The 144,179-nt window shown below is 48.7% G+C and overlaps 1 protein-coding gene across 1 annotated transcript; it reads right to left on the reverse strand.

The window, feature by feature from the left end:
• Positions 1 to 2,350: 2,350 nt before the first annotated feature.
• LOC144759165 (uncharacterized) lies at positions 2,351 to 116,035 on the reverse strand. The gene is given in 8 exon segments (XM_078646471.1): positions 2,351 to 2,506; positions 3,198 to 3,290; positions 3,381 to 3,553; positions 47,245 to 47,358; positions 47,437 to 47,940; positions 48,055 to 48,381; positions 96,273 to 98,025; positions 115,388 to 116,035. Coding segments are annotated over 8 exon segments (3,768 nt in total).
• Between the last annotated feature and the right edge of the window lie 28,144 nt (positions 116,036 to 144,179).

Here is a 144,179-nt window from a genome sequence, read left to right on the forward strand (position 1 = left end):
ATTTAAAAGGGGCGTGTTTACGGCATTTCTTCCAATTACTGAATCTGAATGGTCTGTATGAAAGTTTTGCGACCGAATTAAGGTCAAGTTTTACTGACTCCCTGCAGGAGGTGGTAACCCATTTGCAAATAGGTACGGGACCTTTGAAGAATGGAAAACAAATATTTTTAAGGGCAGGCGGCTGTCCCTCGGACCCCACTGTCTACTCTTAAAAAATTAAACGAAAAAGCTTATTTTTTTCTTTTTAAATGCATCCCATTATCCTTTAAGGAAAACGGCTGCGTTAAAAAAAAAAAAAAACAGACTGCTTTATTAAAAACCAATCATAAACATTGTGGTCTGCTGACCTCAGCAGGCTGCCATCTCTGTGATGGCTGTGATTCCTAATGGGTCTCAAATTGCGACCTACCACACTAATATGCATGAGGTAGGTCTATTTGTCACTTGCTAGCAATCGCTAATGAAACTCAAAAGAGTTTCATACATTAGGAATTCCGATTTCAAAATTGCGATTCATAGAGAAAGACAAATAGGAAATCGGTATTCCTGATGCTAGTACATCCTGCCCTAAGTCTTTTTGTATTTTGCATTCTTCGAATGAGGTAAGCAAAAAAGGGCTGGGATGAAAAAAAGAAATTAAAAAATCAGTCTGGACACAGTACTTACTCCTTGCAAGAGGTAAATCAAGTTATACCTGGCGGCACTCATAGATAAGGGGCTGCTCAGTGGGTTAGCTGCTTTGCAGTTGGTTGCGGCAGCACTCTTCACTACCGAAGCCTGAGCGCTGTAGAGCTTACAGAGTGACCAAAAAATAAATGTGCGCCCTGTAGGAGGGGATCGTAAATGCACAGAATGCTGACTCGAAGGCATTGCAATGCAAGATACAGCAGGATTTATTTAGGAAAAGAGGTTACATACATCTGCAATAAACAAAGTTCAACTACTAACTCTTGAACATATGTGGTAAAAGGTATGATGGGAAGGTAAAAGACCCCACGTTTCTTTCTGCAGCTCCAACGGTAACCACACACCATAAGGAGCGAGCAACACCTGGTCTGAAGATGGACGCAAGTCCGTTCTGAGAGGAGAGTAGGGACTTTGGCATCTGTGAATAGGGGTCCGTGCTGAGAGCCCTAGCTGTGAGCTAAAAGTTGTTGTGACGTGTAAGTAGTAGTTTAGTGTGTGCTTTCTAGGTGGTGTGATAGGGTTGCGGCTGTGCCCTCATGTAATGGCGTGAGCGAGGTGGTAAATGAATCCTATATTCGGTTGGTACAATAGAATCAACTAGCAGTGAGAAGGACTCAGAACATTTATAAAGAAATAACACAAGGATGTGATTGGTTACCGGTCATATCTCCTTACATTCTTGTACGGCTGCTCACAATCACGCTTCACAGGTGACCAGAGCTGCAATTACAGAGCCCAGGTCTAGGCGGGGAAAATTACTCATCTTAATGATGCTGCCTCACTGGGGGCACATATGACTTGGCATGCTTGCGGCAGGGTCAGAAATGACTTCTCTAAATAAATGTAGCACAGGCATACCATTATGCTTGCCTTTTGAACACTTTTAGCTGGGACTTAAACATCAGTATGCCGTACATCGTGCCCTTTATATACCGAACAATGCTAATTAGTGCATGGACTTTTAAAATAAATTATTCTGCAATGCGCGAATCATGCCTGGACAGCCTCAGCTGCCTGTAAAGCCCGGCAGCCTCTCTAAGAAACTAGTGCAGAAAACAGTATGCGAAGAAGAAACATCCTGCACAACTTGTGACCCTCGGCAATCCGATACACTGCAGTTTAAGAGGCACGCTGCAACGTTCTCCCCTCTTCCGCTGTGGTATTTTGCTAGGCCCAAGATCTGCTCTCTGTGCTCCTTCACGCAAGAGATCTTTTTTTCCACGCTGCTCGCTTTTTAAAAGCAAAAGCTGCAAATGGTGCCTCAGTGATGTATGAAGTGTATGCGCTTCGCAACGGCGTTTGCACACTCAGGGTTATTACACTAAATGCACGCTCCCTACAGGGAACACTGGATATTAGGAATTTATGACTATAAGCCCTCGCTAAGTTACAACATTCCAGTAAAACGTACTTTGGGGTAAGCAGGACATAAGATTGTTACAGTGAAAATGGATCTATCTTGTTTGTATTAAGTGGTGTTGTAGAAACGTTAGTTTTGAGTGAAGTTCCTGGCATAAACTGTGCAGTGATAGGGTTCAGTTTAGTGTGTATTATTTGGTGCCGTTGCATATGTGCCTTACCAGTAAAGCTCTTCTCACACCCAGTGCAGCGATAAGGCCTCTTTCCTGTGTGTGCACTTTGATGCCGTACATGGCCTTTCTTTCTAAGAAAAGCGCTTGGAAGACACTTTGCAGTGATAAGGTTTCTCTTCTGTGTGTTTGGTGTGACGAGACTTGACTTTTGATTTAAGCTCTTCTCGCACACAGTGCAGTGAAAAGGCTTCTCTCGTGTGTACGCTTTGATGCCGTACAAGGGATCCCTGAAAAGCGAAGCGCTTGGAACACTTAATGCAGAGATGAGGCCTCTCTCCTGTGTGTGTTCTTTGATGCAGTACAAGGTAAGACTTACGAGAAAAGCGCTTTGAACACGCAGTGATAAAGCTTCTCTCCTGTGGGTACGCTTTGATGCTGTACAAGGGTCTCCTTACGAGAAAAGAACTTTGAACACACAGTGCAGTGATAATGTCTCTCTCCGGTATGTATTAGTTCGTGCTTTAGTAGATGCGCCTTTTGACGGAAGCTCTTCTCACACATGGTGCAGTGATAAGGCTTTTCTCCTGTGTGTATGCGTTGATGCTGAACAAGAATTTTCTTTCGAGTGAAGCTCTTTGCACATACAGTACAGTGATGAGGTCTCTCTCCTGTGTGTACACTTTGATGAGGCCTCTCTCCTGTGTGTACACTTAGATGAGGCCTCTCTCTAGTGTGTACGCTTTGATGAGGCCTCTCTCCTGTGTGTACGCTTTGATGGGGCATCTCTCCTGTGTGTACGCTTTGATGAGGTCTCTCTCCTGTGTGAACGCTTTGATGGGGCCTCTCTCCTGTGTGTACACTTTGATGGGGCATCTCTCCTGTGTGTACGCTTTGATGGGGCCTCTCTCCTGTGTGTACACTTTGATGAGGCCTCTCTCCTGTGTGTACGCTTTGATGAGGCCTCTCTCCTGTGTGTACGCTTTGATGCCGTACAAGGCCTTTCTTATAAGCAAAGCGCTTGGAACACACTGTGAAGTGATAAGGCCGCTCTCCAGTGTGTGTTCTTTGATGCTGTAAAAAAGTTGCCTTTTGAGTGAAACACTTTTTACACGTTTCGCAGGGATATGGCCCGAGGCTGGCGTGCCCTTTTTTGTGCCTCACAAGAAGTGTCTCATTGATAAATTCTTCGTCACACACATTACAAGCAAAGCGTCTCTCCCTCATGTGCATTCTGCACCGTTTTCTTAAGTCGATATTTTGAGTAAAATTCATCTTTGATCTGGCACCTTCGTGGCTTTCTTTCCGATTCATATTTTCTAGATGTGATTGTTGTGCTGCAAAATAGAAAAACATTGAAAATTACATGAAGAAAATATTTCTTGAATAAGCTGCATTGATATAATATGGAGAGGCGGACAGTTACAATTCAGGGAAAAAAAATTATGTTCTAAGAAAAAGACTCATTTCCCTTTGAGACACAAATGGTGGCTAGTCCTCCTACACAAAGTGTGGTGACTTAGTTCTGCAGCTGGAGCATGCAGGGAAATCAAGTGATTCACAAGAACCACTGGTCGACAGGCGAGTATGGACTTTGGCATCTGTGAATAGGGGGCTGTGCTGAGAGCCCTAGCTGTGAGCTAAAGGTTTTTGTGACGTGTAAGTAGTAGAGTAGTAGTTTAGTGTGTGTTTTGTAAGACGGCGTGATAGCGTTGCGGCTGTGCCCTCATGTAATGGCGTGAGCAAGGTGGTAAATGAATCCTATATTCGGTTGGTACAATAGAATCAACTAGCAGTGAGAAAGACTCAGAACATTTATAAAGAAATAACACGAGGGTGTGATTGGTTACCGATCATATCTCCTTACATTCTTGTATGGCTGCTAGCAATCACGCTTCACAGGTGACCAGAGCTGCAATTACAGAGCCCAGGTCTAGGCTGGGAAAATGACTCATCTTAATGATGCTGCCTCACTGGGGGTACATATGACTTGGCATGCTGTGGTTCTGAAAATCTGGACCCTGTTGTTATCCCAATATCGAGGTCCAATACCCGTGTCACAAAATATCAACGTACTATGACGATTTTGGTGTCCATGAACCGATAATGATTAGGACATCATTCCTATGTATTTGCGTCACAATCGAGGGTTGCCAACACCCCTAAATCGTAGTTTCTGTCCCAATCCCTTAGACTCCATTTTGTGAACGGCATCCATCTTACGTCTTGCCCTCATGTTAAGTCAATTAAAGGTCGAGCTTGATCCAAAGGGACACGTCCACCTTCCCTGACTTCCCCCTGTGTGGAAAAGTAAATTTTGCCATGTTCTGTGTCCCTACGCCTCATCCATCATATGTTATGTGTGCATGACCAATATGCATATGTTATTCCCCATGTCCGATTAATGACGCAATTACAGTTGTGTCCACCTCTGATATGTCATTTTCCAGTCCTCGTGAATAATACGAATATCAGGCCTATGTAAAGTTATGTTGCCACGTTTCTCAGTGTGCACGTTATTCCATTATAAAGTCCCCGCTTCCAGGCCTCAACAGGGCCCGGACCACAGATTCAGCTCCTGTCTCCTGAAAGCCTCGCTGAGGAGCGATACAGCCCCCACCTGTATCCTCGACCCTTCACTTACTTCCTGCCTCGCAGTGCCCGGTGCAGCTTGGCTCTGCCTCTGAGTCTGCCAAGAGTATGTTATGATTCCAGCTATCAGTTCAGTCCTCCTCTTCTGCATTCCTAAGCTACTGAACTGCATCAATAGTTTCCGTCATTGTCTAGCCTTCTCGTCTCCACGTTAGAGAAATACTGTATTAATGGTCATTTAATATTCTTCATCACGCACTACATGTAGAATAATGCATGGTCCAGTCTTAGAGTCAAGTTAGCTTTCCCCTCATGACTTCTAGTTTATATCAACATGTTCCCTAAACATCAGATACTAGATAAGGTTTAGGTGCATGTCGCTCCGACCCTCCAGACTCTAGTCTCTGCTCCTAGCACAGAGTTCGTAGCCCCCTCCTATGTTTCCGCCCATTCATGACATATTCTGTTACGTTTGCATCACATGTCTGTGTATACTCCCAGTTACACCTCTTTTTACTGTTATCTTTCGCGACTGCTACGCGTCACGCCTTCTGCTCCACCCACTGTTACGCCTACTGCAATGTAATGCTATGTGTTTGCGCTATGTATATAAGTCAATGTATTATTATTAAAAGTTAGCGCGCTCATCCCAGACCAAGCCCCGGCAGCTGCTGGGCCTCTTTTCCCCTGCTGGGCCCCAGTTGTCCTGTTGGGCCCTGTTACCTCTGTTCCTATGCAGGTTGTCCTGATCCTGTCCTTATGCTGTAATAAACCTGCAGAAACTCCTACTACCTCGAATCTTGACTCTTATTTTATTGAGCTATCTGTTATTCATTCATTCATTTAAAAATAGATCCGGTATTATTTATTTATATACCACATAATGGCGCCCGAATAGGGACTTGCCCTTTCCCCACGCGTCGGTGAAGCCACGCCGACCCCCTGACCCTCTGCAGCCGTGACGGAACCATACCGGCCACGTGCAGATATTTCTGCTTCAAGTATCCCTCAGGCCCACGGAGGAGACGGAGGAGGCGGTCCAGCATCCGAACGAGACGGTGGAGGAACGCGGCGAGTCCCGACCAGAGCCCAAGCCGAGAGTCCAAGGTCCGAGGTATCCGGAGGCCCACCCGTAACTGAAGTCCGAAGTCCGAAGTTCGTCGTCGTAGCAGTCCAGTCCCGTTCGAGGCTTTCCGTTCCGTGCTGCCCGGTGAGTACCATTGCTGGGGTAGTATCTAGACAGGACCAATCTAAATTGACTCCTGGTCCGTGGGTTGGTGGTGCCCAGACTCACAAACGAAGTGTTCACCTAGGTGGATACGGGTCTTGATGCGTCCCTTTGTGGGACCGGTATGTTCCGTACTGTTACAGCAGTGCATCCAGTAACTCTAGTCTGTTCCGTTCTCGAGAAAATCTGTTCTGTTTCTGTTTTCAGTATTTTCAGGTAATATTCTGTTCGAACTGTTATGTTATGATGTTGTTCAATGTATTTCTAATGTCGTGGTATGCCTGAATTGTTTTTCCCACTTGTTATTGTTCTTCGTGTATTGTATTGTGTTCCGATTTAAGTTTACAATGCCGCTCTTTTCAAGATTACGTCAGTTAAAAACTAGAAAGGGTCTGTTAGAGGAAGCAGTTCCTGTCCCGCCTAGGGACAGTCCAGGTCATTTTATGTATCAGAAACATGGCATAAGCGCCATAATGTATCTAGATTTATGGGTAGAGTATACCAAACAGTTAGAAGAAAAGTATAGATGGCCCGTATCGGGTACATGGGATGCCGAATGTATCATGCGAGTAGAAGAAGCATTATGGAAAAAGAAAGCCAGACAGTCACAGAAAGATGCCATCGAGTTATGGCGTAAGGAAGCTCACAGAAGAACGGAAAAGGAAGTCAGAAAGTCAGAGTTAAGTAGAGAATCCCAGGAACGAGCCCAAGAAAGAGAATTAATCGAGATAGGTGAACAAGTCAAAGCCGAACAGTCAGACAGACAGAGGCATGCCCTAATTAAGGGTATGTATCCTCTCCTTGCCGAAGGTTTGCCAAAAGCGACCCCAGAGGCATCCAGTAATTTCCCGCCGCCATTAGTTCCGACCAAGCTACGTCACAAACAGACCGCAGCTGATATTTTTATTTCGTCCTATTTGGACGACACAGTCCCAGAATATGCAAATCCTGCTCGCGCTCCGCCAGTCCCTGTAAATCAGGCACTTCCCGCTCCTCCAGACACCGGAGTACCTGTTACGGTACCCCCGGTCCAGCCTACAGTCCCATTTCCCACTCTGCCAGGACGTAGAGCCTCAGTAGACGATTCCAGTTTAGGGGCCGCGGGAGGAGGTCTTCCTCAAACCCCGCCGCCACACAAGCGTTTATCAGCACTCGAATTACATGCTCAAGCATCACAGCGTACTCCTAAAAGTAATAAGTCTGTCACAGAAATCAGACAAGCCCTTGGCGAATGTGTCTATGATCCAGTCCCAGGCGAGTATAATATGGTTTTATATTCCGTACGTGTAAGGAGAGTGACCGAGTATCTAGTCACCTTACCGAATATGAAAGAAGATCTAGACAGAATATATCGTTTCATCCGTACAGGGGATGATCCAGAAAGTATTGGCGAGATTATGTCTCAAAGGAAAGCCGAGATCCAGCTCATGATATTAAAGTTCCTGATCAATTGTCTAATAAGAGAACAAGATTACCCGTCTAAAGATCCCGCCGAAATGAGAATCCTGACAAGGTGGAGTGATAATATAGCCGAGGGTAAGCACAAGACCGTCGGTGCCATGGAGAGTATGTACAAGAAAATTCGTAAAGAAATAATAAGGTTACACGAACAGCGTAAAGCAGCACAAGTAAGCGAGAAAGAAAGTATCTCTGATCCTGAAGAGGAGGACGAGAATTCCGCCAGAATAGCGTATGTAGGAAAATCTAGATTTCCAGATCGCCATTTACGCCTAGAACACAAGTCTATTTTTCATCATCCAGCACCAGAACAAGGTTCTCTAGAACAAGTATTTCAAGCTACCGATCACATTCTGAAATCACGAGTCGGTTACAGTGAATTAAGTACTATGCATGAACAAGAACTAGCCCGATCAGCAGTCCGATGGATTACTGATTCTACCACTTTTCCAGACGAAATAGTGGCACAAATGTTTCTGAAATTGTCCCCAGCCGAGCAACGACTGGTGGGTATGTATATGATCCAACACCTTATTACTTTGTATGAGGGTCAACATTCTGACCCAGGTCCGTTGCATGATATCCTGAACGAGTTACTCCAGTATAGATGGAGAGGTCTAGGTACCGATTTAATTAGTGTCATTCTAGAACAGCGCCACAAATATAGAACGTTTCTGAACCCGCATTTTGTTCATGTCTCACCCCCAGAAAGTAAATCATTTTACATAGACAGACAGAATCCGTTACGAGAAGTCCACCCAGTCCAAGGGGCGGGTGGCGTAATGCAACGAGTGTTTGTATACACTCCAATATCAAAGATGGAACTTCTTGAAATGAAGAAATTAATTCCCTGTCATGACAAAGATCCAGCAGGGTTCCATAGAGAATTAAAAGACATGCTCCGTATGGGAGAATACACTTACCCAGATATCATTAAAATGTTAAAGGTCCTGTTACCCGCAGGGGTATATGAAAAGCTAAAGGAAAAAGAATGGGAGGTGGGAGAGAAAAAGATCGATTGGGCAGCTCTAGAAGCTGAAGACAAGGCACGAGTACCAGGTACCGGTCTTGGAGATAAATGTAAAGAATTACCAGAATTATTGATTCAAGTTTTACCCAGATTATTGACAACTAGAAAGGAAGACTGGGATGCAATCTCAGCCTGTAAACAGAAACAAGATGAAGATATTAGTGATTTTTATTCTAGATTTGAGAAATGTTTTAGTATTAACAGTGGTCTCAAGACAAGTAGTGAGTCATACCCTCACCTTTTCGTTACTAAATTAGTCGAGAATTCAAGTCCACAAATTAAAAATCGAGTTTTGAAAGTCGAAAGTACCTGGCAAGCAAATACCCCGTCCCAGATGCTCCAGATGCTCCAGTATCACCAGAATAGAATCAGAGAAGAGCAAGAACACGAGAGAAAACGTATGAAAGACACGAAAATGAAAGTGCTAGTTGCACAATCTGTTCCTCAAGACAGTCAGAAGAGGGGTCCGAATCAAGCCAGTCATCCTGCAGCTCCCGTTAAAGGGAACTGCAATTATTGTAAACAGCCAGGTCATTTTATAAACGAGTGTGCAGTTCTGAAACATAACATAGCTACTGGTAAGACTAAAGAAAGACCACGTCCGCCTAGACAAGAACAAGTTTCACAGATTCCTCAGTCACAGAATGCACAACAGACAGTTCCCGCACCGCAGCTGTTAGACCTGGCACCTTGGCGTGAGTTTCCCTTCCACTTTTTGCTGTTGTGCCTCAAATGTTTTGATGGTGTCTGCTACTCAGGGCACTGCGCCACGGCCAACCCGTGCCGCAGTGCAAGTGCTCCCTACTGTAAAGTGTACATATGATTGATGTCCATGATTGGTTCATTGGATTTACTGTCAGTCCCTAGTAAAGTGCACCAGGAGTGCCAGGGCTTGTGAATGCCAATACTGCTAGTGGGCCTGCAGCGCTGGTTGCGCCACCCACAGAAGCAGCCTTAAAATGTGTCTAGGGTCTGCCATTGCAGAACCTGCGTGCAGTCTGGTACTGTCACCCTGGCTGGGCAAGTGCACACACTTGCCAGCCCCTGAACCTTCCCTTAACTTCATATTAGTCACCCCTATAGTAGGCCTGAGGGCAGGGTGCATTGTAGTGTAAGGTAGAACATGCCCTGATGTGTGTGGCATGTTCTAATAGTGAATTACTACCAAATTCGTTTTTCACTATTGTAAGGCTACCTGTTCCCTTCTAGGCCAGATGAGCTGCTGGAATTATTACCCTCTATAATCCCAGCAGGCTCAGGGAACATGGTAGAAATTCGTGTTTAGTATGCCTGAACTCAGAATAATAAAATACTTCTTTTAGTAAAGTTTATTTTAATATCCTGTGTTTGCAAATGCTACTTTTAGAAAGTTAGCATTTGCTTGCCTAACCATTTCAGCCCGCCTCTGCTTGGATGTGGATCTGACTGTCTGGTGTGTGTGAGTGACAGGGCTGGGAGTTGACAGGTAGTGATTAGCAGGAGGACCCCTTAATGGGTGGTGGGAGTTTCCCCTGAATGATGCATCAGGCTGTGCCCCTGCCACCACAATGCTGGCTCCGCCCTCCTGGGGAGCGACTGATGACTCAGCCTGCACCTGGCCCAGGAAGGACCGAAGCTTGTAAACAAAGTGCTCAGGCCACTCCTGCCCTCTCAATGCCGGCTCCGCCCCCCTGGGGAGCGGCTGATGTGCCTGCCCTCACACTGAATGCAGAAGTCACAAGTACCCACAACAAGTACTCAGAGACTGGAGCAGTTATGCAGAGGCCCCCCTGGCTTGCTAGAACAAAAGAAACTGGGTATAAAAGAAGGAGCCCTGCTCCTTGTAAATTAGATCCTGTTTGTGCTACAGAAGAAACTCTGCCCGAAGAGAAGGACCTGGAAGGACAAGGAGGAGTGCTGTCTCTGGCCTGTGTCTGGTGCCTTGCTGCCAAAGGAGAGGAAAGAAAAGACTACCAAAGACTTTTGCTTATTGAAACTTTGTGCCAAACTCTGCTGAAAGATCTCCAAGGGCTTGCCTGTGAACTTGCCCCCTGACCAGCGCTCCAGGAACAGTGAGCGCTACCCCCCTGACAGAGGAACCGCTGTGGACCGCTGCTTTCCCTCTGCACGCCTATCCAGGAAAAGCGGAGCGCGCTGTGACCATCGCGCTCTTCAGCAACGCTCTGGGTGTGCCCCCGTTCTGAACACCGTGACTGCTGCCTGTCCGGTCCAGAAGCATCGCAAAGATTAGCCCCGCTGATCTGAGCACCGTGACTGACCCCGAGCCGCAGCTCGCAACGTAAAGAAAGGTTGTGCCCGGTGCCTGCTTGCACCCCTCCGTGACTTGTGCCCCTGAACGCGCCGCCGCTGTCCGAGAAACAGCTGCTGCGTGGGGTACAAGAACGCCGCCTGGATTGTTGGTGGTGTGCTCTGTGGATTGCCGCCCCCCTGCGGGTGCCCCTCTGTGGAAACGCCGAGGCTCTCCGTCCCTGTGGCCCGGCCCGCGCCGCAACGCCAACCTCCGAGCTCGAGCCGAGCCGCCGCTCGCTCCAACCCCGGGAGGAAGACACCGCGACGCGGATCACCGCGCTGACCTGCGCTCGGATTGCCTCGATCCTGCTCAAGGAAGACAAAGGTACTGTTGTTGCCCCCGCGGTGCGAGCATCTGGCCTGCCCGCTTGCACCGCCCTCTGATCAGCCAAGTCCTCGGAACCGCGTGAAGAGCGCTCCCAGGGCCCCCGCCCTCTCCCCCGCCAGTCGCGCACAACCGTGCGTCTCGCTCAGAGAGGCGGACTCGAACCAACCTGCCGCCGCTCCCGCTAGACGCGTGAGCCCGGGCCGGTCGGGCCCAGTCAGCCATCGGAGGTGCACCGAGGCCCCCAGCAGGCAACTCCACCTTTGTTTTTACTGAACTTGAACAGGAAAGCCTCACCCAAGATCGTGTGTGAGGAATAAGAAAGACAAGCTGAGAAAGAACTGTGACATTGATAAAGAGTAACTGGAACCTGCTTTCAAAGTAACCAAGACTGTATTTACAAGCCTGCTTGAGATTTATATAAAGAGATATATTTTCACAAATACAGTTTGGTGTCATTGTGTGGTGGGTTGGTTGTGATGGTATAATATTGCAAATGTTTAACCCTACATGCCCCAGAGATTAGCCTAAGACTGCTTAAGCCACACTACCTAGAGGGTAAGCAGAGGTTGTCTTGAAGGTAACCCTCAGCCCTGACGAGGAAGAGAGAGGCCCTGCTTGTCGCCAGTGTTGCACTGCGCCAACCAGAGACTCCCCCTTCCTACATTGGACGCAGCGGTGAGGATTCGCGAATTTACATTTGCAGTGTTTTACCTTAGCTACTGACCATTGCATAGTGATTACAGTCCAGTAACTTAGCCACAGACTTTTTGATTTTTTGATTTTGCTAAAGAAGAAGATCCCTAGTGTTGCAAACATGCCTGGCACAAACAGCATTGATGGAGGAGAGTCCATAGCCTCTAGTGCGCAGGGGCTAGAATGGGATGCATCAAAGCTGGATGACTACACAAAGAAGCAGTTGAGTTATTTTTGCAGGAAACTCAAGGTTCCACACGCAGGATGCAGAAACAAACCTGAGTTCTACAAGGCCATGAGAGCCTGGATTGAATCTAGGAAGGCACCTGAGGATCAGAATGCACCTGTGGATCCTGTGGGTCTGGAAAAACCAGACAGCGTTCTTAGCTTTGGCAGAGGCCTGTCGCCAGAGGAGCTGGCAGACAGACAGGCAACCAGGGATCATGAGATCAAGATGGCAGAATTGAATTTGAAGGGCCAAATGGAGCTTGAAAGCAAAAAAATGGCTCTGGAAGAAAGAAAACTCCAGTTTGAGTTTGATATGAAAATGAGGGAGATGAGTCTAAAAGAGAAAGCCTTGGATCGTCCTCCCTCTGGTGGCAGCACAACGCCGGTGCAGGTAGAGTCAAGAGTGCACATCCCCAAAGATGTAGTTAAAGAGTTCTTTAAGGGGGATGACATAGGACAGTGGTTTAGGGCATATGAGGTAGCCATGCTTTCCCACCGGGTCCCTGAGAAGGATTGGGGAGCGGGGTTATGGGGAAGGTTCCTTAGCGAAGGAAGGAACACCCTGCTAGATTTGCCCACTGAAGACCAGAGATCCTATCCCCATATGAAAGAAGCTTTAATGACCAGGTATGGGCTTACCCCTGAAATGTATAGGCAGAAGTTTAGGGGGTGTAATAAGCGGCCTGGGAATACGTATGTGGGGTTTGTGACTTTTTTTTGCAGAGCACTGGATGGTTGGGTGAAGGGTAACAAAGTGAATGATTTTCAAGGTCTCTTTGATTTAATTGCATGGGAGCACTTGTCTGATCAATGTTTTCCTGAGTTACGCCAGCACCTGATTGATAGCAAGTTGTCCAACCCGAGGAAACTTGCTGAGGAGGCGGACCGCTGGCTCAGCACCAGGGTCCACAAGGGTCCAGTGGGAGACTCCGCCAAGGGTGGGCAGGGTCCCCAGCAGAAGAGTGGGGGGGACAAGGGAAAACAGAAAGGGTTCCAAAAAGGCCCCCAAAGTAATCCCCAAGGGGACCAGCAGAAAGGTTCTCAGCCTCCCCCACCCCCTAAGCAGAATGGGGCCCCGACAGGTCGACCTGTTCCAAAGGGGCCCTTCAATTGTTACAAATGTGGTGACCCGGGGCACATAGCCAGTGACCCCAAGTGTCGCCTGTTTGGAAAACCAGCACCCACTGGTGCTCCGCCCCGACAAGTGACCAGTGTTCACTTAGGAGAAGAAGTGATGGTCCCGGGGGGTGGAGATCCTGTTCAGATGACCCTAGTCTCACTAGGAGACAGTGAGATGGTCCCTGCAAGCTACCTGCCCTCTAACACTAAAAAATATGGGCAGGTGGTTACCATCAATGGTAAGAAAGCTGAGGCTCTTAGAGACACAGGAGCCAGTGTGACTGCAGTGAGGCATCACCTGGTGTCTCAAGAGCAGGTTGTACCCCATGCCTACTGTAGGGTTGTCAACGCTGACAATTCAGAGAGTCAGTGTCCGATGGCTCAAGTTCCCTTCGAGTGGGGGGGGGGTCTCTGGTACTCTGCAGGTCTGTGTGAGGAAAGCCATGCCTGTTGACTGTTTGCTAGGGAATGACTTGGAGGACTCCCCTTGGGAAAAGGTGGAGAAAACGACTCACCTGAAGATGGTGGGTCTACCTGACTGGGCGTGCGTGACCACCCGGTCAATGGCAGCCAGTAGGGGTGATCAAGAGGTCCTGGGGCCTGACGGAGAGGCCCAGGAACCGGCCTTAGGGAGAAGGCGCAGGGTGCGCGGGAAACCGGCCCCTGAAGTTCCCACGGTCCAGGAGGAAGCAGACCTTGAGGGGGATGCCCTGGAGCCTACTGGGGAACAGATTGCCGAACTGGGGGACCTGCCTGAGCTGACCCATTGGCAGCAAGAAGGAGGCCCCTCCAGGGAGGAATTCTGCAGGGAGCAGAAAGAATGCCCTTCTCTCGTGGGTATGCGGCAGCAGGCTGCAGACCAGGCCAATGGTGTTCAGGCCAAAACACATTATGTGTACTGGGAGAATGACCTCCTGTACTCAGAGCCTAAGGCTGCTGAACCTGGGTCAGCCCGTGTGCTGGTGGTACCCCAGAAGTTCAGAGCCTTCCTACTGGGACTGGCTCATGATGTGCCTTTAGCAGGACATTTGGGGATGGACAAGACCTATGACAGGCTTGTCACCCACTTCTACTGGCCCCAAATGCACAAGAGCTCAGATGCTCATTGTAGGACCTGTCCAACTTGCCAGGCAAGTGGGAAGAGCGGAGGGAAGAACAAGGCTCCCCTCCAACCCTTCCCTGTGGTCAGTACGCCATTCCAACGAGTGGGTATTGATATTGTTGGGCCTCTGGACCCCAAGACAGCCATGGGCAACAGGTTCATCCTGGTCTTGGTGGATCATGCCACCCGGTACCCTGAAGCCATCCCTCTGAGGACAGTGACGGCCCCCGTGGTGGGGCGTGCACTGATGGGAATTTTCTCCAGAGTGGGATTCCCTCTAGAGGTGGTGAGCGACAGGGGGACCAACTTTATATCCAAGTATATGAAGTCCCTTTGGCAAGAGTGTGGTGTAACTTACAAGTTCACCACCCCTTACCATCCCCAAGGAAATGGGTTGGTTGAAAGATTTAACCGAACCCTGAAGGGCATGATCATGGGCCTGGAAGGTCCAATGAGGTGTAAGTGGGACGTCCTCTTACCATGCCTGCTCTTTGCATACCGCGAGGTGCCACAGAAGTCTCTAGGGTTCAGCCCCTTTGAGCTTCTGTATGGCCACCCCGTGAGAGGACCACTGAGTTTGGTAAAGGAAGGCTGGGAGCAATCTCCCAGGAAACCTCCCCAGAATGTATATAGCTACATGCTGGCCTTCAGAAACCAAACCAGGCGCTTCAGACAACTTGCTGAGGCAAATCTGGAAGCAAGCCAGGAGGAGATGAAGCGGTGGTACGACCAGAATGCCACTCTGGTAGAGCTTCAGCCTGGACAGGAGGTGTATGTCTTGGCCCCAGTGGAACCCTGTGCACTTCAGGATAAGTGGACAGGCCCATTTGAGGTTGTGGAGCGCAAGAGCTCAGTGACATACTTGGTGGACATGAAGACGCCCAGGAATCCGTTAAGGGTCTTACATGTCAACCGCCTCAAGCCCCACTTGAAAAGGTCCGAAGTGGGCATGCTGTTGGCCACTGATGATGGAATGGAAGAGGAGTCTGAGCCTCTTCCTGACCTCTTAGTGGCCTGTGAGAAGGATGGGTCAGTGGATGGAGTTAACCTCTCACCCACCCTGACCCCTGAGCAACAGGAAGACTGCCGCCAGTTGCTGGGGCAGTTTCCAGACCTGTTCTCCCTGGTTCCTAGTGTCACAGATTGGTGCGTCCATGATGTGGACACAGGAGACAGCTTACCTGTGAAGCATAAGGCTTACAGGGTAACTGACAGGGTCCGGGCCTGCATCAAGGAGGAGGTCTCCAAGATGCTTGCTCTTAGGGTGGTTGAGTCTTCCAGCAGTCCTTGGTCCAGCCCCGTGGTCTTGGTCCCAAAGGCTGCTGCGCCGGGAGCCACACCTGAACTCCGGTTCTGTGTGGACTACAGAGGACTCAATTCAGTCACCAAGACTGACGCGCACCCTATCCCCAGAGCTGATGAGCTCATTGATCGGCTAGGGGCTGCCCGGTTCCTCAGCACGTTTGATTTAACGTCTGGGTACTGGCAGATCGCCTTGACCGATGGGGCAAAGGAGAGGTCAGCATTCTCCACACCAGATGGGCATTTCCAGTTCCGGGTTATGCCATTTGGGATGAAGAATGCCCCTGCCACCTTTCAGAGGTTGGTCAACCAGGTGTTGGTCGGGCTGGATGAGTTCAGTGCCGCCTACCTGGATGACATCGCAGTGTTCAGTGGCACCTGGCCAGAACACCTGCGGCACCTCTGGGAAGTGTTGATGGCGCTGCGCAAGGCAGGCCTCACAATCAAGGCAAGCAAGTGCCAGATTGGGCAGGGCTCAGTGGTGTACTTGGGACACCAAGTGGGGAGTGGCAAGGTGGCACCCTTGCAACCCAAAATTGAGACCATCCTGGCTTGGGAACCCCCCAAGACCCAGACTGCAGTGAGAGCCTTCCTGGGGCTCACTGGGTATTACAGGAGGTTTGTCAAGGGCTATGGCACTATTGTGACCCCCTTGACAGAACTGACTTCTAAGAAGCAGCCCAGGAATGTGATTTGGACTGACACCTGTCAGAAGGCTTTTGACACCCTGAAGACTGCCATGTGCACGGCGCCCGTGCTCCTGGCTCCTGATTTCTCCAAGGAATTCATAGTGCAAACAGACGCTTCAGAGCATGGTGTAGGGGCTGTTCTCTCACAGATGACTGAGGAGGGCTGGGACCAACCCGTAGCCTTCATCAGTAGGAGGTTACTTCCACGGGAAAGTAGGTGGAGTGCAATAGAGCGAGAAGCATTTGCTGTGGTCTGGGCGCTGAAGAAGCTAAGACCCTACTTGTTTGGGTCTCACTTCCGGGTTCAGACGGACCACAGGCCCCTCAGATGGTTGATGCAAATGAGGGGTGAGAACCCAAAACTGTTGAGGTGGTCCATCTCCCTACAGGGTATGGACTTCACGGTGGAACACCGCCCTGGCACAGATCACGCCAACGCTGATGGTCTGTCCAGATTTTTCCGCCTTAGTGATGAGGAACTCCCTGGGGAAGGGTAGTTCTCCCCACATTTCAGCTGGAGGGGACACGTGTTAGACCTGGCACCTTGGCGTGAGTTTCCCTTCCACTTTTTGCTGTTGTGCCTCAAATGTTTTGATGGTGTCTGCTACTCAGGGCACTGCGCCACGGCCAACCCGTGCCGCAGTGCAAGTGCTCCCTACTGTAAAGTGTACATATGATTGATGTCCATGATTGGTTCATTGGATTTACTGTCAGTCCCTAGTAAAGTGCACCAGGAGTGCCAGGGCTTGTGAATGCCAATACTGCTAGTGGGCCTGCAGCGCTGGTTGCGCCACCCACAGAAGCAGCCTTAAAATGTGTCTAGGGTCTGCCATTGCAGAACCTGCGTGCAGTCTGGTACTGTCACCCTGGCTGGGCAAGTGCACACACTTGCCAGCCCCTGAACCTTCCCTTAACTTCATATTAGTCACCCCTATAGTAGGCCTGAGGGCAGGGTGCATTGTAGTGTAAGGTAGAACATGCCCTGATGTGTGTGGCATGTTCTAATAGTGAATTACTACCAAATTCGTTTTTCACTATTGTAAGGCTACCTGTTCCCTTCTAGGCCAGATGAGCTGCTGGAATTATTACCCTCTATAATCCCAGCAGGCTCAGGGAACATGGTAGAAATTCGTGTTTAGTATGCCTGAACTCAGAATAATAAAATACTTCTTTTAGTAAAGTTTATTTTAATATCCTGTGTTTGCAAATGCTACTTTTAGAAAGTTAGCATTTGCTTGCCTAACCATTTCAGCCCGCCTCTGCTTGGATGTGGATCTGACTGTCTGGTGTGTGTGAGTGACAGGGCTGGGAGTTGACAGGTAGTGATTAGCAGGAGGACCCCTTAATGGGTGGTGGGAGTTTCCCCTGAATGATGCATCAGGCTGTGCCCCTGCCACCACAATGCTGGCTCCGCCCTCCTGGGGAGCGACTGATGACTCAGCCTGCACCTGGCCCAGGAAGGACCGAAGCTTGTAAACAAAGTGCTCAGGCCACTCCTGCCCTCTCAATGCCGGCTCCGCCCCCCTGGGGAGCGGCTGATGTGCCTGCCCTCACACTGAATGCAGAAGTCACAAGTACCCACAACAAGTACTCAGAGACTGGAGCAGTTATGCAGAGGCCCCCCTGGCTTGCTAGAACAAAAGAAACTGGGTATAAAAGAAGGAGCCCTGCTCCTTGTAAATTAGATCCTGTTTGTGCTACAGAAGAAACTCTGCCCGAAGAGAAGGACCTGGAAGGACAAGGAGGAGTGCTGTCTCTGGCCTGTGTCTGGTGCCTTGCTGCCAAAGGAGAGGAAAGAAAAGACTACCAAAGACTTTTGCTTATTGAAACTTTGTGCCAAACTCTGCTGAAAGATCTCCAAGGGCTTGCCTGTGAACTTGCCCCCTGACCAGCGCTCCAGGAACAGTGAGCGCTACCCCCCTGACAGAGGAACCGCTGTGGACCGCTGCTTTCCCTCTGCACGCCTATCCAGGAAAAGCGGAGCGCGCTGTGACCATCGCGCTCTTCAGCAACGCTCTGGGTGTGCCCCCGTTCTGAACACCGTGACTGCTGCCTGTCCGGTCCAGAAGCATCGCAAAGATTAGCCCCGCTGATCTGAGCACCGTGACTGACCCCGAGCCGCAGCTCGCAACGTAAAGAAAGGTTGTGCCCGGTGCCTGCTTGCACCCCTCCGTGACTTGTGCCCCTGAACGCGCCGCCGCTGTCCGAGAAACAGCTGCTGCGTGGGGTACAAGAACGCCGCCTGGATTGTTGGTGGTGTGCTCTGTGGATTGCCGCCCCCCTGCGGGTGCCCCTCTGTGGAAACGCCGAGGCTCTCCGTCCCTGTGGCCCGGCCCGCGCCGCAACGCCAACCTCCGAGCTCGAGCCGAGCCGCCGCTCGCTCCAACCCCGGGAGGAAGACACCGCGACGCGGATCACCGCGCTGACCTGCGCTCGGATTGCCTCGATCCTGCTCAAGGAAGACAAAGGTACTGTTGTTGCCCCCGCGGTGCGAGCATCTGGCCTGCCCGCTTGCACCGCCCTCTGATCAGCCAAGTCCTCGGAACCGCGTGAAGAGCGCTCCCAGGGCCCCCGCCCTCTCCCCCGCCAGTCGCGCACAACCGTGCGTCTCGCTCAGAGAGGCGGACTCGAACCAACCTGCCGCCGCTCCCGCTAGACGCGTGAGCCCGGGCCGGTCGGGCCCAGTCAGCCATCGGAGGTGCACCGAGGCCCCCAGCAGGCAACTCCACCTTTGTTTTTACTGAACTTGAACAGGAAAGCCTCACCCAAGATCGTGTGTGAGGAATAAGAAAGACAAGCTGAGAAAGAACTGTGACATTGATAAAGAGTAACTGGAACCTGCTTTCAAAGTAACCAAGACTGTATTTACAAGCCTGCTTGAGATTTATATAAAGAGATATATTTTCACAAATACAGTTTGGTGTCATTGTGTGGTGGGTTGGTTGTGATGGTATAATATTGCAAATGTTTAACCCTACATGCCCCAGAGATTAGCCTAAGACTGCTTAAGCCACACTACCTAGAGGGTAAGCAGAGGTTGTCTTGAAGGTAACCCTCAGCCCTGACGAGGAAGAGAGAGGCCCTGCTTGTCGCCAGTGTTGCACTGCGCCAACCAGAGACTCCCCCTTCCTACAGCAGCCTATTGCTGCAACACAGCATGTCACATCGCAGATGTACCAGTATGCGCAGTCTGAGTATCCAGAGTACCAGTCATATTCATGAAACAGCCTAGAGAGGGAGGTAGGCTTGCCTCTCATCGAGATACCTGTAGATCAAGAAGGTCCCTATGTTCACAGTCAAGTATTAGGGAAAGACAGAAAGTTTTTGATCGATACAGGGGCAAGTAGGACCACAATTAGTCATGCCGAAGTTCCAGGGGCTCCGCTCTCAGGCTCAAGAAATGTTTCCCTTGGATTTTCAGGAAAACCCATTATTAATGAGATATCAAAGCCAGTTACTCTAGAAGTAGGTCCATTGTCCCGTACTACTGATCTGTTACTTACTAAGTCATGTCCAGAAAATCTGTTAGGCATTAAGACACTGAAAGAATTAGGTGCAGTTATTTGCTGCTCCCCAGAGGGAATACGTCTGTTCCTACGTGACTTCAAGGGTCACTATGTATTACGAGATTTTGATTCAAGATTGTCTAATGTTCCGCAGCATTTATGGGCGCAAGGTCCAACTGATGTAGGTTACATGCAAATCACACCCCATCGTGTGACTCTCAAGCCAGGTGTAGTGTTACCCCGAATCAGACAGTACAGATTGCCACCTGAGGCTGTAGCAGCCTTATCCAAAATTATTGACGAGCTCATGGCTCAAGGAGTAGTTGTGGAAACTGACTCCAATGTATGTAATTCTCCGATCATTCCAGTCATGAAACGTACTGATCCAAATGCACCCCCAGTATATCGACTAGTGATTGATTTACGAGAGCTTAATAAATGTATTATTCCTCAGTACCCAGTTGTCCCAGACATCTCTTCCCTGTTAACAGCCATTGATTCCGAAGCCATGTTTTTCACTGTCATAGACCTCAAGAATGCATTTTTTAGTGTTCCAATTCATCCAGACAGCCAGTTTCTTTTCGGATTTTGTTTAAATGGAAGGAGCTATATGTTTACACGCGCTCCTCAAGGTTTCACAGAAAGTCCTAGTATTTACAGTCAAGCACTCAAGAGACAACTAGACAACATTCACATGCCAACTGACACTGCCCTGCTCCAGTATGTCGATGATCTACTGATCACAGCCCGTTCTGAACGTGCCTGCGAGCGAGCATCCCTTACAGTCCTGTATTTTCTAGCCGAGATGGGGCACAAGGTGTCACCTTCGAAGCTTCAATTCTGTGTCCAGCAAGTGGTATACTTAGGACACTTGCTGTCCAAGAGGGGTAGGCAGTTGACACCAGACCGTATCCAGTTAATAGCGAGTCTTCCCCAGCCCAGAACCCAGAAGGAGGTACGTGCCTTTATCGGCCTCACTTCTTATTGTAGACAATGGATTCCCCAGTATGCATTTCTAGCCAAGCCACTGATACAGTTAACGACACAGGAGGCAGCCGTATCGACTGTCCTCCCTTGGACATCTGAACATACACTTAGTTTCAACGAGTTAAAGAAAGCTTTATGTCAAGCTCCAGTTCTAGCTACACCGAACTACAGTAAGCCTTTTACACTTTTCGTTACTGAACGCGAAGGTACAGCATTATCTGTTCTTACACAAGATCAAGCAGGACAATACAAGCCCTGTGCTTATTTTTCGAGCACATTAGATCCAGTCGCCCAGGCGTTGCCTGCGTGCCTCAAGTCAGTTGCAGCCACAGCACTAGCTATCAGACAAAGTGATTCCATAGTTTTAGGACATTCCCTGACAGTACAAGTTCCACATTCAGTAGAAGTTCTTTTAAATCGAACACAAACACAGCACTTGACAATTGCACGTTTAACAGGTTATGAATTGACACTGTTCCAGCCACACATAGAAATTAGACGCTGCAACGTTCTGAATCCTGCTACACTGTTACCATCAGTTAGTTCAAATCCTGACCCACATGACTGTGTGGAAGTAGTCAACATTACGACAAAGCCAAGACAAGACCTGACAGACATTCCGTTACCAGATCCCGACTTGACACTTTATGTGGATGGTTCATGTATGAGAACTAGTACAGGAGAACTAGTCGCCGCATATGCAGTGACTACTGACACTGAAGTTATTGAAACACACCGTATTGATACCCTGTCCGCTCAAGCAGCAGAGCTAGTCGCTCTGACACAAGCCTGTATACATGCCAAGAACCTGAAAGTTAATGTTTATACAGATTCACGTTACGCATTCGGAGTTGTACACGACTTCGGAGTGCTCTGGCAGGAGAGAGGTTTCATGACTTCTCATGGAACCAAGATTCAGCATGGTCTCCTTATTCAAGCCCTGTTAGATGCCATACATTTACCTACATCCATTGCTATCATGAAATGCAAAGCACATACGAAAGTCACTGACATTATTTCCCAAGGTAATGATCTAGCAGATCGCACAGCCAAGCTTACAGCACAGACTCCAGACACTCCAGTTAACATGACACATACTCCAGATCCGATTACATGCATGACAGTTAAGGACCCTACTCAAGATGTCATAGATATCCAGTTACATGCTACTCCCGATGAAATCAAGAAATGGTCCGAACAAGGAGGGGTTCAGACAGATCAAGGATGGTTAACGAAGGGTAGAGCCACATGGTTTCTCCCCGATTCTATGGTTCAAGTCATTATCAATACCGCACATAGTCCAGCCCATTTAGGAGAAAAAGCTATGTTAGACAGTATTCAGAACATTTGGTTCAACAAGCATTTACGAGCTGCAGCCAAGCAGAAAGTCCGTACCTGTATGATATGTTGTCAGTTTAATCCAGGTAAAAGTGTCCCGGTGGAACAAGGTGGTTTCCAGCCCCCTGACCACCCTTTTGAGGTCCTCCAGATGGATTATATTCAGATGGAGCGATGTCGAGGTTTCAAGTATGTCCTTGTAGCTGTATGCGCTTTGTCCAGGTGGACAGAAGCATATCCAGTCCCAGATTACACAGCCGCGACCACTGCCAAGCAGTTGGTTCGTGAATTCTTCCCTAGATATGGACTCCCTAGAGTCGTATATTCTGATAACGGCCAGCCATTCTCATCCGAACTCATGAAACACGTTTCCCTTTTGTTAGGGTACCAGTGGAAGTTCCATTGTGTACGCCATCCTGAAGCAGCCGGTCTCGTAGAGAGACATAATCAGACCCTGAAAATCCGCATTGCTAAAGTCTGTAAAGAAAAAGGTGTGGACTGGCTAGTAGCTCTGCCAGTCGCCCTGTTTTATATGCGCATGGTCGCACATTCCAGATCAGGTCTATCCCCGTATGAGGTCGTATTCGGCCGCCCCCCTAACATGTGGGGTACTCCTAGACCCCGAAGTATTACCGATGTTTCATGTAATATGCTGACAGATTACCTAGCTTCCTTGATGTCTGCCCTCAACTCATGTCGTTCACAGGTTGCCGCCGCATTTCCAGACAATACCGAGGTGGCACCGCACGAGATCGTTCCAGGCTCCTTGGTGATGATCAGAAATTTTGACAGATCAAGTCCGCTGGAACCACGTTGGAAAGAGCCACGTCAGGTCCTCTTGACCACCCGTACTGCCGTCAAGTTGGAAGGCAGGAAGGGGTGGGTCCATCTTTCTCATGTAAAACTTTTCAATGGACTGAAACCAGCTTCTAAAAACATTTCCAAGGATTCCCAAGATTCGAAAGACTGTCAAGACATTGTTTTAAAGGACTGTCCCGCACAAGACATTATTACAACCCCTCCCTTGGTAGAGAAAACTCCGCAGCAGGAGTATAAGTTAAAGCTCAGGTCTAGTAAAATAAGTCAGTCAGTTTGATTGTATAAGTCCTCCCCTAGGTGAAACGGTTAGACTGTTTCTGACATGTATAAAATAGACCCCCATAGTGAGAGAGTCAGTCGAAGTTCAATCAGATGTATCGTTTTTCTGAGTTTCGTATTATTCATCAGCATTATGATTTCCTGCACCAGCTATGCGTTCTATCTGTATTGTCCAGTTCCTCATGTAAATATGTCTGCTAATGTTACAGTAGAGCACACGTTTAGTGATCTGCCTCCTCATGAATATTCTTACCGCCTCGCTATGCGAAACAACTCATTTATCCGTATGTTACATTACTCGCACCAGACCAGCAATGCTACTAATTGTTGGGTGTGTGGTCGACTCCCCCCTTTCCAGACACCGAAGGGAGTTCTGCCACTGTTTCCTTATCCATTCTCACACAATGGTTCGTGTGGAGCATGGTCCACGTTAACGTCATCCTCAACAGATATGTCTTTTCTTAACAGAACATGTTTCTCAGACAAGCAAGGTTTCCCCCACAGAACAGGTTTAGATCTAGAAAATGAAGTATATAATTTAGGTAATTATTCGTCGAATTTCATGGTCCTGAATGTTCAGTCTGATACTACTCCAGACTTACCTGCTATTTCAGTACTACCTGTCAAAGGCGAATTATGTGTCCGTAGTTATGGTTCTGTACATGTAGGTCATAGTGAATGTACTACTGTTATCCAGTATAGTGACAGTGGGAAATCTGTTTTCAAAGCTTCACGTCATTCTTATTTTATTTGTGGTCAGACCGCATATGTCCGTCTGCCCCTCGATTGGGAGGGAACCTGTTACATTGCTTTCCTACTGCCACCTGTTTTTCTAGCCCCATCTGATTATCACAGAAACACACATCTAGTACACATTAGACATAGAAGGGAGTCCCCAATTGTCGATTATACTGAAACTACTCTAGAACAGTATACAGATTTCAATAAAGGTTTCTTCTTCTTTGTAGGACCTGTCCAGAATAGTAAACTGATCCGTAGGTTAACAAGAACCCTTGAAGCTGTAGTAAATGAGACTGCCTCTGCTCTAGGTAACCTAACCGAAGAACAATCTGCTATGAGATTTGTCGTTTTGCAAAATCGTCTCGTCCTTGACGTCATACTGGCCGATAGGGGCGGGGCCTGTAGAGTCATCGGATCTAGTTGCTGTATTTTCATTCCAAATAACGCGCCGTCTGTTTATTCAGCTATAACCAGACTCCATAAAATTGCCCATCTGTTACACCAAGATCCAGGCACCTGGACATGGTCAGGTTGGTTCTGGAATATAATTTCCGCCTGGGGATGGAAAGTCCTGTCCTTTTTGGGTATTGCAGTAGCAATCATATTTAGCTGCTGCCTCTGTATATAATGATTTGCAGCATGTGTGCTACCTCTTGTATTCCTAGTCCCAAGCCCCGTTCTAAATCCCGTTCCAAGACAATTCGAGACGAACAAATGGTACTGTATGAAATGATAGATGGTATCATGAAAATTGATGTTTCCTGATGGAAACGTAGTGACAAGGAGGGAATGTGGAAAAGTAAATTTTGCCATGTTCTGTGTCCCTACGCCTCATCCATCATATGTTATGTGTGCATGACCAATATGCATATGTTATTCCCCATGTCCGATTAATGACGCAATTACAGTTGTGTCCACCTCTGATATGTCATTTTCCAGTCCTCGTGAATAATACGAATATCAGGCCTATGTAAAGTTATGTTGCCACGTTTCTCAGTGTGCACGTTATTCCATTATAAAGTCCCCACTTCCAGGCCTCAACAGGGCCCGGACCACAGATTCAGCTCCTGTCTCCTGAAAGCCTCGCTGAGGAGCGATACAGCCCCCACCTGTATCCTCGACCCTTCACTTACTTCCTGCCTCGCAGTGCCCGGTGCAGCTTGGCTCTGCCTCTGAGTCTGCCAAGAGTATGTTATGATTCCAGCTATCAGTTCAGTCCTCCTCTTCTGCATTCCTAAGCTACTGAACTGCATCAATAGTTTCCGTCATTGTCTAGCCTTCTCGTCTCCACGTTAGAGAAATACTGTATTAATGGTCATTTAATATTCTTCATCACGCACTACATGTAGAATAATGCATGGTCCAGTCTTAGAGTCAAGTTAGCTTTCCCCTCATGACTTCTAGTTTATATCAACATGTTCCCTAAACATCAGATACTAGATAAGGTTTAGGTGCATGTCGCTCCGACCCTCCAGACTCTAGTCTCTGCTCCTAGCACAGAGTTCGTAGCCCCCTCCTATGTTTCCGCCCATTCATGACATATTCTGTTACGTTTGCATCACATGTCTGTGTATACTCCCAGTTACACCTCTTTTTACTGTTATCTTTCGCGACTGCTACGCGTCACGCCTTCTGCTCCACCCACTGTTACGCCTACTGCAATGTAATGCTATGTGTTTGCGCTATGTATATAAGTCAATGTATTATTATTAAAAGTTAGCGCGCTCATCCCAGACCAAGCCCCGGCAGCTGCTGGGCCTCTTTTCCCCTGCTGGGCCCCAGTTGTCCTGTTGGGCCCTGTTACCTCTGTTCCTATGCAGGTTGTCCTGATCCTGTCCTTATGCTGTAATAAACCTGCAGAAACTCCTACTACCTCGAATCTTGACTCTTATTTTATTGAGCTATCTGTTATTCATTCATTCATTTAAAAATAGATCCGGTATTATTTATTTATATACCACACCTGACCTGTCCCAACTGACTCCATGGCCTTAAGCCAAACCTGTTTGGGCAGCTCCTCGCCCAGTGGCCGAATACGATAGCATCAATGCATAACATTCCACAAACCATTCACTACATACAGACCATGCTTTCTGCAAACATGCACCTGTCCACGTTCCTTGTTTATGGCCAGTTTTATGACTAGGAGGTGCCCTTCTTTATTGAGGTTTCATCGATATCTGATGGGAGTTCCGGGCCTAACTGGGTAATCTATCACGAACTAGACATCTAAAATGTGGGCTTGCTTACATGACTCCGCACTTTGTATTATTGCAGAAATATGTTTATAGCCATATCATAAACTCAAGAATTCTTGCTCGAAGCCCTTATTTGTGTATATAAGGAGAAGGCTGGTTCTGTAAAAACGAACACGAACAGTCTCCTGTGAATACATGACCCGTGTTTGTCGTGCTTCTAGGACACGTGTTACTTGGTAGCTACCAATAAAACTTGATCTCTGACTGCGACTAGAAGACTCATTGTTTCTGTGGTCCGGAACAAGGGAGAACTCAGAGGTCTTCGGGTGTTATCCCCTGGCACCACCGGGTTCCTAAAAACCCGGCACCTCAGTTGGCGCCCAACTCGGGGCGATATCAAGCGGCGACGGTCCAAGCCAGATGTTCGTGAGGAGCTTCGTGTGAAAATTCCGGAGGACGGCCAGCCACTTCAGCGACCCCTGTATGTCGACGTGGTTCCGAAGGTCTTTGCTGCGAGGTTCCCCACATCCCGACGGCTACGAAGGACTGCTGCCCTGACTATCGCCTTGTTTTGGACCCAGTGATCCTTGGTAGAGCGAAACGATAGACGAGTCTTCTAGCGACGTCACCGATCTTCAAATACTTCAGTTAAGTATAAGTGGAGCGTCTCCCAGTCCTTAGTTTGTCCTTAGTTTTTGGTATCCTTGAGATACGACTTGATTTGGTACTTGCAAGCCCCAAAGCCGAAGGACTCGTGTTTTCACGAGAAATATCGTAATAGATAAACCTTTGAAGTTTGAAGCTAGACTAGTGAGCGAAGATGCCTGGTTTTAGCAGACTTGGAAACTTGTTTTGTCTTGGTTATAATAAGGACTCCCGATTAGAGGATTCTTGTCCGGTTCCTCCTATTGGAACTCCAACGTATGAGCTCTATGTAAAACATGGCGTAGGTCCTATCACATATAATGAAGTGTGGATAAAATTCACCCGTAAGGATGGTGTTTTAAAATGGCCCCAATATGGTAGTTTCGACTTAGATAACCTAGAGGTCAAACTGTTCAAGAAGAAAGCCCGACCGGCGATGTTTGACTCTTTCCGCTTATGGCGTAAAGAGGCCAAACAGAAGGAAATTAAATTAGAAAAGAAGAATAAGAGGGAAAGAGGTATTTCAGTAATGCAAGCCGCGATAAAATTTAAAGACAACGAAGAGGATCGAATAAGTGAGCAGTTGCACAGGCAACGTAAAATGGCAATAGATAAATGCTATCCTGTTTTACCATCTCTTCAGCAAGAGACAGTAAAAGAGCGTGAAAACGATCCATTAATGGCTCATTTGCTAAGTTCACCACCACCCTATGCGCAAAATGCCACAGCACCTCCGCAACCTTTAGTTGCACCTCTGGTAGCTTTTATACCAGCTCCTCTACAGCACTCACCAGCTACTCTTCAGCTGGCTTCTATTTCTCTAGTGCAGCCTCCTCAAGGCTCACTAATCACATCTACTTCTCCTACTGTTCCTTCTACAACTTCGCCTAGCGCACCTTCTGTTTCTTCTGATACTAGTTCTGCGAATGCTTCTGTTTCTGCTTTGCGTGACTCTGTTCTGCCACCAGTTATTCCTCCGCTTTCACCTTTCGTCTGCCATAAAATGGCCAGCATTGTTACTAACATTCCTTCACCACGGTTTCGGTCGCCTAAAACGACCCCTAATACGGGACAAAGACAGTTACGAAGCCAAATGCCTGATTATCAAGAGAGGGAATCCCTGAATAAGTTAGCACGGAATTGGGCTCTGGATACAGCCAGATATGATGTAGAGTCCGTCATGAACGTTTTCCGTCAATGGGATGAACCGACGCAAAGATATGTTTTTGAACAGATGTGTGTTTTTCTGTGTGAGGATTTGGAAGATAATGGTCAAGAGAGCAACGCTCGAGAGTTGTGTAATGTACGATTTAAATTTGGGAAAGGCATGATTGTAGGTCCCGATGTCGACAAAGCAGTTGAGGTATTATTATCATATCGAAGTACAGGTGGTAACTCTGGGTCATCGTCTGAATGTGGTACGTCTAGTAGGAAAAGAGCGAGACAGTACCCCATGAGAGAGGTTCCTCCAGTTTGGAGGGAAGGTGATGCGAATGCTAATCCACCAATTTTGCCCCATTTCCAGCGTGTATGGGTACATGTCCCATGGAAAAGATCGGAAGTATTAGCACTCAAGCAGTCACTACCTGACCCTCGTAAGAACCCAACTGGGTATTATAAGGAGTTATCGCAAACTGTAAGCTCATGTATAATGAATTTAGCGGATGTAGACATGTTATTTGGGAACGTTGTTCCACATCCTTTATGGAGCAAGATACGTCATACGGATCACGATCAGGAACTAGGTGACTCGTGGGCGAACATTGCGACTACAGATGCTAGACAAATCGGTGGTTTTAAACCTGAGCCGTTAATAGCCGAACTTCCCGGTAGAATTATAGCGTACATGAAGACAATAATGCCTGAAGTACGCGTAAATTGGGACAAACTCTCTGCGTGCAAACAAAAGAAAGATGAGAATGTGTCTGACTTTTTCACAAGATTTGAGGAAACATTCACCGACCACAGTGGTCAAGATATGGCTACCGAGGGTGGCCAAAGATTGTTTGTGGACAAGTTCGTACATAATTTGCTCCCTGAACTGTGTACTAAACTAAAAGACTCTGAGAGTGCTTGGGCTGTCTCTACGTCAGCGCAGATTTTAGCTACGGCCCAGTACTATGAAAATAGGCGTAGGGACGAGCTAGACAAGGCAGATAAAAAGACGAAAGATTTGAAAACTAAGGTTCTCCTCCAGCAGGCCTATCCGCCTCGCACGGCTAGTGAGCCCGACTATCAACCACGACAGCAGTATTCGAGGAACGCGCAAGGTAACGAGTTTTCCCATCAGCGTCCTACATATGGCCCGAATCAATGTGCGTATTGCAAGGAAGAGGGTCATTTTAAAGGTAATTGTCCGGCTCTTGCGCGACGTTTAAACGGTGCTCAAGGTGTAAGGGGAAGAGGTGTTCAGCATGCCCCTAGTGGTAGAGGCCGTGGAAATTTCACTCAGAATACAACTTCTTTTCCGCCTCAGAAGTCCATGAATAGCTTTGACCAACAGAATAATTCATCGTCTAAGTCAGCTCAGTACTATGCTGACGACTATTACGCCGAACACGAGAATAAGGGTAATGATTGCTAGGACAGCCATGGACAAAGAGAGGGAGTTGTTTCAGTTCCGGTAGATCAGAATGGACCTTATGTCGAGGTGATTACCTCAGGAGTGTCAGAGCCATTTCTGCTGGATACTGGTGCTACAAAAAGTTCTATTATGCACTCGAAACTTCCTGGCGCACCTTTGTCTGGCGAAATGAATGTCTCAGTAGGTTTCTCTGGCGCCCCTGTTAGAAACCCGATCTCTAGTCCTATATCCCTTTCTGTTGGCCCATGCGAATTAGAAGCACCCCTCATTTTGACAACAGGTTGTGGTGAAAATTTGTTAGGTTTGGATTTACTAAAAAGGTTATATGCGACCTTGTACTGTTCTCCCTCGGGAGTACAACTTACTTTAGGTAAGAAGGTCATTTCTTCGATGTATTTGTCAAAGGAAAATATTCCAACTGAATTATTGTCACTTCCTGATATACTTTGGGCTAATGGTTCTAATGATGTAGGTCGTTTGGAGATAACACCATATGTCATAACTTTGAAAGCCGACGTTAGGTTGCCACGTATTCCCCAATACAAAATATCTAGCGAATGCGAAAAAGCATTGTTGAAAATTGTTTATGATTTGATTGATAAAGACGTCATCGAAGAAACGACAGGAAATGTCTGTAACAGTCCGGTTTTGCCCGTCTTAAAACGCACTGATCATTTACAACCGCCTGCATACAGATTCGTGATCGACCTCAGAGAAGTGAACAAGGTAGTTATTCCACAGTTTCCAGTCGTCCCCGACATTACTGCTTTATTGACAATGGTTCCAGCTTCAGCAAATTGGTTCTCGGTGATTGACCTGAAGAACGCTTTCTTCAGCATCCCGATTGCTGAGGAGAGTAGAGACATTTTCGGCTTCAATTTAGGAGGACGAAGCTTCCGCTTCAAGTGCGCTCCTCAAGGCTACTGCGAAAGCCCATCAATATTCAGTCAGGCCCTGAAAACACAACTGGACACGATTATTCTACCAGATGGTTCGACTCTGATTCAGTATGTCGATGATCTGCTGATCGCCGCAGACACTAAGGAAATTTGCAAGCGAGCTACATTGTCATTATTACGTCACTTATGTGACATGAAGCACAAAGTATCCCTTTCCAAACTACAATTTTGCCGACAAGAAGTAACCTACTTAGGTCACATCTTGTCGAAGGAGGGAAGGAGACTGACACCAGAAAGAATACAGGCAATTGCAGAACTGAGTGCCCCAAGGACACAGAGAGAAGTTCGAGCCTTTTTGGGCATTACATCGTACTGTAGACAATGGATATCGAATTTCTCACTACTAGCTAAACCCTTGCTGGCACTACTCCGTAAAGATACGCCCAATCCTATGCCCTGGTCTGAAGATTGTCAGACAAGTTTCCACAAGTTGCGTGATGCATTGTGTTCGGCTCCTGTGTTGGGAAACCCCAACTACAGTAAGCCTTTCACATTATATGTCCATGAGAAGGAAGGCTGTGCATTATCAGTCTTAACACAACACTTTGGGGACAAACAGCGCCCATGCGCGTATTTTTCGGCAACTCTAGATCCTGTGGCTAAGGCACTACCAAGTTGTCTGAGAGCCACCGCCGCAGCAGCTGTCTGCATTCGACAGTCTGCTGGATTAGTCATGAATAATACTCTGATTGTTATGGTTCCACATGCAGTAGACATTTTACTAAACAGGACAAAGACACAACACCTTACTAGCGCTCGACTATCCAGTTACGAACTTACACTGCTAGCAAGTCACATACACATAAAGAGGTGTGATACACTCAACCCTGCTACACTATTACCCATCCCGACAGAAACAGACACAGACAAGATTGATAAACATGACTGCTGCTTCAAGACAGAAGAAGAGACAAAAGGGAGAGTAGACTTACAGGACACGCCCCTTCCTGAATGCAACGATACTTTATGGGTTGATGGTTCATGTTTCAAGTTACCGAATGGTGATACGACTGCCGCATATGCCGTAACAACATTACACACCATTATAGAGACCGCACGTATTTCCCACAACTCTGCACAAGCTGCGGAAATTATTGCACTTACCAGAGCATGCGTGTTAGCAAAAGGAAAGCGAGTGAATGTGTACACTGACAGCCAATACGCCTTTGGCGTGGCTCACAGTTTTGGGAGATTATGGCGTGAACGTGGCTTCCTTACATCACATGGTGAAAAGATACAACATGGTCAGCTAGTTAATGAGCTCCTTGAGTCACTGACCATGCCACTACAAGTTGCCATTATAAAATGCAGTGCACACAAGAAAATTCAAGACGATGTTGGCCGCGGGAATGCATTTGCAGACGAGGTTGCGAAAGAGACCGCAAGGAACACGATGAGTCGAATGTATGTAGCGGGTCCCGCTAGATATATTCCTGATGTGGGAATGTGTGAGGACACCATTGAAAGCGTGAAATCTATACAAGCTGAGGCAACTGAGAATGAGTTGAATGAGTGGAGAGAAAGTAAGGGTAGATTGGATGCGAATGGTTGTTGGGTCGAATTATCGGAACACCAGCGATGGCTACTACCTAATGCATACGTACTTGCAGTAGTAACAATGGCTCACGGCATGGCACACATCAGTTCGAAAGGAATATGTAAGCTATTGGCCCCAGTATGGCAGAATAGCAATATCCCAAAATATACAGAAAATGTGGTCAGAAACTGTATGATATGCCTGAAACACAATCCCGTTAAAGGAACTCCAACTCCAGCTGGTCATTTTGCGCCTCCTACGTATCCGTTCGAGGTTTTGCAGCTCGATTTCATCCACATGGAGAGGTGCAACAATCTAAAGTATGTGCTCGTTGTTGTTTGCGCCTTTTCAAGGTGGGTGGAAGCGTACCCCCTTAAAGACAATACCGCTTTGACAACTGCCAAAGCTCTTGTCAAAGAGTTCTTCCCGAGATTCGGTATGCCTAGAATTGTCTGGAGTGATAATGGAAGTGAATTCATAGGACGAGTGATGAAGAGAGTGTGTGAGTGTCTAGGCATACACCAGAAATTCCACGCTGCAAATCACCCCCAATCAGCTGGATTAGTAGAGTGCTACAATGGCACATTGAAACTCAAGCTAGCCAAGATCCAAGCCAGTACGGGTCTTAAATGGCCTGACGCCTTGCCCCTAGCACTCTTGTCAACTAGGATGACTGTCCATTCCAGATTAGGTCTTAGCCCTCACGAGATAGTGTTTGGCCGCCCAGCCAACGTCTGGGGCGTGCCAAGACCAAAGAAACTCAGTGACATAGAACACCCCGTACTGCTTGATTATCTGTGCGAATTGACAGCTAAATTGCGTGTTTTACACCAACAGGCTCACAGTTCCTCTCCGCCAGCCTCTGACGATCCAGGTCATACAATCAAACCCGGCACGTGGGTCTTGGTGCGGAACTTCCAGCGCACCAGCAACGGACAGCCGAGGTGGACCGGACCGTATTTGGTGCTTCTTTCCACGAGGTCAGCTGTTCGGGTGGACGGCAAAAAGAACTGGGTACATGGGACCCATTGCAAACGGGTCCCTCTGCCCCTTCCATACGACCGGTGGGTCGATAAAGGACTTGCCAACTCTGAGACTGAATCCGTACCTCGTTTCATCCCTTTCAGCGATGCACGTTTAAAAGAGACTGGTACCGAAAAGGAGAGTGATCGTATTTTGCAAGGACTTGTGTCACCGTCTATGCAGTTGGACACTACCGAACCTGAGACATTGTTTAAAGACCACACCGTACCTGAGAAGCGACGGTACGACCTGAGATCTAGCCCCAGAGACTAATAAAACTTGATCTAATGCGATTTCCCTTTTTCCCCCCCAAGAACTATTTTTGATCTTTCAGCTCTCTCGTCCCAGGGAACTAGCTCATTTTTTGATTTTCGAACCGCCATCCGGTTCCGCTGCTAGGGTCGCGGTTGAAGTGTAGGGAGTGCAACCAAGGAAGTTTTAGGTCCACGGTTCTGGTTGGTCCGAGGGAGTCACCCCGGACTGAACGGAGCGCACTCCCTGGCAGAATCAACCTACCACCGCGGGCAGCAAGTAGAGGATGGAGTTTCCAAGGGTAGAGAGACCTGTCAAACCTACGAACTTTGAAAAACAATTGTGTACTATACTGTCCAAGAGAAGATTTTTAATAATATGTGTTCTAATGCTGTGTAGCACTGTGATGCTTTTGATTGGTTATGCTCTATTCGTATTTCGAGTTTCCCTATTCTCAAATGACACTCTGCCAACGCCTCCTCCCACTCTCTCCCCACACTCTTTTCACCCTCTACCTGAACACGAGTCTGCCAGAAGACTCAAATTTGTAAATAACTCTTTCATCCAACTCCTACACCAACACCAGTCTATAATGAACACATCAAACTGTTGGATATACGGACTCATGCCGCACACAACTGATAAGGGTATCCCATACTTCATCCTGCCATTTAGTTATTATGGTTCTCTGTGGGCTTTTCAGACCATGTTCCTATTCGCCCTAGAACCATACCCGACCCGTTCCACTGAGAGCGATTCCAGTAACAAGGCATTAATAGCAGGGATAAGAAATATGAGTAGGGATATCGACACATATCTGACTATCCCCAAAGATGAACTGACTCCATACACTCGTTGGAACGTAACCAAACATGGCGTTTACCTGATCAAGAGCCAAGCAGCAAAGAAATCCCGCTCAGTTTGGATAGTGCCCCACCGAGGTCACTTATGTTTACAAGGTATTGGTAGGGATCCCACAGCACAGTTAGGAAAGAGCATTTGCACAGAAACATATGTGTTCGCCTCCCGAACTTCCCCTATACTCTTAGCAACCAAAGGTACGTATTTCGTCTGCCACGACCAAGCCTATACATGGTTACCCCCTGACTTCTCAGGCACGTGTTTCATCTAATTTCTGCTGCCTCCCACCTACACGGCCCGAGCAGATTACCATCGGACAAGGACAGCTAGAGGTGTCGTGAGTAAAGACGACACCGCGGGTCAGGAATTCGCTGACTTCGCAAAAGGTTTTCTGCCATTTTGGGGGCCTATGGTGAACAGCAGGAATATTCGCCAGTTAGCAAGGATAGTTGAATCCGCCGTGACTACGACGGCCGGAGCACTTGGCAATTTGACAACCGAGCTTCAGTCGGATCGACTTATGACCCTTCAGAACCGAATTGCCCTTGATATCATACTCGCCGATCGTGGTGGTGTGTGTAGAGTCATCCAATCCAGTTGTTGCATATTCATCCCTGATAATGCGCCGACAGTATACCAGGCCATCTCTAAACTACATGAAATATCTGGTTCCCTTCACGTTGAGAAAGGGGATTGGTCCTTGCTAGGGTGGTTCTGGGAACTGATCACCGGCTGGGGATGGAAAACACTGATCTTCATTGGGATGATCTTAGCACTTCTGTTTATGTTCTGCCTATGTGTACAGTGCGCTCCTGCACTCTGTGGCCTCTGTGCTACTTCATGTGTACGGAAGCCTGTGTCAAGGGACGAACTGAGCAACAGAATGATGTTACAGCAGCATCTCCACGAATTCCTTCATACAGATTTGGACTCGGATTAACATGAGTTATTGCCTTACATAAGGGCAAAAGGAGGGTCTGTGGTTCTGAAAATCTGGACCCTGTTGTTATCCCAATATCGAGGTCCAATACTCGTGTCACAAAATATCAACGTACCATGACGATTTTGGTGTCCATGAACCGATAATGATTAGGACATCATTCCTATGTATTTGCGTCACAATCGAGGGTTGCCAACGCCCCTAAATCGTAGTTTCTGTCCTGTGGAAAAGTAAATTTTGCCATGTTATATGTGCCTACGTGTTCCCCATCCTATGCTATATGTGCATGATCGATATGCATGTATCCCCTATGATCGATTAAAGACGCAATCATAGTTGTGTCCAACTCTAGTATGCCAGTTTCCAGTTCTCGTGAAAGCAACGAGTATTAGGCCTATGTTGCCACGTTTTACAGTGTGCACGTTAATTCCAAGCATTGTCCCCGTTTCTAGGCCTCAAAAGGGCCCGGACATCAGATTCAAGCTCCAGTTTCCTGAACCCACTCCGAGGAGCGATGCAGCCCCCACCTGCATCCCTGACCCTTCACTTACTTCCTGCCGCGCGGTGCCCGGCCCGGCCTGGCTCTGCCTGCCTGTCTGCCAAGAGTATGTTATGTTTCTAGTTATCAGTCCAGCCCTCCTTCTTTGCATTCCTAAGCTACTGAACTGCATCAACAGTTCCAGCTATGGTCTAGCCTCTCTGTCTCCATGTAAGAGAAATACTGTATTAATATTCATAGAATATTCCTAGCACATGCAATACATGTAGAATAATGCATGCTCCCGTCTTAGTGTCAAGTAGCCTTTGCCCTGATAACTTTTGGATTCTATCAACATGTACTCCAAACACCAGATACCAGATATGCTATAGGTACATGTCGTCCTGACACCGCAGACTTTAGTCTCCTCTTCTAGTGCAGAAGTCATAGCCCCCAGTTCTCCCTGGTAACTCGTCATTGCCCGTTTGCGCGCACCACTAGGTTAAAGGTCCCAGCTGCTCGAGTAGCCCCCTCCATGTTTCCGCCCCATTCATGACACTTCTGTGACGTTTCATACCACATGTCTCGATACACGCCCTGTACACGCCTTTCTTTCTCCACGCATGTACTCTTATCTTACGTTTGTCATAAGTTACGCCTACTGTATGTAATGTATTGGAAATGTATTACTATATATATGCTTCACTGTCGATGAAGCATTGCAGCTGCCTTCCGTCCTTCCTGTTTTATTTCAGGCTGTCCCGTTCCAGTCCCTTCCCTTTTGCCTGAATAAATCCTTTTGACTCGGACACATCGGATCCTGCCTCTTATTTATTGAGCTATCTGTTATTGTTAATATAGTCAAAAATAGTCCCGGTATTATTTATTTATATACCACATAATGGCGCCCGAATAGGGACGAGCCCCTTCCTCACGCGCTGGCGATGCCACGCAGGTCCCCTGACCCTCTACAGCTGTGACGGAACTCTACTGCGCACCGGCAGATATTTCTGCTTCAAGTCTCCCTCAGGCCCACGGAGGAAACGGCGTCTGCGGTCCGACATCCAGACGAAGCGGTGTGGAATGCGGTTCGTCCCGACCAGAGCCCAAGCCGAGAGAGCAAGGTCCGAAGTATCCGGAGGCCCACCTGTAACCGAAGTTTCCGAAGTTCGTAGTCCGACGTCGTAGCAGTCCAGTCAAGTTCAGTCCGAGGCCTTCCAGTTTCTGCTTTCCCGGTGAGTACCGCCACAGGGGAAGTATCTAGACAGGAGCATTAGTTTGTTCCTGGTCCGATGGGTTTGGGTACGCAGATCCAGCACGAAGTATTCACCTAGGTGGATACGGGTCCTGACGTGTCTCTTTATGGGACCGGTATGTTCTGTACTGTTTTAGCAGTGCAGCCAGTAATTCTAGAAAGTTTCGTTCTCGAGAAATTCATGTGTTCTGTTTTCAGTGTATCAGGTAATATTCTGTTCGAACTGTTATCAATGTATTTTTATGTCGTGGTATGAATGTTTTGTTCGCTGTTTTCTTACTGTGATTATTGTGTATTGTGTTCCAAGTATATTCTTGTAATGCCTTTATTCTCGAAATTACGTCAGTTAAAGACCAGAAAAGGGTTGCTCGAAGAAGCAGTTCCTGTCCCTCCTAGGGACAGTCCAGGACATTTTATGTATCACAAGCATGGCTTAGATGCCATAATATATCTAGACTTATGGGCGGACTATACCAAGGAACTAGAAGAGAAATATAGATGGCCCGTATCAGGTACATGGGATGCCGAGTGCATCATGCGAGTAGAAGAAGCATTATGGAAAAAGAAAGCCAGACAGTCCCAGAAAGATGCCATCGAGTTATGGCGCAAAGAATCTCATAAAAGAACCGAAAAATAATTCAGAAAAACAGAATTAAGTAGGGAATCCTCAGAAAAAGCCCAGGAAAGGGAATTAATCGAAGAAGGTGAACGAGTTAGAGCAGAACAGTCAGACAGACAGAGAAATGCCCTTATTAAAGGTATGTATCCTCTTCTTGCCGAGGGCTTGCCAAAAGCAACCCCGGAAGCACCCTGTAATTTCCCGCCACCATTGGTCCCGATTAAGCTACGTCACAAACCGACCGCAGCTGATATTTTTCTCTCGTCCTATTTGGACGATACAGTCCCAGAATATACAAATCCTATTCCGCCTGCTCCCGTTAATAATGTAATTCCGGCTCCTCCAGTCGCTGGTTCCGTGGGTTCAGTTCATGTTACAGCACCTGTTACAGTACCCCCGGCCCAGCCCACAGTACATGTACCCGCTTTGCCAGTCACTCTACCAGCACGTACAGTACACACCGACGATTCTAGTTTAGGAGCCGCGGGGTGAGGTTCTCTTCGTACCCCGCCTCAAACCAGACGGCTGACGCTACATGAACTAGCGTTACAGCGTACGCCAAAAATGACTACATACGCAGATATCAAGCGAGCCCTTACTGAATGCCGTTATGATCCAGTTCCAGGCGAAGGTCATATGGTCATATATTCATTACGTTTAAGACGGGTTGTCGATTATTTGGACACCCTGCCCGATATGGGAGAACATCTAGACAGAATATATCGTTTTATCCGTACAGGAGTGAATCCAGAAAGTATTCACGAAGCCATGGTTCAAAGAAAAGTCGAGACTCAGCTCATGATTCTAAAGTTTTTGATTAACTGTTTAATAAGAGAGCAAGATTGTCCAGAAAAAGATCAAGAAGAAATGAAAGCCCTGACTAGGTGGAGTGACAATATAGCAGAGGGAAAACACAAGACACAAAATTGTATAGAAAGTATGTACAAGAAAATCCGTAGGGAAATCATAAAGTTACACGAGAAACAAGAAGCAAGACAAGCAACCGAGAAAGAGAATGACTCTTCTACTGAAGAGGTAGACGACGAGAATCCTTCCAGAATAGCGTATGTAGGTAGAACTAGACTTTCCGACCGACATTCACGCCCAGATTACAAGAAAGTTTTTCCTCCTCCAGCACCAGAACAGTGTTCTCTTGAGCAAGTATTCCAAGCTACCGATCACATTCTGAAATCACGAATAGGTTATAGCGAGCTTAGTACAATGCATGAACAAGAACGAGCCCGATCAGCAGTCCGGTGGACTACTGATTCTACCACTTTTCCAGACGAAATAGTGGCACAAATGTTTCTGAAACTGCCCCCAGCCGAACAGCGTCTGGTGGGTATGTATATGATCCAGCACCTCATTACGCTGTATGAGGATCAACATTCTGATCCAGGTCCTCTACAAACAGAAACAAGACGAAGATACTAGTGATTTTTATTCTAGATTTGAAAAATGTTTTATTATTAATAGTGGTCTGAAAACAAGTAGTGAGTCAAACCCTCATCTTTTTGTTACCAAACTAGTCGAGAATTCAAGTCCACAAGTTAAAAATCGAGTACTGAAAGTCGAAAGTACCTGGCAAGCTAATACTCCGTCACAGATGCTCCAAATGCTCCAGTATCACCAGAACAGAATCAGGGAAGAGCAGGAACACGAAAGGAGACGTATGAAAGACACGAAAATGAAAGTATTAGTTGCACAATCTGTTCCACAAGACAGTCAGAAGAGGGGTCCGAATCAAGCCAGTCATCCTGCAACTCCCGTTAAAGGGACATGCAATTACTGTAAACAGCCAGGTCATTTTATAAACGAGTGTGCAGTTCTGAAACACAACATAGCTACTGGTAAAACTAAAGAGAGACCACGTCCGCCTAGACAAGAACAAGTTTCACAGACTTCCCAGCCACCACAGAATGCACAACAGTCAGTTACCGCACCGCAGCCTATCGCTGCAACACAGCATGTTACACAGCAGATGTACCAGTATGCACAGACAGAGTATCCAGATTATCAGCCATATTCATGAAACAGCCTAGAGAGGGAGGTAGGCTTGCCTCTCATCGAGATACCTGTAGATCAAGAGGGTCCCTATGTACACAGTCAAGTATTGGGGAAAGACAGAAAGTTTCTGATTGATACAGGGGCAAGTAGGACTACCATCAGTCATGACGAGGTTCCAGGGGCTCCACTCTCAGGCTCTAGAAATGTTTCCCTTGGATTTTCAGGAAAGCCTATTGTTAATGAAATATCGAAACCAGTTACTCTAGAAGTTGGTCCATTGTCCCGAACTACAGATTTGTTACTCACGAAGTCTTGTCCAGAAAATTTGTTAGGCATTAAGACATTGAAAGAATTAGGGGCAGTCATATGCTGCTCCCCAGAAGGGGTCCGCCTGTTCTTGCGCGATTTTAAAGGTCATTATGTATTACGTGATTTTGATCCAAGATTATTGAATGTACCACAGCATTTATGGGCGCAAGGTCCAACTGATGTAGGTTGTATGCATATCACACCCCACCGTGTGACTCTGAAGCAAGGTGTTGTTTTGCCACGAATCAGACAGTACAAATTGCCACCTGAGGCTGTAGCAGCCTTATCCAAAATTATTGACGAACTTATTGTTCAAGGAGTGGTTGTAGAAACTGACTCCAATGTATGTAATTCTCCTATCATTCCAGTCCTGAAACGTACGGATCCAAATGCACCTCCAGTTTATCGATTAGTGATTGACCTTCGAGAACTTAATAAATGTATTATACCTCAGTACCCAGTAGTCCCAGATATTTCTTCTCTATTGACAGCCATTGATTCTGAAGCTACGTTCTTTACAGTTATCGATCTCAAGAACGCATTTTTCAGTGTCCCCATTCATCCAGACAGCCAGTTCCTTTTCGGATTCTGTTTAAATGGAAGAAGCTATAAATTCACACGAGCACCTCAAGGTTTTACAGAAAGTCCTAGTATTTACAGTCAAGCACTTAAGAGACAACTAGACAATATTCACATGCCAACTGACACTGCCCTGCTCCAGTATGTCGATGATCTACTGATCACAGCTCGTTCTGAACGTGACTGCGAGCGTGCGTCACTTACAGTTCTGTATTTTCTGGCCGACATGGGGCACAAGGTGTCCCCTTCCAAATTGCAATTCTGTGTCCAGCAAGTGGTCTACTTAGGACACTTACTGTCCAAGAGGGGTAGGCAGTTGACACCTGACCGTATCCAGTTAATAGCATGTCTTCCACAGCCCAAGACACAGAAGGAGGTGCGAGCTTTTATCGGCCTCACTTCTTACTGCAGACAATGGATTCCTCAGTATGCATTTCTAGCCAAGCCACTGATACAGTTAACGACACAGGAGGCAGCCGTATCGACTGTCCTCCCTTGGACCCAGGAACATACACTTGTTTTTAATGAATTAAAGAAAACTTTATGTAATGCACCTGTTCTAGCAACACCGAACTACAGTAAGCCTTTTACACTTTTTGTTACAGAACGTGATGGTACTGCATTATCTGTTCTCACACAAGATCAAGCAGGACAATACAAGCCCTGTGCTTATTTTTCTAGCACATTAGATCCGGTGGCCCAGGCTCTGCCTGCGTGCCTCAAGTCCGTTGCAGCCACAGCTCTAGCTATCAGACAGAGTGATTCCATAGTGTTAGGACACTCCCTGACAGTACAAGTTCCACACTCCGTGGAAGTTCTTTTAAACCGAACACAGACTCAGCACTTGACAATTGCACGTTTAACAGGTTATGAACTGACATTATTTCAGCCACACATAGAAATCAGACGCTGCAACATTTTAAATCCAGCTACCCTGTTACCGTCAGTTACTTCAAATCCTGCCACACATGATTGTGTGGAAGTTGTTAACATCATGACAAAGCCTAGACAAGACTTGACAGACATTGCATTGCCTGATCCCGACCTGACACTTTATGTGGATGGTTCATGTATGAGAACAAGTACAGGAGAACTAGTAGCCGCGTATGCAGTGACTACTGAAACCGAGGTTATAGAAACACATCGTATTGACACCCTGTCTGCTCAAGCAGCAGAGCTCATCGCTCTGACCCAAGCCTGCATACGTGCCAAGAACCTGAAGGTTAACATATACACAGATTCACGTTATGCATTCGGAGTCGTACACGACTTTGGAGTGCTCTGGCAGGAGAGAGGTTTTATGACCTCTCATGGAACCAAGATTCAGCATGGTCTCCTCATTCAAGCTCTGTTAGATGCAATACATTTACCGACAGCTATTGCCATCATGAAGTGCAAGGCACATACGAAAGCCACTGACACCATTTCCCAAGGTAACGATCTAGCAGATCGAACAGCCAAGCTTACAGCTCAGACTCCAGACATTCCAGTTAATACGACACAGACAGACGTTCCAGATCAGACTACTTGCATGACAGTTAAGGACCCTACACAAGATGTACTAGATATACAGTTACATGCTACTCCCGATGAAATCAAGAAGTGGTCCGAACAAGGAGGGGTCCAGACAGATCAAGGATGGTTGACGAAGGGAAAAGCCACATGGTTTCTCCCCGACTCTATGGTTCAAATCATTATTAACACCGCACATAGTCCAGCACATTTAGGAGAAAAAGCCATGTTAGACAGTATCCAGAACCTCTGGTTCAACAAGCATTTACGAGCAGCAGCCAAGCAGAAAGTACGTACCTGTATGATATGTTGTCAGTTCAATCCAGGTAAAAGTGTCCCGGTGGAACAAGGTGGATTCCAACCTCCTGACCACCCTTTTGAAGTCCTCCAGATGGATTATATTCAGATGGAGCGATGTTGAGGTTTCAAGTATGTCCTCGTAGTTGTATGTGCTTTGTCCAGGTGGACAGAGGCATATCCAGTTCCAGATTATACAGCCGCGACCACTGCCAGGCAGTTGGTTCGTGAGTATTTTCCCCGCTATGGACTACCTAGGGTCGTGTATTCAGATAACGGCCAGCCATTCTCATCCGAGCTCATGAAACAAGTTTCCCTTTTGTTAGGGTACCAGTGGAAGTTCCATTGTGTACGCCATCCTGAAGCAGCCGGTCTCGTAGAGAGACATAACCAGGCCCTGAAAATCCGCATTGCCAAAGTGTGTGCAGAGAAAGGTGTAGATTGGATAGTAGCACTGCCAGTTGCCCTTTTTTACATGAGAATGGTCGCTCACTCCCGTTCAGGTCTATCTCCCTACTCGATAGTATTTGGCCGCCCCCCCAACATGTGGGGTACTCCTAGACCCCGTAGCATTACCGATATTGACAGTAATATGTTGACAGATTATCTTGCCCTCCTTGATGTCTGCACTACAATCTTGTCGTTCACAGGTTGCCGCTGCATTTCCAGACAACACCGAGGTGAAACCGCATGAAGTCGTTCCGGGTGACATGGTCCTTATAAGGAACTTTGATCGTTCAAGTCTGCTGGAGCCCCGTTGGAAGCAGCCCCGCCTGGTCCTCCTCACCACCCGGACAGCAGTAAAGCTGGAAAATCGTAAAGGGTGGCTACATATGAGCCACGTTAAAAAATTCCATGGACTAAAACCTAAAACATTTCTCAAGGACTGCCCCGCTCTTAAGAACTGTCCAGACTCTGAATCTACAATTCCCCTGTTAGAGAAAACTCCACAGCAGGAGTATAAAGCAAAACTCCGGTCTAGTAAAATAAGTCAGCCAGTTTAATTGTCTAAGTCCCTCTCGGGTGAAACGGTTAGACAGGTTCCTGACATGTATGAGACAGACCCACACAGTGAGAGAGTTAGTCAAAACTCTAAAAGATGTATTATCGTTCTATTCTTTTTATTGTTCCTAAGTCTTATGGTTACATGCATAAGTTATGCGTTACATCTATGTTTTCCTATTTCACATGTACATATGTTGTCTAATGTTACAGTAGAGCACACATTTAGTGATCTGCCTCCTCACGAGTTATCCTATCGTCTTGCTATGCGTAACAACACTTTTATCCGAATGTTGCACTATTCACACCAGACCAGCAATGCCACAAATTGTTGGGTGTGTGGTCGACTCCCCCCTTTCCAGACACCGAAGGGAGTTCTGCCACTTTTTCCTTATCCGTTTTCACATAATGGTTCGTGTGGAGCATGGTCCACGTTAACGTTATCCTCAACTGATATGTCCCTTCTGAATCGTACATGTTTCCCAGACAAGCAAGGTCTTTCCCATAGAACAGGGTTAGATCTAGAAAATGAAGTATATGATTTAGGTAATTATTCCTCGAATTTCATGGTTCTAAATGTTCAGTCCGATACTACTCCAGATTTGCCTGCTATTTCAGTACTACCAGTCAAAGGCGAATTATGTGTCAGAAAGAATGGTTCCGCACATGTAGGACATAGTGATTGTACTACTATTGTCGAGTATAGTGACAGTGGGAAATCTATTTTCAAAACCTCACGTCATTCTTATTTTGTTTGTGGTCAGACCGCATATGTTCGTCTATCCCTTGATTGGGATGGAACATGTTACATTGCCTTCCTACTGCCACCAGTATTTCTAGCCCCATCCGATTATCACAGAAACACACATCTAGTACACGTTAGACATAAAAGGGAGACTGAGTCCCCAATTGTCGATCAAACTGAAACTGCTCTAGAACAATATCAAGACTTCAATAAAGGTTTCTTTTTCTTTATAGGACCTGTCCAGAATAGTAAGTTAATACGTAGGTTAACCAGAACCCTTGAAGCAGTAGTGAATGAGACTACTTCCGCTCTAGGTAACTTAACCGAAGAGCAATCTGCTATGCGTTTTGTTGTGCTCCAAAATCGTCTCGTTCTTGACGTCATACTGGCCCATAGAGGAGGAGCTTGTAGAGTCATCGGATCTAGTTGCTGCATTTTCATTCCAAATAACGCGCTGTCTGTTTATTCAGCTATAACCAGACTTCATAAAATTGCCCATCAGTTACACCAGAATCCAGGCACCTGGACATGGTCCGGTTGGCTCTGGAGTATCATCTCTGCCTGGGGATGGAAAGTATTGTCATTCCTAGGTATAGCAGTAATGATCATATTCAGTTGCTGCCTCTGTTTACAATGTGGCCCTGCGATTTGCGGCATGTGTGCTACCTCTTGTATTCCGAGTCCTAAATCCCGTTCCAAGACAATTCGAGACGAGCAAATGATGCTATATGAACAGATAGATGGTATCATGAATATTGATGTTTCCTGATGGAAACGTAGGGCACAAGGAGGGAATGTGGAAAAGTAAATTTTGCCATGTTATATGTGCCTACGTGTTCCCCATCCTATGCTATATGTGCATGATCGATATGCATGTATCCCCTATGATCGATTAAAGACGCAATCATAGTTGTGTCCAACTCTAGTATGCCAGTTTCCAGTTCTCGTGAAAGCAACGAGTATTAGGCCTATGTTGCCACGTTTTACAGTGTGCACGTTAATTCCAAGCATTGTCCCCGTTTCTAGGCCTCAAAAGGGCCCGGACATCAGATTCAAGCTCCAGTTTCCTGAACCCACTCCGAGGAGCGATGCAGCCCCCACCTGCATCCCTGACCCTTCACTTACTTCCTGCCGCGCGGTGCCCGGCCCGGCCTGGCTCTGCCTGCCTGTCTGCCAAGAGTATGTTATGTTTCTAGTTATCAGTCCAGCCCTCCTTCTTTGCATTCCTAAGCTACTGAACTGCATCAACAGTTCCAGCTATGGTCTAGCCTCTCTGTCTCCATGTAAGAGAAATACTGTATTAATATTCATAGAATATTCCTAGCACACGCAATACATGTAGAATAATGCATGCTCCCGTCTTAGTGTCAAGTAGCCTTTGCCCTGATAACTTTTGGATTCTATCAACATGTACTCCAAACACCAGATACCAGATATGCTATAGGTACATGTCGTCCTGACACCGCAGACTTTAGTCTCCTCTTCTAGTGCAGAAGTCATAGCCCCCAGTTCTCCCTGGTAACACGTCATTGCCCGTTTGCGCGCACCACTAGGTTAAAGGTCCCAGCTGCTCGAGTAGCCCCCTCCATGTTTCCGCCCCATTCATGAGACTTCTGTGACGTTTCATACCACATGTCTCGATACACGCCCTGTACACGCCTTTCTTTCTCCACGCATGTACTCTTATCTTACGTTTGTCATAAGTTACGCCTACTGTATGTAATGTATTGGAAATGTATTACTATATATATGCTGCACTGTCGATGAAGCATTGCAGCTGCCTTCCGTCCTTCCTGTTTTATTTCAGGCTGTCCCGTTCCAGTCCCTTCCCTTTTGCCTGAATAAATCCTTTTGACTCGGACACATCGGATCCTGCCTCTTATTTATTGAGCTATCTGTTATTGTTAATATAGTCAAAAATAGTCCCGGTATTATTTATTTATATACCACAGTCCCAATCCCTTAGACTCCATTTTGTGAACGGCATCCATCTTACGTCTTGCCCTCATGTTAAGTCAATTAAAGGTCGAGCTTGATCCAAAGGGACACGTCCACCTTCCCTGACTTCCCCCTGACCTGTCCCAACTGACTCCATGGCCTTAAGCCAAACCTGTTTGGGCAGCTGCTCGCCCAGTGGCCGAATACGATAGCATCAATGCATAACATTCCACAAACCATTCACTACATACAGACCATGCTTTCTGCAAACATGCACCTGTCCACGTTCCTTGTTTATGGCCAGTTTTATGACTAGGAGGTGCCCTTCTTTATTGAGGTTTCATCGATATCTGATGGGAGTTCCGGGCCTAACTGGGTAATCTATGACATCTAAAATGTGGGCTTGCTTACATGACTCCGCACTTTGTATTATTGCAGAAATATGTTTATAGCCATATCATAAACTCAAGAATTCTTGCTCGAAGCCATTATTTGTGTATATAAGGAGAAGGCTGGTTCTGTAAAAACGAACACGAACAGTCTCCTGAGAATACATGACCCGTGTTTGTCGTGCTTCTAGGGCACGTGTTACTTGATAGCTACCAATAAAACTTGATCTCTGACTGCGACTAGAAGACTCATTGTTTCTGTGGTCCGGAACAAGGGAGAACTCAGAGGTCTTCGGGTGTTATCCCCTGGCACCACCGGGTTCCTAAAAACCCGGCACCTCAGTGCTTGCGGCAGGGTCAGAAATGACTTCTCTAAATACATTTAGCACAGGCATACCATTATGCACGGAGTGCTTGCCTTTGAACACTTTTAGCTGGGACTTAAACATCAGTATGCCATACATCGTGCCCTTAAATACCGAACAATGCTAATTAGTGCATGGACTTTTAAAATAAATGAATCTGCAAGGCGTGAATCACGCCCGGAGAGCCACAGCTGCCAGTAAAGCCCTGCAGCCTCTCTCAGAAACTAGTGCAGCAAACAGCATGCGAAGAAGAAACATGCTGCACAACTTGTGACCCTCGGCAATCCGATACCTGCCGTTTAAGAGGCATGCTGCAACGTTCTCCTCTCTTCCACGTTGGTATGTTGCTAGGCCCAAGATATGCTCTCTGTGCTCCTTCATGCAAGAGATCTCTTTTTTCCACGCTGCTCGCTTTTTAAAAGCAAGAGCTGCAAATGGTGCCTCAGTGATGTGTGAAGTGTATGCGCTTCGCAACGCAGTTTGCGCACTCAGGGTTATTACAATAAATGCACGCTCCCTACAGGGAACACTGGCCGTTAGGAATTTATTACTATAAGCCCTCGCTAAGTCACAACATTCCAGTAAAACTTACTTTGGGGTAAGCCGGACATAAGATTGTTACAGTGAAAATGGATCAATCTTGTTTGTATTAACTGGTGTTGCAGAAACGTTTGTTTTGAGTGAAGTTCCTGGCATAAACTGTGCAGTGATAGGGTTCAGTTTAGTGTGTATTATTTGGTGCCGTTGCATATGTGTCTTACCAGTAAAGCTCTTCTCTCACCCAGTGCAGCGATGAGGCCTCTCACTGGAGTGTAAACTTCGGGGCCGTAGAAGATGTGCCTTACCAGTAAAGCTCTTCTCACACACCGTGCAGTGATAAGGCCTCTTTCCTGTGTGTGCACTTTGATGCCGTACATGGCCTTTCTTTCTGGGAAAAGCGCTTGGAAGACACTTTGCAGTGATAAGGTTTCTCTTCTGTGTGTTTGGTGTGACGAGACTTGACTTTTGATTTAAGCTCTTCTCGCACACAGTGCAGTGAAAAGGCTTCTCTTATGTGTGTACGCTTTGATGCCGTACAAGGCTTCCGTTCTGCGAAAAGCGCTTTGAACAAACAGTGCAATGATAAGGTCTCTCTCCTGTGTGAGTTCTTTGATGCAGTACAAGGGTTGCCTTCTCAGAAAAGGTTTTGGAACACACAGTGCAGCGATGAGGTCTCTCTCCGGTGTGTGCTCTTTGATGCAGTACAAGGGTCGACTTACGAGAAAAGCGCTTCTCACACACAGTGCAATGATGAAGTCTCTCTCCTGTGTGTACACTTTGATGCCGTACGAGGTCTCCCTTTTGAGAAAAGCGCTTTGAACACACAGTGCAGTGATGAGGTCGCTCTCCGGTGTGTATTAGTTGGTGCTTTAGTAGAGTTGCCTTTTGATTGAAGCTCTTCTCACACATGGTGCAGTGAAAAGGCTTTTCTCCTGTGTGTATGCTTTGATGCCGTACAAGGCCTTTCTTATTAGCAAAGCGCTTGGAACACTCTGTGCAGTGATAAGGCCTCTCTCCTGTGTGTACGCTTTGATGAGGCCTCTCTCCTGTGTGTACGCTTTGATGCCGTTCAAGGCCTTTCTTATAAGCAAAGCGCTTGGAACACACTGTGCAGTGATAAGGCCGCTCTCCAGTGTGTGTTCTTTGATGCTGTAAAAAAGTTGCCTTTTGAGTGAAACACTTTTTACACGTTTCGCAGGGATATGACCCGAGGCTGGTGTGTCCTTTTTTGTGCCTCACAAGAAGTGTCTCATTGATAAATCGTTTGTCACATACATTACAAGCAAAGCGTCTCTCACTCATGTGCCGTTTTTTTAAGTAGATATTTTTAGTAAAATTCATCTTGACTCCGGAACCTTTATGGCTTTCTTTTCCATTCATATTTTCTAGATGTGATTGTTGTTCTGCAAAATAGAAAAAACATTGAAATTTACATGAAGAAAATATTTCTTGAAAAAGCTGCATTGATATAATATGGAGAAGTGAACAGTTACAATTCAGGGAAAAAAATGTATGTTTTAGGAAAAAGAGTCACACTTCCCTTTGAGGCACAAATGGTGGCTAGTCCTCCTACATAAAGTGCATTGACCTGGTCCTGCAGCAGGAGCATGCTGGGAAATCAAGTGATTCACAAGAACCACTGTTAGACATGGGGTTTCTAGTTGGCTAGGGTAGGCACCTAAGCCAGGCAGAATCCACCACTCTAGTCCGGGTAAGTCGGATACACACCTGAGATAACCTGCGCTCACCCTCTGGTAGCTTGGCGCAGAGCAGTCAGGCTAGTTTAAAGAGGCAATGTGCAGAGCAATTTGTGCAACACACTCGCGCAGCAACACAGTGAGTAAACCACAAAAGAGAATCCACGCAGGATTAAGTAAAAAAAGATTCTATATTGTACATCAAACAAGACCAAAATGACTAAATCACAGTTAGTGCAAATAATGCGGGTTTGACAGAGAAAAACACACATTACTATGAAAACATAGGTAACAGCGCACCTGCGTTCCTATTACACTTCATACGGTAACTGTAGTGAATGTGGTTGAAGTGATTGCATTTAGAAACCAAACGTACGGCGCAGGAGCACCTACTAAACGCCAAACAGTAATTGAGATTGAGTCTTCCAGCAGTTCTCCTCTATGGACAGTCCTGCGCCATTCTTGAGGTCATCTCCAGAGCAGAGACAATGCTGAACAAGAAATGCCCCTCACGCTCTTGCGAATTTGGAGCCCGCCGGGGCCGCTTGAATGGCGTCTCTTTGCCCAAGGGAAACCAAGCCACCCGTGAAGGAGAGCAGGGCGGCTTTACCACTCTGCTCGACCCAACCCGCCTCACAGTACCTTTGTGGGTGCAGGGTCACGGTCATCAGGGCATCTGTAACTTGCTAACAATGTTGTCATGTCTCGGGAGTGGGACCCGATGTTGAGAGCTTCGTGCAGTAAACGCGTTAAAACCAGAGGACAAGGCTGGCTGGAATGAGCCTCAGAATGCTGGCCGCCGCATGTTACGGAACAACGTGTAATCGAAAGGCCTGCTTTGAAGGCTGTGTGCAGCTCCTGTAGCTCTTCAACCTTGGAAGCAGCACTGTATCACCTCAGAGCAAGTCTTCAGGGGGCTGTTCCTCGAGTCTCACGACCAGAGGGGCCACACTAGTTTGTTCTTGGTGGCATCTGACGGTGGTGATATCTTGCCAGACTCCGGGGGCGAGGTTCACAATACAATTCCGCTGCAGTGAGCACACTGGCTCAAGGACGTGTTTGTTTCTCTGGTATTGCCTCCAGGGGAAACAACGCTGTTCTCGCTAGAGAAAAACGTTCACCACATGCTGGTTTGTAAAACATGGAGCACTTCCCTAGAAGGCACAAAGGCACTCCCCTGGTCAGAGCGCTGCACTGTAGGACCATGGTGCACTCTCCTGTAATACACAAAGCTTTACCTTGGTGCAGAAGGGTGCACTGGCGACATGCTAGCCCTTGTATAATGGGCTCACCCAGCAGAAGTCTTGGAGAAAAGAGGCAACAAGGTCTTTGATGGCCCTGAGATCTCAAGAGAACGGGGGGCAGTCAAACAAACCCTTGCAGAGCAGTTCAGGGCACAAAAGGAGGTGGCAGGCATCAGACAGCACATACAGGTAGGTTGCAGATTGGCAGTCCCTCCTGCAGCCCAGCAGCAGCAGGTCAACACAACAAGGCAGTTAGTCGAAATGGTTGTTGCTCCTGACAGCACAGCAGTCCTCATGGCAATGAGCAGTTTGTAGAGCCAACAGTGTCTGGCTTCAAGTCCCAAGCAGCGTCTAAAAACAGGGGATCAGAGTTCCAGTACATATACTCACAAAATGTACTTGATGAACGGGTGACTTCAAATGAACCCTCAGAAGTGTTCAACAGTCCCTTGCAGCCCATTCCTGGCTCCAGACAATCACTAGGGGGTAAATCAGCCCTTTGAGTGAGGACAGGACAGAACCTATTCAAATGTAAGTGTGAATCACCTCTCTCCCAGCCCAAGTAGACTATCAGCATGCAGATGAATGCAGATGTATCCCCTGTCACACCCAGCCCCGTCCATTGGGAAAGCTTCGTTGTCATGACTCTTCCAAACATGATAGTTGCAGGGGTTTCCTCTGTGGTTGAGTGAGGGGGTTAAACAGTAACCTCAAAGAATAGTGTTCAAAACACCTTCGAGGTCGAGCTTCCCCAATGTAGAATGCTGAACAGATTTCTTTAGAGTACTCATGAGGCGTTCTACCAGACCATTGGCCTGGGTTCAAAGGGGAGTGCTTTTTTTGATTCTTTATATTGAGGTGATTTAGAACGTTTTTGAATTCTCGACTATTAAAAGGTGGGTCGTTGTTAGATTTTAAGATTGCAGGTACAAGTCATGTCGCAAAGATGCCATCTATGTTTTGAATAACCCTGCTCATGTGTAGTGGATGAAAGGTATTCTACCAATGGAAAATGGGAGTATTGATCAACAATAACTAGAAGATAATGTCCATTATCCAGAGGGCCATAAAAAAATCAATAGCAATTCTCTCCCAAGCATGATGGGGCAATTCTGACACAATCAAAGGTTGCTGACTAACTTGAGATGAAAGACAGTTGCATATGTGACAAGTCTTCAATTCTTTCTTGACCCTTTGGTCAATATACGGAAACCAGACTAGATCACGGAGAGCTCTCTTAGTGGCAACTATTCCTCGATCTCCTTCTTGGGCAAATTCGACTACTTGTTGTCAGAGATTTTGATGAATAACAATCCATGTACCTTGCAGAATGAGGCCTTCATGCATTACTGAAAGTTCATCTTACATTTCTGAACTTCATATACTCGCTGTCATTAGTGAGAGGTCTAGAATACTGGTTCCACAACTTTTAATCTTGACATGCCACTACCTTAGCTCGTGGCAGTGAATATTTGCTCTAAAGCCAAGGCAGTTGGTGTACTCGATTTCACAATAATGTTTATGTTATGGGTGTCTTATATAGCGCTCGGCTACTCCGAGGAGTGTCCCGGCACTTTCTGACCCACAGCAAAACTACAGAAAGGAAACAAGAAAGAAGGCAGAAGGAAAAAACAATCACTGTCCATAAAGCCACGTTTTCAGACCTTTCCTAAAGGCCAACAGATTTGAAGTACAGCGGAGCAACAGGGGGAGAGTGTTCCATAGCTGAGGAGCCAAATGTTTGAAAGAGCGTCCCCCAACCCTTGCTTTCCTAACAGCAGGGACAATAGCCAGACCAAGGGATTCCGATCTAAGGGATCTTGTGGGTTTGTAGAAAGCAAGGCGTTTCTGAATGTATTCCGCTCCCACCACGTGGAGTGCCTTGTGCGCCAGCGTAAGTGCTTTAAAAACAATCCGCTTCCTAACAGGGAGCCAGTGTAGGGAGAGTAACAGGTCCGAGGCTCTCGCACGACGAGGCAAGCCGAAAATTGCCCGTGCCGCCGAATTTTCGACCACCTGAAGCTTTTGGAGTAGATAGTCCGGAAGACCCAAGTATAGGACATTTGAGTAATCCAGCCTGGAGCAGATAAGAGCCTGGACCGTCGTCTTCCTATGCACCAGAGGAAGCAAGGGAAGAAATGTGCGCAACATTTTAAGGAGACCATAGCAGGTGCCAGTCAGGCCCAGAATCTGGGACTTAAGAGACAGGCTGTTATCAATTTTACCCCAAGATTCTTGGCCACCAGAGAAGAGGACGAGGGAGGGAACATGTTCACAGGCCACCAATCCTGCCAGCTGGGGTCAGCCTGACACCCGAAGAAAAGCACCTCTGATTTATCAGGGTTGCACTTGAGGCTGGTCAGCTGAAACCAGTCAAAAACAGCCCCAAGGCAGCAGCGGATGCTCTCTCCGTTGAACTCCGCCCCCTTCCACAAGTGAAAAGGAGCTGGGTGTCATCGGCGTATGACATGATCTGAGCCCCGAAGGACTCTGCCAGCACCGCCAGAGGGGTCATGAAGATATTAAACAGAGTCGGGCTAAGTACCGACCCCTGTGGAACTCCGACCTCCAAAGGCGGCACTTCGGCAGAGTAAGGGGGGGCCCAGACCATCTGCCGGCGACCTGCTAAATAAGATCTAAACCAGCTCAACACCGTCCCTCTCAGACCGATCTCATAAAGTCTGCTGAGGAGAGCCTCATGAGGGACGGTGTCTAAGGCCGCCGACAGATCTAACATTACCAGCATGGCTCTACCACCTGAATCCAGCACTTCCTTAATGGCTTCATTAACCTCCAGAAGTGCCGTCTTGGTGCTTAGATTGGATCGAAAGCCCGGCTGGGTGGAGTGCAGCAGGCCATGGGTTTCGAGGAAAGTTGAGAGCACAGAGTGAACATGCTTTTCCACTATCTTTGCAAGAGCAGGTAGAAGGGAAATTGGCCTATAATTGGCATGATTCTCAGGGTCAAGACCAGGCTTTTTAAGGAGTGGAACAACCATTGCTTGTTTCCAGACCATAGGGACAACACCACTCGTCAGTGACAAATTAAGAATTGGATTAATCAATGGATTCAAGACCTCCGCAGCCCTAGCCAAAAAAGTAGCGGGGCAGGGGTCCAAGGGGGAACCTGACTTAAGTTTAGATAGGAGGTCCTGAGAGATGGAATCAGAGATAGCTGGAAACTCCGATAAGGAAGGACCAGTATCGGCTGTCAAAAACAGCAGATCCCTTGGAATAGTAGCAGCACAAGGGCTCAAGGAGGAGAAAGAATCTTGAATCCGCTTAATTTTAGTTGTAAAAAAGTTAGCTAATGAAACCACCCATGGTTCAGAAAACTCATGCTGCGACACACTGGCCTTAGGAGTTACAAACTCCTTAACAATGGTAAAGATTTCCCTGCAGGAACTTGACGCCGTCTCAATTCTTTTTTTTTTTTTTTTTTTTTGGGTAAAAACTTTTATTGAGCAACAAAATCAAAGTTACAGAGATGGGCCTACAACCGCACGGGCTGGCCGCTAAAAGCAAAGCACAACGTAATAAAAACAATGAGAGCCTTTCCGGCGGGCAGGCACAAACCGGATACAGGATGTCGCCCACACTATAGAACAGGAGAAGACAATTTTCCGTTTTATACACACAAAAACAAACAAACATCTAAAAGGCGAATGCATAATAAACGGAGTCAGCCCAGGAGGGGGAGGGGAACCCCACTAATCAGGAATCCAAAGTCACAATCAGCAGGATAAGGCAAGGCAGGGGGGGACAGCGGGGAGGTCAATCAAATCAAGGGACAGTATACGAAAGTTCAGGAACGTCGGCCTAGGGAGACAGGATAACATCAGGGGTGTCAACCAAGGGAGGAGCGCAAATATCACCGCGATAGGCGTTCCACTGACTCCAGATCTTCGTCCATGTCCTAGGCCTGCCCCTGGCTGTGTAAGCAGTCTTCTCGCGGAACATAGACCAGTCCATGTTGTCTTCCCACACAGAGACACTGGGGGGCCTGTGTGAGCCCCAAAGTTGCGCTATGTCTCGCTTCGCAATCATATATCCCAGGGTCGCCCATCTGGTCTGGGCCACCGAGTAGTCGGTGGGTTCCCACACATTCAACAGGCATCTCCGGGCCTCTGGCAGCAGAGCAATTCCAGTCACATCAGCCATCACCGCAAGCACCTCCGTCCAATAGGCAGCCACCCTCGGACACTCCCAAATAACATGAAGAAACGTAGCACTCATCCCACACCCACGCTTGCACAGGCCATCCGGGGAAAAGCCCATCACAACCAAACGAGGACCAGTGACGTACACCCGGTGGAGGATTTTGAGCTGAACCAGACGGAGGCGGGCGGGAATGGCGACCTCTTTTGGAGAAGACAGCGCCGACTGCCAATCTTCGTCATCCAATTCCAGCCCGTCGCCGACCCAAGCCTCCCTGAGTCGAACAAGCAAGTCGGCGCGATTGTGAATCAGCTTCTTGTAAATCAAGGAGATAGTGCTATCGGGGAGGTGGCCGTCCAGGATACGATCCTCGAGGGGGGAGGATTCGGGGAGAGCGGCACCAGAAGTCAGAACAGAAGCGAGGGCATGACGGACCTGCAAATATCTAAAAAATTCCCTATCACTCAGTTCATATTCATTCCGAAGGGTCTCGAAGGACTTCACCACTCCATTCACACATACATCACCCACTCTACAAATACCAATCGTATCCCAGCGGTCAAACCCCTTCGTCGTCCAGAGACATCCCAGACGCTCAGACGCATAGAGCGGAGTAGCAAGCGTCACTCGGTCATCCCACCCCAGGCTTACATTCGCAGCGCGCCATACACTAACCGCGATCCTGGTAGGGCCCGTAAGATGGCGCCCAGCCGACCTAGAATAAAGCGCTCTATTAAAGTCCCCACCCGGCAGCTGGAGTCTATCCATTTCAAAGGCCGGGTTCCGACCCGGGGAATACATTGAATGGTTAATGGCAGACAGTTGGGTAGCCCAGTAATATCTCCTGATATCAGGAAGTGCTATGCCCCCGTCATACCAAGGGATGGTGAGCTTCGCAAGGGCGAGACGTGGACGCCCGTCCCAAATCAGCTGCCTTTGCAGACTTTCAACCTCTCGGAAATAGGTAGCAGGAATAAGATCATAAGAATTTTGGAGTGCATAAAGGAATCGTGGTAGGGACATCATTTTGAAAAGGGCGGCCCTGCCCAGCGGCGACAACGGTAATCTACGCCAACGGGCCACGTCCAGCCTCAGTCTAAGAAGTGGGGGAAGGAGATTACGTTCAAACCGGAGCGACGAATCCAGCGTAATAAAAATCCCCAGATATTTGAACCCGGACTGAACAATCTGGATAGGAACTCTGTTCGGCAATGGGGGCAAATCACCCGAAAGAACATAGACACAGGATTTAGCCCAGTTAATAACCAAACCAGAATTCTTGCCAAACGAGGTGAGAACATCAAATAAAACATTTAAAGATTTACGCGGGGAAGTAAGGTAAAGAAGAATGTCGTCCGCGTAAAGCAAAACATGGTCCTCAAGATCCGGGGACCAACGTATACCCTTGATAGAAGGCTCCCAGTGAAGCCAAGCAGCCAGCGGTTCCAATGCGAGAGCAAACAGCAGTGGAGACAAGGGGCAGCCCTGTCTGGTACCCCTACCAAGGGAAAAGGGAACCGAAACTCGGCCGTTAACCACAACCTGCGCCAGGGGGTCGGTGTACAGCAGCTTCACCCATCCAATAAACCCCGGGCCAAAACCAAACTTCTCAAGAGCCGCCCAAAGGTAGGGCCACTCTATCGTATCAAAGGCCATCGAGGCGTCCAACGAAGCCAAAATGGCCGGTTCCGTCAGAAGCCCCGCCCTCGCGATGGCTCCGTGGAGGCGACGCAGATTCAGAGCCGTATTACGGTGCGGGATAAAACCAGATTGATCCGGATGAACCAAGTCACTAATGACCGTTAGGAGGCGAGTAGCCAAGACCTTGGCAAGAACTTTGGGCTCAACATTTAACAGGGAGATGGGTCTATACGACGAACAAAGATCCCGGGGCTTACCGTCCTCAGGAATTACTACAATCGTTGCTAGGCGTTGGTCATAAGGAAGAGCACCCCGTTCACGGGACTCCGAAAACATTGTTCGAAGATAGGGCGCAATCTTATCAGGACACAGTTTGTATAATTCGATTGGCAAACCGTTCGGGCCCAAAGCCTTGCCCGAACGGAGAGAGCGAATCGCAGTCGCTATTTCGTCCGTAGAGAGCGGGGCCTCCATAGAGACCCGCTCCAAGTCAGAGAGGCAGGGCAAAGCTATGTCGCGCAACAAGAGGCGAGAGTCGTCCGTATCCCGTTTCGACACTGGGGAGTAAACCGCACGAAAATAATCAGCAAAGCGATCAACTATTTCAACTGGGTCAGTCACATTCACACCATTCAAAGTCCGAATCACAGGCACGACTCGGTTCGCCCTCTCCTTCTTATCCAACCAGGCAAGCAATTTACCCGCTTTGTCCCCAACATCATACAGACGACCCTGTTGCTCTCGAAACATCATTTTAGCCGCATCCGTGACCAGAGACTTATAGGCAAATTGTTTCAGACCCAGGGCATGGAGCTTGTCATGAGTAACACTCGATTCCAAGTCAGCTTCCAGCTCAAGTATTTCCATTTCAAGACCCACCACTCCCGATTCCTCGCCTGTTTGGTTTCAGCAATGAGAGACAGGGCCTGCCCACGAATCACTGTCTTAAAAGCCTCCCAAAGGGACACCGCAGAGGAGACAGACCCCACGTTATCTAGGAAGTAGTTGTCCAGGGACTTAATCAATAGACCACGGGTCACAGGGGAGGTCAGGTACCAAGGGTTGATAGGGGCCACCCGGCCCGCCGCCTCCACCCCCACATCAAAACAAAGCCAGAGCGGAGAATGGTCCGAGATGCCCCGGGGAAGGTGTCTAATCTCCCGGACAGCCGACGTCTGTGCAGCTGGCATGAGGAAGTAGTCCAGTTTAGACAAACTCCCATGGGCTCCAGAATGAAAGGTGTATTGAAGCTGAGTGGGGTGCATAAGTCTCCAACAGTCCACCAAACCAAAAGTATCCAAAAAGCCACCCAGCCACGATTGGGCCGAAGGAGTATCCCTAGGGGAGTGACGATCATTCAGGCCGGAGAGAACAGCGTTAAAATCACCAGCCATGAAAAGAGCACCATCAGGGAGTCCCAACAGTACTCGGCCCAAATCGGAAAAAGTAGAGGACTGTAGGCCGGGGGGCACATAGACGGTAAACAGAGAAAGGGTTCGGCCCTCATATCGCCCCACGAGGACGGCGTAACGCCCCCGATCATCGAGGATTACATCATCTATAGCAAGGGGAAGGGAAGTCCGGATAAGGATGCCCACCCCCCTGGAACCCGTAGTAAATCCTGAATGCGCAACAAGACGATAGCCCCACCTATTCATTGCATGACAAGTATTACCCACTAGCTGAGTCTCCTGCAGAAAGACAACATCGGGAGACAAACGTCGCAGGCATCGCAACACCACCCCCCGCTTTATACGATCCCCTAGACCATTGACATTCCATGAAACAAACTTCAACCCGCTACCCCCCATCCCACAAAGTGATGCAGGAACCATCCCCGAATGAGCATGACAACTGAAAATTCCATTATCAAGATAGAATCGCCTTGAAAAAACAAAACACGAACCTCAAACACCCCACCAATCCACCCCCCAACATCCAAGAAAACACCCCCCACCCTGCACCCCTGCAATAAGCAAAAAAGCCACCCCAACATGCAGTGTGCCTGTTGCCCAAAAACCCCGGTTCTACAAAAAGACCCCGGAGGAGGAAAAGGCCCCAGTCCCACCCGCCACCCCGACAGAGATAAAGAAAAAGAGAAGACACAGAAAATAAAAGCACTCAAGTACAGAACCCAGGAAGAAACACATTACATGGAGACAGGGGCGCAGACAGTAAGTTCAACTCTCTACACCACCCTCGGCACCACCCGGGTGCTCGGTGGGCTCAGTCAAATTAGGCCGGTCCGGCAAAGAGTCCAACCAGTCATTCACCGAGTCAGGCCGATCAAAGAAAAGGGTCCGTTCACGGTACTCAACTCGCAGCCTGGTAGGAAAAAGCATGGCATAGCGCAGTCCCAAGTCCCGAAGACGCTTCTTGACTCCACGGAAGCCCATTCGCTGTCTCTGCACAAGCTGGGAGAAATCAGGATAAAAGTTCACCGTGGCATTTTCGAAAGCCACCGGGCCCTTAACCCGCGAGGCCTGCAGGATAGCGTCTCGGTCTCTATAGTGAAAAAGTTTTGCAACAATGGGCCTAGGCGGGGCGCCCGGTTTTCCCTGGCCGCCCGGAACGCGATGGGCACGCTCCACCGCAAAGAATTTGCTAAAACCAGATGGAGAAAGGTAGTTTTGTATCAAGTCTTCAACCAGGAGATCAACAGAATGTGGGTCAGGATTTTCCGGAACACCAACCACACGCACGTTGCAGCGCCGTGCTCTGTTCTCAAAATCCTCCAAGCGCTGAGTCATGAAATCATTTGCCTTTCTAAGGTTGCCAATCTCCGTCTGTATTTCAGAGACGTCGGCCGTGAGGCTAGATGACTTGAGGTCCAACGATTTTACTTTCTCATTAGTTTTAGATAGGTCGGCCCTGATCAAGTTCACGTCAATAGCCACAGTATCGATCTTGTGGGCCAGAGCCTCATACTGTTGGCCGATGGTCTCTCTCATGCCAGAGATGGCGCCCATGATGTCTTGCAGGGACGGCTCCGCCGAAGCCTCCAAAGGGTGCCCCACAGCACTCAGGCCAGGCAAGGCGGCTCCCGGGGACCCCTTCGATTGAGTGTACCGGTCCATGATATTAGACTGGACCTGGCCCCCGCGAAGGGGCGTCTTGGTCTTTCGCCTCTCTTGGTCCCCTCTGCCAGTCATAGTGGAGAATCCGTCCCCGAGGGACCCACGCGACCTGGTGAAAATGGCCGCAGGAAAATAAGGTGCCGGAGCCAAAAGTCAGCCTCGAGGGCACACCGAGGTGTGAAGCGGCCTGAAAGGACACAGAGCAGACAGAAGGTGCAACTGCGACCTCGCGCCGCTGATCTCAACACCGGCCAGACACCTCCGCTGGAGAACGTAGTCCGAGTCAAATCGAAACCGAAAGTTAAGAGGGGGACCCACAAGTCGACTCCCCCTGCCGCTGTTGTTCAACTCAGACACGGCAACAGAGCCTCACCAAGTCCCGGGCGCACCACCAGGGCGGGCCCCGAAAGTTCGAGTCGACGTAGCTTCGGTGCCCCTGGTCCAATTCGAAATCCAAAAACAGTATCAAGATCAGCCCAGGTTCCTCTACAAGAATCCTTGTAATTATTCAGAATATGTTCAGGATATCATGCCGGGAGTGGCGGGGGTCCGGAGAGCGCTGTGCTCACGCGGCCATCACAGATGCCCGCCAAGCTCCTCCTCGCCGTCTCAATTCTTGCTGAGAAATAGTTCTCTTTTTCGGCCAAGATGTCCGCATGATAGACCTTTAAAGTGGCCCTATAGACAGCCTTGGCCTCCGGGTCATATTGCAGGCGCCAAGACCTCTCAGCTGCCTTGCAATTACGTCGGGACAAAACAAGAGACTCCGTAAACCAAGGAGCTGAAGTCTGCCTTGTAGAAGTCCAAGGCGCAGTAGGCGGGGCTGAGGTTCCGTGACGATTTTACTCGTGTTTGTAACATTGTCGTAAATACATAATTTTGGTATCAGTGGACCGCAAATGATCCATTTAGTATATCCTGGTGTTTTCGCTATGCTACGAGCAAGAGCACTCCTGTTACCAACACAATTGTGATTTACCCATGGCATCCATCTTAGAACACGGAAGCCATTTTGTATTCCTTGCCCTCACATAGTCAATGGACACGCAATGACCTCTTTTCATTTAAGGACACGTAGGCTTTAACCGGCGATTCACCTTGCTAGTGACACGTGCACCTTAGGCCAGCAACGCTGTAGCAGCATGACTCGGCAAGAGCGGCCTCCCCAGCCTGAGGCCAGTCCTGCTATACTGGTTCTTGTGTTCGTTGGCCTGATCATGATTAAGCGGCTGAAGCTGGTAACCGTGCCCATTTACGACCCACAAACATTTCTTATCCTGTCTTTCTATCTTCTACACCTGGCTCTGCTCCTTTCCTTCTGGGCCTTTATTAGGGGGAGGTAACGAAATTTACGATGAGGCGGTCCGGGTCTTGAATGAAGAATTGACATGGGATTATGATGGACTAGTGGGAACCCCTCATTTGTAATGTTTCGACATCAGATACTGTTGACGATTCCTGTGCAACGCCAAATATTTATTGTTTAAGACACGAATGTTTAGAACTGTGGTAACATGTAAAGAATTTGCCCCGAGCAGAATATTTAGTATATAAGGAACAACCCTCTTTGTACAAATCGAACAGGCTCCTAGACACTGCCCGTGTGCAGTTTCTGTGACTTCTGTGTCCCTGCAGTAATAAACCTTTGGTCTTTGACGCCACCATCGAGAAGCCCGTGTTTCTGTTTGTTTGTGCACCAAGACAGGTTGAACTCCGGGGTCTTCGGGTGTTGTCCCTGACACCTCTGGACGGAACCAAAAAGTCCAGAACTCCAATTGGCGCCCAACGTGGGGCGACGTCATTCGGTACCGGTCCAAAAGCCTGAAGAATTCGAGGAGCTTCGTGTGAAGATTTCAGAGGGAGGCGCCCCACTTCATCGATCCCGGCATATCGCAAAAGTGGCCCCGACGTCCTCTTCCACGAGGGTTCCCGTTCAGACGGCTGCAGTGCTCCGTTGCCTTGACCGTCGCCCTGTCTTGGACCCGAGGTGCAGTCCTCAGTACGGCGAAACGTGACGGGTTTCTCCTTGGTGACGTCTTCAGTGCCTCAGTTAAGTATTTAGTGGTTGCTAGTTGGTTATTTTGTGAGGGTTGCTCCTGTTTGGATAATCCTTTTAGTTCTCAGTTCAGTTCAGTTCTGTAAGATTATCACTGGTTATTCTGGTTACGATAATCATTCTGTTCAGTTCAGGTATCGATACATTTGTCAGTTCTGGTAGGCCTAAGTTCTCGGTTCAAGTGCGCATCTTTTTGTGTTTTGTTTGTCCTGTGTTCCGGATTATAAAATGGTAAGTCGGACAAATTGTATGTTGTCTTGTTTTAGTTGCAACAGTGATTCCCAGTTGGAGGACTCGTGTTTGGTTCCTCCGATTGGAACTCCCCTTTATGATCTATATTGCAAATTTGGTGTGGGCCCTATCTCTTATAACGAGGTATGGATCCGCTTCACAGAGAAAGATGGTGTCCTTAGTTGGCCACTACATGGTAGTTTTGAACCTGAAGTTCTCGATAATCTAGAAAAAAGGTTATTTAAGAAGAAAGCCCGGCCGGCAATGTTTGATTCTTTCCGTTATTGGCGAAAAGAATCTAAACAGAGAGAAATTAAAAAGTTGAAGAAAGAACAGAAAGAGCAAGAGTTGACTTTAGAACAGTCTGCTAGGCAGCTGCAACTCAACGAGTCTGAAAAAGCGATGGAGGTGGCCCATAGAGAGCGTAATTTAGCGATAGACAAGTGCTATCCTGCTTTGCCAACGAGTACGACTAAGATAGTAGAGGACCCTGAAAAGGATCCCCTGTTGTCTTACTTGTTACGATCACCCCCACCGTATGCACAGGGTGCTACGGCTCCGCCTATACCGAATGTTCAATTACCGGTTACTGGACAACCTGGTATCCCTGTTCACGCTCCCCTGAATCAAGTTCCTGTACCCCCTGTGGTCAATATTAATGTTCCTTCGACAACCCCTCTTCTAGGGTTGCCGACTTCTTTACCTATGCCTGTGTCGCTCACACCTGCTAGTTCACAAGCTAATTTTCAAGCTACTCCTACTGTTCCTGACCTATCTGTTCCAACTGCTACTCTATTCACTGCCTCTGCTAATATTATGACTCCGCTTTCTGTTCGTCGAAGGATCACTGATTCTGTCTCTAATATTCTATCTCCCTTCTATAAAACTCTGATTAAGACTCCTACCTCTGACTCTGTGCAGAGACGTAGTCAGCTTCCCAGTACTGAAGAAAGAGGAATACTAGATTCCACTGCTCTTAGATGGGTTTCGAAAGTTGGAAGATATAATGTACAAAATGTATTAGATACATTTATGCAATGGAACGAACCGACACAACGATATGTGTTCGATGAAATGTGTTTCCTTCTACGTGAGGAATTGGAAGAGGATGACCCTGAATCAAATCTAGGAGAATTAATTAATGTTCAGAAAGAGTTCGCTACAGGTATGATAGTTGGACAGAATATAAAAGAAGCGATGGAACTGGTTTTAAGTTATAGATCCGACTCATCCCTTCTTTCACCGAGAGAGTTAGAGAAACGTAGTACGAAACGAAATCGTCAATATCCAATGAGAGAGGTTCCACCAATTTGGCGTGAAGCTGTGCAAGCTAATGTAAACCTTGGTATTGCAGCCGCTCCGGCACAATTCCAGAGAGTATGGATACATATTCCATGGAAGCGAGCTGAAGTATTAGCAGTAAAACAGGCCTTGCCAGATCCGCGTAAAAATCCTGCAGGGTACTACAAAGAGTTGGCTCAAACAGTTGACGCTTGTGTATTGAATCTTGCTGACATAGATCTGCTATTTGGTAATGTAGTACCGCAACCAATTTGGGCTAAAATTCGTAAAGAGAATCATCCAGTTGCCCTAGGTGGTGACTGGGCAGCTATAATTGCAGCGGATGGTCAACAAATAGGTGGTTCCAAACCAGAACCCCTAATTGCTAATTTGCCTGGTAGAATAATCGATTTAATGAAAACCTTAATGCCTGCATTACGCGTTAACTGGGATAAATTGTCCGCATGCAAACAAAAGAAAGACGAAAGCGTCTCCGACTTTTTCACAAGATTCGAAGAGACTTTCGTAGATCATAGTGGTCAGGATATGAGCACAGAAGGGGGCCAGAGATTATTTGTCGATAAATTTGTGCACAATCTGCTGCCAGAACTTAGTAGTAAATTGAAGAATTCTGAAAGTGCGTGGGCTGTCTCTACGACTGCGCAAATACTTGCGACTGCTCAATACTACGAAAATAGGGATAAAGAAGAGAAGGAAAAATCAGATAAAAAGACGAAAGATTTAAAAACTAAAGTACTTTTACAGCAAGCTTATCCGCCTCGCACGAATCAAACTAATATGCAGCAAGGGTCATATCAAAGAACGGATTATAATTTTCAAAGGCCACAATATCAATGGAATCAATGTGCTTATTGCAAAAAAGAAGGTCATTATAAGAGTGATTGTCCAGTTCGAGCGCAAAATAATGATGCGGCAGCTCAGAGAGGTCGTGGTAGTTCTATGCAAAACTCTAGAGGTCGAGGACGAGGTGCTATGCCTCCGCAGACGAGTGATCGCCCCTCTAATTATTTCGATCAGCGAAATGGACAATCTGCCCAACAAAATAGGTCTCCACAGTATCATGTCGAAGACTATTATGAAACTAGTGAGGAAATTCAGCAAAGTGAATACTAGGACAGCCATGGACAAAGAGAGGGAGTAGTATCAGTACCAGTAGATCAGAGTGGACCTTATGTCGCAGTAGCAACATCAGGTATAGTCGAACCGTTTCTGTTGGATACTGGTGCAGCAAAAAGTTCTATCATACATGCGAAACTCCCTGGCGCACCTTTGTCTGGCTCAACAAACGTTTCAGTAGGTTTTTCGGGCGCCCCTGTTCACAACCCTGTTTCTGGTCCTTTGTCTATTTCTGTTGGACCCCGTCATTTGAAAGCACCCCTGATTTTGACGACAGGTTGTAACGAAAATCTGCTTGGTTTAGACTTGTTAAAACGCCTGTACGCGACACTGTACTGTTCTCCAGCAGGAGTACAGCTTACGTTGGGTAAAAGAATCATCTCCCCGATGTACTTGTCGATGGATGCGCTCCCACCAGAGCTGCGTTCACTTCCTGATACTCTTTGGGCGACTGGTCCTAATGATGTAGGTCTCTTGGAAATTCCACCCTATGTAGTAACTTTGAAAGCAAATGTCAAACTTCCACGAATTCCACAATACAGAATCTCTAGTGAAGGTGAGCGTGCGCTCCTACTAATAGTACAAGACCTGATCAAGAAAGATGTTGTAGAAGAAACCAGAGGTAATGTCTGTAATAGTCCGGTACTGCCTGTTTTGAAACGAACTGACCCTACAAAGCCTCCAGTATATAGGTTCGTAATTGATCTTAGAGAGGTTAATAAAATTGTGATCCCACAGTTTCCTGTGGTACCAGACATTACTGCATTGTTAACGTTGATTCCCGCTACAGCAGCATGGTTTTCAGTTGTCGACTTGAAAAATGCCTTTTTCAGCATTCCGATAGCCGAGGAAAGCAGAGATATTTTCGGTTTTTCTCTAGGAGGACGAAGTTTTAGATTTAAACGCGCTCCACAAGGTTATTGTGAAAGCCCATCCATTTACAGTCAAGCATTAAAAAGTCAGTTAGATTCCTTCGTACTTCCTAGTGGTTCTGCTTTAGTACAGTATGTTGATGATCTTCTAGTGGCTGCCAATGACAAGGAAACTTGCAAAACAGCTACGATTTCTTTATTGCATCACTTATCAGATTTGAATCACAAGGTGTCACCTTCAAAAATGCAATACTGCTGCCAAGAAGTGACCTACCTAGGTCATCTCTTGTCAAAGGAGGGAAGGAAGTTGACCCCAGAGAGAATAAAAGCAATTACACAGATGAACGTTCCTAGCACGCAGAGAGAAGTACGTGCCTTTTTAGGTATTACCTCATATTGTAGGCAATGGATCCCAAATTTTTCTCTTTTAGCAAAACCATTGGTAGCTTTGACTGGGAAAAATGTTCCGAGTCCGGTACCATGGTCTGCAGAATGTCAGCAGAGTTTTTCTGAGTTACGAAATGCACTGTGTTCAGCACCTGTATTGGGTACACCCGACTACAGTAAGCCATTCACGCTCTATGTCCACGAGAGAGAAGGTTGTGCATTGAGTGTTTTAACGCAGAAATTTGGTGATAAACAACGCCCTTGTGCGTATTTTTCATCAACATTAGATCCAGTAGCTAGAGCATTGCCTAGTTGCTTGAGAGCTACAGCCGCAGCTGCAGCTTCCATTCGACAATCTGCTGGTTTAGTAATGAACAACATGCTAGTAGTCATGGTTCCTCATGCTGTGGATACACTCATGAACCGAACCAAGACGCAACACCTTACCAGTGCTAGACTATCAGGCTATGAACTGACACTATTAGCTAGTCATATTCAGATCAAAAGATGCAATGTATTGAATCCAGCAACATTGTTGCCGACTAGCCAAGAGTCGAGTGATTCCGAACCACACGACTGTTGTTTCAGAACTGAGGAAGAAACAAAAGGACGAATCGACCTAAAAGACACTCCATTGTCAGAACCAGATGGCACGTTGTATGTTGACGGGTCTTGCTTCAAATTGGAGAATGGTGATGTGACTGCTGCTTATGCAGTAACGACCTTGAGTACGATTGTGGAGACTGCAAGAGTGAGTCAGAATTCTGCCCAGGCTGCAGAATTGATCGCGCTAACAAGAGCGTGCGTTTTAGCTAAGGGAAAGAGAGTGAATGTGTTCACAGATAGTCAGTACGCGTTCGGCGTGGCCCATAGTTTTGGCCGTTTGTGGAAAGAGAGAGGTTTCATTACGTCCCATGGGACTAAGATTCAACATGGTCAGCTAGTTAATGACTTGTTGGAATCTCTAACCTTACCGACTGAAGTTGCGATTATGAAATGCAGTGCTCATAAAACAATCACAGATGATGTTGGTCGTGGGAATGCTTTTGCTGATGAGACTGCAAAACAGACAGCTAGAAATATGATGAGTAGAATGTATGTTGCAACGTCTACAAGATGGATTTCTGAGTCTGGAATGTGTGAAGACACAGTGGAAAGCGTGAAAGAAATTCAGAAAGAGGCGACTGAGGAGGAAAAACTTGCATGGAGAGAGAGCACGGGTAAATTGGACTCGAGTGGGTGTTGGATTGACTTGTCGGAACAACAGCGTTGGATGTTGCCTGATGCGTATGTGCTTGCAGTAGTAACGATGGCGCATGGATCAGCGCACATCAGTTCAAAAGGGATTTGTAAGATGTTGGCTCCGGTCTGGAAGAATGACGGAATTAGTAAGTGTGCAGAGAGAGTGGTGAGAAATTGTATGGTATGCTTGATGCATAATCCTGGCAAGGGAATCCCCACACCTGCAGGTCACTTCGCTCCTCCTTCCTGCCCTTTTGAAGTGATCCAACTAGACTTCATTCACATGGACCGTTGTAATAACCTGAAATACGTCCTAGTGGTAGTTTGTGCTTTTTCCAGATGGATCGAAGCATACCCACTAAAGGACAATACTGCCTTATCCACTGCCAAAATTCTTCTTAAAGAATACTTCCCCAGATACGGAATGCCACGGATTGTATGGTCAGACAACGGAAGTGAGTTCGTAGGGAAAGTTATGCAGAGTGTGTGTGCCGGCCTAGGGATTAGGCAAAAATTCCATAGTGCAAATCATCCTCAGTCCGCGGGTTTAGTCGAGGGTTACAATGGCACCCTTAAACTGAAACTCGCTAAGATACAAGCATCCACGGGTTTGTCCTGGCCAGACGCATTGCCTTTGGCTTTGCTATCAACAAGAGCAACTGTACATTCTAGAGTAGGGCTTAGTCCCTACGAAATAGTTTTCGGTCGTCCTGCAAATGTTTGGGGGGTACCTAGACCGAAAGAATTTAAGCAGCTGGAATACCCAATGTTAATTGATTACCTTTTCGACTTGACTGCTAAATTGAGTCTTATTCACCAACAGGTTTTCGACGCATTGCCAAAGCCATCGGAGAGTCCAGGCCATCAGCTGAAACCGGGTGATCAGGTGGTCATCCGAAATTTTGCAAGAACGAAAAATCTTCAGCCCAGATTTATTGGCCCGTTCCAAGTCCTGCTAGCAACGAGAACTGCTATTCGTGTGGCCGGAAGAAGAAATTGGATCCATACAACACACGCTAAACGTGTGCCTCTGCCACTTCCTTACGACAACTGGGTAAAGAAAGGAATCGGTGCCTCTGAAACGGAACAAGTCCCAAGGTTCATACCTTTCAGCGATGCAGAACTAATCACGGATTCACCGAATTCTGACTCTCCTCCTGAAACGGCTCTTTTGAACTCTGAACACTTGCCATCTGCACCAAAAGGACATTTGCCATCTGCGAACGTGAACATTGCAACGTCAGCTGAAAATATATTGTTTCCAGATCAGACAGCTCCTGCAAAACTGAGATACAACTTACGTTCTCGCAATATGGACAAATAAAGCAGGAAACTGCCTATTTTCAGATTTGAATTTGCTATACATTGCCTCCAGCCAGGAAGTTTGCTAAATACTCTGTATTGTTTCTTTTTGTTTTAAAATTGCCTTGCCGTCTGGGTAGCCGTAGGGTCGTGGCTGTGTGCCTAGTTGAATCTGCGGGGGTCCGACACAAGGTCGACCTTTCTGTTAGTTCTGGGAACTCCCAGGGCTGATAGAGGCATTTTCATCTACGTACACATCATCAGTGGTCGCGAACGGTCGTAGAAGATGGAGCTTCCTGAGCTGCAACGAGAAAATGTAATTTATGTTCGCAGAAATAGACTGTACAGAATACTTCACAGCAAATGTTTTCTAATGCAATGTGCAGTTACATTTTTAATTGTTTTGATAACGTTGGTGGGTGGAATCATCTTTGGTGTACATTTGATTTTTATGCCAGTAACTACAGTACCTCCCCTTGATCCTACTACTTCTACGGTTTCTTCTATGCATTCTTTTCACTCATTTCCTGAACACGAACAAGCTCGACGCTCAGAATTTATTAACAATACATTTGTACAGCTCTTGCATCAACACCAACTGGTAGTTAATACTACAGACTGCTGGGTGTGTGGCTTGATACCTCACACTATGGATAAAGGCATTCCCTATCTAGTCTTGCCTTTTAGCTATAATGGATCATTTCAGGCCTTTCAGACCATTTTCTCATACGCCCTTGAGACCTATCCTCCGCGTCCACCACGGTCCACTAAATACAACTCAGCCAACAAAGCTTTAGTCCAGGGAATTATTGACATGATTAAAGACGTCAATAATACTCCATCTTACCCCAGAGATGAATTACGGGTGTATTTGAGTTGGAACTCTACAGAGTATCGCCTTAGTTTGGGAGAAAGCAAGCGTAAAAGCTCCACTTCAGTTTGGGTCGTGCCTCACCGAGGTCAAGTCTGTTTGCAAGGAAATGGGAGAAATCCGAGAGCTCAGCTAGGGAGGAGTGAGTGCGTTGAGACTTACGTATTTCCGTCTAACTCCTCCCCTGCCTTTCTGACTGCTAGGGGTACCTACTTCATCTGTCAGGACAGAGCTTATTCATGGCTGCCTGCTGACTTCTCAGGTTCATGTTATATTGCTCGATTGTTACCTCCGACATACACTGCTTCTTCAGATTATCACAAGACCAGAGTAGCACGAGGTGTCTTCAGCAAGGAAGATACCGCTGGTCAAGAAGCTGGAGACTTTTTCAAAGGTTTCCTTCCGTTTTGGGGGCCTATGGCCAATAGTAGAAATCTACGTCAACTAACACGGGTAGTTGAATCTACTATTACAGAAACTGCTGGTGCCCTTAGTAACTTAACAGCTGAGCTTCAGGCGGACCGTCTCATGACGTTGCAGAACCGTATGGTTCTAGACGTAATACTTGCAGATCGAGGTGGGGTATGCAGAATGATCCAATCGAGCTGCTGTGTCTTTATTCCAAATAATGCTCCAACAGTCTATGAAGCAATCTCTAAGCTACACAAGATTTCCGACTCTATACACGTAGATAAGGGAAACTGGTCCTTCATGGAGTGGTTTTGGACTCTGGTATCAGCGTGGGGATGGAAGGTTCTGATGGTCATTGGTGTCATCCTAGTATTTCTGTTCTCGTGCTGTCTTATTATCCAATGTGGTCCCGCTCTGTGTAGTCTCTGTGCTGCAACCTGTTTCAGAAAATCACCTGCATTAGGAGAAAAGGCACGAGACAGGATGATGATACAACAACATGTCACTGACCTAATGAGCATAGAATTAGACTCTGACTCTGATATAGACTGAGTAATTGCCTATGTAAGGGCAAAAGGAGGGTCTGAGGTTCCGTGACGATTTTACTCGTGTTTGTAACATTGTCGTAAATACATAATTTTGGTATCAGTGGACCGCAAATGATCCATTTAGTATATCCTGGTGTTTTCGCTATGCTACGAGCAAGAGCACTCCTGTTACCAACACAATTGTGATTTACCCATGGCATCCATCTTAGAACACGGAAGCCATTTTGTATTCCTTGCCCTCACATAGTCAATGGACACGCAATGACCTCTTTTCATTTAAGGACACGTAGGCTTTAACCGGCGATTCACCTTGCTAGTGACACGTGCACCTTAGGCCAGCAACGCTGTAGCAGCATGACTCGGCAAGAGCGGCCTCCCCAGCCTGAGGCCAGTCCTGCTATACTGGTTCTTGTGTTCGTTGGCCTGATCATGATTAAGCGGCTGAAGCTGGTAACCGTGCCCATTTACGACCCACAAACATTTCTTATCCTGTCTTTCTATCTTCTACACCTGGCTCTGCTCCTTTCCTTCTGGGCCTTTATTAGGGGGAGGTAACGAAATTTACGATGAGGCGGTCCGGGTCTTGAATGAAGAATTGACATGGGATTATGATGGACTAGTGGGAACCCCTCATTTGTAATGTTTCGACATCAGATACTGTTGACGATTCCTGTGCAACGCCAAATATTTATTGTTTAAGACACGAATGTTTAGAACTGTGGTAACATGTAAAGAATTTGCCCCGAGCAGAATATTTAGTATATAAGGAACAACCCTCTTTGTACAAATCGAACAGGCTCCTAGACACTGCCCGTGTGCAGTTTCTGTGACTTCTGTGTCCCTGCAGTAATAAACCTTTGGTCTTTGACGCCACCATCGAGAAGCCCGTGTTTCTGTTTGTTTGTGCACCAAGACAGGTTGAACTCCGGGGTCTTCGGGTGTTGTCCCTGACACCTCTGGACGGAACCAAAAAGTCCAGAACTCCAGGGCAAGTTCGTCTAACCGCTCTACTAGCCATTTCTGTAGCAAGTCAAGGTCACTCTCTAAGTCACCTGATAGGGAACAGGGATGCTCCAGACAGGCCTGAGCCAGAATCTCAGGGGTAACCCGATGATAAGCACGCCTAGGGTGTCTGAGATGATTAGATTTTGCGCTAGGAGATTTGCTGGTTCCCTGAATCTGAAAGCAAATCAGAAAATGGTCCGACCAGAGGACAGGGGCTGGACTAGCCATAACAAGAGGAAAGGTGGAAAATACCTGATCGAGAGTATGGCCCTTGTTATGGGTCGGAACAGACAGATAGGGTGAAAGGCCCAAAGGGGCGGTGATGTCATTGATTTTAATCGCATCACCGTCCGTCCAAGCGTCCATGTGTATGTTGAAATCCCCAAGCACAATGCAATGTTCTGTTTTTAGGCAAAGTGCCGTGATTTGCTCCTGTAGCTCCTCAAAAAAAGATCCACGCAGAACCAGTGGTCTGTAGACCAGGAGTCCAGAGAAGAATTGATGAGCAGATAGGGAAATAGAAAAAGCCAGCGACTCGCAACCAGAAATTGGCGCCATAGGGACAACCACACATGTGGCAGATCTTAAGACCACAATCGCGACCCCTCCACCCCTCCCGGTAAATCTATCATGTCTGTGAATAACATAATCAGGAGGGATGGCAGTCGCAATATCAGGGTTAGAAGACTCCCCTAGCCATGTTTCCGTGAGCATAAGGCATACCGGTTTTTCGACCGTTAGCAGCTCGTAAATATCAAGAGCATGTCTGCTCAGGGAGCGGGTATTGAGTAAAAGGCACTTATAATTAACAAAGGACTTGGGGCTAGAGGTCCCGAGCACCGGGAGGATACCTGGAAGCCGTCCTCAACCAGGACACCGGCGTTTGCCTCTATACCTCGCTGGAAAGACCAGCTGACACATGGGCATACATTTCCTAAGTGTCAAAAGCTCAGCCGCAGAATAGACGATCCTACAACCCGCAGCATCCCCCGCACCGTCCGCCTCCGTGACGCGGACGGGCGCAGACGGGCAGGGCTCTGGCATGACTCTGGCATGACTCTGGCATGACTCCGGCGTGAGTCCGGCGTGAGTCCGGCGCGTCCGCAAGACGCGTCCACTACGCGGAGAGTGGACGTCCATGTAATCCTCCACTGTCTTAGATGGGGTACCAGGGCATAATCAGCTAGTTTCTGATCTTTCACTGGACAATGAAGAATCGTTTAGTTGTAATTCTGGTGACCTCAAACCCCAACGCTCAATTCGAGGAGGCATTTTTGCTGTGGGATTGCCAAATACCAACAACAATGCTTGGTGATCAGCCACTAATGTGAAGGGCTTTCCATACACAAACAATGGAAATTATTCACAACCCCATACCAGTGCCAAACTTTCTTTCTCAGGGTGCACGTATGCACGTTCAGTTTGTTGCAGGCTCTTATTGGCATGTACCACAATATGTCTCGGGAATTTGGCGGTCCCTTGTGCTGTGCAAGGATTGCACCTAACCCTACAGGGCTAGAATCAACTGCAACCTCTGTATGGAGTTTGGGATCAAAGTCGGGTATTTCAATGGCATTCTCAAAGGCTTGCTTGATTTTTTGGACGCTCTGTTGGCCTTCCGCAAGCTCCTAAAACCTATCTCTTCAAGGGATCGCTCTAACATTGCTGTTCCTCTGCCGCTCGGTCCATAAGCGCTAGGAGGCCTCAGGGGAGCTACGCGCTATATAAACTTAAATTCATTCATTCATTCTTCTCACACTCATCTGACCAATGAAAAGACACATACTTTTTGGTTAGTTCTGGTGCAATGACCATAGCAAAGTCTTGCATGGATCTAGAACAGTAATTGACCGTTCCAAGAAATAATCGTAAGATAGAAATGCTTTGTGGGGGATTGGCAGTAGACAATGCTTGTACTCTAGATGGATCAGGTTTCATACCTCCATCACAAAAGACATGGCTGAAGAATGTCAAGCTTTTCTTGTGGAATTTACATTTGTCAGCATTCAGAGTTAAGGCTGCATCATTCAGGAAACGACATACTTGCATGAGAGTTTTGAAATGCTCTTTCTGTGCAGCCCCACAATACCAATATATCACTATAGTTAAATGCATTTACTACAGGCTATATGATATGTCAAATGACGTCTTGGAAAAGTTCTGCAGCAGAGGAAATACCAAAACTCAATCGCTTTTAGCAAAACAAACCAATATGCCTAGAAAAGGTTGCAATGTATCTGGATTTTTCTTCAAGGTCCAATTGGTAAGATCCTTTATTTAGGTTGAATCGAGAGAAGAACTCTGCGCCATTCAATTGAGTTATTATATCAGCAATGTGCGGACTGTGAGGTTTCTCTCGCTCAGTTGTCTTGTTGGCCTGACGCATGTCAACACTTATGCATACAGCTCCTTCCCTGTCTCTTTTAGGCACTGTTACAATAGGAGAAAGCCGTGGTGTCGTATCAATGGAGCATTCAATGATGCCATGTATAAGTAAAAAATGAAGTTCCTTTTCAACAGCTTCTTGCAAGTGAAACACAACTTGTCAGAGTCTTTGATGAAAATTCTCTTTTATGTGTAACTTTACTTTCATTGTTTGACTTTTCCCGACCCATGAAATAATGAAGGAAATTGACTTACAATTTCATGATGAGCGTTCATAGTGTAGTTCACTGATATCAGTCCCATATCAGCAGCACTAAGGAAACTTAGCAAACACTTGAAGCTGTTCCTTGAAGTACATGAATAGGCACATTCACCACAGTTTTCTTAAGGTTCATTGTGGCTAAAAAAAAATTATTTGACTTTTGAAGGGCGTTGAGTCAGCCCATGAGTATACTTTAGTCTTTGAGTTCGTAAGTTGTGGTACTGGTGATAATTTGTGATACATCTCCAGCGGCATAATATTTATTGACGCACAGCTGTCTTCATGTTGAATTGTCTTCATTTTGGATTTTTTCTCACATTCGACTAGCCCCATATGTGCATGCCTTTTTGAAGTAAACATCAATATTGCACAATTATCATTGTCCCTTTCATTGTAAACAGAGACAGAGGAATTCTTTCTCAATGATTTAGACGATTATCAACTTCATCTTGTGTCGATTTACCTCAATTGGTGTGACTACTTAGCCTTGTGGGAATACATCGAATGTCACTGATGTAGCGTTTGGTCGGACATTTTGTCTTCACGCTGCAACACACTTACTTTTATCTTCACGTTGCAAGTCATCACAAAATGATTTGCTTTACCACAGTCTATGCATATCTGTCCAATGGCGGGACATTTACCTTTGTGTGGAAATGACAGTCCGTATCTGTAACACGTTTTCTTTTTCTGTGGAGACAGGACATTGTGCTCCTTGGCCTTGAACCTTGTCTTACTTTTCGTGCTCATGACCGACGCACTTTGGGCGCCTACGGCCTCCATGTCAGTCACTTGGCAATAAGCACTCTTGTCAGCGCAAGCAGCCTTGAGGACTTGATACAAGCTCAGTTTCCAGCAGCATTCGTCGTTGAAATGCATACGACAGACATCCATTGATTACTCCAAGGAGGGTTGCCTCCTCATCATAAATTAATTTAATTTACAGTGCTTTACCAAACATCCAGTCTTTGAACAAACTCATCAATGGTCGTACCTGGTCCTTGGCATTCTTGGCTGAATATGTATCTTTTACAATTCACATTTGTCACTGGCTTAAACTTGACACTAAAGGCCTTTTCCATTTGATCATATGTCTTTTCACCTTCTTGCAAATTCTTGTTCATGGCTTCTTTCACTCCTTCACCGGTCATGTTTCTCAAGATACTTTATACTCTTTTATTTTTGCATCTATGAACTCTTCAAAAGTCTCTATCCATCCATCGATCGCCAATATTCTCTTTTTTTGCAATATCACACACAGTTGGCGGTTTTAAGAATGCAGCAGCCGTGTATACATTGGAGGACAGTAGTGGTCTCTCAGGCACTTCCTGTGGAACATTGATCAGACAGAGCTATTAGTCCCCCTGGCCAACTGGCCTTCTCAGGGGCTCTAATGCCCTATGTCCCAAATGTCAGGGCTGCTGCCAATGCAGCGGAATTCGCAGTGCGCTGGGCAAAGGAGTGCATCTCACTCCTACCTCATTCAGAGAAGCCCCAAAAGGAATGCTGGCCTAAACATGGCAGCTGCTCACTACTTGCTGGGCAGCTGTGCAATCCAAAAAGATGGGCACTGGCACCCTCTGTCCCCCACTGGGATTCTAACAAAATAAATGGGCCAAACGTTGCAGCTGCCTTCGCTTCGCAGGGAAGCTGTGGGAATGCACTGGCAGTCCTTGCGCTCACTGTGCCTCTGGCGCCCAAAATAATGCCCCACAAGCAATGAGGACGGGCAAAGTGCACATGGAAGTCCCGCCCTGGGACTCTGAAAATAAACTCTGCCCCAAATGTTGCAGTTGCCCACTGTCACGCGGGGCAACTGTAACGAAATCTGGCCAACACGGGGAAGAGCACGGGCCTCTCGTTGGAGATTAGACTGGAGAAGGGCCCAAAACGTTGCAGCTGCCCGCTTCTGCGGCACAGATGAGAAAATGCCACATGTACCAACAATGTGCCTCGAGTGGCACCAACACGGCGGTGCATTCAGCCCCCCTCACTCACTGGGGCCGCACTGGCAGATTTCTCTGGGTTCCGGTGGGTGGGAGCAGGCACCGACAACGTGACTCGTCTCTCTCCCAACCCTGGCCCCCTCCTCACCTAGTCGGGCGGTCTCTCTCTTCTTTTGGTCCAAGGAGCGCGGGGTAGGCTCCCGTCCGCTACCTTTCTCCTTTTTCCACAGGAGCGCGGGGTAGGCTCCCGTCTGCTTCCGGCTTCTTGCAGAGAGCCCCGCCCACAACCAGGCCGCTCTGCCTGGCTCCGCGTCGCCGCGGGCAGCGCGGGGGCCCCTCTTGTGGAACCTCTGTGTTCTCGGCGGCCTCACGCCGGGGGGGCCAGAACCGGCGGGGTGGGCTCCCACTTCATTTTTTTTTAAAAGTACTAATACGTGGAAACAGCGACAATGCGGGGTGGGCACACGCTCTTTCAATAAAGATGATTGCGGGGTGGGCACCCGCCGGCAGCACACACAATTGCGGGGTGGGCTCCTGCTTCAATAAGGAGCTCAGGGGGTATCCCACACGCTGGGATTCCCTCGCAGCCCCGTGCTGCAGAAGGGCCTGCTCCTCTCCCCTTAGGTGACCCAAATACAGCGCTCACGAGGCGCTAGGCCACAAAAGTCCTCAAAAAGGCAGAAATAAGAGAGACCTTGGTGCTGGGGAGACCCCAGCAAAGTGCAGCCGGGAAGGCCAGCACGCAGGGCGGTTCCTCCTGACAGAGTGTCCTCCCAAAGTAAGAACAGCACAACACTTTCATGGGGTCACAGCCCCTACATTTATAGGACAATTTCCTTTGTGTTACAGCATTGGGCTTGGGAAACCAGATGCACTTGATTTTGGAGCACTCGGTTTACCAGGCTCCTCTTCCCTATTGTTAGGTGGGGGCTCAGTGATCAAACGCACCACAGGGGGCGGAGCCAGCATTGTGGAGGGAAGGCCCAGCCCTATTCAGGTCCCAGGTTCCACCCACACCATCCAGCCCATGTCACTCACAAGCCAGACATGCAATTCGCATTAGGCAGGCAGACACACAGCAATGCCAACTTCTAATAGTGGCATTTTTCTACCACTCACCATAAATCTGTGCACACCATTGCGCAGCATTTATTTTCATAAGTCCATACATACTAAACTCGCCCCTGCACTCCTCTCATACCAGGAATTACCATGGACACACATATCCCCCCATGCATTCCTATGGGAGGGCAGGCAAATCTCACCACAGGCACTCAGAGAGCGCACGCACTCTACACTGGGCAACAGAGCTAAAGTGCCCAGAGGTCTAAAATTACTACCAGCATGTCAGAGCTTAAGGCAAAAAGTTCAGGGGTGAACATGCAAAAAGGGCCAAGTCCAACACAGATGAAAAGTGGGCGGAGTCTAGGGAAGAGCAAGCGCTGCACTCAGCTTTAAAGTTACAAAATAAACCTTAAACGGCACGGCTGAAGCGGCGAAAGGAGAGGGTGTTGTTTGTAGTGTTGCTTCTGGTGTATGCAGCTGAAGGGGGGTAGGGTTGATGAAGCAATAAGAAAAAAATGTGAGTAGACTGACAGCAACATACTGGTTACCTTGGACTTCTGCGCATTATATACTAGTATCCCCAAATCTGGGGGGATTGCCGCCATACAGCATTTTTGGGAAATCGGAGACGCCACTCTACTTGAGCATTCTGGAATGCTAACAGATTTGATTGCTGTTGTTTTGGCTAACAATTACTTTATCCGGGGAGTAGTATGATTTCACAGCAAGTTGCAATAACTTAGCATGGCCAGATTATCAGGCACAATCTGTTTTAGGATTTCACCCGATGCACTTGGCTCTTCACAGGGTATCCTTCAGGATCACAACAGTGTTCTTCTTGTTCTATCTGGTGGTGGTGACTTAACAGCTGCATTTCTTATCCCTATGTCATTGCTACAATTGTGTGAGATACTTTGTATATCCTCTTGCAGCCTTGAAAAAGTCTCTATGACAAAGCACGTGACGTCTGCCTGTCTGTAATGGATTTTACGTCTCAGACGCAAGAAAGGTGAATAATTGTGACAACAATAAATCACAACAAACATCTCTGATCTTGCAGTACTTCTTTACTGGCCACAAGGCATGGCCATTGGGCTTCGCTGAGGGCTTCAGTATTCCTCTGCTCATTTGGAAGCAAGGTGTTGGCAGGATAGGCCTCTTTGACTTAACGAGGGGGAGCAGCTGTCACCTATCACAGTTGCACATCACAAAGGCTCTGCATGAGCACTCTCACAAAGGAGTTATCACTGGACTTTTGTGACTCCAGACTAGCTTGGCCCAGGGAAGGGAGGAAGCGGATGCCTGACACGTTATGGCAGTGGAAGCCTCTAGAAACACCTACTAGTGGGCGCCAGGTATAAATATTGGACTCCAGACCGCAAAAGAATAAATGAGGTCCCAGTGCCACCTACTGTCCCTTCTGATACTCCATGCCAGTAAAAACAACTCTCAACAAAGTCCCACAAAATTATAGTGTCAGAGACAATTTACATCAATGACACCTAGTGACCCTCCTAACATATCTCACCATTAAAATGAACTCCCAACGAAGTTCCACAATGCTAAAGTGCAAGATGTTATCTTGGGAGTAAACTGTATTTTTATATCGACACTGTTATTCTAAGCGTACCTGGGGATTGTTTTGCGCATCTTCTTCAAATATTGTCTTGTGCATATACTGTTATCTCAAGTTGATGCTGCTTTCTATCCTACCATGTGCCTATAGCAGTGACACATCCTTTGTGAGGTCTACGAGTCTATGCTGATATTGGATATTGATATACTACCTATGATGTGGGTGTATAACTTGTATTTATGCCCTCGAATATAAACAATGTTTCTGCAGACTGACCAATAAACTCCATCACAACCACCAACTCCTAGATACCATGGCCACTAAGAACCCAGTGACATCAACAGGCCCACTGGCGCTTTTCGGCATTCAAGGCCCCCTTTTCCTCAAAGGAATCCTACCAGATCGCCTTGGTGACCTTTTTCCACACGCCTCTGACACTCGCATCCCACTCTTCCAAAGAGTGCCCACCAACCATCCACTGAAGGCCCCAATGTTACAATCAGGCGGTCATCTCAGCTGTTGGAGGCTGCCTCTTGACCACTAGGCACACCTCTGAATGCTTCTCCTGAAGTCTAACTTTGGTTATACCCAGAAACACCTTCTGAGTATCACTTCAACTTCGAGAGCATGGAAAGATACGCCCCCAACTCATTTCTGCAAAACCTCTCCAAACATGCTGCTAAAAAGTACAAACACAAAATCCTTAAAGAACACCCAGCGACACTAATAACAGACATCTTCTACAATCCAACACACGGAAGTCTTAAAATGGACTTCATCTTCTACACTACGAAACCCACCAAAAGGAGAGAAAACGTCATTCAACACCTTCATGTAACTAATGCTACCAATGTCCCTTATGGATCTAAACAAACTATATCCCTATCCCAGAACTTTAGTGGAGATCGGTCCATAACTATATACAGAAATGGGAACATCCTAATCCAAGCCACTGAAAAAAATAATCTATTTTCCACTTACCGGCTCTCTGCGCCGCCATGCCATTCGCTCCCACCACCACCCCTCCACCCTCTCCCATGCATGCCCTCATCTACTAGCTGAACCTTCTACTACCAAACCCCCTCACACTGCCCCCACCTCTACCCCCCCTACAGCCTCTCTGATCCCCAGACGCATTGAAGCTTCTGTTTCGATACCAAAACTACTTGCCCCCTCTCCATGGCACACCTCCACTGCCCAGCTTGACTTATCTATCCCTCTGGAATCGTCTCAGTCCTCTAACCACAGCAGGCTGGATACTACATTAGCAAAAAACACAGTTGATGGACAGAATGTAGAACAATGTCATACATTCACCCCAGTACAAGGATCTGGGCCTAAATCCATCGTTTGTTTGCACTCCACACCACCCTGGGTTAGACACTGGCTGAAGAGGGCTGAAAGCCCGAAACCGGTCCTTGGATGCTTGTTTCCAGTCCAGGGAGGACCTGGCTTAGCAGTTCGGGCTGGACTGTTCCCATTGGGCACAGGGTCAAGACTGATTTGCATATAGCTGGGTTCAAACTGGAAAGGCATGGTGAGCAAAAAAACAATGGATTTAGGCCCCGATCTCTGTACTGGGGTGAATGTATGACATTGTTCTGCATTCTGTCCATCACCTGTTGTTTTGCATTTGTCACCCCGAGTGGGACGGGTATGCTAAGACTTGAGTCCCGTGCTCTCCATGCCACTGGAATCAAGCTATCCAGGCTGAAGAGGGCTGAAAGCCCGAAACCGGTCCTTGGATGCTTGTTTCCAGTCCAGGCAGGACCTGGCTTAGCAGTTCGGGCTGGACTGTTCCCATTGGGCACAGGGTCAAGACTGATTTGCATATAGCTGGGTTCAAACTGGAAAGGCATGGTGAGCAAAAAAACAATGGATTTAGGCCCAGATCTCTGTACTGGGGTGAATGTATGACATTGTTCTGCATTCTGTCCATCACTTGTTGTTTTGCATTTGTCACCCCTAGTGGGACGGGTATGCTCAGACGTGAGTCCCGTGCTCTCCATGCCACTGGAATCAAGCTATCCAGGCTGAAGAGGGCTGAAAGCCCGAAACCGGTCCTTGGATGCTTGTTTCCAGTCCAGGGAGGACCTGGCTTAGCAATTCGGGCTGGACTGTTCCCATTGGGCACAGGGTCAAGACTGATTTGCATATAGCTGGGTTCAAACTGGAAAGGCATGGTGAGCAGAAAAACAAAGGATTTAGGCCCAGATCTCTGTACTGGGGTGAATGTATGACATTGTTCTGCATTCTGTCCCTCACCTGTTGTTTTGCATTTGTCACCCCGAGTGGGACGGGTATGCTCAGACGTGAGTCCCGTGCTCTCCATGCCACTGGAATCAAGCTATCCAGGCTGAAGAGGGCTGAAAGCCCAAAACCGGTCCTTGGATGCTTGTTTCCAGTCCAGGGAGGACCTGGCTTAGCAGTTCGGGCTGAACTGTTCCCATTGGGCACAGGGTCAAGACTGATTTGCATACAGCTGGGTTCAAACTGGAAAGGCATGGTGAGCAAAAAAGCAATGGATTTAGGCCCAGATCTCTGTACTGGGGTAAATGTATGACATTGTTCTGCATTCTGTCCATCACCTGTTGTTTTGGATACTACATTAGCCCAGGAGCGGCCAGTGCAGGTAAGAGCAGTGGGGGTCTGGGGGAATGCGACAGACAACGACAAGGGAAAATTAAATAAATCATTTCCCCCTCGTTGTCATCTATTGAATCCCCCCACCCAGCCTCACCACTCTTACCTGCACGGGCCGCTCCTGCATTAGCCTCCGCCACAAACTCTGACGAGCCCCATCACACTCCACTTCCTACCACTGACCCAACCACCACTCAACTGATCCCTACAACAGCCCAGTTTGAACTCACAATCAACACTATTCTGGATGAAATCTCGTAAGAACGCAAAGATTACCTACTTCCTGCCCCAGCTTCACGCATCTACAGCGAACACTGATCCTGCCACAAACATACACTCTGATCCCCTATCCTTTACCCCTAGACAAACTATCCCCTATATCCATCACCAACTCAAACATAGATGCACCACGACTGAAATCACGCTACGGGAAGCTGAAATGCTGATCAACACGTATGACAATGCCCCGAGCAAGCCTTGTCGCCGCCAGATCCCGGTCATCCTTGGCACGAGTAGAACCCTGAACACCACTCGCCCTCCCAGGCGGCCTACCCAAATAACAAACATCCAACCCTGTCAGCCTGGTTCAAGATCACTACCTACGCGTTGCTGCATGCTACTAAACTGTCAGTCAGCAGTTAAGCATGCCACTCAAATAGCCGAAACCATCCTAGGACACAAAATTGACTTCTGCTTTCCAACTGAAACCTGGCTGAATGACCACTCATCCTATTTTATCAATTTCCTCAACCCACAGGGCTTCTCAATCATCCGTACTGTAGGAAGGTGGCTACCTGACTATGGTTACTCCAGATTTTTTGCCTGTGTTTAGCTGGTTTTTTGACTTAGTTGACCTGGTTCCCTGCTAATCAGGGCCCCAGGCCATCTGCTCTCTCTGTAAAATGGATTCCATGTACCCTAGGTACATACCACAATTGGAAATGGACTCCTTGTCAGCCCCTGTATAATGCACTATAGGTGCCCAGGGCATAGGAGCCACCAAGGCCTACCAGGGGCTGCAGCATATCTTTTGCCACCCCTGGCTGGTTCTTAAATTGACACAACTGGCTGATCACTCAGCTGGGGTAAGGTGGTGTAATCACCCCTTACTTAGATATAGTATACCTATATCTAAACCTATATCTGGACACATATAAACCTGTGAGCCACTCCTATGGAAGGCCTCATCAATCCTGGAGGCAGAGTGCGTGGTTTAATGTGAGATGGAGCTCTAGCATGAGCTGAGCCTGTCTGCAGCTGTCGGGAACAACTCCCTAAGCTGTTTCAGGATAATGCCATACCATATACTCTTAAGTGCTTTATAATCCTCGCGGTTATATAGCAACTCTGGTTTGGCTTTATCAAAACATGTCGTGTAAGGTGTCATACGATTTGGAATACTATCCCCTCGCCAGTTCTGGCGACGGGGATAGCATTCCACCCCTCTAGAGGGGTAAGACATGTTACTTTACTTAAATGCGGTTAATTTCTAAAAAGACCTTAGATCCACAAAATGGATGCCTCTGCCACAGACAGAAGTCTGACCCCCTGAAGCTGACCGAAACTCAGCCAAATGGGGCCTGGACAAAGGGTTTCCTGTCGCAGGGGGTGTTACCACCCCTCAGACAGGAGATAGTGGATTGTAGCAGGGAGGTGTGAAAGAAACCAGACACTGCATTGGGAGCACAAGGCTGCCCCTTGCATAATCCGGCCAAACCGGTTCTGGGGCACTCCAGCCCTCGTGCCAGGGCGGCCTGGATCAAAGGAAGGGGGTGTATCCACCCACTTCCTGGGTCCCACCCATAGGAGGGGACCTAGCAGGTAATCCAACCCCCAAAAATTAGTATAAGACTGGGAGCAGTGCCAATGCACTTCAGATTATCCTGATGAAACATAAAAAACGAAACTCTGGACCCTTCGACATCCTACTCGACGTAGAAGCCCGAAGAATCTCCCTTGTGGTCAAGGAGTGACCACCCTGTGCAAACAGGCACCATCCAGCCATCGACGTCTGCTTTGTCGCAGTTCCCGCCGGAACTCGAGCGACTGAGATCGACGAGATCAAGCTTGCCTGCCTTCCAACAGCCCGATCCACAGTCCCTGCAGAGCTGAGACCCGTGGAGGCGACCGGAAGCGTGGGGCACGCCATCTTGAAAAGACCACGAGACGCTGACCGTGCAGCCCACGAGTGACCCTCGAAGCTGTACACCGAGGTTTGAGAAGCCCCAACCCTGAGCTACACTTGCACCGAAGCTCAGCCCTCCACACTCGACGAGTGCTGCGTGGGGCCCTTCTGCTTCGTTTGGCTCAACGCGTTGGCCCGGCCACTTGCCAGCCGGCTAGTGGCCCCTGTGCCGACGAACTTTGAAATTCGACCTGCAAATCTGGTTGCTCCAGATCTGCACCAGCTCCCCTGAGAAGGAGCCCCCACTCTGACCCTCCTGGTTCGAGTGAGAAGCAATCTCCCGGTTCCGCGTGGATTGCTTTGCCAAGTGTTGTTTGCTCCAATCTTGAAGCCGACAGCGCCGACGGCGAGAGCCTGCGTGGGACAGATCGTGACCCGCTCCTGGACGTCGTAGATGCCCCAGAGCCCACGTGACAGTGGAGAGAAGCTCCTCGACGACCACCTGATTGTGCCCGACATTGCCTGGTTCCGTCCTGGTTCCACCCTGGTCACTGCTGAGTGACCCAGACTCTGTCCCCTCTGCTTTCAGGTACTTTTCGACTTGAGTCCACCCTTGGACTCCACCGGACACTTCTCTTTCACCCCGCCTGCAGCCCTTTCAGCTTCAAGCACCAAGAGCCTGCGTGACGAAACCCGACCCAACTTCGACCCTGTGCACCCGCTTCCTGTGGGTGAGGTAACTTTGCTCCGCCGGTGTTCCCACACTGGTACACATCTCTAGGGTCTGTGTCTTAAGTTTTGTTCCTCTAGGTTCAGCGGAAGTGTCCTTAAACTTTAACTTTACAACTTTTACGCACCATTGGTTAACATTGGTGCATGCGTGCGCTTTCCGCACTGCACCCGAATCCCGCGGGCTTTTCCCGACTTCAGCACTGCTTGTCCCGACTGCTCCCAGCGATTCCCTAGGCCCTAGGCCTAACCACTGTTCGATTGGTATCTCTTATACCACTTGTTTAGTATATGGTTTGAGTGGCCCCCCGCCCTCATCCATAATTGTGCAACTTTGTATGTTTAAACTGTGCTTTTGATTTAACGCTTGTGCCCCTTTATTCATAAAGAATACTGGGGATTGTTTTTAGTAATAAATACATATATTTTTATAATATATACTTGTGTGGTGTCCTTTCATTTGATATTACAGGATTGTATGTGGTAAAACAGCTCGCTTAACACGACCTCTTAAGTTAAGCCTTTAGGCTGCTTAGTCCATGCTACCCCTAGGATAGCTTGTCTAATAAGGTTGACTTACAACCAGACACCATAAGGGATTGTTTGGTCTGATAACCGGTGGTTCCAGAATTGGAAACATCACCTATCAGGCCAACTTCTCACACGTACGACCGCTAAGATCGTATTGGGGGTGGATTAACCATTATACACAAAAACTATCTGTGCTTCCCTCCATTCTTCAACACGAAATACCCTACCTTTGAATATGTAGGAGTTCAACTCTTGTCCAAAGACCCCAATCTATCAAAATTCATGTCATCTATCACCCACCTGGTAAAAAATGACAAATTGTTGAGGACTAAATAAACCTATTAACGCAAAACTGCCTAAAGGCAACACAGACATTCTATTAGGAGACCTGAACCTGCACTTGAACAATGCCGATGATCCAACAGTACAAGCCCTATCCACCCTCCTGGAAGCGAACGATCTCACCCAACACTGCAATAAATAAACTCTTACCAAGGAATCTACCCTTGATGCAATCATCTCTAAGCAGGACACCTTATCCCTCCGTTCTATCCTAACCACTGACTGGACTCACCACCACCTAATTCCTTTTAATCTCAATGCCATCCAACCAAAGGCCCATCCCCAAAATACCCGGCACAAGCACTGAGCGAGGAACATACATTGAATCTCCCAGGCAGAGTTAGAAGCGTTAGTCAGTTCCAAAATTCCAAGGTGATGATCTCACCGCCCACTACAACAGACAAGCATTTACAATGCAATGGTCTCGGCATTATTAAAGGTAGAGCTATTGGCATTGCTCATGACATTTTTTTTTGTTTATTTTTTTAAATCATAAATAAATGGCATTGTCATTTACAATGCCAATAGCTTAATCACTTGCAAATGCATGACCTATTGCATTTACACCCACACAGAGCCACACACACAAAGCCACACACACACACACATACAGAGCCACCCAAACAATCTGCACTCTGCACTCACAATCTGCACTCTGCACTCACAATCTGCACTCACAATCTGCACTCTGCACTCACAATCTGCACTCTGCACTCACAATTTGCACTCTGCACTCACAATCTGCACTCTGCACTCTGAATCTGCACTCTGCACTCACAATCCACACTCTACACTCTGAATCTGCACTCTACACTCTGAATCTGCACTCTACACTCTGAATCTGCACTCTACACTCACCAAGCACCAGAATGGTTCCATAACACGAGAGAGAATCAAGCCCCACCAATTTGAAAATCACTGTAGGGTGAAGACAGTTTAGCTGTCTGTCACAATTCTTTAGGCAGTGTGATTCACTTCGAAGTAGCCCTTTTTCATTAATAAGGATCGTCGCAATCCCAAACATGTCTTCTTGGGCTGTGGGATAAAGCACATCGCCTTATACGGATCTCAAAATAGACCATACCTTCTTAGGGACTTAAACTTCCAGGCAATTGCTCTTCTCAGTAAAACCGGATTTCAGAATCAAATAGTCTCGAAGTTTATCATACGCCTCAAGCATACTCAAGTTTGAAGGTTCGTGGGGAGAGATGACATTGCTTAGTTCTGAAGCATTAATAGGGGGCCTTTTATACAGGTAAAGGGCACACTCAAGTATCCACAAGATTTAACCCTCAACCATATGTGGCTTTCATGCCCAGCACCCCACTGGAGTTGCACCACTCTTCAGCATGGGTGCACTTTCACCATAGAACATTAGCAATTGCAAAATAATTGTTCCTGTGTATGCATAAATAGGCAAGATATGCCATGATTTCGACATCTGTGTTGAAGTAAACTCATTCCAAGGTTTTTTATGCAGCAAGCACACCCTTAACCATAATCTGTTGAGAGTCAAAAAAACATGAAGTATGCGGGCACAACAATTCCAATGTTCTCACATTTTTTCCCTCTCAGTTAAGCTTTTCTTTCCAAAGTCAGAGTAATTGTGTTAAAAGTGATTAGAAGCACATGAACACATGATTTCATACACAGTATTCTTAGATTGAGCATATTACAATAATTACTATAGGAGACAGTGCACACCTGGGGTTTTCTACAGATGAATAAGTAGCTTATCGCGTCAGTATGAGGACTGCACCTTAGTATTCCATCCCAGTGCCACAGTAAATACCCCTCCTCCCTATAGTAGGTAGGAGAGGCCTTCCGGGAATCCATAAGGAAGCCATATTGGACCCACAGTGCACTTAAGGGCTGGGCCACTGAGAGTCCTCCCTTTGTTGCCTTTTTCTATGGTGAATCCCTCCCTAACACTAACTCTTAAACAACATGCCACTGATCAGTGTACGTTCTATTTCTTGCTCTTGAGTTTTTGTACTAACGCTTCCGATGGTGCACAGTGTTCACAATCCACGAACTGGTCTGCAGGAAAGTGGGTGCGCGACTCACAAAGCTGGCAAGGGATAGCCACCTGTACAATATCCTGGCCTTACTCTGCGAAACAATGGCGACGAATCGATTTAAAAATCACGAGGCAGAAGAAAAAACAAGCAACAGGTGCTTCTTTGACAAAGGACCTTTCTATTCTGGCTAATTAAGCAGTTGGAAGGCCACGATATGAAAGACGACTAATTAACCCCTAGGAGAAGGAAGGCAATACTGCACCGGCCCAGCTGCTGAATGTGACAAGATTAGCATTTCCCTAAAGTTGAAGGGCAAAACCTAGGCGCAGCAACGGCGTTACAGAACAAGCATGCTCCACTGTGCTTGGGATGACATCTAAAAGAATGCTGGACCGGGAAACATGACAAATGCCATACACTACAAATTTCAGAATCACCTCGTATCCTGCTGCCTCTATGACATAATCCCAGTCACAAAATCCCATTCTTAGTTGAATGTCACTCTCCTGTTTGCCCTCTGCAGGCAGCACTGCCTCCCCACACGTAAGGATCACAGGAGACCATTATCCACACAACGTACGCTACCAACACTTACGCACCCCCTTATCCCTGTGCATACAATCTCACTACTCACCGCTGTAGCCACCACTCCCCAGCCCAGGGCACAGTACACTCAAGGAAGCAGCCACAGCTGCCAGGCTGACGCTTTTGCAGTGACGACACCAGTGCGCGCCGCTCGCGGGAATAATTGAATCGGAGGGAAGCGAGTGTACAGCGATCAAATGGCAAGCATACACTCAGGGAATCTGAGAGCAAGCGTAAACGTTTCAGTCCGATGTGTGCATGCGAAGGATGAAGTAAGGCGTACTCGGAGGCTAAGCCAAATGACACATTTGCATGGCTTGCATGACACTTAGCATCCCGAGTAAAAGCAAGGCAGTAATGCCGGTGTAAATAGATACATTTTAAAAATGACTCCCTTTTAAGAATCAAATGTTTTCCAAAGTCCTTGAAATATCTGCACAAATTACTAAAGTGCTGATGCCAGAAAGGTGACAGTAAAACAGACAACGCGCGTTAGGTGCACAGATCCTATCAGTGCAGCTCGAGGTCAGTATCACAAGCTGGGGCAGTTAGGCACAGATCAGAACTACAGTAGGCATATGGTATTGAGTGCAAACTTAGCCAAAAGGCAGCGGAGCGCTGCACAGGTTCAAAGGCAGGAATACGTTCAACGAGTCATCGGAGAGTAAGCTGGTTCTTGGAGAAAAGTGAACTTTTTCTTCATTGTGCTGTATTGTTCGGCGAATTTATTGTATAAGGCGAATCTTAAACTCTATCCTAAATAGGTATCCCGGTAGGCATGATTTCTGGAATCACAGCTCACGGGTATGTATGTAGGGAGCTGCCGAAAGGCATCAGACATGAAGACTACAGCCCTCCCCCAATCCCCATTCCCTGAAGAAGCTCTCTCAGCCCGTTCCGATGGAGGTGGGGAAGGCGCGTCAACCGCAGAAACAAAGACGGCTCCCGGAGAGCCCGCCCGCCCGCCTTCCCCATCCCGGTGAAAGCCCGAGGTCCATTCACCAGCCAGCCGGAGGGGTGAGAATGAGAGGCGGAGCCGCACAGACGACGCGGGGATGGCACAGCCCCAGCTTTGTGCATGCACTCGAGGACCGGCTGCGGCGAATACCCCAGAGAGTGGACCATGGCAAAGACAGCTCCCGGAGAGCCCGCCCGCCCGCCTTCCCCATCCCGGTGAAAGCCCGAGGTCCACTCACCAGCCAGCCGGAGGGGTGAGAATGAGAGGCGGAGCCGCACAGACGACGCGGGGAAGGCACAGCCCCAGCTTTGTGCATGCACTCGAGGACCGGCTGCAGCGAATACGCCAGAGAGTGGACCATGGCAAAGGCGGTTCCCGGAGAGACCGCCCGCCCGGCTTCCCCATCCCGGTGAAAGCCCGAGGTCCACTCACCAGCCAGCCGGAGGGGTGAGAATGAGAGGCGGAACCGCACAGACGACGCGGGGAAGGCACAGCCCCAGCTTTGTGCATGCACTCGAGGACCGGCTGCGGCGAATACCCCAGAGAGTGGACCATGGTCGCTGAGACTGTTGATGCAGTGGGAACCGTGTTTAATAGACTACGCACTTAAGAACACTTTTTATTTTCCTAGAGCGGCAGCTAGGCCTTGTGTGAAAGTACAGCGCAAATTAAGAACAAGGGATAGTTACCTCATGTCCGACGCTGCTCGAGCAGCAAAATGGAGGCCCCAAACATCCGAAAATTTTGGATTCGGGGCGTGCTTTTGGGTTCTGGGTGACGTCACAGGGCTAAAGAACAAAAAAAACACGCCCCCGAATCCGAAAGAGACAGGGCTTTATTGGAGTGACTCCATTCTCCTCCAATGGCTGGCCTCTGTTTAGGAAGCCAGCCAATGGAGGAGAATGGAGGAGAGAGGCGGGTTCAAAGCCCCTAACTCCAAAACATTAATTCTTCGGGACTCCGCCCCACACTGCTTCGCAGTGAGAAGCGACAGTCCCTCGACCTAAAAAATGGGAGAACTACTTGACATAGAATCCCCTTTGAAACTCAAGAAATCATAAATATTCCTTCCAGATCTTGGTTTAACAACGACCTTAACAAAGAGGCAACAACTCCGATTGGCTGAAAGAAACTGGAGACAACAACCCTTGTTAACACATCTTGCGATACCGGGAGCTAAACGCATAAAATACAAAAAACATATCTTCAGAGAAAAATCCCCCTTCTTCTGAGTACAACTTGACCGTTCTAGGAACAGACCTAAAGACCTACTCAACATCATCAAACAGCAAACCTCCTCTTTCCCTCAACACTCAATAAATGACTCTACCATGCGCTGCAAAGAGTTAGCAACATTCTTCTCTGAAAAAATATCTAACATTGAAATCTCTCTTGACCCACCCATCTCTCCGTCCTACACCAAAGATGTCCCCCTAGCAAAGAGGGTCTACCCAAGGCCCTACCTCCAACTAATGGTCGTCTCACCAAACTCATACTATGCCAGTTGGACTGAATTCGACGATGTCCTTTAAGAAGAAGTGCTCAAATTATTCGCTTGCATTAAACCAACATCGCACATTTCTGATCCCCTCCCTCCTGAGCGTGTCAATAATCACTGTCACATCATATCTCGCCTGCATGGACCAAAATCATCAACTCCTCCTTTTCGAGAAGCCCCATGCCAACCTCCCTCAAACTCTGCCAAGTCACCCCCCTCATCAAACAACACAGACGCCGACTAGAACAACCTTAACAATTACAGACCTATATTTATTCTCATTTACCTTCAGAAGCATGTCTCATCAAAGCACAAGTGTGCCTGACGAACTTAGAAGTCCATACGCTGGTACTTTTCAGACTGGATTATTGGACCTCTTTCCTGTCTGGCCTTCCCCGAGAAAATTAGCATCACTGAGAGAAATGCTTCATACAGTTATCCACTTTGTGACAGGTCACAAAGTTTTTAAATCACATATCTTCTATACTTCGCATCCTACAATGGCTTCCAATTGAAGCAACAGACCAATGTAACACTGAATGCATCACCCGCAAAGCCCTCCACAACTCCACACCCTCCTACGTGGTTGAAAAACTCAAAATCCCTGGATCTGAATAAGGATCAAGAATTCGTAAAGTCCTCCTGCTGGAACAAGCGACATTCAGGCAAGAACGCTTTATAAAGCTCGCCTTCTCTGCCAGCGTTACAAGGATCTGGAACTCCCTCCCACAACCACCTTTTAAATGTAAATGTGTGGGACAGCTGCCCGTAAGCGTCCCGGCACTGAAGACCGCTGGGGAACCCGTACTGGCTTTCCCTGTGAGATGGTCCCTTCTGGGTATCTCCAAAGTGAAACCAGGCATCCCCGGCGTCTGTGGAGGGCAGATGTAGAGATGGGGCAAGCTTAATGCCCAGAGTTGCCGAGTGTGATCCCTGGTTAGAGTAGACACCGAGGCAAGAATTATCGAGTCCGCTGACCGTGGTCCACGACCCTGCCGCGTCGGGAATTGAACCCTGGTCCCGGGCTGCTCTCTGCTTCCGGGTCTGCCGCTTCTAACCAGTGAGCCACACCACTCCACGAACAACCTTGAACAACCACAAGTCTTGCCACAATTAAAAAGGAACTCAAAATCCTCCTATTTGAGAGACGCTTTGAATAATAAATCTGTGATCGCTTTTCTGCATCCACTTTTCCAATGTATCCAGATATTAACTGTTTGAACTTTCTCCCCTGACGTGATCTGTGGGAATAGTCTATTGCTTATCTGTTATTTTATGGCACATCTAATCTGCATTTTGGTGTGTCTTCTTTAGAAAAGTGCTTCAGTGACCTTCAGCCAAGATTGTACTATATAAAACCACAAAAATAAACACATTTGGTATAATAAAGAGAAACCGGAAAAACTATCTTTCTTTTTGAAAAGTTCGTGCAGATATGTCAAAAGTTATTAGCAAAGAAATAATTGCTTTTCAATAGAAACTCTTATAACCACAAACTACGTGGGAGGGAAGGAAGGAAGAGCGCGGAGAGAGAGAGAGTGAGAGAGAGAGAGAGAGAGAGAGGGTGAGAAAGAGAGAGAATTTACCTCACTCCAGCCAATCCACCCGATCTACCTCATTCCACCCAATCTATCCCTCTCCATCCATTCCAACTCACTCCATCCAATCCACCCCACTACAATCCAACCAATCTACCCCATTCCACTCCACCCTAATCTATCCCACAACACTCTACTCCAATCTATCTAATTACACTGCACCCCATTCTACCGAAACCTACCCCATTCTAATCTAATCCACTCCACCCTACTCCAATCTACCTTACCCCACTCCACCCCCAACGTACATATCCCAATCTACCCCACTCAAATCTACTCCAATCAATTCCACAACCCTCTACCCCACCCCAACCAAATCTAACCTACACCACTCTATATAACCCCACTCCATTCTACTCCATTCCAATGTACCGCAATCCAAACTACCCCAATACTGTGCACTCTAATCTACTCCAGTCTTCCCCACTCTGCTCCAATCTACCTCATTCCACCCCACTCTTTCCTAATCTATCCCACTCAAGTCCACCCCAATCCATCCTACTCCACGTCAATCTACTCCACTCCACCCAAATCTATCCCAATTCAATCTAACCCACTTGACTCCAATCTACCGCAGTCCACTCTACCCCAATCTATCCCCCTTCTGTCTACCCCACCTGACCCCATGCCACTAACTTTTTGCCATGGCGAACAGCAGTCACACTGGTGTACATAATGGCTAAAACTTATTGCCAAAGTCAATAGCTTTCGGATAGGAGACACCTATTTGCTTTGACAATGCTTATTTTCACTGGCTTTTTTTTATCATATACACACGCAACAGTTCCCTCAGCCAACTCCAAGCAGGCACAGGTGTTCAACAGTGCCTGGGCACAGCAGGGGATTCCCTAAAGGGCCTGGCTTATGTTTTATTTTTTTTTATTTTTAAGGGTTTCCAGACACTTTCCTGGGGTTCTCAGACCCTTGCAAATGAACATCACAAATGTCCACCAGGGTACAAGGCCAATTACTGTGCCTGCGCTGACACCTGCCTAAGGTTTACGGACCTCAAGGGTCATGATGTGGAGTCCAACCTCTGTCTCAGAATCAGAAATTTCTTTCTACATTTTAATATTAGGCAGCCCCTGAGCCAGGGAGAGACAGGGTGGCACCACTGCTCTTTGTGGCTTCTTTAGTATTCTTACAGGATGCGGGGAACAAGCCTCTTCATCATGTAATGGTTCAAGCTATAGCCAGCCAATCAGGGAGCTTCTGGTCTGCAGACCTAACTTTGGGTTTACGTATCCAAAATGGATGGGCAAAAAAGCTCCCTCAACCAATCGGATCCAATATATTTTTACATTTGGGTCCACGAGTCCAGATGCACGGACCATTCATGGGCTAAAGGTCCAGCTAGCTCTATCTTAAAGGACTAGTGGCTTAATTTGAGGACCACCAGTTATTATATGTGTATATATATAATTATATTACATAGGATTCTGTAATCCCTGTATAAATGGCAGTCTCTATTTTCTATTTTCTTTATATACTCAGAAATTTGTGATGCACCAAGTCAGTGATTATGAAGAAAAGACGTCAGAACTCGACTTTTAGAAGTTATTATAGTCGAGTCCTGAGGGCACAATGCCTGCTGCCAGCGCCAACAGCTGATGTGAAAAGAAGGTCAGGTCACGAAGCATAATTGAAGCAGCTGTTTAAAGCAAGAAACAGAACTTTGCTTTTATTACTTCTGCTGTATGTTACTAGCTTATTATGAGAAGCAGAGGGAATATGTTTATTACTTTCCTTAGATAAAGGAAGGGTGGAATCTTTGTGTATGTTTCTACACGTTCGGAGTGCAGCTTTTTTTAAATGGACTTTTATTGAACTGTTTCTAATATCTTTTTGCAACAAATATCTAACAGTGTTTTAATGTTTACTTTTGCACAAGAGGTTTTATGTTCATTCTTCATGTTTGCAAACATGTTAGCTGCTGCATATTTAGGAGCTACGCACCAAGCTTTGTGGGAAAAGTGATGGTGTGACCATGTATTATACGGGATAAAGTACCACCTGGTGCATATTATAAGATTATTGCAAGTCACCTCAGAGTTCCATAACCTTATAAAGGAATTCTGCCTTCCTCGTTCCTCTATATGGTTATGGAACAACTTGTTGACTTGCAATATCTTAGAAGGTGCGGCAGGGGGTACTTTATCCCTAATATATTTTCACTGAATATGGTTAAAGTGAAGTTGTAGATGGCTTTGTTAAAACACCTTAATGGGTCTTTAAAAAAAATCAGAAATTCACTTACAAACAAGGGTAAAGTGTATATATGGTTAAGACTGAAAGCTGAACAAACTCCTGAAATTTGCAAGTTATGGTTAGAACCACAATCCGTCAGTCACACTACGGGTGTGCAAACCCCAACTCAGTATGTACGTGTGATGGTGCGATGACATTTTACACAGTTAGTTACATCACCGGACGTCGCCTTCCTCACGGAAACCTGGATGAACGCCTCCTCTGCACCAGACATCGCCATCGCCATCCCGGACGGGTACAAGATCATCAGGAGGGACCGCATCAACCAGACCGGAGGTGGCATCGCCATCGTCCACAGGAACACCATCCGCATCACGACCGAAGCCAACGACTCCTTCGCCGCAGCCGAACATCTCCACTTCCAGATTCACACCGACCCTAAGACGACCCTCAGAGGCACCCTCGTCTACAGACCCCCGGGACCACGCACACAATTCAGCGAAGACATCACAGACTTCATCAGCCCGCACGCCCTCCCCTCCACTGACTACATCCTCCTCGGGGACCTCAACTTCCACCTGGAGAACAACAAGGACCGCAACACCACCGCCCTGCTGGAAAACCTCTCCAACCTCGGACTCAAGCAATTGGCCAACACCCCCACCCACTACGCCGGCCACACGCTTGATCCCGTCTTCTCTTCCAGCAAGTACATCACCTTCAGCCACGCCACCGGACTCCACTGGACCGACCACAGCTGCGTCCACTTCAGCTTCAAAAGATCCACCACCCACCACCACCCGCAACAGGTACCTCACAGGAATTGCAGCAAGATCACCGCAGACCAGCTCACCACCTCCCTCAGCCAGAGCCCACCCGCCAACACAACGGACCCCAACGAAGCAGCCCGCAACTTCACACAGTGGCTGACCGCCTGCGCCGACGACCTCGCGCCACTAAAGAACCCTCCCAGCAGACCCAGAAGCAAGAAGGCATCCTGGTTCACCGACGACCTCAAGGACTCCAAGAAGACCTGCCGCACCCTCGAGAAAGCCTGGCTCCTCGACCGGACCACCGACAACATGACCGCCCTCAAACACGCTACCCGCAAGCACCACCAGCTCATCCGCACCACCAAGAAGAAATCCCTGAAGGAACGACTGGACAACAACGCCCACGACAGCAAAGAGCTCTTCACTATCGTCAAGGAGTTCTCCAACCCCAGCACCGGCACCAACGACATCACTCCGTCACAAGACCTCTGCGACTCCCTTGCCTCGTTCTTCCACCGCAAGATCGCCGACATCCACAACAGCTTCGGCGCCCCACCCATGCACCGAACCGTCGAACCAACGCCCCCGACCGCCACCCTTCACACCTGGAACACTGTGACCACCGAAGACACAGCCCGCACGATGAACACCATCCACTCCGGATCACCGACCGACCCCTGCCCACACCACGTCTTCAACAAGGCCGACTCCACCATCGCACCCCAACTCCGGAACATCATCAACGCCTCCTTCAACACCGCCACCTTCCCGGAGAGCTGGAAGCACGCCGAGATCAGCGCCCTCCTGAAGAAACCTACAGCGGACCCCACTGATCTCAAAAACTTCCGCCCCATCTCGCTCCTCCCTTTTACTGCTAAAGTCATCGAGAAGATCGTCAACAGACAGCTGACCGCCTTCCTCGAGACGAACGGATCCCTCGACCCCTCGCAGTCCGGCTTCAGAGCCAACCACAGCACCGAGACCGCCCTCATCGCAGCCACCGACGACATCCGGACCCTGCTCGACAAGGGGGAAACAGTGGCCCTCATCCTCCTGGACCTCTCTGCTGCGTTCGACATGGTCTGCCACCGCACCCTAGTCCAGCGCCTCAGCAACATCGGTATCCAAGAGAAGGCACTGGAGTGGATCATCTCGTTCCTCGCCGGTAGAACACAAAGAGTCCGCCTCCCCCCGTTTCGCTCCGAGGCCACCGAAGTCATCTGCGGCGTCCCGCAAGGATCTTCACTCAGCCCCACCCTCTTCAACATCTACATGAAACCTCTCGCAGCCATCGCACGCCAGCACAACCTCAACATCATCTCTTACGCCGACGACACCCAGCTGATCCTCTCCCTCACCAGAGACCCCGACACCGCCAGAACCTGCCTACACGAAGGGATGAAAGACGTCGCCGAGTGGATGAAGGACAGCCGCCTGAAACTGAACTCGGACAAGACGGAAGTCCTCATCCTGGGATCTTCGCCCTCCGCCTGGGACGACTCATGGTGGCCCCCAGCCCTGGGCACCGCATCCAAGCCAACCGACCACGCACGCAACCTGGGCTTCATCCTGGACTCCTCCCTCTCGATGACCAGACAAGTCAACGCCGTCTCCTCATCGTGCTTCAACACCCTGCGTATGCTTCGCAAGATCTTCCGCTGGATCCCGACCAAGACCAGGAAGACTGTCACCCAGGCACTCGTCACCAGCATCCAGAACGCCTCCGCCCGACTCATCCTGGATGTCCCCCGACGCAGCCACATCTCCAGCCACCTGAGGAACCTGCACTGGCTCCCCGTCGACAAGAGGATCACGTTCCAGCTCCTCACCCACGCACACAAGTCTCTCCACGACCTGGGCCCCAAGTACCTCAACGACCGCCTGATCTTCTACACTCCCACCCGCCAGCTACGGTCCACCAGCCTCGCCCTTGCAGCCGTACCACGCATCCGAAGAGCCACCGCCGGAGGAAGATCCTTCTCTTACCTGGCTGCCAAGACTTGGAACTCCCTCCCCATCCACCTTCGGCTGACCCAGGACCATCTCGCCTTTAGGAAACAACTCAAGACCTGGCTGTTCGAGCAGTAGCATACCCCTCCCCCCAAGCACCTTGAGACCCTCCCGGGTGAGTAGTGCGCTATACAAATGGCATGATTGATTGATTGATTAGTGAGTTTGCTAAAGGCAGGATGCTGCTGTAGGGAGATCATGGCTACTTTTGGCTGCCCCTAAAACAATTAACTCTCTTTACTGAGCTAGAGGTTGGGAGGGTGAACTCACAAGTGACACATAACCAATCACTTTGAGTATCTGTCTACCATGAGGTGGTGTGCACTCCTGGAGAACCCTGCAGTGGCAACAACATCCCTGGTCGGCCCTACTGTTGAGGCTGAATTCAGACTAGGATTTTTCTATCAGGACCTGGAGATGACTGCGTCTTACCCAATGTAACTGTGCAACTGGAAACACAGTTCCCTCTCTGGACTGCACATGTCTGCTATTCTCAATGAACACCACATCACTTGCATCCGACTATTAAGTGTGATTCCGGCCAGTAATTCCTCCCATGAATAGCGCTATTTCCAGTTCCTCAGCCTTGAATGGGGACGGACAAGGAAGGACGGGAGCTACTAGCCTTTTCCTCTCATGCAGAGTCCCATAACCAGGCCTGTTCCTGCACAGGAAGGATGCAGTCATGTGTGGATCAGAGAAGAGTGCAGGGACACATCTGCACCCTGTGTACTCGTACTCTGGGGGTAGTATCGCTCAGGGGGTTCCATCCAAGCCAAAATGATCCCCTCGGAGACTTTCTAAAATCTGCCCATATGCATTCTAAAGAGGTTACATGTGTTAGTGCACTCCGCGTGTACATGTATAGCGAAACACATACCTGGGGTGGCTTTGAACGGCAATAAATGTGATTTTGTATTTCCTCTCTCCATTGAGTCTTCATCTGCAGTATATGTATCCAGTCCTAGGAATGATGGAGGCACACACTGACCCCGCTCCTCTGGACAGAGCCGTTCTGCCTTGCAGTTCTGATGTTGATGCTGTGATTGAGGGTGCAGTAACTTGTTGTTCTGATCTGAGCCCTGTGCATCAGTACAGGGAGTTTCTAGCTTGTAGTTCCGATTTGAATCCTGCTCCTCAGGGTGCAGTGGTTCCACCGTGTTGTTCTGATCTGGTTCCTGTGCTTCATGAAGCACGGACTCTAGCTCTCGGTCCTGTGCCGCAGTGTGCAGTGGTCCTAGATTGTACTTCTGATCTGAACCGTGTGCATCAGTACAGGCCATTTCTAGGTTGTCATTTTTATCTGGTTCCTGTGCTTCAGGACGCATTGATTCTAGCTCGTAGTTCACGTTTGAATCCTGAGCATAAGGAAGTTCCTGCTTCAAGCATAGGTGTTGCTGGAGGCACTGGGTTTGTTGTGACCCCAACTCATCAAAGGACAACAGAACAGACTCTAAGTGTTCATCTGGTGACATCCCATCAGGTGACAGGAGTTGTAGGCTGCGGTTCTCATGGGGATCTTGGAAATCAAAACACATCAATTCTTCCTCCAAGGGATCATCAGGTCCGGTCCCATCTGGTAGCGTGGGTTGTATACGGTGGTTTTGCGGTGGTTCGTGTCCTTCAGGAAATAGCGGGTGTGGGCAGAGGTTTTGTTGCTGGTCCCAGCTATTAGCAGACAATGGGGATGGTTCTTGCTTCAGGTGCCCATCTGGCTCCCACTCTTCTGGGAACGCTGACTGTACGCTATGGTCTTGCTCTGGTGCCTGCCCATCAGCACATTCCGAGTGAAGACACCGCTTTGCCTCCAGTGATCTGCCTGGAGGATCTGTCTGACGGCACCGGGATAGAGGACAATCCTGCTGTACTCCATTTTCATCTGGAAACCCAGTTTGCATGCACTGGTCTCGCTTCCACTTGTGTATGTCTGGAAACACAGGTTGCAGGCACTGCTCTCGCTTTGACTCGTGTACATCTGGAAACCCTGGATGCATGCACTCATCCTGCTGCGACTCGTTTACATCTGGAAACCCAGGTTGCACGCACTGGTCCTGCTGTGGGTCACATCGATATGGAAACATTGGCTGTAGACAAAGGTTTGGCTCCTCTCGACGCCCTTGAAGATAGGTTGGAGAAGAGAGCGTGCAGTCCTGCTTTGGTGCATGCCCGTCAGAGAACACCGGCTGAAGACACAAGCTCGGTTCCCCTGGCCTGTCCAGTTGAGGTGTTGCAGGAGAACGGCTAACAGTACAATCTCTAATGCTCGCTGGACAGACCACCTCCAAAGTCACTCCAGCATTATCGAGGGAACCTTGATCCTTTTCTATCCAGATTTTGTTAATCAGCCCAGCGACTCTAGAAGGTACGTCCTTCACAGTATTCATCAGGTTCTCCAGTTTGGCTTCCAACTCCTCCAGCATGGATAGAAGGATAATGTGGGGCAGGTTCTCCGAAAGCGGTTCCAGGTCATTGTCCTTCTGAGTATCATTTCGTGATCTTGAAGCTGAGACGTCCTGAAGAGGATAAGATGGGACTGTGGCTCTTACGGATTCACGTGAAGACAGCGCTGTCACTTTCTTTCCTGGAGCCCGTCTTCTCCCCATTCCGGTAAATTGATGTTCAAGTCTCAATGTCTGCAGAGGAGAGGAAAAGAGAAAAGACAACACGTTATCACAGGAAAACTAGGTCAAAATACTCCTTCCCATCTCACTAACACAGTGTGATCAGAGGAAATTGCGAATTTCTAAAACCAGAAAAAAATTCAATCATTAAAATTTAACAATATCCATAACATAGTTCATATATTATGAAACGCACGGATTTGAAATGCATTTTTAACACTATGTCTTTTCCTTGGTCTGCTCAAATTGCACACTTTTATGAAAAAAATTGAATACTGTAACAGCCTTGCAGCAATGAAAGGTTTGTAGTACCCTGGCAGACAAGACTGCGCTAGCATCCTCACTTGCACTGTACACCTCTCTTTTGCAATATTCAGGTCAGTGAATGAAGCACGCGCCAACATACCAAACCTCTACAGGATCTACAAAACGCTTGTTATGTCATTACATATATAGGAGCATGTTCAACCTGGGGTTTCTTGGAACTGAATCAGAAATACATAAAAGAGGAGACAACCAATCAGGCCAGGGAAGAATCGAGCATGAATAGGCTTGTGGGCTGTCAGATTTCTGGGACAACACTTGAAGTTAGATTCAAAATGGTTTTCACCGGGAGAGAGATCCGAATGGAAGGAGCTTGTACCACAAAGCTGCGTCCACCTGATCTGATCCTCTAATTTTGGAATAGAAAGTAGATTCAAGTGAGGCGATCTCTGGTTTTGTACGGGTGTATGCATTTCCACCTGGCTTGCAATGAAGTGAGGGGCTAGACCTCTCGACCCTTTAGAGGTGAGGCTGAGGGTCTTAGAGGGGATTTGTTATTTCAATATAGGTGTGGCGCGTGCCCACCTCTGAAGATGATGCATGTTAGAACTGGCTATTTCTGGTAGGCTAAGGCTGACGCCAAAGCCAGGCAGAAACCACCATTCTAGTCAGGGCAAGGAAGTCACACGCCAAGATAACCCCTGCTCACCCCCTTGGTAGCTTGGCACGAGCAGTGAGGCTAAACTCGGAGGCAATGTGTAAAGCATTTGCGCCAGCACACAACAGCAACAACATCCTAGGCACACCACAAAAGGAACTCCACACAAGGTTATGTAAAAATAACTTTTGTATTGTCAAAACACAGCAGATAGAAATCACACATGTACATTGTGCCAACTGGCACGGGCAATATTCATAAGGGATTATTTACAGGACAGGGCCACATGGGCCACTGTCAGAATCAACACTTTTAGAGATAGAAATACTGTCAGAAATTTAGAATAAAAGGATATAAAATTACTGTAGCACAAAGTAACAGTTATAAATCACAATCAGTATCTACTGGTAACAGGTAAGTACCACCTACGCAACCCTAACCACCTTAGGAGAATGTCACGCAGGGGACCAGGACCTCACTAGGACCACCTGTACTAAAAAGAACAACCACCTAAGAATAAAATACACTTAGGGGTATAAGCAGGAACACATTACCCATGATGTATGAAACACATTCAGAGGAGTAGTAAAGGAAAACCACCTAAGTATCACACAGCGTTTAGGGGTCTAGGAAAGAACACATTACCCATGATGCATAAATATACATTCAGAGGAGTAGTAAAGGGAAACACATGATGCATAAAACTACACATTCAGCGGTGTTAAGAACAAAGCACATGATGCAATAAAAAATACATTCAGAGGTACCACAACAATACAATAGCGCAGAAATCACATGATGTCTAAAAACATTCAGAGGTGCAGGAATAACACATGATGCAAGAAATCACATTCAGAGGTGCAATAACCATACAATTGCGCAAACCCTACATAAGCCACCACCTGTGGCAGTCCCTAGGCCAACTGGCCCTGTTGGGGCTAGGACGCCCTGAGTCTCAATGTCAGGGGCCTAAACGGTGCAGGTGCCCACTACTTGCTGGGCACCTGGGAACATCCCAGACCTAAACGGTGCAGCTGCCCACTAATTGCTGGGCAGCTGGGGAACTTCAAACTGCGGCAAGGGCTCTCACTGGCCCTAGTCAAACTGCGCCGCAGGGGTTGGAGCCACACAGGCTCTCAGACAGCTGAGGGGCGTTGGAGCCATCTGGCTCTGTGAATTCTCTGCCCCCAAGAGCCTCACTGGGCTCTAACAAACCAAATGGGCCCCTGAGCCTCTCTAGGCTCGACAAATATCACTGGGACCTCGTGGGAGTCCCTCGCAGAGGGGACTCGAATTAGCAAAAATGCCCCCGGAGCCTTTGAGGCTCTGAATCTGCTAAATGCCCCCTAGAGCCCTCGTGGCTCTAAACAACTGTCGGGCCATGGAGCCGTTCAGGGCTCGAACTCAAGATATGCCCCTGAAACCTTCGTGGCTTTCCAGCAACAACGAGCGCGAGATCGCGCTACTGGGGGGGGCCACACTTACCAGGACTGGCGGCGCTCTGTGGCGGCTCTCCTCACTCGGGGCTCTCCCTCCATTCGGGGAGCCTCGCGCCGGACTTCTCTCTCCGGGGCTCCCTCCTCTGCACGGGAGCCCCACAAACACTGGTGCGGCGTTGCTGGCGGCCCCGGGGCTCTCCCTCACTCCTGGAAGCCCCGGGCCGCGGGAGGCCACGACTTGGCCGGCTTCTCACTGCGGGCAGCATCTCCGGTCTGCCTCACGGCACGGGAGACCGGCAAGGCGGCAATGGCTTCCCCCCGGCAGGGGGAAGCGGAAAACACGTCCTTCCGGCCCCGCCCCAAACCAGGCGGCGGGCCGGACATCTTCTTCCGTTGTTTTCCCCCGGGCTGCGGCGGTGATTCAACGAGGCCATAACGAGGGGTGGGCACCCTCGAAATCAAAAATAAACATAGAAGCGAGGTGGGCACTCGCTAAATAATTAAATAAACGGGGTGGCACCCGTAAAATAAAGCATAGCGATATCGGGCATGAAGCAGGGTGGCACCTGCAAAACCTCACGCAAAATGCGTGATAGCAACATGCTCGCTACAAGTCCAAAATAAAGCGCTCTCAAGCACTAGGAAACAGGCAGAGCGCTCCCAGGCGCTCAGGGGGAAGCACAGCGCTTCCTGCAGGAAGATGCAGCTTCTCCATGCTGCAAAAAGGTCCCAGGGATTCCCAGGGTAAAAGCCAAGTCCCCCCATCAGCCCAAGCAAGGCAGAGGGGTCCCCCAAGAGTCCTCCAGGCATCCAGGAAAGTCCATCAGGAGTCCAGGGGCTGGGCAGGGCTCAGGGATTCCCCTGAGCCCAAGCAGCAGCACACCCCTGGCAGATTCAAGTCCAAAAACAAGAACATTTTGGAAGGGGACACAGACCCTTCTTATACAGAGAAAAGTCTTTGAATTCTTTGTGCAGGCAGTGTGAGAACCAGCTAGAACTGGTTATAGGGAAGTCCTTTCAGTATAAGGGACAGAGGTGACAGTCGCCCAGCGGGGAGGTGGAGCCAGCATTGTGGCAGGCAGGCACAGCCTCATTCACTCTCAGGTGCTATCTCCACCCACTTCCTTGGCAGCAGATGCTGCCCTTCATCCACGGGCTGACTCAGACAACCTCCTGGGGCTCTGCAGCCCCTGTCACCCTCAAACCAGACAGTCAATCCACAAGCAGGCCCAGGCACTCTGGGCCAGGCTCACCAGCCAATCACACGCCAAGCACAAATTACACAAATATGCCAACTTCTCAAAGTGGCACTTCTAGACTAGACACAACCATGCCGCATACACCATTATGCAGCATTCAATCTCACGAGTTCGCACATATCAAACTCGACCCTGCACTCCCCACACATCAGGAACTACCATGGGCATACATATTCCCCATTCATTCCTATGGGAGGGCAGGTCACTCACCATACATACACAGAGAGCACACGCACTTTACACTGTACCACAGTGAAAAAGTGCGCAGAGGCCTAAAATCACCAACCCAGGTTCCAGAAACAGGCTAGGAAAAAAGCTAAAAGTTTTGGGGTGAACCTGCCAAAAGGGCCAGGTCCAACAATGCAGTAAACAATCTGTGTCGCTGTGAATTACTTGTAGTCTATGAATGGTGATACTGGGCATTCTTACAAATACTCGGTTGGCATAATGCGATCTAGATAGGACTGCGGCCACCGGTATTGATTTTCTCGTCTAAAGTGGGAGGAGGGGGGTTAGTTTCTAAAGTAGTTTCAGCATAAATCTGCATTTAGATCCTACTGCTCCAGCAGCTGGGTCATGCTAAGATTGCTATCGATTATCACTCAGAGGCTTTTGGCTGTGGATTTAGGCTCCGGTAACAATCTCTTTTTTGTTGGAGAGTAAAGTTGGTTCCAAAGATTGGTCTTATTCTTTAGAATTACAATCTCAGTTTTGTCAGTATTCAGTTTTAGTTGATTCAACCTCATCAAGTAATCATTAAATTGTATCATATTTTGAAACTGGAGTGGTAAGGCGGACATTCTGCCCACACAAATCAACAACTGAGAATTATCTAAGAGCTGGTGTAGTTATAAAGCCTTGAGGACAGTTCTTTGGCCAATAGTTTTTGCAGGTTAAGGGAGCAGAGGTATTGCCCTATAATTCTTGGTTATATCCGGGACTTCTCCCTGGTTTTTCAGTAACATGAGCTCCACAGCATTTTGAAACGCGCTTGGAACGATCGGTTGAGCTGCTGAATTGATGAAAACGCTCTGCAGGGGATTACTCAAGAACTCGCTTTTCGACGGAGATGCAGCACCCTCAGCGCCCAGATACCCTTGGGGTGCACTTTATAAATGCTGATTGATTGATTGATGAGGTCAAAGATTCCATGGCTGCTAGAGGGCAAGGGTCAGTTGGTGACCCGGATTTGACCTTGATCAAAAATTCATGAAGCCTGTTTAAACAAGGATAAGGAGACTCCACTTCAGAACTACTGCTGCTGTATTTGTTTATACTATCTTTAAAGAATGTTTTTGTTAAGTATTTAGATTGTCACAGAATGCCTCGATAGGAGTCAGGGAAGTTTTCATTTATTCTGGGGGCGACTAATCATTCAGGATATCAAAAAACTATTTTTCTTATTTGTCTATTAAAAGGGGTTTGCATGTGCGGTTTTGCCTTCACATTCTGCAAGTTCACTTTTAAATGTGATGTTGCTCTCTTCATCATCCCTTTCCCGCCAGTGTCGACGCAAAGCAGGTTTCGCCTCCTTTAACTCTGGCTTGTACCAGGGCACTGGTCTGGTGCGGTTTATAACACGCTGTTGGATTTGAGGGGTGTGGGTCACTAGCACGTCTGAGCCACAGAGTGGAATATTGACTTTGGAGAGAATGTCTTCAATTGATGGGAAGAGGGGGGGTTGAAAGTGTTGATAACACTGGCTCTGTATTAATGTGTCGCTATGTGCATATTGTTTTAATTTCCTGCTTGTGGATCAAGTTAGAAAATCTACCGGAAAACAAACGCTGATCAAATAATGATTGGACCATATGCAAGGATGGATCATTATATTAGGTCAATTCGAATTATACGCCAAGACCAGATCTAAAGGATTTTGTTTTATGTGAGCTGAGCATGTAATGCGTTGGTGTAAACTCAACACCATTAACTCAGCAAATTCATTATCTTTAGGGTATGAGTTAAAGTCATCAATTCGACAATTGAGAAAGAGAAGTCGATCTACCCCTTCAGTTTGAGTAATTTGTTTCAGAGATGTGTGAATCCAATGGTGAATAATTGCTGCTATCTCACTCCTTTCTCTGAGCTTGTTTTCTTTTGGTTTTCTTCGGGTATGGCTTCTGGAGATCTGGAGTAGATTCCTCAGACAACCAGGATTCAGTTAAGAACAGGATATCCAGCTTAGAAGATTCTAATAATTTGAGTATTTCCACCTTATCTTTGCCTAGGGTGGGTGGGTTTAGTAAAGCCGCTTTTAACGACTGCTCAATCTAAGGATGTAGAAGAGTCTTATTGTTTGTTGGTCCAAACTGAGGGCTGTTGAGTACTCTATATGTGTGGCTGGCATACACGCCATTTGCTTCTAAAGTCGAGACAAGCATGGGGGAGATACTGAAATCTGTGTACCTGAAAGACAATAGATCTTATGCTGAATATGAGAAATATTGTATTTGGCAAAATGCTTGCAACACACACGCAAAATGTTTGCAGCACATACGCGCAAAAACACATTGCTCTTTAAAAACTCAATTTACTTATAGACTTACAGACGTGACACAAACTCCAACTCTCACTTGTACAGCCTCACACCTCATTTATAAATGGATTAATGTAACAAGTATCTCTTAACCACAAATTCAATGCTGCACATGTACACAGGCATTGTACTCTGCCGTACACACACGCAAGTGAAACACAATTCATCTTCAGGCACAAAGACCTACACACTGGAAATAAGTAATCAGACGGATCAGTCGCTTACACACTCATATAGATGTAATCCCCCCGACAGGCCCAATCACAAAACAACACATACACACTGTCTCGCACACACAAATCACTTCCATACATTTTGTATTGAAAGGTTAGGCTTAGCCATTCACAGCCATCCCCTACACCCAGAGACCAACACACAGGGTGGGCACAGATCTGCACAATCACATGTAACACCCCAAATAATCACGGCTCACTCTTCACACAAAGTTCCTGCCGTCTCTTCAACAGGGCTGTGAAATCCCAGAGTCTCTGAGGCAATGTGGAATGCTGTTGAGGGAGTTGGAAGGTGTCAGTATCTGAGGAGGAAGCAGATCTGTGGATGGAGCATTCTGTAAGAAATAAACTCCTCCTTTCTATCACCATCACGGACACGCGATACTTCATATATTAGCGACAGGCGGAAATATGGGAAAATGTGCAAGGCTTCAATATCGCATTGTGAGAGTACTGAGGGTATGTTAATTTTATGTCAAAAAAGCCATTGAAGTAGTTGATAACACGGAGAAACAGTGTAACTTCTTCAAACTCCACACATTGCATGTGCGCTGCACTTCACAGCACTAACACAACCTGTGGAGTATTTAAGTGTTTACCGGTCCACCTCGGTAAGTGCCGGTTGAGCGGAGGGACTTAAGGCCATCTGCCAGCAGCATCTGACTGGAATTTTCACTCGGTCTGGGCGGAGAGTATCACTACATTGGCCCCGCCCCCTCCTGTCATTTAAACCTGAGCCGGGCACGGACGCGCGCAGCGAAACGCTTCACACTTATGGTAGTGACTGCCTGCAGCTCGCGCAAGCACCCTTGCGTGTTGTATTTTGAATGTGTGATTCTGTCTTTTTTTTCTTTTAAACCAAGTGTTTTTTCTGAATTCTAGGCATTATTTGTCAACTTTCGTATTTTGCTCCACGTACCTGCACTTCCTTGATCAGCTGGTCCCCGGTCCGCCACGGCAAGTGCCGGTTGAGCGGAGGGACTTAAGGCGATCTGCCAGCATCTGACCGGAATTTTCACTCGGTCTGGGCAGAGAGTATCACTACATTGGCCCCTCCCCCTCCTGCCATTTAAACCCGAGCAGGCATAGGGAAGGCATGGCTTGGCAGTTCGGGCTGGACTGTTCCCATGAGGCACAGGGTCAGACTGATTTGCATATGGCCATGTCTGAACTGGGGTGGCAGAGTGGGCTAAAGAACGGTGATGGATTAAACCCAGATCTGTGGACTGGGTGTGAGTGTTTGATTGGTTCAGATGCTCCGTCCATCACCACCCCCTTTTGTACCACTTTGTTTGCCATAAGTTGGCAGGGTATGCTCAGAAGTGAGTCCCTTGCTCACTTTGCCACTGGATTCAAGCAAGCATGGCTGAAGACGGCTGTAATGCCAGAAACCGGTCCTAGGAAGCTTGAATCCGGTCCAGGGAAAGCATGGCTTGGCAGTTCGGGCTGGACTGTTCCCATGAGGCACAGGGTCAGACTGATTTGCATATGGCCATGTCTGAACTGGGGTGGCAGAGTGGGCTAAAGAACGGTGATGGATTAAACCCAGATCTGTTGACTGGGTGTGAGTGTTTGATTGGTTCAGATGCTCCGTCCATCACCACCCCCTTTTGGAAACAGCCATTGTGGCTGCTTTGAATAAAGCTGTCCCACTGTCTAAAGTAAGAGTCAAAAGTAAAGCCTCTCCCTGGTTCACGGCTGCACTGAAAATTGACAAGCAATTAAGTAGAGCAGCTGAACGCCAGTGGAGAACAACTAAAACTGAGGAAAATCGGAAGACCTACAGGCATTTTCACTGTAACTACATAAAAAATATTAAATTAGCAAAGAAGTCCTACCTAACCCAAAGAATAAATAATGCTGCTCACTCAAGCAAGGAACTTTATAAAATACTACAAGAATTCACCTCTCCTTCTGTGGAACAGTCCTCCTTCTCTCCCTCCCAAGAGTGGGTAGACTCCATTTCATTTTTCTTCAATAATAAAATTAAAACTATCTATTCTTCTTTCCGCCTTCACGATACAGATTTTCATTATTCAGTCAACGACTTGTCCATGTTGGCCATACCTTCGGAAACAATACATGTCCCTGTGCTTAAGGAATTTGAATCCATAACCACTTCCGAAGTATCAGAAGGCCTGACAAAAATCCCCTGGAGACCCTTTCCCCCCTCGACCCTGTACAAAGCTCATGCCTCTAATTGCCAATGATCTATCCCAAATCTTTAACATGTCGCTACAGCAAGCTAAGGTTCCTCTGATACAGAAACAAGCTCATATCAAACCCATTCTTAAGAAACCTTCAGCAGACCCCAACCTTCCGGCCAACTATCGCCCAATCTCCCTCTTGCCTTACTTTGGGAAGGTGCTAGACCACCTTATTAATAAACGGCTAACTGTCCATCTGGAGAAACACGGTCTACTTGCCCCCTCACAATGTGGCTTTCGGGCCTCCCATAGTACGGAGACTACTGTTGTCGAGATTGTTGACAATATAAAGGCTTACCCTGGAGAAAAAGGAATCGTCTGTCCTGGTTCTCTTAGAACTGTCTGCCGCCTTTGATACCATCTCCCACAGCATTCTGAAACATCGGCAGTGAGAGGTGGGTATCAGAGGAAAGCCTATGCCTGGTTTGAGAGCTATTTGGCTGACAGGTCTACCATCGTGGTTGTCGATTCAATGACCTCCTGTAGTTACCCGGTAACTGTCGGGGTTCCACAGGGTTCAATACTCAGTCCTATGTTGTTTAACCTTTACCTTACTCCTTTAGCTGGAATCATCAGAGCACACAGCTTTCAGACCGTGTCCTATGCTGACAATACCCAATTGTTGGTCACCTGTGACTCTGACCACATCGGCACCCAAGCTCGCTTTAAGAGCTGTATGGTCCAAATCAACAAATGGATGAGTACAAACAAGTTACAATTAAATAGTAGCAAATCTGAAATTATCTTGTTTGGAAGGGCTGTGGAATTTTGGTCGCCGGATTGGTGGCCCTCGGAACTAGTCATGTGCCCCCTTTCCAAGCCACCTGTACGTAATCTGGGGATTTCATAAATCTGGCTCAGCGCTTCTTTCTCCTCCTCGCACATCAACGCGCTCCAACTAATTGGTGCACTGAGTTGCACTAAAAAATAATAAATCTGCTCCGTAGTGTGCATGCGTGGTCTGCCCAGACTTAACCCTCACATTCTCTTGTGCATGCTTGGTGTGCCCAGAATTAACCCTCACATTCTCTTGTACATGCTTGGTCTGCCCAGTTTTAAACCTCACATTCTCTTGTGCACGCTTGGTCTGCCCAGCCTTAACCCTCACATTCTCCGTCAGCTGATGGCAATTACAGTGAAATTAGTGTGTTTCATCACTCTCTCAGTACTTCACCTCACAGCTCGCTTAACCTATCTCTACTTCTATATGTACCTCCACCCCCCTTTTATCTCTGATCTCTTTACCTCAACTTTGTCTACCTCACCTCTCATCCAATATACCTCACTCTGCTCCACCTTTCTATACCTCTCTCTCATGCCCTTGCCTCTCTTACAGTGTCTGTACCTACACCTTTATCTATCACTCTTAATCCCCGCTCTCTTACTCAACTCTCTCTACCGTATCCCTATCTCTGTACCACACTTATTTTGTTTCTCTATTACATCCCTGTATCTCTCCTTCTTCCATTTCACTTCTCACACAAACTCATCTCTAGCTATACCTCACCTCCATCCTCTCTTCACGTGCTTCTACCTAACCTCTCTCACCATCTCTCTCCTCCCTTTCTGTGCCTCACCATTCTCCTCTCCTTTCTAGCTAATTTCTCTCTGCCTCACCTCTCTCTGCCCCACCAACCCCTCACTCACTACATACATTTTAGATTTAACTCATTATTAGTTTACTGCCTAATCTCTCCACCTCTCTTTCTCACCCTCTACCTCTGTTCTCTTTCCTTCACCTCTCTAAATATATTACTACTTTCTGGCTACCTCTATTGCTCTACCTCAACCATTAACTGTTCTCTCTTTCTTTCTGTCTCACTCGCTCTTTCACTCAAACACACATCATTCTCTGGAACTCCTTCTCCACTTCACCTCACCCCCTCCATCTCAACTATCTCTCTCAAACTTTATCTGTACGGATCGCTCTACCTAACTGTCTCTTCCTCTTTAATTTTCCCACAACTCGATATCTCCATATTAACATCACCTCTCTTTCTCTAGTTCATATAGGTTTTCAAATACCTTGTTTCGCTCTTCATCGGATTCCTCTTTCTACACTTCACCTCTCTGTACTCTCGTTACCTGAAATGTTGTGCTCTACCTCTTCCCATTTTGCACTCTCTATCGAGCATCGTCCACTTCTTGCTGCTTTTACCTCCCTCTAATTCACCTTTTAGCTACATTGCCTCTCTCTCTTCACCTCCCCCCTTGGAAAACTGTCCTCTTCTGCCTCTCTACATTACCTTCTCCATAAACTCTACCTATTTCTCTACCTCTCTTTCACATCTTCCTCTATCTACGACTCTTCATCTTTCCATCTGGCTACCTCACATTTTTCTATTTGCTTTTCCTCTCTCCGCCTCTCATATCTTTCTACATTATTTCGGTCTCTCCCTTCCACCTGTACTTAATGTCTCTCGCTCTACTGTTCTCTTTAAGTCTCAGTGCATTTCCTGTATCCTGGCCGGTACCATTATCTTACTCAGTAGGGTCACAGGTAACTGCCGAGCTGGAGAGGTTTACACATATATAGAAGTGAAGATGACAATGCATGGGAAGAGAAATAAAGGGGAGTTATTAGATGGGACTGTGAAAATCTTCAGAGCAGTGCTGTGATTTTTCGTTGCTATAGCAGGAACACCAATGGTGAAAGGGGCTATATTGACGGTAACAAATTTTCAGCAACTAAAGCTACAATTTCCTGTGCTATATGCATAGGTCTTTTTCTTGTAATATTATGCACTAGTCCACTAAACGTAGCAGGTTTCTAGGAAATAGGTATAACAAGCTGGCTGGATATCCACATAAAATGTTTTTGCAAGTAAAAGATCTAGACCCAAACTCTAAAATAAATATCTTTATCAATGTTTTTGCAATTTTCTTTTGATAGTACTTGGCTGGTGGACTATAACCAGCTTGGACCTTTAGATGCTTTTGCCGGCCCGGATTCTGAAGGTTTAACATGATTCAGTCTTTTTTTGGCATCACAGGAACTTCAATTGAGCCTAAAAGTGGTAATACATTCAAATGTATTCCAAATAGGGAGCTCCAAATATGTGTTGCTCGGGGTTCTACGAACCCTTAATATCTCAATGAACTGTAAGTTATAGTTTTATAAGCTAGTTTGAACAAGCGTCACCAACTGAATGCAAAACGACTGCCTCAAACTCAACACAGAAAAAACAGAAGAACTGATCTTCGGGAACACCGACTCTTGGTGGTTTGCTGAACTAGGACCCTCACCCACTCCTACAGACCATGCCCGGAACCTCTACATCCTCCTGGACAAACTCACTGAAAAAAACCCCCATCAACGCAGTCTCCTACGCCTGCTACTTCACTCTTTGCACGCTCCGAGAGATCTTCAAATGTCTCACAATCAGCACCAGAAGCACCATCACTCAAGCCCTCGTTACTAGCCGCCTGGACTACAGCAACACCCTATGCAGGAATTACCACACACACCCTGAAGAGACTCCAGACCATACAGAACTCAGCAGCCAAGCTCAGAGTCGACCTCCCCAGACATACCCACATTATCCCACACCTCAAGAAACTCCACTGGCTCCTCGTACACAAAAGGTGTCAATTCAGGTCGCTGACCCACAACTACAAAGCCTTGCAAAACCAAGGACCAGCTTATATAAACCACCACCTAAGGTTCCAGCAACCCTTCAGACATCTGCGCTTCACCTCCCTGTCTCACCCCGCACTGCATCCGCCGAAGCAACAATAGAGGACAATCCTTCTCCTACCTCGCAGCGAAGTCCTGGAACAGCCTCCCCCTCCCCCTCCAGCCTGACCCTCCAGGGACTCAAGACCTGGTTGTTGAACTGATTCACTGAAGCAGCATGGCTACCAGGGCCTGGATACCCTAGTGGGTAATAGCTGGGCTTTATAAATCTGCTTTAACCGCTCCCACGCTCATGACGAGCTGAACTCGTCATGAGCCACAGTTCTCGTGTGCTCATGACTAGCTGAGCTCGTCATGACCGTTAGAACGCTCAGACGCGGGGCTAATTGCCCTGCTGGGCGTTCTAAGGAACGGGCGTGGTCACACACGAGAAACATGGCTCATGACGAGAGCTCGTCATGGGCACCGGGGCGATGTGCGCGCCCCCCTCCCCTGCCCCCAGCAGAGAGGGTGAATCGGCCCCGCAGCCAAGGGGTTAAATAAAAACCTCACAATACTTTAGGGAACAAAGTTAGGATTCAAAGAGTTCAATGTATAGAACTGTGAGCAAAAGCGCTTAAAATGTATTACAAAGATTAAACTAATATTTCTCTGTAAAAATACGCTTTTGTTTCCTTCTAGCACAACTGATAATCCATTATAATGATAATCTAACCAATTAAAAAAAACAAGGGTGTATTTGTGAAAAAGAGTAAGAACCCCAAATGGACCCATTCTGGACCATTTCCCAATATAAAGGAGTTTAAACCCACACACTGAGACCAGATTGAATCTTTGATGTACTATAACAAGGTCACACAGTGACCCCATTGCACAGTGCACCGTAAAGTCCTACGTTTCAACAAGGAAACATAGCATTCTGGGACATGTAGTTTAGGTTTAAGCACTGTTAGTATGGGTTCTAAAATATCATAATGCAATGTGCTGTTAATGACCCATGGCTAACTGAAGGGAGTCATATAAAACAGGGGCCATGTAGAACTGCCCCGGGCCCTCATTCCCCCTCTGCCCCCTCCTCCCTCCCTCCCACTGCCCCCCTCCTCCCTCCCTCCCACTGCCCCCCTCCCTTCCTCCTCTGCCCCCCTCACTCTGCCTCCTCACTTTGCCCCCCTCCCTCCGCACCCCTCCCTCCCTGCCTCTGCCCCTCCCTCCCTCCGCCCCCTCCCTCCCTCCCTCTGCACTTCCCTCCCTCTGCACCCCTCCCTCCCGCACTCTGCCCCCTTCCCTCCCTCTGCACCCCTCCCTCCCTCCCTCCCTCTGCCCCCCTCCCTCCCACTGCCCCCTTCCTCCCTCCTCTGCCCCTCCCTCCCTCTGCCCCCTCCCTCTGCCCCCCTCCTCCCTCCTCTGCCCCCCTCCTCCCTCCTCTGCCCCCCTCCTCCCTCCTCTGCCCCTCCCTCCCTCCTCTGTCTCCCCTCCCTCCCTCCCTCCTCTGCCACCCTCCCTCCCTCCACTGCCCCCTCCCTCCCTCCACTGCCCCCCTCCCTCCCTCCTCTGCCACCCTCCCTCCCTTGCCCCCTCCCTCCCTCCTCTGCCACCCTCTCTCCCTTGCCCCCTCCCTTCCTCCTTTGCCCCCCTCCCTCCCTCCCTTGCCCCCCTCCCTCCCTCCTTTGCCCCCTCCCTCCCTCCTCTGCCCCCTCCCTCCCTCCCTCCCTCCTTTGCCCCCTCCATCCCTGTTCTGCCCCCCTCCCTACCCACCTCCCTCCTCTGCCCCCCTCCCTCCCTCCTTTGCCCCCCTCCCTCCTTTGCCCCCTCCCTCCTTTGCCCCCTCCGTCCCTGTTCTGCCCCCCTACCCCTCCCTACCCCCCTCCCTCCTCTGCCCCCTTCCCTACCCCCCTCCCTCCTCTGCCCTCTTCCCTCCCTCCCTCCCTCCTCTGCCCCCTTCGATCCCAACCTCCCTCCCTCCTCTGCCACCCTCCCTCCCTCATCTGCCCCCCTCCCTCCCCTGACCCCCTCTCTCCCCTGACCCCCTCTCTCCCCCCCTCTGCCCCCTCCCTCCTTTCCTCCTCTGCCCTCCTCCCTCCCTTCCTCCTCTGCCCCCTCCCTCCTCTGCCCCCTCCCTCCTCTGCCCCCTCCCTTCTCTGCCCCCATCCCTCCCTCCCTTCTCTGCCCCCCTCCCTCCCTCCCTCCCCTCCCTCCCTCCCTCCCCTGCCCCCCTCCCTCCCTCCCTCCCTCCCCTGCCCCCCTCCCTCCCTCCCTCCCTCCCCTCCCTCCCTCCCTCCCCTGCCCCCCTCCCTCCCTCCCTCCCTCCCCTGCCCCCCTCCCTCCCTCCCTCCCTCCCCTGCCCCCCTCCCTCCCTCCCTCCCTTCTCTGCCCCCCTCCCTCCCTCCCCTGCCCCCCTCCCTCCCTCCCTTCTCTGCCCCCCTCCCTCCCTCCCTCCCTTCTCTGCCCCCCTCCCTCCCTTCTCTGCCCCCCTCCCTCCCTTCTCTGCCCCCCTCCCTCCCTTCTCTGCCCCTTCTCAGTCTTACCCTCTCTCCTCCTCTTCTTTCTCTTCTGTAATAAACTGAACTGTTTCACTTCCGGGTCAGCACGTGCTGCTTCTCCCTGGCCTGTGAGAGTAATAATGGAAGAGTCAGAGTCACTTCCGGGTCAGCGCCACCAGCAGCAGACTGTTTCTTGTCTTCTCCTGTCAGATACCTTCTGACAGTGGTGAGTTTTTGGATACCGAGGCAATAGCCTCATTACTCCATATTCGTTTGGAATTTTGTAGTCGCTGTTTAGGTTGTCTTATTGGTGTGTGACGCTTTGTCACAGTTGAGGTTGCATCACATGGTCAGCTCAGTGATGGGCCGCGGGTAGCGGTCAGTAGTGTTTGCAGAATTGTCAGCATGTTTCCTTCGAGAGTCTCGTCTTTGTCCGTGTAGATCCTTCTGTTAGTGTTGAGGTTTGGGTGCCTGCCGCGGCTAATGCCAGCCGGCAGTGAGCGGGTTTTAGGTGCTTGCCGAGGCTGTTATGCCATCAGGGCAGCGGTGAGTTTTGCGTATCTGCCGGCGTTTGCCTTCAGGCAGTAATGAGTTTTTGGATGCTGCGTTGCTGTTTCAGCTTCGCAAGGTTAGCGCTTCAATGGGACGCGGATAGCGGTCAAATGGGTTTGTAGCGATATCTGCAAGTTTCCGGATCAGTGGGTTTTCTTTTTGATCCAGTCCTTTGTAGAATGTCCTGTTGAGTTTGAGGAGATGGTCGTCCAGCATCTCGATGCCTAGGTCTCTGTGGAGGTCTGCTGTTCGTGTGAACATGGGAGCACCTGCTGCAATCCGTAAGGCCTTGCTCTGAAGTATTTGTAGGTCCTTCCGCAGCTGTGGGCGGCAGCCACTCCAAACTGGTGAAGCGTATGTCATAGTTGGTCGAATTATTGCGGTGATTACTCGCACCTTGCTCTGCATGGGCATCGACTTAGACTTCAGGAGTGGGTATAATGCAGCCAGTTTGGATGCTGCTTTCTGGCAGGTCTTCTCTATGTGGTTTCTCCAGCTGAGTTTAGAGTCCAGAGTCACCCCCAGGTAGGAGCTGCTGTTTTCCCATTTGACCTCATCCCCATTGAGGAGGATCTGTGGGTGTTTCCTGTTCAGCTTCCTGGTAAATAAGGTTGCTGTGGTTTTGCTTGTGTTCAGGGTGATCTGCCAGTCGCTGTACCATTCGGAGAGTCTGCAAAGCGATGCCTCCAGGTTCTTCGCCACTTCTTTGTCACTGAAGGATTGGGAGATGACTGCAACATCATCCGCGTAAAGGGCAAGATCAGTCTTCTTTAGGTCAGTGGGTATGTCGTTTGTGAATATGTTGAAGAGGAATGGTCCTAGGATTGACCCCTGAGGCACTCCAGCTAGAATTGGGCGCGGTGATGAACATTCTTCTCGCACCGCCACGTGAAAGGTCCGTTCTGTCAGGTAGCTGGTCAGCAACTTGACCAGGTAGCTGGGAAACTTGAGCTTGATAAGTTTGTAGAGCAGGCCCTCATGCCATACTCGGTCAAATGCTTTGGCTACATCCAGAAAGACTACTCCAGTAGACTTGTTGATGTTGAATCCGTGGCTGATGATGTCCACCACTCTGAGGAGTTGGTGATTTGTTGAGTGGTCTTTCCGGAACCCAAACTGTTCTTTGGCAAGTAGGTTGTTGCTTGTCGCGAAGTCAACGAGACGGGCAAGGATAACTTTTTCGAAGAGTTTTGATAGGCCAGATAGCAGACTTATGGGGCGGTAGTTTGCAGGGTCTCGCAGTGGTTTCCCAGCCTTGGGGAATACGACGACTCTTGCTTCTTTCCAGGCGTTTGGGAAATACTGGTGCTGCATGCACGCGTTAAATATCTCAGCAAGGTGATCCACTGCGTTATCTGGGAGCATCTTGATGGCTTGGTTGACTATTCCGTCCTTCCCTGGTGCCTTGCCGTTTTTCAGTGTTTTTGCCAGGGCCAGTAATTCGCCCATTGAGCATTCCTCAATGTGTGCAGTTTCTGTTTCCGGTGGGTGCTCCTGGTGATGCATGGCGACCTCTTGCTCAACTTCTGTTGCCAGTTTGCTTGCCTGGTTGGGCCTGAAGGATTCCTCCAGCGTGTCAGCGAAGACCTCAGCCTTATCCCTGTTGCTGCATGCCAGGTGAGTCTTCCCTTGGATCGGTGGGTTTGGTTCCTTCTTCCCAGTCAGGCGTCGGGTCATTCTCCAGAGAGAGTTGTCTGAGTCCTTTAGGTTAGCTGTAGCTGCTTCCCATTTTTCACCTCTGTGCTGGCTTATTTGTATCTTCAGCTGCCTTGTCAGCTCATTATACTTCTTCAGCAGGTCGGGGGTGCGGTTCCTCTGCCACTCTCTGCGGGCTCTGTTCTTTTCAGCTATTGACTGCTTGATGCCCTTTGGGAGATCGTAGATAGAGCATCGTTGGAGTTTCTGCTCTGGAGTGCTGCGCGCAATAGCTGTGTGGATTGAGGCTGTGAGGTGGTGGACTGCCTGGTCAATGTCTTCAATGCTGCGTAGGGGACCAGGGACCAGTGTCTCCTCCAGGCATCTCTTGTATAGGCACCAGTCCGCCTTCTTGAAGTTGTGCCTGGTGCCCTGTTGCTGGTCTTCAAGTACGTCTCCAACTGTGATCAACACTGGGTTGTGGTCGGATGTCAGCGCTGTTAGGGTTTCAAGCTCCATAGACTGGGAGAGATTCTTCATGACCACAATGTCCAGAACATCCGGTTTGTGCAGTGCAGATCCTGGATAGTGTGTTGGTTGAGTTGGGCCGGCCACTACGAAGTCCTCCTTCTTTGAGTGGGCAAGTAGGGCGTGTCCTTTGCTGTTTCCCGTCCGAGAGTTCCAGCATTTGTGCTTAGCATTGAGGTCACCTCCAATTAGTGTTGGGATGCTGGGGTCCAATAAAGCATCCAGGTCCTTTGGGGCTAGCTTGCCTGGGGGTGAGTAGGCAGCAATCAGCCGCAGCGGGCCTGCAGATGTCTGGATCTGTATGCCAGTTGCTTCAATGCTCCCGACTGGTGGTAGGGAGATCTCGTGGTGCTTCACTTTTGTGCTGACTATCACCGCTGTTCCTCCGCCCTTGGCTCCGGTGGTGCGATCTGTGCGGTATACCCTGTGGTTTGCTATGTTGAGCTTCTGGCTTCCTTGGAGGTGGGTCTCGGAAATAAGCGCTATATCCATGTCCATGGTTTCCATCAGGTGCAGGAGTTCTGCAGTTTTCTTCTGAATGCCATTAGCATTCCACATCACGAAGAGAGAGTTTCTTTTAGATTTTGCTGCCATTGCTGGTGTTTTCTTCGCCCTGGAAAAGTCCGGCGATAAGGTTCGCCACCATTGTCACCATTGGGTGGATGTTCAGGTCTGCGACTGTTTTTGCAATCTTCGCGATGAGTTCTTGCCAGTTGATGGCTGAGCCTAACTCACAGGATGGTGCTGGGGTGGTCGCTGATGCTGGGGCGGTAGGTGATGCTGGGGCGGTAGGTGGCGCTGGGCTGTCCTGCTTGGGTTTAGTTGTGTCTGCGTATGATCTTCCATCCACACGCGCGCTGCTATGGCTGTTGGTTGGATTTCCATTTGGGATCCTGTGTGCCATTGCGGGTCTGTGAGTATTCCTTGGCCCCTGACCCGTCGTTGTCGAGTGTGGGGAAGTCGTTTGTGGTTGTGGGGGTTGTAGATTCACTGGTGGCAGAGTCAGCACAAGCAGCGAAGGCTACTGGGCTCTTCTCTTCCTGTGAGTGTGAAGAGTCTCCGGGTCATTGGTGGCAGAGTCAGCAGCAGCAGTGAGTCCTGCCAGGCCCAGCCTCCACTGACTCCAAAGCAGAGGGTTTTAAAGGTATCATTGAATTAAATGTTTAAACATTTCACAACAGACAAGAAAAAGAGCAAAAGAAACCAAAGAGTGTCAGTTCATTTATAAATGTAAATATGAAAGAGAAACCAAAGAGCGTCAGTTCATTTATAAATGTAAATATGAAAGAGAAACCAAAGAGCGTCAGTTCATTTATAAATGTAAATATGAAAGAGAAACTAAAGAGCGTCAGTTCATTTAAAAATGTAAATATGAAAGAAAAACCAGAGTCAGTTCATTTATAAATGTAAATATGAAAGAGAAACTAAAGAGTCAGTTCATTTATAAATGTAAATATGAAAGAGAAACTAAAGAGCGTCAGTTCATTTATAAATGTAAATATGAAAGAGAAACCAAAGAGAGTCAGTTCATTTATAAATGTAAATATGAGGAGTGACAGCCACAGTTTTAAGAAAGGATCCAATTTTCCATCCACTTAATAAACCCGTCAGTGTCCCAAGTCAGCCTCAGTATTGAGGATCAGGTGTGGCGCAGCGGCCAGAGCAACTGACTCCAGAGTACAGGGCTCCGGTGATAGGTGTGGCGCAGCGGCCAGAGCAGCTGACTCCAGAGCACAGGGCTCCTGGGACAGGTGTGGCACAGCGGCCAGAGCAGCTGACTCCGGAGCACAAGGCTCCGGGGACAGGTGTGGCGCAGCGGCCAGAGCAGCTGACTCCGGGGCCCAGGGCTCTGGGGCAGGTGTGGCACAGCGGCCAGAGCAGCTGACCCCGGGGCAGAGGCTCTGGGGACAGGTGTGGTGCAGCCGCCAGAGCAGCTGACTCCGGAGCACAGGGCTCACTGCTCGAGCCCCAGCATTGGCCGCAGCTCAGCATCATGTGACTCTGGGCAACAGCTCACTTCATCTCCCCGACGGCCCCAGCGCCTGGATACCCTTAGGGGTGATGAGTCGTACTTTACAAATCTGCAATTTAGGGACACGCCGGAGTAAAGGAGGAGTTTGCTGAATTCAATCACTTTTAGGTGCTTTTATTTAATCTTGAGGGAAACAGCTTCTGTATTTAATGTTACTGGTGGTTCTTTTTCCTAGGCTGTTGTACGTTATAGGGAGTGGGTGCTGATGGCTTCTTCCACTTATCTTCTAGGGATCAGAGAGTCTGCCTTTCTGTATTTAGACTAGGTGAAAGCTGTTCTTTGTTGATTCTGAATTTAGGTGCAAGAGTTTTCATGATGCTCCGCCTGGACGGAGGCATTTTCAAGTATCAGCCGTGCCAAGTGCCACGCATCAGGGGTTAGTGTAACACATTGCAGTGCATCTCACCAAATTCCTGCACTAAAGTACGTTTGTCACACCTTTTTAGGTCTCATGCCTAGCGTTGCACTGCGCAGCTTTGCTCACGCAGCGCGAGACATTGTGGACATGAAAAACGGGGATTTAGCTCTGACCTAGGAATCGCACGCGCTCGTGCGTGTACGATTCCTTTTGTGCTACCCCATTGGCCTTTGCGTGCGTCTTTTTACCAATAGGCCATGTGGTTTCCATTATTATGAACCAGACATGGGCGCGATAATTAAAAGCACGTCTCGCAGTGGCGCGCGCACACACCACTGGCCGGCTTCTTTGTTTTCCAAGCTGAAGTGAAAGCAAACGCTTTCCCTGACGCTTGTTTCATGAGTCTCTGCTCTTTAATATGTACTTTAAACTAGGAGGCAGTGGGCTGACTGTGTGTAGGGAGGTATAGGTCCATTATTTAGAACGATAACATAATGTAGAAAATCTGGTATCTGACAAAGCCAGGGAAGTCGGTTCCCCAGAGGCTGTTGACTCGGTCTAGGACCGGTAGGAAAGTACAGCGCACGCTCCGTGAAACACACCTTCCCGATAGCGGCCATAAATCACTCACTCACTCAGTGCAGCGCCCCCTATGGAGCCCTCCGCGGTGCGCCTGCGGAGACAGGTCTGACGGATGTCAGAAGACAGCCGTGTACACGCCAACCTCTGACCAGCCTGTCAGCGGTATAAATGCGTGTAAAAAGACAGCTTTGTGGAGACCTCTGATATAGCTTGTGGGGGCCATCACCGGAGAATGTGTGCCCCTGAGCGGCAAGCACCTGTGGAGGGCTCTGAGCCCAGCACCCTCCCAAGCCCTGCGGTGATAGACAGCATGGTTTGTACAAATGGAGGCCCTGAACTCACAGGTTAAAGGTCACAAAGGTCAAAGCGAAAAGGAGCCGACCTAATAACAATAAACCCCCTTGTTTGTTCCAGAAAAGAATATTATATTTGTCCAGCAGTACCCAGGATACAGTACACATCTTCGCAATGCCTGGGGGGATGGTTGTCCTATACCGACCGGGCTCACAGTTCTGGCCTGGGAATGTCGTCTGATTGCATTTAAAGTACAGGACAGCGGATAAAGTTATGTAGAACTTCTTAAAGGTGTCAGTAATATATCAGGCTTCAGAGCCTGTACAAGGCGATTTACATAATTTAATTTCCTATTTATATGTTTTATTTGAATGTTAGTATTTTCTTTGTCAGAACCTGCCTGCCTTCTATGCTAACCCAGCAGTACAGGCGTTTAAGTGAGCCGGGTCTCAAGAAGTCTGAGCACCAACAGTTTCTTAAAAGGGGCTTTGAAATGGGTGTCTATCGGGCTCTGTTTTGAGCCGTGGCACAGGCGCCCTTTTTTTTCCGAAATGCAGTGACAGTAGTCTGCTGTCACTGGAGTTCGGAAACAAGCATTTTTTTAACAGGCATTTGTATATTGCTCAGTAATAACATCTGCAAACTCCATACATGGATACCAATTCACCAGCACACTCAATCTACCAGGTAATATTTTCTATAATGGTTTGTTTTCTGCAGTCACCAGCTTCAAAGCACAAACATCTCTTGCTCCTCCACCTTGTTCTTGAGGCATTTACGGTGGAAGGTGTCCTGTGTAGGCCCGTGACAGGAGGCTCGTAGCCCGCGCGCGTGCCCGTGCGCGTGACTGCGTGGGTGCTCCTCTGACCACTGCACCGTGTGATGCGAGGGGGAAGCTTCTCCACCAAAGGCGCAGCTACACTCCATGCGCCCCCGCACCCCTGCTTCAGCCCTGGCCCTGTGTTGTGTGGGGAAAAGGCTGCCTGTGGTGGGTCTAAAACTCTTACCAGTGACGCAGCGTCACTACTGCCCACGTTGCCGTGTGGGTAAGTTTTCCCACTGGCTAATGTTAAAAAAAAGTTTATCAAAAGATGTGTGTACCAGAACAGAGCATACATCATCACTCAGTGTTCATATGCTACTTTGAATATCAAAGTCAGAATCAATATTATCTCCTCAACAAATAATTTATGTTTTATTTATGTGTTATTGACGGGATGCATTGAGAAATGTGTGTAGGGCAGAAAACAAGACAGGAGGTGGGCAGAGTATGAAGTAGTATCTTTTTCTCAACTGTTGATTCCCATGGACCCCCCAGGACTTGTTTATATTTTCTTTCTGCTCAGGGACCTGTGTAAAAAAAAATCAGAACAATTCTTCAGAGCTCTTCACACACATTCATGCGTTTCCCTTCATCATCACGGCAACCGCTTCAGAGTCGCCCCTGTCATCTTTAACCATGGCAGGCCACGCGCCTCTCTCTCTTCTTCTGCAAGCGCCCACATAATACTGAAATGAGGGTAGCATTCAGACATGCTTGTCCGCAGAGTGGACGCTGTTCCTGACTGGTGAGCACTGGTGCACCCGGGGGCAGGCCGGGTGCTGGGGCAGGGGCAAGGGCTGCTCCTGTGTCAGGAGCCGTCACTGCTGTGCTGAGGCTGTGTAGCTGGTGCCATCTCTTGCTCCACTAAGCCTGGTTATACTCGGCTTCGGAAGGACGCACTATCTCTGCGGGCCACGCTGCCCAGAAGGTCACTGCTTATCATGGTTTGACCTGGGCTTAACTTGCTTGGCAGCTGGGAGGTTATCCGTTTACAACTCACTGGAGTAGAAAACGTGTTGGCCTATGTGTACTATTGGTGATTCTGCCGATTTGATTTTGAGAAAAGGAGTGTTGGCTTTTACCACGGTCCATCAGATTAAAACATATTTGTTCCATCACTCATCAATTAACAGTATTTTACTGGCAAGTGTTTCATTACCAGATTGTCACTCGACTTTTGGGGTACCACTATCAGGAACACATAATTTCATTGGGAGCTTGAGAGACCGCAGTTACATGGTGGCGATCTTTAAAATTTCATTGTAGGTGTGACCAGGCTTGGTCCCTACACAGTCCTGATCTCTGTGACACGCACCTTTCTTATGCCTTGAAAAAGTCTTTTTGATAAGACGAAACACGTGTCGGCAAAGTCGTGTACTGGGAGCTTTTTATGAAGAAATTGATTTTGGAATAAAGACTATCTAACAGCAAGATTACTACATGTGCTGGATTTTCTATTTTGGATTAATGTTGTTGAAAATGTCTTTATATTTGATTTAAATGGGGTTATTCATACCCATGGATGTGATATACATGTTTATGACTAGAAAGTAACAAGTGGTGTGCTGTCAAAACCCTATTTTCTTTTCTTGTATTGATGCACATTTTGTGTGCGGATAACACCGCTGGGTAGTAGGTGTTTTCAGGGCGAATCTAGCACCCATACCTAATCTTTTGTGTATGATACGAATACTTTTGTGTAGGATACTTATACTTCACGCCTATATTACATTATTACCACAGACTGTTCGGACGAATGTGCGGACATTTCCCTGTTAGGGAACACTACTACCTACCTATTGTTGTGAAATATTTTATTTATGTGTTATTGACGGAATGCATGGAGAGATGTGTGTAGGGCAGAAAACAAGACAGGAGGTGGGCAGAGTATGAAGTAGTATCTTTTTCCCAATTGTTGATTCCCAATGACCCCCCAGGACTTGTCCTCTTCCACTTGTTTATATTTTCTTTCTGCTCAGGGACCTGTGTAAAACAATTCTTCAGAGCTCTTCACACACATTCATGCGTTTCCCTTCCTCATCACGGCAACAGCTTCATAGTCGCCCCTTTCATCTTTAACCATGGTAGGTCACGTGCCTCTCTCTTTTTCTGCAAGCGCCCACATAATACTGAAATGAGGGTGGTATCCAGACATGTTTGTCCACAGAGTGGACGCTGTTCCTGACTGGTGAGCACTGGTGCACCGGGGGGCAGGCCGGGTGCTGGGGCAGGGGCAAGGGCTGCTCCTGTGCCATCTCTTTCTCCACTAAGCCAGGCATCGGCTGCCCTCCACGACCACTCAGAGGCCACTGCTGGTGAGCATACCTCAGGAGTGGCACCAGTCTCATCTGCCCAGGCCACATCTGGATTGTGAATGGGGTCTGGGCCTGCGCTGCTGTTGGGACTCTGTCGATAATCTGCTGGGGAACCTGTGGGGGAGGAGGAGGTGAAAAGCGTGTGGGTGGGGAGTGTTTCTTAGCTGTCTTCGTGGTTTTAAGCCAAGCTGTGTGTCATTTTAGACATATTTCAGTGTTGTTTTCTCGTACCTGGTCAGCATACACGCTCCTACCCTTGTGTCCATAATGTTACACCGCGCCTGTCTCTTCATAGCTACAGCTCCATCCTGTTTCTCTGCAGTGAACACTAATGCTTTGCCAGAGGGGGTCACTTTGCAGTTGGCCTGAGGCGCCCGGTGCTTACCCTCCTCATGTACACAGCTCCCCTCTGCACAACCCTGATCTACCCCAGCAGCTCTGGCCCCGTGTTCACCCTCTTCCTGCCACTCTGCCCACTCTTCTTGCTTCAGCTGCCTTTCCACTCTGCTTAGCTGACTGTTGTACCTTTCCGGCATCTTACTCCCAGACACATTCTGCCTAGCTGACTCTGGTGTCCCTACATCCAGTGTCCCCCGGACATAGTCTGCCCACCCTCCTTCTATCTATTACTACCTCTCCTGCAGGTACATTGTGCCACAACCTTGTGTCCCCCAGTGTCAAACTGGCACTTTAATATATCTACCTATATGACATCTGTCCATTCAAATCATATTCCGTTCTGCTCAGTCGATTCCTGTTCCTCTCTGATTACAAACTCCATGCTAAGACACTGCCCTTTCTGTCCCCGGTGCCCGTCCCTCTCTACCAGCCCAATCTTCCCACCCTTCTGCTAATCCCGGCTCAGCCATATATCACAGTCATGTCACATTTCTAAACTAAGCCAATTCACAGCTCTGTGCATTTGTCTCTTTCAACACGCATTTGGATCCGTCCTCAAAAATACTACAAAGATTTTCTGTAATTGTTTCTTTCCAATATTGTCTATTTTGTATGTGCTGGTCTATCCATTTTTGGATACACTACTACCAATTTCCTCATGCTACGCATTTGGATTTGTTCTACCACACTACCTCCACATGTCCTGCCCGTCCCTCATTGCTCAGCCTAGGTACTGCCCATCTGCCTCTGCTCACACAGTCTATCCTTCAAAAATAATCTGGTTGGCTCTAACTCCCAGGCCACGGATTCCCCCAAATCAGATGCCGCCTAGCTTTGTCAGGCCACCTCATGTCTGGCATGCCAACTCCTGTTCCTTTCTTCCCAGCCATCCTGTGTTCTTCTCTAACCAGCCTCTTCATGTTAGTTCTCTGCAAACCTCTTCATGTCACTTCTATCCATTTCCTGTCACACCCTCTGTCACTCTCTTCTCAAACCACTTCCTGTAACTCTCTTGCTAGGCCACTTCATGTTCCTCTTTGCCCAGCCACATCTTTGTACCAGTCCCGTTCTGCTCTTTCTGTCCGGGCCGTCCCTCTAGCCCCTCTCTGTCCATTAACTTCTAACTTTTCTATTTCCAGCCACCTTAATACACTCTGCGTACTCACCTTCCGCCCCTTCTGTTAATCCTCGTCTTGGTCCTGTCTTTTGGTTCTCTCCTTCTCTTGCCCCTTCCTTCTCTATCCGCTTTACTGCGTGTGCCCAGATGGCCTTTCCTAGACTCCTTTAAGATTCTTGGCCATACAGGGGCTGCTGCGTTATTTTCGGTTGTTCCGTGGCACTACGCTTACTTTAAGCTGCCCCTGCAGCACTGCCAATGGCCGTTACTCTCACAATGCTGCATATCTAGCCAGCCCCTGGGTAATACTCCCTCCCTCTGTTACCAGAGTGCTGCAGCTGTGGGTGCTTCTATGTTAGGCTGTCGAGGATAACTTCACTCAATGATACACAGTTCCAAACCAAAACAATTTCACAACACATACCTCCAATCCACACCACAGAATTCCACATCATGCCACAAAATTCAACAGCACACCACATAATTAAACTCCTCAACACGCCACTCCACAACACATAATACCCATTCACATAAGTGCACTTCATGACACACACTCACACTCCACATAATTCCACTACACTCAATATTACATCATTGCTATCCACATAATTCTACTGTACCCGTTTTGCAGCAGTAAACCAGCACCTCCATTGACCACGAGGAATTGCCAGGGACCGAGGGAACAGTTTCATGCAGCCTGGACCCGCCCGCCTGTCTCCAGCCGCCGCCCGCCTGTGAGCCAACGAAGAGCGGGGCCGCCTGGAGGAGACCGGCGAGGGGCTGAAAACTACATCACCCAGCAGCCCTCACTGGGGTCCAGCGTCATCACAGAGCGCCAAGCGGCGCTTTAAAACCACATCAACCCGGTCGAGTGGGCGACCCGTTTTGCAGCAGTAAACCAGCACCTCCATTGACCACGAGGAATTGCCAGGACTGGACCCGCCCGCCTGTCTCCAGCCGCCGCCCGCCTGTGAGCCAACGAAGAGCGGGGCCGCCTGGAGGAGACCGGCGAGGGGCTGAAAACTACATCACCCAGCAGCCCTCACTGGGGTCCAGCGTCATCACAGAGCGCCAAGCGGCGCTTTAAAACCACATCAACCCGGTCGAGTGGGCGACCCGTTTTGCAGCAGTAAACCAGCACCTCCATTGACCACGAGGAATTGCCAGGGACCGAGGGAACAGTTTCATGCAGCCTGGACCCGCCCGCCTGTCTCCAGCCGCCGCCCGCCTGTGAGCCAACGAAGAGCGGGGCCGCCTGGAGGAGACCGGCGAGGGGCTGAAAACTACATCACCCAGCAGCCCTCACTGGGGTCCAGCGTCATCACAGAGCGCCAAGCGGCGCTTTAAAACCACATCAACCCGGTCGAGTGGGCGACCCGTTTTGCAGCAGTAAACCAGCACCTCCATTGACCACGAGGAATTGCCAGGGACCGAGGGAACAGTTTCATGCAGCCTGGACCCGCCCGCCTGTCTCCAGCCGCCGCCCGCCTGTGAGCCAACGAAGAGCGGGGCCGCCTGGAGGAGACCGGCGAGGGGCTGAAAACTACATCACCCAGCAGCCCTCACTGGGGTCCAGCGTCATCACAGAGCGCCAAGCGGCGCTTTAAAACCACATCAACCCGGTCGAGTGGGCGACCCGTTTTGCAGCAGTAAACCAGCACCTCCATTGACCACGAGGAATTGCCAGGGACCGAGGGAACAGTTTCATGCAGCCTGGACCCGCCCGCCTGTCTCCAGCCGCCGCCCGCCTGTGAGCCAACGAAGAGCGGGGCCGCCTGGAGGAGACCGGCGAGGGGCTGAAAACTACATCACCCAGCAGCCCTCACTGGGGTCCAGCGTCATCACAGAGCGCCAAGCGGCGCTTTAAAACCACATCAACCCGGTCGAGTGGGCGACCCGTTTTGCAGCAGTAAACCAGCACCTCCATTGACCACGAGGAATTGCCAGGGACCGAGGGAACAGTTTCATGCAGCCTGGACCCGCCCGCCTGTCTCCAGCCGCCGCCCGCCTGTGAGCCAACGAAGAGCGGGGCCGCCTGGAGGAGACCGGCGAGGGGCTGAAAACTACATCACCCAGCAGCCCTCACTGGGGTCCAGCGTCATCACAGAGCGCCAAGCGGCGCTTTAAAACCACATCAACCCGGTCGAGTGGGCGACCCGTTTTGCAGCAGTAAACCAGCACCTCCATTGACCACGAGGAATTGCCAGGGACCGAGGGAACAGTTTCATGCAGCCTGGACCCGCCCGCCTGTCTCCAGCCGCCGCCCGCCTGTGAGCCAACGAAGAGCGGGGCCGCCTGGAGGAGACCGGCGAGGGGCTGAAAACTACATCACCCAGCAGCCCTCACTGGGGTCCAGCGTCATCACAGAGCGCCAAGCGGCGCTTTAAAACCACAACAACCCCGTCTCGCGGGACGCCCGGAGCGAAGCCCGGGCAAAGGGCGGGCCCTCTGTGGCCCTCCGGGGACCGAGGAGGCCGGGACGGGGCCATCCCCCTGAGATCCTGCCTAGCTGTCATCTACTAAGGTAAACGCCCATTGCTATTTCAACCTTCTGCACCTCCAAGCTATTACTTCTTCCAACTGCAACATCTCCTATAGCTTGCAAGGATGAATAAATGCCGTAATACTCCCGTGACTACAAGATCTGCCACCAGATTGAAAGATGTCACCAATAGCCCTCTTCCCACTATAACCGCCATAGACTTAATGCTACAAAAAACGATCAATGTCGTGGCGGATGCAATTCAGGACTCCGAAAGACGCCTCTCACTCACCCCAGATTTATGTTTTCCTGACCTCTCCTTACACACCACAGGTAACATTAACATTCTGGACAACACTATAAATTCTGAGGAGTCCATCTTAACGTTGTCATTTACAGGGCTTCCTAGCCCTCAGACAAGAGATAATACACAAACACTCTTGCCTATTTCATCTACAGGCAACAGTAGGAACAACAGCCTTGCGTTAACTGGTGAAAACGGCAGTAGCACCCATATGTCACCCATAGCACATCTACATTCAGTAGCCCCCTCTTTGGGTGGTTTTTCTTCTACAACGTCGAAACCCGTCACTAAAGTCAGTCGCTTGATAAAGAGCAAAACTAGGCCTACTGGCAAACGAGGCAAACTTAAGTCATCCATAGCAAAAAAACAAAAATCTTATCTCAAGGCTAAACATCTCAGCTTAGCTAAAGATGTCTGGTCTACTTTTAGACTGGCCAAACCTGCCCCAGAAACAGCGACCCTATGTCCTTTCATAAGCAGTCAAGACTCAGATTTGTTCTTGAATAAAGAGACGGCAGTACCTATAAATACGTCTACACACACCACAGTTAGGGCCGATCTTACAACGATAAACACAAAATCACTTCTGAGTGACCTAGAAAGCCTAATTAAGTCCCTTGTGTTACCTATCAGTGAGAGAGTCCTTAACATCGAGAACGCCTTAGGGAAGTTTGAAAGGGCCCAAAATGATGCAACATCTATTTTGCTTAAATCACTGAAGGTTTCACAACCAATTTCTACCTTCACACCAGCTAGTAATTCCCTTGCTTTGATTAGCAACAAAAACCCTAGGGTAAAAAAAGCCATAGCCATCCCTACCCCTGCCAGTAAGCAAACCCAGTTAACATGCCAGGAAAAGACTCCTCCAATTATCCCAGCGACAATTCAAGATAGAGGTACTAATATATCCCATCCAGTGGCTGCCATACCAAGTAGCTCTCAAACCTTACCTGACGCTGAGATAGAAGATTGTGAATGGGCCGCCGAAAGCTCTCCAATCAAAATAGTAACTACCCAGGTAAAACAAACGAGACCAACTAAAAACCTCAAACAGGGCATACCTTTAAAACAATCAGGTGTTACCCTGACAAAACCGGTGGTAGTTAAGAGACCACTTCATGTTAACCTCCCGCCTGAATCTAGCCCGTACACCATTGTAATGATTGGTGTACCTAAACTGGTGGGGGACAGGGTAGAATCCCATGGGGACTTAAAAAATAAGGTGAGCCATTGGCTTACAACTCATAGACCAATCCCCAAACATATTAATGGTCATATTGCACAGGTAAGAAGAGTAGATTGGATGGGAAACAGATTTAAATCGACCGAGGGTGACTGTATCGTGGTAACCCTTGGGGACAGCCGTGCTGCCAGTTTCATAAGTAGCTGGAAAAGTGGTGTGACAAACAGTTTGATCCGTACCATGGCCTTAAGTTACTTTTACCCAAATAACCATGGTCGTCGTCCTACACAAGTACAGCCAACCTACGCACAGGAGGGGTTGCTTGAGCCAATAGTTGATAATCAATCTGGGGCCTATACACTGCCTATTGGTCCATATACCCGAACAAATCTTACTGATTACAGGCTTGAACAGCCATGGCAGAGTAGGCCTAGCAACCACCCTAGCAGATATCAGGAAAGAAGTGAGTTTTTTACTCGCCCCCAGCAGCAGCTCTATTTATACCCCCAACACTCAGACACCCATTATGGGGTTCCCATTTCTAATAGATTTGGTGCTCTTTATAATACTGATTATCTAGATGAGATAGATTGACAAATCGTATCTCCATCCTCCCACTCTATCCCTACTGAGCCCCCAACTAAGGTAGCTCCCCTCCACAGAGTACCAAGCATTTGTCTAGAGGGCATAAGTGTTTCCTTCCCAGAGGCTAGTGAAGCGCCCATGACAGCCCCCTCAGCACAATCCCATGAAAATACACTGAATGTGAGTGTGCGTAGCCATCCAGGTCTCTCAAACCAAATTCAACGCACAGTGCACAATGGAGCAAAGAACTCTCTAACCACTAGTAATGTAATGCATGAACATTTAATTACGGATCATGGGGTTCAAGTAATCTCTCCTTCCATAGATAAGGTCCAGATGGCAGATATGGGCCTCATTGAACAACGTTCCATACATCTTTTATCTTGGAACATAGCCGGACTAGCCGCTAAGGTTAATGATCCAGCGTGGTTAGCCTATGTAAAAAAGTATACAATCTTATGCTTCCAAGAAACCTGGTTAACAGAGGAAAATGCACATATCGAGGGCTTTCAAAGTTTCTTCTTACCAGCAGCCCCATCAAACAGTGGAAGATCCAAAGGGGGCCTGGCAACTTACATAAGCCTTACACTTAGCTGCCAGGTCTCAAATAGAGCACTGGACAATAAACATATTCAAATCTTAGTGCTCAGGAATGGTAAAAAGGCACTGACCCTTATTAATTTTTACAACGCGGTGTCATCAAATAAGGAGTGTAACATTCTTAAATTACAAAACCTTTTACAAGCAAAAGCGGATAGTCTACCTCGAAATATCATCATCGCCGGTGACTTTAACGCTTACCCCTGTGGTAACCCTGAAACGACACCTATTGGCCTCTTAGGCTGCAACAAGAGGTCTGGCTTTCACTTCGACCACTCGCCTCGAGGCACTTGTATCAATAACCTAATTGATGGTAGGAATCTAACCGTCGCAATGACCACGCTGGAGGACTCTCACAAATTTAATGTCCCCACATACAAAGGCCACGGTAAAGGCTCCTACATAGACCACATGTTCCTCTCAAGAGATCTAGTTGATTTAGCCACTGACTTTGAAATTCAAACAAGCATCTTCAGCGACCATAATCCTTTGTCGATCAGGATTGGAGGTGACCTTTTTGAACATAGGAAGCCTCGACCTGATCATGGTGTCCTAAAACCCATCAACGGAAACCGTCGTCTGAAGTGGTCAAAGGTTAACAGTGACTCCTTGTATGGTTCAATCATCACTAGCTGTGGTAGTGACCTAGATCTTTGTGTTTCATTATCTACCTTGCCCGAAGCGACTTTGACTGCCTTTGCTGCTGTTATTGACAAAATTGGCCAATTGTTGTCAGTACCAATAAAGGGTCATCATGAACACCAACCAGGGTGGTTTGATCAAGCTTGTTCAAAGGCCGGACGAGACTTAAAAAAAGCACTTAAGGCTACCCCAAGAGACCCTGTTCTTATAAAGTCACTGCGAACTAATTACAAGACAGTCCTGGCAGCTCGGAAAAAAGAAGTAAAAGCTGGAGTTTGGGAGAAGCTATGCGACCCTGCAATTCTGGGCAATAGCTCCAAGTTCTGGAGTATTGTAAACAAACCTTTGTTTGATGTCCCTATTAACTCTATGGTTGGGACTAATATATCTGAGGAAGAGTGGACGTCACATTACAGTACAATTTTTAAAAGTGATAATTCGCAAGCAGATTCTGTTTTTAAATCCTCTGATGAAAATGTGTTGTGTTTCACAGTGGGGGAGATAGAAAAGGGGATACAAGGAGGGATACAAGGATTAACCTGCAACAAAGCACCTGGCCCCGATGGTATACCACCCGACCTATTTAAATCAAACATTTCCTTATGGGCACCAGTTATAACTGCAGTTGTAAACGCAGGAATTCTGGCTGGCTGCCCAAAAGCCTGGGGGTCCTCGACCATCGTCCCTGTTTTCAAGAAGGGTGATCGTGGTAGTGTTACTTGCTACAGACCCATATCCCTGATTAACTCAGTTACAAAGGTGGTGGGGGGTATCATCCTAAATAGATTAACAGCTTGGGCCAACGATAATAATATACTGTCACCAATACAATATGGGTTCAGACCAGGCCACTCTACGATAACCCAATGTCTGAATCTATATTTAATAAACAGCAAATACACCTTAGCAAGAAAAGGGACGATCCATATGGCCTTTATGGATTTATCGTCCGCGTTTGACTGTGTAGACAGAGGCAGGCTTTGGGAGGTCCTGCTAAAAATGGGGGTGGAACAAAATCTGGTCAACCTCCTTGTTGACCTCCACTCGGACACAAGAGCAAACGTCCGCTACACTCATGACATGAAGGTAACAAGAGATTTTAGAATAACCAGAGGTGTCAGACAAGGGTGCATCCTTGCCCCTTTTCTTTTTAATCTTTATATTAATGAGTTGGAGGAGCACCTATTAAAAACTGGTACAGATTTTCCTTACATTGGCAAGAAGGGCATACCTGTCCTATTATATGCGGACGACGCCGTTTTAATATCTAGAACGGCGCTCGGACTCCAAATCTTGTTAGACTCTTTTAATAACTTCATGAACTCCCGTGGCCTGAGTATTAATAACTCGAAATCCTTTACAATGATGACAGGTGTATCTTCAAAAAAAATATACCCTCACTTTGTAAATGGAGACAAAATACCCACCACCAAGACCTTTTCGTACCTTGGGGTCCTTTTCGATCATAAATTAACCTGGGCACCAGCAATACAAAAGAAAAAGGGCGAGGTAGTGCGGGCCAATGCAGCAATACTGGACTTCACTAGAAAAATGGGCAATAGCCCGGTGGCTGCTGTCCTGAAGTTACATCAAGCCAAAAGCACCGCAATTGCACGTTACGGAAGTGAAATATGGGGATCAGAATTACTAGGCGCCCTTGAAGTTACTGAGAATAACTTTTTAAAACAGGTCTTAAGGTTACCTAGGGGTACAGCCAACTTCCCAGTACACGAGGAACTTGGCATTCCACATCTAAGTGATAAGCTGGCCGTGAATCCTTTGTTATGCTGGCTGAACAGCTGGCTAAACACAGCCATACCTCTTACCAGAAACATTCTTCAAGAGGCACTACAGTGGGATGGCAGACTCAAGATCCCATGGTTAAAATATGTGCGAATGTGGCTTTTTGAACTAGGCCGACCAGATTTATTTCTATCCCCCGAAACAATAACTAAGACTGACGTAACCTTTGTTAGGAACACTTTTATGCTGTCCAGGTGCATGACACAGGAGGAAAACGAATACAAGAAAAGCAGTGTGAGACAGTATGCTTTAACCAAAACCTGTTTACATATGGAACCCTACCTGTCTTGGCCCATGTCCGGTTATGACCGTTTTTTATTAACAAGGTTTCGATTTAATATGTTCCATTTTTTATTAGCTGTACCAAGTGGAGCGCATAGAGGACAAGTGTTGCCAGCTTGCGGCTGCGACAATAAGTCTCCGCAAGATCTGGCACACTTTTTATTTTTTTGTCAGTTTTATATACTCCCCCGTAACCTGTTTTTAAAACCTTTACTTAAGCACCTGAATTTTGTACAACTCAGACCTGCACTTTGTCACCTTCAAATGCTAAATAGTGAATGTACTATGTTTGTATGTAGTTTTTTAAAACTCGCAGTTAAACATAGAAAAAGCATGGAAGGGTAACTAATTTTGCTGCTGATTGTACTCCTATTTCCATTGTATTTTTACCCTTTTTAACTATTTTATTGTGTCTATGCTTGTGAATGTCTTGTTGTAATACCACTCTTCCTATTTTTATCATTACTGTATGAATCAACTTTCATGAAATGTTCTTTTATGATTGTTATATGCAAACAATCGAATAAAGATATTCTATTCTATTCTACTGTACACCATGCCACACAATTCCGCAACTAATAATTCTAATCCAACCCACATAATTTCACACCACAAACATCCCCTCCAAACCAAAACACATGAAAAAAGACGTTGTCAATTTAAATGCAAATAGCTCTAACTCTCACAAATGCGAGACCTATTGCACTGCAAATGCTTGTTAGTATTTCTTGAGGCGTTTTGCTTTCACTGAGGCTTGAGGGCAGCCAGCCTGTATTTGTTTAATCTTATTGCAGTCTTGGCCGCACCAAGAGAGGTGACTGGGTTGTCATGGAAACGTCTTCTGGGCCCAGCTTATTACAATATATGGGCATTGTTTCTGGTGCACACGTCCAGAAACAATAATCAAAGTGTCTCTGACCATGAGCACATGCTCTGTTCCCACCTCCAGTCGAGGGAAGGACCGGCCTTTAGGACAGTGTGACTGTGCCAGGACTGGTCCCACAGGTCAGTATGAGGGCCTTTGTGTTGGTCACTTGTGGGTCTGTTTCATGGACTGGTGGGACCTTTATAGCTAGATTAGATTGTAGATTTTCCTGATATTATCACATGGACAGTAATTTGTATAGCAACCAAAACCCCGATCCCCAGCGCAATACCTGCATCCATTGGGGTGTTTCAGCACCCCCAGCGTGCCTTAATGATTGTGCACCCCTCCAATTTGAAGACTGTGAAGAAGACCTACATTGGTTGATTCCCGAGGCTAATATTTCACCAACCAGGTCCTAGACACCGCTGGTGCTCCAGATTAAATCCCCCACCCTAAACCACTCCCTAAGAGTTTGTAACAGTCAAACTAAATCAGACACACCCGGGAAGCACACTTTTAATCAACCAGGACACTCTTCTATCATAGACTACATCCTGACATCTGTCAGCATGTGGCACCGGGTGGTGGACGTTGCTGTTCTGACCCGACACAACAGCGACCACAATCCTCTAATCTTGGACTTGGAACTGCCATTTAATGAGGAAGTCTCTGGTCTAAACATACTGAAAGATGACAGAGTAACCTAGACCAACAATAGAAGAAGAGTCCGGTGGTCAACCATACAGAAATCCCGTGATAGGATGGCTTCCCTATAGGTCTTAGTGATTCTGTATCTAGTGGCAGCAGAACAGTCCATTCCCAGTGATGGTACATTCATCTCCTTCACTCGAGTTGCAGAGACCCATGAGGTGTTGATTTCCACTCTGGCTGATATATTTCCCCCGTCATACTGAAGTGCATGTAAAATGACCAAACACCCCTGGTTTAAGGACAGTTGTCGGATGGCCAAGTGAGCATTGATAGAGGCAATCAAAACCAGAGATAGACCCCTAATCAAAGAAAAGAGGGCGCTGTACAGAGCTAGCATCACCAAAGCAGAACAAGCATTGGCATAGCCAATAGGTCTCGCCTTTGGGACTTTATAAGTGTTTAGTTATCCAGCACAATATCCTTGGTGCAACAACATCAACTGTTGCATGGCTAAACACTTATAAGGTCCCAAAGGCGAGACCTATTGGCTATGCCAATGCTTGTTGATAATAAGGGGCAGGCTGAGGAGTAGTGCAGCATCTCATGACTCTGACTTCTAGTTTACACTTGAAGTGCTGAAGAGTACGTTGTATTTTTGCTGCTAAAAAGCTGTAATGGCAGGGACGTTTGTCATCCTGACATCTGACCCACCACCTGACGAGGAAGGGGTGATCCATAGCACCCAGCCCTTGTCATGTCTCTTTACCTGGCTGCCGCTGCATTACAAAGCCTTTCCGCAACAGCAGGGAAAGGAGATCAAAAGAACATATGCATAGCCAGAGCCAAGGACCCCCTCCCCCAACCCTCCAGGCGTTTGCTTTAGGTATTCAAGAAAGACGACTTTACGTAGCAGTCACCGCGCCATGAGCCGGCAACGTGAGGTCAGTTGAATCGCATCAGTAAAATGGAACACACTGTTTGAAAATGTAAAAGTGGTTGTGTTTCTTTTTACAACTCAGTTGTGATAGTAAGCGCTATATAAATGCAATTCAAACAAATTTAAACAACACGGATTGTTATAACCTGAACTTTCTCAGTCTATTAAAACTATTTTCAAAGTGACATTGTGCAGAAAGGTTTCACTTTTCCCCATAAGGCTGGCATAAAAGATTTTAAAAAATGAGTTTTCAAAAACTGAGATAACACATGATGTGACTAAACCTGAAATGGAAGTCACGAGCTTTTAAAAACTCTCACTGTATTCCAATACGATGCTGCAAAACGGAATACCATTCAATCATTTCCCAAACAACCGCCTTACATTTCGTGGATGCTTCCAATTCAGTGTTTACTGTGAGCTGAAACTATTGTCCCACTCACAGCAGACAAACAGAAACAGAAAAAAGATTGACAAAGAGAATAGAGAGAGCAGAATAGATCTCTAGACAGATGAGAGTGGGATACATAATGAAAGCGAGAGAGAGCGGCGCCATACAGTCCTACATAGATATGGAGGCAGATAAGGATGGACAGAGGGTCAGAGACAGAGGCAGGCAGATATGGTTACAGATAGAAACAGACCTAGATAGTGAACTATGTATAGAGATTGGTGTGTAGAGAGAGATGGAGAGATACATAGGCATTGCTACTAAGAGACATGGATATGTGCAGATAGATATCTAGCCAAAACCAACCTCCACGAGGGAATGAAGGCCGCCGCCAACTGGATGAGGAGCAGCCGTCTGAAGCTGAACTCAGACAAGACGGAGGTCCTCATCCTCGGACCCACCCCTCAGCCTGGGACGACTCCTGGTGGCCGACCACACTGGGAACAGCACCAACACCCACCGACCATGCACGCAACCTAGCATTCATCCTCGACTCCTCCCTCTCCATGTCTAAACAGGTCAACGCCGTCTCCTCCTCCTGCTACTACACCCTCCGCATGCTCTACAGGATCTACAAGTGGATCCCGACCGAAACAAGAAAAAAGGTGACACAGGCCCTCGTCAGCAGCGGACTGGACTACGGCAACCGACTCCACAGCAATCCCAGCCAAACACCTATGATGACTACAACGCATCCAAAACGCCTCCGCCCAACTGATCCTCAATGTTCCCCGCCGCAGCCACATCACTCCCCATCTGAGAGACCTACACTTGCTCCCCATCGACAAGAGAATCACCTTCAAGCTCCTCACCCAAGCACACAACGCACTCCACAACGCTGGACCAGCCTACCTGAACAGCAGACTCAGCTTCTACACCCCCACCCGCCAGCTCCACTCCGCCAACCTCGCCCTCGCCGCCATTCCATGCTGATCTTAAGTCTTGGGTGCTTATGCCCTTGACATTATACAGCAGATCAGCAATTTTCAAGATGGTGGAGCTTCCTCGGCTGCTTTACCAGCTACAGAATCACCCATACCTGATCCCGACCAGATGGTACCGGCTGGTGAATTCTGTGCTTGGGCAGTTTCTGTGGGAGGGGGGCAAAGTGTGTGTGGCTCTACGAGCATGCTTTCTATCCACCTATTGTGGAGGACTCGCGTCCTCAGACAATCTCTCGTATTACCAGGCCTCACACCTCCTTGTCCTCAATAATTGGTGGTACGGCGACAGGAGAGACCTGGCATATCCGCTGGAACGATGACTCATGGGGTCCAATACACTGCATACTATCTTATACTCGGCGCCGCTGTGAGGTGGGATGCCATCAGCCACGCGTGTGGTATTCCTGATCTGGAGGCAGGCGCTGCGCCGCATGGGTTGGTGGGATACCCTGACTAGGGAGACCCCCTTTGGAACAATGGGTGCCTGCCCGAGCTGGCGGCCTTGCAGGGCTTCCAGGGATGGGATGATATTGGTATTTCAACTCTGGGGGATGTTGTGAGGGGCACGACACTCAGGTCTTTACGGGACCTATAGAGCGAATTTCTTATGCCCCAGTCACAATTCTACTGATACCTCAAGTTTTGCCATGCTCTGTCCCCTAGTCTGGAAGGTTTGGAATCTCTCCCTGAATTCAGCCCACTGGAGGCGAGAGACTTTATGGGGGATCTGGAAACCAAAAAGATCTCCTGGATCTATCAATCTCTAGTTACGCATTGCTCCACCACACTTCAGAAGCTGCGGGGGGACTGGGAGAAAGATGTGGGCACACTGGAGGAGGAGGATTGGAGGGAGGCCCTGGCGGCCCCACGGGGAGCGGCCATAGTGATGCGCCTTCACCTCATCCAGTTTAAATATTTGCACGGGGTCTATTTGACCCGGGCGCGTCTGTGCCGAGCGGGTCTGTTTGCCTCCTCGGAGTGTCTTAGATGTGGTCGGGAGGAGGGCACGTTCATACATACTATCTGGCAGTGCCTTTCCCTGGATCGTTTCTTGAGGGGGGTGTTCTCCTGCCTGCCGGAGGTCCTGGGGTAGAAACTCCCACGTACGCCGAGACTAGCTCTGCTCCACTTAATGAAAGGAATAGAGGGTAACATTTACAAACGACATCTCATGCAACTAGGCTTCACATTGGCAAAGCGAGATATCGCCAAGGCGTGGAAGGCGCCGCAGGCCCCATCGGTGGCCGCTTGGAAGAACGGCTTGGACTTTTGCATGGGGATAGAACAGCCTGTTTTTGTAGCCAGGGGATGTCCACGTAAACATTACAAAATATGGAAAAGATGGGCAGATTATCGGGGTCTGTGGCTGGAGCCGCCAACTGTTGTAGAGGCTCATCCACTGGAATAATTTCTGATGTACATGGGTGTTGACCCGGCCTCATGGCGTGGTCCTACCCCTCCTGCATGACGGGCCCAGAACGACATCGGCCCTCCACCGAGCCTCGGGCAGCCCCTTCTGCCCGACCCTGCACGCCCCAACACTGCCGGTCCGGTTACCATCCCGGACCACCACTACCGGCCTGGCTCCATCTTGGGCCCATCATGTCCTGAGCACGAGGCCTCGCCCGACTCCATCTTGGGCCCACCACGTCACGAACATGTGGCCTCGGCCCCGGCCCAGGCCCCAGCGAAGCCCCGACATCGAGGCACCAAGATCCACCCAGGTGGTCGAGTGGCCACTCGACAGATCCCAGAGGAAGGGGAGTTTTGATGGCCCTCCAGTCGTCCCCGGACGCCTGGTATCGATTGCCCTCCGGCCTCCCTGGGCGCTGGCTCCACCCCCCTGCTGGGTGTCTGGACACCATCATCCCGGCCCCTCTGGCCCCCAGGCGCGAGGGTCCGGACATCAAAGGACCCCAGTCCTATATCTGGGCCAGCCCCGGAGTAGGACGCCAGTTGTATCCTGGACTGGAAAGCCCTGCTGACGCTGTCACGGCCGACACCAGAAGAACTCATTTCCTGTAACCTGAAGATACCCTGAGAGCCTGCTGGCGCTGCCGCGGCCCACCTTTGCTGAACCATCTTGAGAGCCTGCTGGCGCTGCCGCGGCCCACCTTTGCTGAACCATCTTGAGAGCCTGCTGGCGCTGCCGCGGCCCACCTTTGCTGAACCATCTTGAGAGCCTGCTGGCGCTGCCGCGGCCCATCCTCACCGAACCCACCTCGAGCCTCCTCTCCGTTACCGACCACCTGTCGAGTCCTGCTGGCGCTGCCGCAGCTCGGCCTCTCGGAACCCCCGGCTCGAGGATTGAGAGCTGTGCGCAGGGTATCCCTTCCTGCACCCATATTGAGACTGTCCCGCTACCACGTCCCTTTTACGAGACTCTACACATCCCTCGATCTGCCTGTACACACCGCTGAGAACCAGCAACCTTTATTCCTGATAAAGCTTAAGAACTTAACCTCTTGTGTGGTGTCCGTTTGTAGTGTTGTGGTTACTCTGCTGTACGATCCTAGGAGAGGACCCTCACCCAGGAGGCCTCTCGATAACGCTCGGCTGCTTCTCGACGGAGAGGTGGACCTAGGGGTGGTCAGTCAGACTTCTTCTGCCTCCCCCGGGGTCGCCTTTCTAACAGTGGTGGCAAGCGACGGGATCCGAGCCGACGCAGATCGTACAGAGAGTGATTCACTCACTACCGAGAAAAACACACCGCGACCATGACTACGCAAGAAACGAGACCGACTACGGAATTCCAGAAAGAGAAAATGGAAGACTACAGTCACAAGGAATTAAAACAATTCTGGGCATCACTACCACTGGCCTAAGCACCAAGGAAGACTTTAAATCGGCCCTACAGGCATGGGTGGACGCCGGTGACACGCCACCCCAGAATGAGGACAACCCGGGTCCGAACGGAAGCCCGGAGACCGACACGACCCCAGTGGGGGAGAGACCCGCAAATCCAGGCACGGGCCCCCACGAAGACGCCCGAGAGCGAGAGAGGAACCGGCTCCACGAATTGGAGCTCGCCCGACTCCGGCTGGATGGAGAACTGCAGCTGGCGGAAAGGAAAATAGCACTCGAGCAACTACGGGTAGAAGGAGACCCGGAGGAGAAACGAAGACAAAGAGACCTCGAGGAAAAGAGACTCATGCTCGAGCATGAGCGCGGCTTAAAGGAACTAGAAATCAAGGCCAAGACAAACGAGACCAGCACCTCCGGGGGCAAGACCCCGCCCCCGCCGGTGGACACGAAGGTGCACATACCCAAGGATGTCGTCAAAGAGTACTACAAGAACGGCGACATCCAACAGTGGTTCAAAGCCTATGAAGTAGCCATGACCGCCCATCGAGTACCCCTCAAGGACTGGGGCGCCGGTCTGTGGGGGAAGTTCGTCAACGAAGGGAGGGATGCCCTGCTAGAGCTTCCCGATGCCGAGATGACCTCATATGAACACATGAAAACCGCTCTCCTCACTCGCTACGGACTCACCCCGGAAATGTACCGGCAGCGATTCCGAGACTGTAAAAAAATCCCCGGTACAACTTAGGTGGAGTACGTGAACTTTTACAGCAGAGCCTTCGAGGGGTGGATCAAAGGCAGCCAGGTCACCACCTACCAGCAGTTGGTCGACCTCATTATATGGGAACATCTTTCCAACAACTGCTTCATCGAACTCCGGCAGCACCTCCTCGACAGCAAACTGACTGAGCCACGAAAACTCGCTGTCGAGGCGGATAGATGGGTGAGCACCCGAGCCCCACGGAGCCCGATGGGAGACTACGGCCGGGGATCCCCGGGGAACCACCGACCACGAGGCGGCGGAGGAGGCCAGAACAGGGGCCGAGACGCCCCCACGGGGTCCTCCCCTACCTCCACTTCGCCATCCCTGGGCCGAAGGGGGGTTCCCCCAGCAAGACCGGGGCCCCGCCCGAATGTTACGTGCCACCGAGGCCAGCGACAGGGTCATTATGCAAATGACCCCCTCTGCCCGATGAACCAGCGACCCGGCACCACCGCCCCCCCGAACCGCCAGATCGCGGCCGCCATCCTGGGTACAGAAGGAGGCGAGGAAGAAGACAACGACCCCGAACAGGCCGAGTGGGAGCCCGCCGCTATGATCTTGGCATGCCTGGGTGATCGAGACCTGATCCCCGAGACCCGATCCCAGGCAACACACAGAAATACCGCCAATGGGTCACCATCAATGGACGCTGGGCCGAAGCCCTCCGTGACACTGGAGCCAGCGTGACGGCGGTCCGCTGCCGCTTGGTGACCCCAGAACAAATTCTCCCCAATGTCCTGTGCCCGGTGCGGACGGCGGACAACTCAGAGAGTTTATGCCAGATGGCCCGTATCCCCTTCGAATGGGGAGGGGTGTCGGGTATGCTGAAGGTGACCGTCCGGGACGATGCCCCCGTGGACTGCCTCCTCGGGAACGACCTGGAAAGTTCCCCCTGGGCCGGTGTCGAGCGGAGAGAGCATCTGGGGATGCTAGGCCTTCCAGAGTGGGTCTGTGCGACCACCCGCTCCATGTCCGCCCAAGCCTCCGCCCCAACGGAGGATGCCCCGACCGAGGAACCAGATTGGCCCGCACCTCCACCACCCGCCGTCCCCGAGGACGCCGACCCTGAACCCGGCCCCCAGGGGCCCAGCCATGAAGACCTCACGGAGCTCGGCCACCTTCCAGAACTAGCTCAATGGCGCCAAGAAGGTGGCCCCACCCGCGAACAATTCCGTCAGGAACAGAAAACCTGTCCCTCCCTCGAGGAAATCCGACAACAAGCCGCCACTCAAGCCGCTGGAGACCCCTCGGGATCCCACTGGGTCTATTGGGACCACGACCTTCTCTACAGCGAGCAGAAGATTGCCGAACTAGGGGCCAGCCGGGTGCTGGTCGTTCCCCTCCGATTCAAAGACTTCCTCTTGAACTTGGCACCAGACGTGCCCCTCGCCGGGCACCTGGGGCAGGACAAAACTTACAGCCGCCTGGTGACCCATTTCTACTGGCCGAAAATGTGCAACGATATGCATAATCACTGCCGATCCTGTCCGACTTGTCAAGCCAGCGGGAAGAGCGGGGGAAAAGTCAAAGCTCCACTCCAGCCTTTTCCCGTGGTCACCACCCCCTTCGAGCGAGTAGGGATCGACATCGTGGGACCCTTGGACCCCCACACTTCTCAGGGGCACCGCTTCATCCTCGTTCTAGTGGACCATGCCACCCGCTATCCTGAAGCCATCCCCCTCCGAACCATCACGGCCCCAGTAGTAGGCCGAGCCCTAATGGGGATCTTCTCCAGAGTCGGCTTCCCCCGAGAAGTCGTGAGTGATCGGGGCACCAACTTTATATCTAAATATATGCGGTCCCTGTGGCAACAGTGCGGGGTCACATATAAGTTCACCACCCCGTATCACCCCCAAGGAAATGGACTTGTGGAGCGGTTTAACCGAACACTGAAGGGAATGATCAAGGGCCTAGAGGAGCCGCTACGACGCAAATGGGATGTCCTGCTGCCCTGCCTCCTGTTTGCATATCGCGAGGTACCCCAGAAGTCCCTGGGGTTCAGCCCCTTTGAACTATTGTATGGGCACCCGGTTCCGAGGCCCCCTCAGCCTGGTCAAGGAAGGCTGGGAGACGGCTGTCCGAGGTGCTCCACCCGATGTCTACCAGTACCTCCTGACACTCCGCAACCAGACTCGGAAGTTCCTGGAACTTGCCGAGGCCAACCTGGAGGCTTGTCAGGAGGAGATGAAACGCTGGTATGACCAGAACGCCTCGTCCATCGAATTCGAGCCGGGCCAGCAGGTCTGGGTCATGTCCCCGGTTGAACCTTGTGCCCTCCAGGACAAATGGACGGGGCCCTTCAAAGTGGTGGAGCGCAAGAGCCCCGTCACCTATCTGGTGGACATGGAGTCCCCCAGAAACCCCCTCCGGGTTCTACACGCTAACCGGCTCAAGCCACACTTTGCCCGCACTGAACTAAGTCTGCTGCTAGCGACCGATGACGGAGCGGAAGACGACTCCGAACCGCTACCAGATCTCATGAGCACCACCGAGAAAGACGGCTCCATAGAAGGGGTCACGCTCTCCTCTACCCTGACCCCAGAACAGCACCAAGACTGCCGACAGCTGCTGGGGCAATTAGCAGATCTATTTTCCCTCACTCCTGGAGTCACCCAGTGGTGTGTCCACGATGTGGACACCGGAGACAGCCCGCCTGTAAGACACCGAGCTTTCCGAGTGCCCGACCGAGTTCGGGCCTGCATTCAATTCGAAGTGGCCAAGATGCTAGCTCTGGGGGTAGTCGAACCCTCCGACAGTCCCTGGGCCAGTCCCGTTGTCCTAGTCCCTAAAGCCGCCGCCCCCGGCACACCCCCGGAGCTCCGGTTCTGTGTTGACTACCGGGGGCTGAATGCAGTCACCAGGACCGACGCACATCCCATCCCCCGGGCGGATGAACTGATCGATCGCCTGGGGGCCGCAAAGTATCTCAGCACCTTCGACCTCACCTATTGGCAGATCGGCCTCACCCCTGGAGCACAAGAGCGATCGGCCTTCTCGACCCCTGATGGCCACTACCATTTCAAGGTGATGCCCTTCGGCATGAAAAACGCCCCGGCCACCTTCCAGAGACTCGTGAATCAGGTGCTGGCCGGACTGGAGGAGTTCAGCGCCGCCTATCTAGACGACATTGCGGTGTACAGCCTCCACTGGGATGAGCACCTGACCCACCTCTGGGAGGTCCTGTCGGCCCTCCGACGGGCCGGACTGACAATAAAGGCCAGCAAGTGCCAGATAGGCCAAGGGTCCGTGACCTATCTGGGACACCAAGTGGGGAGCGGCCAGGTGGCTCCCCTCCAGCCAAAGATTGACGCCATCCGGGCCTGGGAGCCCTCGGTCACCCAAACAGCCGTCCGAGCCTTCCTGGATCTCACAGGATATTATCGGCGGTTCATAAAGGACTATGGAAGCATTGTGGGGCCCCTCACAGAACTAACCTCCAAGAGACTACCCCAAAAGGTGCGCTGGACCCCCGACTGCCAGGTCGCCTTTGACACACTAAAGACCGCTATGTGCACCGCCCCTGTGCTCCAAGCCCCCGACTACAGCCGAGAGTTTGTGGTCCAAACCGACGCCTCGGAGCACCGCATTGGGGCGGTCCTCTTCCAAGTAAACCCTAAGGGAGCCGACCTTCCCGTTGCCTTCATCAGCCGGCGGCTGCTGGCCAGAGAACAACGGTGGAGCACCATCGAGAGGGAAGCCTTCGCCGTCGTGTGGGCCCTAAAAAAGCTCCGGCCCTACCTCTTCGGCACCCACTTCCGGGTCCAGACCGACCACCGGCCCCTGCGGTGGCTGATGCAGATGCGGGGAGAAAACCCGAAACTGTTGCGATGGTCCATCTCCCTGCAGGGGATGGACTTCACTGTGGAGCATCGCCCCGGCAACGACCACGCCAATGCTGACGGCCTGTCCCGATTCTTCCGCCTCGGCGAGGAGAACCCCCAAGAAGATGGGTGACTCTCCCCTGCCTTCAGCTGGGGGGGACGCGTGTTGGACCCGGCCTCATGGCGTGGTCCTACCCCTCCCGCATGGCGGGCCCAGAACGACATTGGCCCTCCACCGAGCCTCGGGCAGCCCCTTCTGCCCGACCCTGCACGCCCCAACACTGCCGGTCCGGTTACCATCCCGGACCACCACTACCGGCCTGGCTCCATCTTGGGCCAATCATGTCTTGAGCACGAGGCCTCGCCCGACTCCATCTTGGGCCCACCACGTCACGAACACGTGGCCTCGGCCCCGGCCCAGGCCCCAGCGAAGCCCCGACATCGAGGCACCAAGATCCACCCAGGTGGTCGAGTGGCCACTCGACAGATCCCGGAGGAAGGGGAGTTTCGATGGCCCTCCAGCTGTCCCCGGACGCCTGGTATCGATCGCCCTCCGGCCTCCCTGGGCGCTGGCTCCACCCCCCTGCTGGGTGTCTGGACACCATCATCCCGGCCCCTCTGGCCCCCAGGCGCGAGGGTCCGGACATCAAAGGACCCCAGTCCTATATCTGGGCCAGCCCCGGAGTAGGACGCCAGTTGTATCCTGGACTGGAAAGCCCTGCTGACGCTGTCACGGCCGACACCAGAAGAACTCATCTCCTGTAACCTGAAGAAACCCTGAGAGCCTGCTGGCGCTGCCGCGGCCCACCTTTGCTGAACCATCTTGAGAGCCTGCTGGCGCTGCCACGGCCCACCTTTGCTGAACCATCTTGAGAGCCTGCTGGCGCTGCCGCGGCCCACCTTTGCTGAAACCATCTTGAGAGCCTGCTGGCGCTGCCGCGGCCCACCTTTGCAGAACCATCTTGAGAGCCTGCTGGCGCTGCCGCGGCCCATCCTCACCGAAACCACCTCGAGGCCTGCTGGTGCTGCCGCGGCCTCCTCTCCGTTACCGACCACCTGTCGAGTCCTGCTGGCGCTGCCGCAGCTCGGCCTCTCGGAACCCCCGGCTCGAGGATTGAGAGCTGTGCGCAGGGTATCCCTTCCTGCACCCATATTGAGACTGTCCCACTACCACGTCCCTTTTACGAGACTCTACACATCCCTCGATCTGCCTGTACACACCGCTGAGAACCAGCAACCTTTATTCCTGATAAAGCTTAAGAACTTACCCTCTTGTGTGGTGTCCGTTTGTAGTGTTGTGGTTACTCTGCTGTACGATCCTAGGAGAGGACCCTCACCCAGGAGGCCTCTCGATAACGCTCGGCTGCTTCTCGACGGAGAGGTGGACCTAGGGGTGGTCAGTCAGACATCTTCTGCCTCCCCCGGGATCGCCTTTCTAACAATGGGGATGTGGTGGTGCAGGGCAGGGGGGGGGGGATCCGGGGAGGTGTTTGCTATTGTGCCAAGACTCTGTTGTTCTGTATAAAGGCTGTGGCCAGGACTATGCGGACTCTGTGCGGCTTCAGGAGAAGGGAACTGGGGTCACCAGTTCCCCGGGGGTAGCCTGGCACGAGCAGGTAGGCACCCGAAAGCTTAGGTGTTATGTGACTACACAGCACACGCATCCACTGAGACAATAAAACGCACGCAAAGACTGAGAC

Source organism: Lissotriton helveticus, chromosome 1_1 (assembly GCF_964261635.1).
Source record: "Lissotriton helveticus chromosome 1_1, aLisHel1.1, whole genome shotgun sequence".
Taxonomy (NCBI): domain Eukaryota; kingdom Metazoa; phylum Chordata; class Amphibia; order Caudata; family Salamandridae; genus Lissotriton; species Lissotriton helveticus.